This window comes from Erinaceus europaeus, chromosome 17 (genome assembly GCF_950295315.1).
Source record: "Erinaceus europaeus chromosome 17, mEriEur2.1, whole genome shotgun sequence".
Taxonomy (NCBI): domain Eukaryota; kingdom Metazoa; phylum Chordata; class Mammalia; order Eulipotyphla; family Erinaceidae; genus Erinaceus; species Erinaceus europaeus.
This window is the reverse complement of record NC_080178.1, coordinates 29,879,614-30,023,792: the sequence shown is the minus strand read 5'-3', so window position 1 is coordinate 30,023,792 and position 144,179 is coordinate 29,879,614. Positions and strand designations below refer to the sequence as shown.

General features: G+C 41.9%; 1 protein-coding gene and 1 long non-coding RNA gene across 2 annotated transcripts; one reads left to right on the top strand and one right to left on the bottom strand.

Moving 5' to 3' along the window:
- Positions 1 to 61,294: 61,294 nt before the first annotated feature.
- On the bottom strand, positions 61,295 to 124,139 carry LOC132533869 (uncharacterized). Its single transcript, XR_009545617.1, has 3 exons — positions 124,033 to 124,139; positions 100,458 to 100,597; positions 61,295 to 61,613 (listed from the first exon to the last, which is right to left on the bottom strand). It is a non-coding gene; the product is annotated as an uncharacterized LOC132533869 (long non-coding RNA).
- Positions 124,140 to 125,734: 1,595 nt separating this feature from the next.
- On the top strand, positions 125,735 to 142,047 carry RCN1 (reticulocalbin 1). The gene is made up of 6 exons (XM_007530098.3): positions 125,735 to 126,299; positions 132,247 to 132,440; positions 133,609 to 133,787; positions 135,688 to 135,748; positions 140,283 to 140,482; positions 140,943 to 142,047. The coding sequence occupies exons 1-6, from the start codon at positions 126,055 to 126,057 to the stop codon at positions 141,048 to 141,050; spliced, it is 987 nt and encodes a 328-aa protein (XP_007530160.1). The 5' UTR covers positions 125,735 to 126,054; the 3' UTR covers positions 141,051 to 142,047.
- Positions 142,048 to 144,179: the final 2,132 nt, after the last annotated feature.

Genomic DNA, 144,179 nt, shown 5'->3' with positions numbered 1-144,179 from the left:
TGGAGGAGTTATTTATTTGTTGCTGAGCTGGGACTTCATAAATTGTGTGCATAATTTTACCACTCCAGGACAGTTTTTTTTTTTTTTTACATTCAGAGAGAGTGACAAAAAAAGAGGGAGAGACACCACAGCCCTGGAGCTTCCTCAGTGTCATAGTTATGTGGTGCCAGGGCTCAAACCAGGGCCTTCCATGTGACTGTGCACCTGTCCTACCTGGTGAGTTATTTCTCTGGCCCTGGAGGAGGTCATTTTTCCAGTCAAGGAGATAATACGAAAACAGGTAAATTAACAACCCAAAAGCTAAACGATAAACACATTTAAGAGAATTTTAGAAAATCACTTAAAAAGTCACATTTGAGGGCTAGCAAAATAGTTCACCTGGGTAGTGCATTTGGTGTGCCATGAGCAAGACCTAGGTTCCCACCCAGCCCCCACAACACAGGAGGAAGCTATCTCTATCTCTCTATCTCTATCTCTCTGTCTGTCTGTCTGCCTGAAAAAGTCAGCCTGCAGTGATGAAGTTCTGGGAGTGGGGGATCACACTTTGATTTTTCAAAATGTAATGAAACTTTTTTTTTTGCCTCTAGGGCTATCACTGGGGCTCGGTGCCTGCACTATAAGAATCCACTGCTCCTGTGGCCATTTTTTTTTTTTTTTTTGATAGGACAGAGAAAAATTGAGAAGGGAGGGAAAATAGAGAGAGGGGGACAGAAAGATAGACACCTGCAGATCTGTTTCATCTCTTGTGAAGCGACTCCCACCCCCACAGGTGGGGAGCCAGGGCTCGAACTTGGATCCTTGTGTGGGTCCTTGTGTTTTGTTCTATGTGTGCTTAACCCCGTGTGCCACAGCCCAGCCCCCATGAAACTTGTTTTTGGATAAAATTCTGGCAGAGTGATCTTGGATAGGTTAACTAACCCTGTGAGCCTCTGCTTCCTTTTCTGAAGAATAGAGATAATGTATCTCAGTTCCCAGAGTTTGGGGGATATTTAAGCAAGACCCTATATGTTCCAGGCATCCTCTGAGCTGTTTGTCAAAAAGCCCTTTGGCACCTAGTAGGCATCAGTAAATATTTGTCACATCTGAATTCTTTCCATCTGGGAAGCTTTCCAACATCCTGGAATCCCTGGTTCCCCCACTAAGCATGCCAGAAAAGCAACTTAAAGGATTAGTTTTAGTGTCCATTTTTCTCCCAGACCCCCAGACCTTCGTTTCAAACACGTAAAAAGTTGCCAACTTTCTTTTTTGCCTTTCTTGCCTGATAGTAACTCATTCATTCATGAGCCTAACGAAGACTCCATTCTGTCTACTAGGAGGGCGGGGGGGGGGGGGGGGGAAGGGGGCAGAGTACAACAGTTAAAAGACACTTTAGCTGCATTAGAGAGGGTCCAGTATTTCCAAATGAAAGGCTGCTTCATTCCTGGATGACAGGCCTTTCACCACCAGCAACTGTCCTGTCCTTCCATGATGATGCAGGTGGCAGTCCATGTAATCTGTTGTCTATTTATTTATTTATTTATTTATTTATTACCAGACCACTGCTCGGCTCTGGTTTATGATGGTGCGGGAGATTGAACCTCGGACTTTGGAGCCTCAGGCATGAGAGTCTCTTTGCATAACCATTATGCTATCTACCCCGGCCCATTCATTTATCTATCACTGAGCAGCCGTGCTCAGTCATTCATAACCCTCGGGGACACACCGATTCGATTCCCACGGAGAGTAAGTACACAGGAAGAATCCATCAACTGAGCTTCTCTGTTCTGGTTCCATCTCTCATCAGTTCCTTTCTGGACCTCGGTTTTCCAGCTATCAAATGAGACAGACTCTTTATTAGGCTACTGGGTGTTGGTAGGAAATTGCCGTCCAAATAGACTGAACAAATGCAGCCCATTTCCCACAGATGCGGGTCAGAGTGGGGGACTGGGAGCCACGATTTAAGCAACTGACTATCGCGGCCGCCTCGAGGTCGCCCCCTCCACCCGCCAGCCAGTAACATATGCGTGGAGGAAAGTGCTAGGAACGCCAAAAGGCCGCCACCCCCCACCCCCCACCCCCGCCAGCTCCATCTGCTCCGCAGCACCAGCCCGGGCTGGGCCAAACCGCAGCAGCTGCGCGCGCTCCCCTCCCCGGCCCCGCTTGGTCGCGATCCGCGCTTCCCAGCCGCGCCCTGGACCCTGGCTGCCTTGCAACAGCGCCATCCCACGGCTGGCGGGGCGGGGCACAGGAAGGTGCTTGGAAGAGCAATTTGCAGAAAAACCCTCCAGCCATCCTGAGGCTATTACTGGTCATTCTGCTTGGGCTCCAGATCTAATTCTAGCCTGGCTGAGCTGGTTTGCACCCGCCTTGCACTGGTATCCCAGCGAAGCCTGAACTGGACTGGGAGGTATATGTACCTGAGTTCTAAGAATGTCTTCCTAATTTACTGTGTGCTGTTGGCCAAGTCATTTAACCAACCTCTTAAAGCCCCTGCTTCGTTTTCTGAAAAATGAATATAAGACCTCTGTCCTGGTCTTGACAAGAGGATTAGATAGAAATTTCTGTAAACAGTGTATATTTATATACACTGTTTATATTTATATGTTGTATATTTATATACAAAGGTATGTATATTTTAAAGGGATCATAGCATGCTGTGCTGTAATAATATTCCATGATAAATTTAACAGTATTGCTAATAAACATATTTCTGCAACATCATTTAAAATAATTCCGTAACATTCCATTGTACCCATCTATCATAATTTAATCAACCCATCTTCTTTGATTAGCACTTATATGGGCAAGTATCCGTTTTAACAATTCACAAAGAACCTCTAAATATTTATTCACGTCATTAATTAATTCCACATTCACAGGACAATCGTCATCTTTCTGAGAATTCTTTCAGGCAACAAAGAAGCAGGGAAATAAGACGGTATTTCTGATGTGATGGGGTATCACTCTTTGAAATCAATTCCCTGTGAAATAGGTAGCCCAATGCCTTAAATTTGGAGATGAATATGGGACGATCTCATTCACAGCCAGAAGTTGAAAAACAAGATCAGAAGAGAAAACACTAAACAGAACCTAGACTGGAATTGGTGTATTGCACCAAATGAAAAGTCTCTATGGTAGGTGTAGGGGTGGGGAGAGTACAGGTCCTGGAAAAGGATGACAGAGGACCTAGTGGGGGTTGTATTGCTATGTGGAAACTGAGAAATGTTATGCATACACAAACTATTGTATTTACTGGCAATTGTAAAACATTAATCCCCCCAATAAAGGAAAAAATGTAAAAAAAAAAAAAAAAAGACACAGTAGTCCCTAAAAAAAAAAAAAAGAAGAAGAAAGAAACAAAAAGAAAATTTGGAGACTGCTTCAACATCCAGCATCTGGATCATTTTTCACAAGGAAAGGTCAACTTCTTCAGGTCAAGTAACTCGTTATCTTTTAAAATTACTTACATGATAGGGAGTCCGGCGGTAGCACAGCGGGTTAAGCTCAGGTGGCGCAAACACAATGACTGGCATAAAGATCCCCATTTGAGCCCCCGGCTCCCCACCTAGAGGAGTCACTTCACAGGCGGTGAAGCAGGTCTGCAGGTCTCTATCTTTCTCTCCCCGCTCTGTCTTCCCCTCCTCTCTGTTCCTCTCTCTACCCTATCCAGCAACAATGACATCAACAACAACAATAATAACTACAATAATAAAACAACAAGGGCAACAAAAAGGAATAAATAAATATTTAAAAAGAATTATAAAAAATTACTTACATGACATAATTTAAAAGACCTTCTACCACTTATAGTTTATAAGGCCTAGAGCAATTACCCAAGGTTTCTGTAATTTCATGAACTGGGGATGATGAAAATTCCTTCCATAAAGGGATATAGCAAGAGGAAATGAGGTAATGTCCTGCTTTATTTACAATAGCTGATGCAGAACCTTTGCTAGGCAGTTGGCACATTTAATCAAGAGAGTTCACTGGAGGGTAATTATTATCCCCATTTTATAGACTTAGAAACCAAGACTAGAGGAAACTAATAATTTGTACAAGAAATAAAACATTTTTTTAACTCTCAGTTCTATCTGAACTCAAATCCCATGCCTTAAAAACAATACCTCAGTCATATGAGACTTTAAATTTGACCCCTCAAACTTCCTCAAACCAACATCCTCTCCCACCTCCGTCCTGCCTCCCTAGCTACATGTAATTTAAGTTACCACTGCAACTCAGATGTTCCAGTAGCATCTCAGTGCCCCAAATCCCACAACTCCAAATCTCCACTGATTCCTATTGGCAGTCCAGGCCCCTTGAAGATTTTCACTCTCATGATGTTTCTGGGACTCTCCAAAAAGACTGGGATACATATTACCAGCTTGTTGTGTCTAGAGAAGCTGGTCCTCTTGACCTCTGCCTACACTGAGCCCACTTTGAACTGGAATGTCCTACCACTAACCCTGGTCAGAGATCCCCAGCAATGTCTTGTTGTCAAAGAGTAGGGCTCTTGCTATTGCCTTTCTGTTGGTATTCTTCATAGTGGTTTGGTCCTCTTCTCCATCTCTAGTCGATTGTGGTTTAGTCCTGCTAGTTTGGCAGGCTGCTTGTCCCCGCCCCAGGAAGGAAACCCCAACAGACTTCCAGAGTGATAGAGTTCGAGAGTTCTTGGCGCCGCCGCAGGAGAAGGAGGCAGGAGAGTTCTGTTTGGTGATTAGTTTGGGTTAGTTTATGAATCGTTGTTCCTGAATAAAGAAATACAGCTTCTCTGCCTAGTCGTGTATCTCTGGTCGTCTCTGTTACCCACCTGTGAAGCTAGCCCGGCCAGCTGGAGCCTCCGAAAATAAACAACACCTTTCTACACGGTATATATTGTTCTGAAGTGTCCTTACTTGCAAAATGAGAAAATTGGCCTATGTTTGGGTTATGTTCAGTTGGGAAAGGTGGAAAAACCACAGTAGGATGAGCCCCAAATATTCTACAGTTCAGTATCAGAGCTCTTTACTTTACCTCTCCTCTATTCTATTCTATTCTATTCTATTCTATTCTATTCTATTCTATTCTATTCTATTCTATTCTATTCTACAGAGAGAATTGAGAGGGGAGGGAAGGAGAGAGAGAGAGAGAGAGAGAGAGACCTGTAGCTCTGTATCATTGCTCATGAAGCTTGCCACTGTATGCATCACCACCCAGCCCCAGCAGAACTCTTTTTTATTCCATCTCTATTTGCCTTTCCAGCTGTACCCTTAGCAGCCTGCATTCTTGCTTCTACCACCAACTGGTAGTTGCTAATATAACTGAGTTTCCAGAGCAGGTTGCCCTGGCTGGTGATGCTTTTAAGAGGTGAGCTTTAAATAATAATAATAATAATAATAATAATAATAATAATAACAACAGTGTGACTGAGTTAAATGGGAAGCCCAACATTAAAAGACCACAAGCATCTCTAAACTCTCCAAGTCCACAAAGTTGAGGACATGGCATGCTTTTTTTGACTCCTTCTCACAAGGGATGGATATTCTGCCTTGATGGCTAAGTCAGGATGAGGTCCGATGTCAGCAGGAACACTGCAAATATCAGTACCTCTGATTTCAAAGGCATTTACTGAGTATGACCTTCTCATGTTAGCTTTAGTTAGGTAACAGCTACTTATTGAATACCTACAATGTATGAAGGATCTTCCCTCATGACCCCAGTGTCTTTTCTGACAACTTGGTTTCTGTCAGAACCTCAGATACATTTGTGCATGTCATAATCCCAACAGCTTCTTTCCCTCAAAAGTAACTAGGCTCCAACTTGATTTGATTTGATGTCATGGACTCCAAAGTCATTCTGCCTGGAGTATTTCACCCCCAACAACCCCCCCCCACCACCACCACCAATACCAAAGGATGCTATCAAGTCCTGACGGTGCTCCTATTAGTTACTTACCTTGAGCAAGCTACTTAACCTTTTATGTCTTGTTACTTCGTTTGCAAGTAATGGAGTAGTAATATACTAGTCAACCATGCCAAGTGCTTGCTATATGCCAGGCACTGTTCCAAATGCTTTAGATATTTAAACTCAAGTTCCTCACAATAATTCTGTAGATGGGTACATTTTTTTCTTTGTAGCTGAGTCATCACCATTCTGAGTCAAATTTTTAAAATGTATTTATTGCACAGAGACAGAGTTAAATCCAGAGGGGGAGGGGAGGGAGAGTTAGAGACAGGGAGAAAAAGAGAGGCAGACACCTGTTTTACTGTTTCACCACTTGTGGAGCTTTCTCCCAGCAGGTGGGGACTGGGAACTTGAATCCAGGTCATTGTGGATTGTACCATGTGCACCATAACAGATTTGCCACTGCCCAGCCCAGAGTTAAACCACTTTCAGACAAAAAGTGAAACAGAGACCAAGGCTGAGAGAAAGACACAATAACATTGATGTTTCATCCAGTCTTGTGGAGCTCAGGGACTCAAACGCAAGTCCTGTAGACAGCAAAGTAGGCACCTTCCCAGGTGATCTATCAGGTTCACTTGAGCAGGTACTAAGAACACCCCTTTCTGAAATTAAACCACAGAGATGACAGGTAATTGGCAACTGCAGAACTATGAAGTTGTGCTAAGGGTTTATCTATTTATTTTTGTTGTTGTTCTAAGGATTTAAGTGAGAACATGAGATATAGTCAAGGAATTGTTGTTACCATTATTAAAATTATAATTGTAACTGGAAAGAGTAGGCAGATGCCAACTATGAGGAAAGCACATAGAACAATCTAGAAGGAACTATATGAAAATGCCAATAGGTTAACAGAGGTTGCTTTAGGGCAGTGAAATGAATATAGAGAATATTTTCACACTCAGACTTCTATGAAAACTTTCCAAATATTTTATGATGCAAATATGTCTTTAATACTCAGGAAAATAATGCAGACAACCTAGGTGAAAATAAATTGGGAAACTTCTCTAGAGAAGGATTTTCACATTTCTTGTTGGCCCTAGTGATAGAGACTTCACATTCTCTTTCTTGAGGGTGCAACTTTACAGAGGATCTCAGGACCATCTGAGTTGGTGACCCCCCCAGGGGGGCATCAAGGGGGCAGCAGGCAACATTCTCTTCCCCCAGTGAATCACAGTTCCTGTTACTCACTTAGCTTCGTTATATCTTTAATTATGACCTTTTAGTCTGAGTGAAAAAGAAGTATAATTTTACTTTAAGAGATATGCCAGGGCTACGCTCCCAACATATCCAGGTTTCATGGAAATTGCAGGGATCATACAAATTTAACCTGATAATTACTTCAATATCTCAAGGCACACATTTTTACTCCCTTAGAATAATTATGGGTTTTTTTTTCCTCCCAAATTCTTTTATTCCACTGTTATTACAGGTTATGCTCATTTCTGTTGTGGATGCTCATAGGCATAGAAGGCACCCTTGTATACTCCTGCCAACCGCACCCTATGATTAGATCACTTTCCCCTTTTCTTAGCATTATTTCTCTTGGACTATAAGTTCTATGTGGACAAGGAGATCATGGTTCTGATTCACTTTACCCCCAAAGCCTCAGACAAACAGCAAATATTTGTTGAATGAGTACTGAAACAAATTTTGAATCGGCTTTCCTAGTTGCAGCCATAAATAACGGGGTGATCTTTTGTCATCAAAGGCACAGTGAATGCCTGCACTGGGAAGGCATCATAGATTCATAACACTATAGGAAACCCTGGGAGTCAGTGGTGTTCACAATTCAGAATCTCCAAACTTGATAATAGATATCTTGTTCTCCGCCATGACTAAGTCAGCAATGCACAAACAGGCAAATGGATGTGTTTTGCTATGAAGTATATGCCCATACACATTAAGCAGAATTTACAGATCACCTCAAATCAGTTTAGTTAAGATTTTGCCCCTAAGTAGCTTAGATTAGAGTCAGTGCTGCTGTCAAATGAGGTCACTGAACTTTGGGGTTTTAGGAATTTGTCAGAGCAGGTAATGAACTGGAAATCTATACAATTCAGTGCTTTAAAGTGTGGATTTTGGGGTTGGAAAGCTCACCTAGAACAGTGCCTGCTTTGCCACACATGTGACCCAGGTTCGAGTCCACAGACCCCACAGTGATAGAGGAAGCTTTAGCGATGTGGTATCTCTCTCTATGTGTCTTCCCATCTCTCTCTGTCCTTATCTATCTGGGGGAAAAATGATGAAACCCCATCAATGACTTAAAATAAAGAAAGAAAAAGTATGGACTTCTACATTGCCAGGTTTGCCACTTTGCAGCTATGCTATTGAGCCAATTATTCAGTCTCTTTTTCAGTTCTTTCACCTGTGAGCATACAGGGCTTTTATGTGTGTTCAAAGGAGTTAATTCATAAAAATCCGACATGTAGGAGCTGAGTGGTACCACACCCAGTCAAGCCCCTAGCCCCCACTTGCGGGGGTGAGGGAGGGGACCGACTATGGCAGAAGCTTCACCAGCTGTGAAGCGGTGTTGCAGGTGTCTTTCTTTCTCTCTTCTTCTCTATTTCCCTCTCCCCTCTTGATTTCTCTCTGTCCCATCAAAATAAAAGAAAAGAGAAAGGGGCAAAAATGGTTTCTGGGAGCAATGGTGGCAAAAATAAATAAGCTTTAAAAATCTGATTATAATAACAAATATTATCTGTTGGCATTTTGCTTCATTTTTATGATGCAAACACTATTTGGGTCATTTTACGGAGGAGGAAACAGAAAGTTGTACAGGGACAGAACGTGACCCAAAGTTACATGAGGGGACAATGAAGCAGAAGATTGGAAACTCTAGTGCCAATTACACCAGCTCACTTAAATTTTTGTATGCAAGGTTCCTTTTCTTAGCTATGTTATGTCTCTCCAGTATAGATTTTTTTGAGAAAAAAAAAAATCAGAAGTCTAAGAAAAACAAAGTATTTAGATGTACATTTTACTAAAAGGTTTGCTGTCTTTTCTCTCTTTACATCTTTTTTTTTTTTCTTTTGAAATGCAAGAGGCAAAAGAACTTGGCACGATTTCCATCATGTTGATTCTTCTGGGCTTCTCAAATGTTGTGATCCCTGGAAAGCTGGGATTCATGCTTACCTCCACTCTTCATTAAGGCGGCCATGGCCGGGAGATGGGGAAGGCAGGCTGCTGGTGCAGTGGGTGGGCGTGCTGAATAACACCCGAACCACAGCTGGGGCTGCCCTTGTCAGAGTGCCAGCCTGCCTTACCCAGTCTGTTCTCGCCTGCTACCTGGCCCTCACCCATCTGCTGCAGAATTCATAAAGTGCTGAAGATCACAAACATCTGAACCTATTATAGGTAACATACTTCAATTACATTCTGATTGTGAGCTTGGCTTCCCCCAAGCTTGGTGTATAATGGTGCAAAGATTAAATTCTCTCCACAAAGGAGACACTAATCTCCAGGTTGTTCTGTCTTGGAAGGTGTCCTTAAGAAGTTATTCCCCTGTATGTTACTTGTTTTGTGTCATTCAGTCACCTGACAAGGGTATGCACAAATGTTAAGGAATAATGTGCTGGAGAAGGAACCGATTTTCAGCTCTCTCATAAAAACTTACCGCTCGCATGTGTGTGTATGTGTGTGTGTGCGTGTGCGTGTGCGTGTGTAGTGGGTTAAGTGGAGGGGAGATGTTCTTTGCTTTCTCTATTGTGGGATAAATGGCTTGTTCATTGGAATCACCTTCATTCTCCTGGGGGGTCTATCTGTCCTGAGTATTGGCTTACATTATTCAAACTGCAAACTACTCTTCCAAGGACATCAGGGAATGCCCTTAGTCTACTGTACCCACATGTCCCTCCCGTGATGCTCTGGACAGCACTTCTGGGAGACTATTTCTGAGCCCAGGTAATGCACAGGCTAGTCCAGTTAGAATCCAGGCATGGAGGGCATCTCAGTCCACTTAAAGCTACTTCCATTTCTGCTTTCTGTTGAACTTGAGAATAAACAGAAGATACATTGATAATGTTCAGCTGAGCCATATTTGAGCCTCAAGTAAAAATCAGTCATAGCACTGTCATAGCACTATTTAAGATGCTGGTATTTTGGGACACCTTAGAATTTTGCATATATCTTATGAGGAATGAAATTTTAAATTTTATAAAATAGTACATCAAAGTTAAGTTTATCTTGACTGCTGGATTGATATTAGTGGTGCCCATCCCCCTCAGCCCTTGGTTCCCCTTTAAATTTGGCATCCAGCCCAATCCCAGATACACTCACAGAGGAATGAGGAAGCTGGGGTATTTATACACCTACCTCAAGGTTCCAGGCTGCTTAGGTGACATTAGAAGTACATGGCACTTCCATCCTGTCCCTACTGCACTTTAGGCTGACTCTGTGACTAGCCAGAGGAGCCATCTATATATGATTGGCAGTTTTCTCTGGGTGCTGTGATTTTAAAATGGCATATCCCAAAATTGCATTCTAAGTGGTCTTGTGATTCAAATACTCTACATAGTCCTATCTTGGATGGCGTGAGCTATGAATTTTTCTCTTCTCTCCTCTCCTCTCCTCTCCTCTCCTCTCCTCTCCTCTCCTCTCCTCTCCTCTCCTCTCCTCTCCTCTCCTCTCCTCTTCTCTTCTCTTCTCTTCTCTTCTCTTTTCCCATAAGAGAGTTTAGTTTGTCTTGTGACCTGAAATCAAAGAATCCTAACTCTTGCTGACAAAATGGTGGGGACTCTATGACTTTTGCTGCTTGTTAGGATGGGGCAACATAGTAGTGGGAGTATACTTAGTATATTATAGTATAGTATAGTAGTGGGAGTATACTTAGTATATTATAGTATAGTATAGTATACTTAGTATAGTAGTGGAGTATACTTAGTATATTATAGTATAGTATCGTATACTTAGTATAGTAGAGGAGTATACTTAGTATATTATAGTATAGTATACTTAGTATAGTAGTGGAGTATACTTAGTATAGTATAGTATAGTATACTTAGTATAGTAGTGGGAGTATACTTAGTATAGTATAGTATAGTATACTTAGTATAGTAGTGGAGTATACTTAGTATATTATAGTATAGTATAGTATACTTAGTATAGTAGTGGGAGTATACTTAGTATATTATAGTATAGTATAGTATACTTAGTATAGTAGTGGTGTATACTTAGTATTTCAATTCAAGAGGGCACAGTAGGGAAAATTAGGAAGCATGAAGTTCTCTCACACTGGCCAGGATTAAATATAACAATAAACAGATTGGCATGGCATTTAATAATTCCAAATTACGTTCATGCACCTACTCTTTGTGTTTTTGTTTTGTTTTTATAAAAAGGAAACATTAACAAAAACCATAGGATAAGAGGGGTACAACTCCACACAATTCCCACCACCAGCACTCTGTATCCTCTTCCCTCCCCTGATAGCTTTCCTATTCTTTATCCCTCTGGGAGTATGGACCCAAGGTCATTATGGGGTGCAGAAGGTGGAAGTTCTGGCTTCTGGAATTGCTTCTCTGCTGAACATGGGCATTGACAGGTCAATCCATACTCCCAGCCTGTCTCTCTCATTCCCTAGTGGGGTGGGGTTCTGGGAGAGTGGGGCTCCTGTACACATTGGTGGGGTCGTCTGCCTGGGGAAGTCCGGTTGGCATCATGTTAGCATCTGGAAACTGGTGGCTGAAAGAAGAGTTAATATATAAAGCCAAACAAATTGTTGACTAATCATAAACCTAATGGCTGGAGTAGTTGGGGGGGTCTCCATTTTGTAGATAGCTAGTAGGAATAGTTTAGTCACATTCCAAAGGGCCCATGACTATACTAGTTTTTTTTTTTTTTTCTGAACCTGACATCTGATATGAAGGTGGACCCAAGTTATTGTCTGAGGAGATGATGTCATGGCTGCATAAAGGACCAGAAAGCTGGATCATGGAAGAGAGTAGCTCCCAAATATGCGAAAGGTGTATAAATATTGTCAACTGTAAACCACATCGATTTGATGTGACCTGAGGCCTATATTCAGCTTAGGAGCCTATATGACCTCTGCATCCCTGTAGATGTGAGCTCCATTCTATATTCATCAGTTCCAAGCTGCCCTAATTTCAGGACCCATCTTGCTCAGGTGTAGTATAGAGTATGTTGTCCAGCCTCCCTTTGGAGTATGGAACATTCTCTACCGCTGTTGATCCTAGTCTTTGTTTTTTAATTAAGGGAATAAATGCTTTACAGTGCAATATGCACCTACTCTTTTTTTCTCACAAAAGCAGGGAGGTGCAGGCAAGCCAAGCTGTAGAATTCCTACTTCACAAATGAATAAACCGAGGCTCCGAGAGACCATCTGTAGCTAAGTGGGAGTAGAAACTTGTCTTTTCCTTCACCAGACTCACACCAATAGAGATCTAGAACTGGACCTGTCTTAAAGCAGAATATTTTTCTTTTGCTGATATAGACTTCATTCACTGGCTTTGGCCTCTGAGCTCTGCAAAGTGTTTTCAACAACTGATTGTGGGTTATTTTGGTTTTTTTTAAATATTTATTTATTTTCCCTTCTGTTGCCCTTGTTTTTTATTGTTGTAGTTATTATTATTATTGTTATTGATGTTGTCATTATTAGGACAGAGAGAAATGGAGAGAGGAGGGGAAGACAGAGGGGGGAGAGAAAGACAGACACCTGCAGACCTACTTCACAGCCTGTGAAGCAACTCCCCTGCAGGTGGGGATCTGGGGGCTCGAACCAGGATTCTTATGCTGGTCCTTGCGCTTTGCGCCACCTGCGCTTAACCCACTGCTCTACCGCCTGACTCCCAACAACTGATTGTTAACGCTTCTTGGGAACAGACAACACTTGTCTTTGCCACCCCAAACCTGCAGCTCTGGCATGATTCCTAGCAGGAATATGTGCTTAGATCTTGTTTGCTGAGTTGGACAACAATGAGGAAGGTATCACACAGAAAATGTCTGGCACTAGAAGACACTGGAACATGCAGAGGCAAGGCTATAATGTTGAAGGAGAGATGTAGCTCAGCAGTAGAAAACACATGAGACCCTGAGATCAATTTCTGGCACCAAAGAAATTATGCCTTCACTTAAAAATATTTATTTGTTTGTTTATGAAAAGGAAAAAGGCAGAGAGAGAGAAAGAGAAGGAGAGAGAGAGAGAGAGAGAGAGAGAGAGAGAATCAGAATATTACTCTGACATATGTAGTGCCAGGGCTAGAACTCAGACCTCACACTTAAACTTCAGCTCTCTATTCATTGCACCACTTCCTGAGAAATTGGCATCAGAAAACAAAACGGGGACAGGCGGTAGTACAAGTTAAGCACACATAGCACAAAGCTCAAGGACCAGCATAAGGATCCCAATTCAAGACCCTGGCTCTCCACCTGCAAGGGGGTCCCTTCACAAGAGGTGAAGCATATCTGCAGGTGTCTATCTTTCTCTCCCCCTCTCTGTCTTCCCCTCCTCTCTCGATTTCTCTCTGTCCTATCCAACAACAATGACAGCAATAACAACAACAATAATAACAACAACAATGGTAAACAACAAGGGCAACAAAAGGAAAAAAATAGCCTCCAGGAGCAGTGGGTTCATAGTGCAAGCATTGAGCCCCAGCAATAACCCTGGAGGAAAAAAAAAAACTCCCCAATTACTAAGGTTTGCTATCCATGTTCTTTTTTTTTTAATATTTATTTTTATTTATTTATTCCCTTTTGTTGCCCTTGTTGTTTTATTGTTGTAGTTATTATTGTTGTCATTGTTGTTGGATAGGACAGAGAGAAATGGAGAGGGGAGGGGGAAGACAGAGAGAGGGAGAGAGAGATAGACACCTGCAGACCTGCTTCATCGCTTGTGAAGTGACACCCCTGCAGGTGGGGAGCCGGGGCTTGAAGCAGGATCCTTATGCGGGTCCTTGTGCTTAGCGCCACCTGCGCTTAACCCGCTGCGCTACAGCCCGACTCCCTGCTATCCATGTTCTATGTTCAGTGCTTGATGCTTGATGAGCTAAATACCCTGTTGGCCAGGGTTGGGTGGAGACCAAGTCTGCCTGATTCCCAAACCCATGTCCCTAAACCAAACAAGGTAAGTCAATGCAACTCAATGTAGCATTGTTGACAGAATGGTCTAGTATTACTTAAGGAAATTCTTTATTTCTCCTGTCCTTCAGGAGAATGCCGGAGAAATAATTTTTGTATGCAAAATCTAGAGACAAAGTACCAGAGATTCTAAAGTTGGGGAAGCTTGGAGGTATTTGACAAAAGCTTGGAAAGGGTTGTCTATGAGAATATAGTGTGTGAAGTGATTAGGAGAAAGAAAATGGGTAAAAGAATGTCAGTAGGGGCAATGGGTTAGATCATTAAATCAAAAAACACAAACCATTGTTTTCATTCCTTTAAAAGATTCATCTTTAAATACCAAACCGTTCAGTACTTCAGCACATCAACATCACATGGAGTTAGCATAGAAAAAGATTATACTGTAAACCATTACTCCCCCCATAACATTTTTAAAAAATAAGTAAATGAAAAAAGAAAGAAAGAAAAGAAGGAAGGAAGGAAGGAAGGAAGGAAGGAAAAAAGAAAGAAAGAAAGAAAGAAAGAAAGAAAGAAAGAAAGAAAGAAAGAAAGAAAGAAAAGTGAGCTGATCTGATCTGTAACTGTCCAGGCAGAACTGAACAGCTCCTCCATGGGGTTCCTAGCACTGGTTACAAGAGTGTTGGGCCACCAGCCCTTTCAGATTTTGTGTATCTGTGTTTCCCACCCTGGCCCAGCTCAGAGGCAGCCATCTTGCTTATCTCTGCTCTGAGCTCTTAGCCTCTTGCCTTATCAAACAAAAATCAGTCCCCACCTCCCACCTCATTTAACTATTGGCAATGATCCGTGATAGACATACAAACAACTCTGCAGCTTGAAATTCCCCATCAAACAAATATGAAATTATTCACATTTTCCTTTCCGATTTTCCATGAAGCAAGTCAATGATGAAATGACTCTCAAGTGTCTTTCCTCGATTTCTACTGGGGGTTGAGCCCTCCCCATTTAATGTGTGTATCTTCATGCCTCAGCGGCACAGAGCAGCTTCCTTTCCTGTTTATGTTTATTTTGGAAGCAAAGTGTGTTTACAAAATCAGTTAAAAAGTGTTAATGATCACTTTCCAGAATACTAACGCAAATTCAAATTACTTTCACATGAATCAAGACAAATTTAAAAATTCCATTTGATCATAAACTGTTTTAAATGTATGCCATAAGTAGTGAAACAAATCTCAATGTGCACATCTTTCTCTAAAGAGCAGTTGAAAAATAACTATTATTATTTCTTACTGGATAGAGACAGAGAGAAACCGAGATAGGAGGAAGATATAGGGAGAGAAAAAGAGACATGTATTTCAGGGCTCATGAAGTCGTCCCCCCACCTTAGGTGGGGACTAGCTTGAACCCAGATACTTTAGCGTGGCAACGTGCACTCAACCAGGTATAACACTGCCCAATCCTGAAAATAGCCATTCTGACCACATAAAGTAGCTCAGATAAGAAGTTTCCTTCTTCAACGCAATGAGTACCACGTCGGTTTGCTTCACTTCAGACTGTGTCCAGAGACATCAGGTGTAGAATGTCAACCCTTCAGCCTCATTACTCTGGTGAGACCTTTCCTTTCATAGGATTCTTTAATTCCATTCTAGGCAGTTCACTTCCTAACAAAGTCCCAAAACCTAGATATAGACCAGGTCCCATGAGATAGAGCATATGTCCACATGTGTCCATAAATTAGGGCAAAATATATACCTGAAAGAAAAAGTACACAAAGTCTGCAGTGAGTCAGTATGAAGTTCATAATGAAATAGTGTCTACTTAGACTTAGATACCCTCCTCACCTATTTCCTATTATACTTCCCTCACTCACTCCCAAGCTATGTTTATCAAAGCAAGGACTGCAAAAGCTGAATAAGGGCAAGAGGCTGGCATACTTTAAGGATGACCCTTTAGTCACTATCAGGCCACCTCATAGCTGGGGCCCTATTCGGGGAGTCCTGAGATTTCCAAACAGATATGATGGGCCTATACATCGAATAAATCCCTCTCTCTGTTTTGTTACAGGTCATCTCTATCAGGAACAACAAAACAGACCCTTTTGTGGCCCCCCATAGGACCTTGCCCTCAACTTGGATCAACAACAGTAGAGAATGTTCCATCCTCTGAAGGGAGGCTGTACAACATACTCTGCTACACCTGAGGAAGATGGGTCCTGAAATTGGGGCAGCTTGGAACATTCCTACTCATGACCACAGAACGTGAGCTCAGATCTACAGGGACGCAGAGGTCACATAGGCTCCTAAGCTGAATATGGGCCCCAGATCACATCAAATCAATGAGGTTTACAATCAACAACATTTATACACCTTTCCCATATTAGGGAGCTACTCTCTTCCCCTCTTATCCTATGGTTTTGTAGGTGTTTCCTTTTTATTAATAAATTAAAAATTAAAAAAAAGAATTAAAAAAAAAGAAGTTTCCTTGAAGGGGGGGGCAGGGCAGGTTAAGCACACATGGCACAAAACGCATTGACCAGCTTAAGGATCCCAGTTCATGCTCCCTGGCTCCCCACCTGTAGGGGGTCGCTTTACAGGCAGTGAAGCAGGTCTGCAGGTGTCTATCTTTTTCTCCCCCTCTCTGTCTTCCCCTCCTCTCTCCATTTCTCTCTGTTTTATCCAACAGCAACAACAGCAATAACAGCAATGATAACAACAAGAGCAACAAAAATAGCAGGAAAACTGCCTCCAGGAGCAGTGGATTTGTAGTGCAAGCACCAAGTCCCAGTGATAACCCTGGAGGCAAAACAAAATAAAATAAACAAATAAAAAAGTTTCCTTCTAGGAGAGAATAACTCAAATTTTCAGCCATTCGTGTGGGAGCAGATTCTAGGAGGTAAATAAAACAGGTTCCCCAGAGGAAAAGTATGGCTTGTTGTCATCAAAAAACAGTACTGAACCATATAACTGACAAAGTTTTCATCCATCTTGTTCATTACTGTCTCTGTTTGGCATGTTATAGGCACTAAGCCCTATTTATAGAATGAATAAAATCAGTTGCATAAAAATATGTAATTATATAATATTGGAACATTTAATCTGAAGTTTTATTTTTTCAGAGTCAATGTATAAAATATTAAGTTCATGGAAAGACAGAATACAAAAAAATCAAGTGTTAAGCCTTATAGGAATTTTTGATTCCATATCCAAGCAATATGCTCACTTCTAGAGGCCCTGCTCCATCCCAGTGAAATTGCCACAGGCATTGGGGGAGTCTTATAATTTGAGACATAAGGACCATGTTGGCTTTAGTTTGGCCTTCACAACCTCACAACAGCTGTCTGCCTGAATTGACCCAAATGCACATTTTCAGTGCTTCCTCAATACGGCAGAAATGACTATCTGTGTGGTGACCCTGTGCCATATCTGTTGTATTAGGAGACATCTTCTCTTAGCTCAGATCATTGAAGACAGTGATTTTCTAGGGTTTCCTCAGGGCCTAGGGAGAGAAAACTGGGCTGGACAGAAGGAGAAAACAGGCCAGAATCATCTAGTGTATACATCTACCTCCTGTTTCTGTTTCCCTACAAGGATCCAAGGTAAGCTTTGTTTAATTAAGTTTTAGGTGTCAAAAAAAAAAAAAAGAGGAGGTCAGGCAGTGACGCACCAGGTTAAGTGCACATAGTAGGAAGCTCAAGGACTCAATCTAGAGCTCAGTTTGAGCCCCAGGCAGCTCCCTACTTGTATGGGTGTCACTTTATAAGCAGTGATACAGGTCTGCAGGTGTCTATCTTTCTCGCTCCTTCTCTATCTCCCTCCCCACTCTCAATTTCTCTGTCTTTATCCAATAAAGTTCCAGATGCCATCAGGATGCCGGCCAGGCTTCCCTGGACTGAAGACCCCACCAATGTGTCCTGGAGCTCTGCTTCCCCAGAGACCCACCCTACTAGGGAAAGAGAGAGGCAGACTGGGAGTATGGACCCACCAGTCAACGTCCATGTTCAGCGGGGAAGCAATTACAGAAGCCAGACCTTCTACCCTCTGCAACCCACAACGACCCTGGGTCCATGCTCCCAGAGAGATAGAGAATGGGAAAGCTATCAGGAGAGGGGATGGAATATGGAGATTGGGTGGTGGGAATTGTGTGGAGTTGTACCCCTCCTATCCTATGGTTTTGTTAATTTATCCTCTCTTAAATAAAAAATAAATTAAAAAAGAAAAACACAGGAAAAAAGTGGCCACAGGAGCAGTGGATTTGTAGTGTTAGCATTGAGCCCCAGCGATAAAACTGGAGGCCAAAAAAAGAAGAAGAAAAGAAAAGAAAAGAGTTTAAAACATTCATTTATAGGAGTCGGGTGTTAGTGCAGAGGGTTAAGCACACATGGCGCAAAGCGCAAGGACTGGTATAAGGACCCCAGTTTGAGCCTTGGGCTCCCCACCTGCAGGGGAGTCGCTTCACAGGCAGTGAAGCAGGTCTTCTAGTGTCTATTTTTCTCTCCTCCTCTCTGTCTTCCCTTCCTCTCTCCATTCCTCACTGTCCTATCCAACGACATCAACAACAATAATGATAACTACAACAACAAAACAAAGGCAACAAAAATAAATAAATAAATATAAAAAAATTTTTAAAAACATTCATTTGCATTTAACTTCAAAGATAAAGTTGGCAAACAATAAGGCCCAGGATCTGGCCTCATCAGCCTTCAAGAGGAACAGCCTGCTCCTGAGTTAATGTATCCAGGGATACAAAGTAGAGCCTTTATTAGAAATGACATAGTTCTAGAGACCAAGTGGTGGTACACCTGGTAGAGTACACCTGCTATCATGGGTAGGAATATGGGTTCAAGCTTCTACTCCTTACCTGTAAAGGAGAGAAGCTTCACTAGTGGTAGAACAGTACTGCAGGTATCTCTCTTTCTCTCTACCTCTTCCTATCTCTGTCTTCCACCCTCTATCAAGAAGAATAAAAAAAGGAGGGGGAGGCCACCAAGAATGATGGAGTCATTGATGCAGGTACTGAGCCCTAGAGATAATTCTAGTGGAAAAAAGAGAAGGAAAAGGAGAAGAAAGAGGAGGAGGAGGGCTAGGGAGATAGCATAATGGTTATGCAAAATAACTCTCATTTCTGAAGTTCAATCCCTAGCACTACCTGAGCCAGATCTGAGCAGTGCTCTGGTCTCTCTCACTCACTCTCTCCCTCCCTCTATGTATCTCTCATTAAAATAAAATAAGGAAGAAAGGGTTGGGCATTCTAGATTCTCCAGGTCAAACTGCAAATCCATTCCCACCAGTGTCTGCTTTTTGGCATATCTATATCATGGGCATGGCTCCAGTTCATAGATACATGGGTGAAAGTGTGGGTTTCCATGTTGCCTGGGATTCTGAATGGCCCCCTCCCTCCAGCAATCATGGGCTCTTTGGCTTCTGATACACAGAGCAGATTCCATTAATTCAATTCATAAGCAACATTAATATCTATTGATACTTTAGGTTTGCCTTAGAAATTTGAGCAGTAATTTCAGAGAACGAAGGAAGCAAAGAAGTGTGTCTTTGAGACAAAATAGCAACAGAGAAGCTAGGAGTTTGGAGAGTTCTTCCTGGAAAGCTTGGGAGCCAGCACCTGTTGCTCCATTTCTACCTATTACCTTGACACCAGGTAGATCAAACCTAGCTGGAGGTCAGTGAGACTCAATTCTCCTTCCTCAAGCTATGAAAGCCAGCCAGCACAATATGGTGAGGAATAAGCTTTGAACTCAGGCTGGCTTGCATCAAATCCCTTCTCTGTGTGGGCAGTGTGGTCTGGAGGGGCTATGGATATCCTTCTGAGATTTGGTTTCCTTCACCTGGGAAAAAAAAGATGCTTATCTCCCATACACCTAAAGTAGAGATCCTACCTTTTTCCAAAATGGAGACCCCAATGTCTTCTGCTTTATTCTTATCTTTAAGTTCCTGATTATTAAACAATTTGTTCTGCTTTATATCTTAATGCTTTTCAGCCACCAAGTTTCAGACGCTACCATGATGCCAACCTGACTTCCCTGGGCAGACAACCTCACCAATGTATCCTGGAACCCTACCTCTGCAGAGCCCTGCCCCACTAGGGTAAGATACAAACAGGCTGGGAGTATGGATCAACTTGTCAATGTCCATGTTCAGCAGAGAAGCAATTACAGAAGCCAGACCTTCCACCTTCTGCACCCCATAATGATCCTGGGTTCATACTCCCAAAGGGATAAAGAATAGGAAAGCTTCCAGTGGAGGGGATGGGATATGGAATTCCAGTGGTGGGAATTGTGTGGAATTGTAACCATCTTATCCTATAGTATTGTCAATCATTATTAAATCAATTTTTAAAAATGCTTATCTCCCAATAGCTTATTCCAATGTCAGTACTCAGTAAATCATAGCTGAATTCATTATATTCTGTTGTTTCTATATGCTTTTGGAAGGGTTTCTAGTGGAGATGGCTTTTAATAGGAATAAATTTGTCTAAATCTAAATGTCATGTGTGCAATAAAGAAAAATAAAACAGGAAAAAGGGATTGTATTTCCTGGAGTAACTAGAGGGGAAGACTCATTTGGGGACATAAGAATAAGAATTTCTGCCCAGGATGACCCCACCAATATATCCTAGAGCCCTGCTTCCCCAGAGCTCTGCCACACTAGGGAAAGAGAGAGACAGGCTGGGAGTATGAATCAAACTGTCAATGCCCATGTTCAGCAAAGAAGCAATTCCAGAAGCCAGACCTTCCACCTCCTGTATCCCATAATGACCCTGGATCCATACTCCCAGAGGGTTAAAGAACAGGAAAGCTTGGGAGTCGGCCAATATCACAGAGGATTAAGCGCAAGTGGCACAAAGCACAAGGATACCGGTTCGAGCCCCCGGCTCCCCACCTACAGAGGAGCCACTTCACAAGCAATGAAGCAGGTCTGCAGGTGTCTATCTTTCTCTCCCCCTCTCTGTCTTCCCCTCCTCTCTCCATTTCTCTCTTTCCTATCCAAAACGATGGCATCAAGAACAACAACAATAATAACAACAATAAAACAAGGGCAACAAAAGAAAATAAAGCTATCAGGGGAAGGGATGGCATATGGAGTTCTGGTGGTAGGAATTGTGTGGAACTGTACCCCCTTATACTATGGTCTAGTCAGTGTTTCCATTTTATAAATAATTTTTTTTTAAAAAAGACACCATAAAATGATACTTATATACCTTTTCCATATTTGGGAGCTACTCTCTATCCTGATCCAGTTTTCTAGTCCTATTTCCAATTCTGACACCATCTCCCCAGACAATACCTTTGGCCCACCTACAAGTTGGCTATCAGGCTCAGGCAAAAATTAGTAAAGTTATGGACTCTTTCGAATATACCTAAAATAGACCTACTAGCTTTTCCCAAAATTCATGTGCTATATTCCTGCCTTTACTTCTCTATTAGACAATTTGTTCTTCTTTATATCTTAATGCTTTTTCTTACACCAAGTTACAGATGCCGTCATGATGCCAACCTGACTTCTCTAGACAGAGGACCTCACTAATGTACTCTGGAACCCCACCTCGCCAGAGTCCTGTCCTACTAGGGAAAGATAGAAATGGGCTGGGAATATGGATCAAACTGCCAATGCCGATGTTCAGCAGAGAAGCAATTTCAGAAGCCAGACCTTCCACCTTCTACACCCCATAATTATCCTGAGTCCAAGCTTCCAGAAGGATAGAGAATATGAAAGTTTTCAAGGAACGGGGTGGGATATGGAGCTCTGGTAGCTGGAACTGTGTGGAACTATACCCCTCTTATCCTATGGTCTTGTCAATATTTTTTATTTTACAAATAAATAAGAAAAATATTTCTAAAAAGAATTTCTGCCCAGGTGGAAGCACAGTTAACAAAACCTCGAACTTTCAAACAGGAAGTTCCAAGTGTAATCCTCAATATAATATGTGCCTGAGTGATGTTCTGTTTCTATCTCTTAATCAGCAAAGAAAAGAATAAAAATTTCTTCCTCAAACTCCTCCCTAAATCACTGAGAATTTACTTTCAAATAAATATAAATAAGAAAGAGTAAATGCTGTCTTGAGGTCAGAAAGATGACTCAGCAGAAGAGCACATTCCTTGCCTGCAAGAAATCTACAGATGGTTGAGTGTTGTTCTGGTCTCTCTCTGATAAAAAAGCTTAATTAAGAAGAAAAAAAATCGACTTCTGGAGGTGGGGCAACAGAGCAGCAGCAGGTGTGTTTCTCTCCTCTCCCAGGTCAACTAGGAGTACCAAAGGAGACCACTTGGGACCATAACAGGACAGGACAAGAATGACTTCAGGAATGTACCAAAACACCGGTGAATGCAAACACATGTGGCTCGTGGACAGAGAGGAGTCTAGGAAAAGATTAAGTGGCTGGTAACAGTCCGGCAGTTTACCAGTAGAGACACCACCTCCAGTCTGATTCACCAACGAAAAGAAGGCTGAAGGGAGGAGAGGACACCCTAAGACTCACCGAATGCAACTGTGAGTCTCTACTGCCCTCAGAATCTGGAGCAGCGGGGGGAGGGAAGGGGGAGGCCCTGTGCTGTCACCAGGGGACAGAGAACTAACGAGGAAACTCAGGAGAAGATCCATACCTAAGTGGCCTAGCAGTGGGGCTATGAAAGTCTACTTGCATAAGCACTGGATTATCTCTGCTCCACCGTGCTTTATCTCTTGGTCAGGAGTCAGTGATTAAGCTAAGAAGCCTACTTATAGTTTAAAATCCCATAGAATCCCATAGCCTACAGGGAAGAAAAAGAATGAAAGAGGCTTTTAAGCCACAGTGCTCCAACACAGGGGTTAAAATATTATTGAAATAACTGTCCATTTCCACAACTGTGAACCCTTTAATTACTTCACTGAGACAAAGGTCAATCCAGAAAAGAGTGATCATTAATTTGAAAAGTACTGAGAGATGGACATTATAACATACTATATAAAATGGTTAAGCCAACAAGATTATTAGAGAAATGAACCAGGACAAGAGAAGCTAACCCCCCCCCCCCCACAAAGGTTGAAGCACAAAATAATGAGGTCAACATCCAAACACTAGTTAAGGAAATAATCAGAGGAGTGAGTAAAGAGTTTGAAAGAATTGTCATCAGAAATGCAGAAACAACAAATGAGACTCTGGAAGAAAAGACTAACTATCTCAAGGTTATTAGAGAGCTGAAAGCTAAAATAGCTGAGTTAAGAACACAACTAGCTGAGCAAGCTAAACAGTATCAAAGCAGGGTAACAAAATAGATGAACTCCAGAAAACAGTAGAGGGGAGACAGAATAGAATCAATGAGGCTGAAGACAGAATTAGCAAGATTGGGGACAAACTAGAGACAACTCAGAAGGAAGTAAGAGATCTCAAAAAGAGATCAAGAGATACTAAAAAGAACAACAGACACCTATGGGATGACTTCAAAAAGATAATACAAGCATTATTGGCTTACCAGAGGAAGAAAGAGAGGGAGGGGAAGAAAGCATTCTTCAGGCTATAATTGCTGAGAACTTCTCTAGTCTAGACAACATAAAAGGCATAAAGGTTCAAGAAGCCCAGAGGGTCCCAAACAGAATTAACCGAGACTTAAAGACACCAAGACACATCATATTTAGAATGGAAAGGAATAAGGATAAAAAAAGGATCCTGAAGGCTACAAGAGAAAAACAAAGAGTCACCTACAGAGGAAAACCCATAAGATTAGCAGCAGATTTCTCCACACAAACACTACAGGCCAGAGAGAATGGCAAAATATTTACCAAGTGCTCAATGAGAAAGGCTTTCAACCAAGACTACTGTATCCTGCTAGGCTGTCATTCAGACTAGATGGAGGCATAAAAACCTTCTCAGACAAGCAACAGTTGAAAGAATCAACTATCAGCAAGCCTGCCCTGAAAGAAGTTCTGAAAGGTCTCCTATAAACAGACCACCACAAATAGGCCATATATCAGAACACTCTAAAACTCTACAAGAATTGTTTTAAAATATCTTCAATCTATGATATCAGTAAATGTCAATGGCCATAATCCACCTACTAAAAGGCACAGAGTAGGAAGATGGATCAGAAAACACAACCCAACAATATGCTATCTATAGGAAACCCACCTAACTCAACAAGACAAACACAGACTCAGAGTGAAAGGATGGAAATCTATCATACAAGCCCATTAAAAAGGGCAGGAACAGCTATTCTCATATGTGACACGATAAACTTTAAAATCAATAAAATTTAAAAAGATAGGGATGGACACTACTTAATGCTCAGAGGATCAGTCTATCAAAAGGACTTAACAATTATTAACATCTATGCACCCAATGAGAAGCTATCTAAATTCACCAAACATCTACTGAAAGAGCAACAGCAATATATTAACAGCAACACAGTTATAATAGGGGACTTCAACACCCTACTCTCTCAACTTGACAGATCATCCACAGAAAATCAATAAGGACATGAGGGAGCTAAATAAGAAAATAGATAAACTGGAACTATTGGATATTTTCAGTCATTCATCCAAAGAAACTGGAATATACACTTTACTCAAGTCCACATTGGTCATTCTCAAGGATAGACCATATGTTAGACCACAAAGACAGCATCAGCAAATTCAAGAGCATTGATACCAACCCCAGCATCTTCTCAGACCACAGTGGAATTAAACTAATACTTAACAATCAACAAAAGATTAGTAATAATCCCAAACTATCGAAGCTCAACAGTACACTCCTTAACAACTACTGGGTCAAAGAGGAAATAACGGAAGAAATAAAAATGTTTCAAGAGTTCGGTGAAAATGAAGACACAAGCTATCAAAATATTTGGCACACAGCTAAGGCAGTACTGAGAAGGAAGGTCAAAGCCATACAAGCACACATTAGGAAACAAGAAAAAGCACAAATAAATAACATGATTGTACATCTTAACGACCTAGAAGAAGAAGAACAAAGGAACCCTAAAACAAGCAGAAGGACAGAAATCACTAAAGTTAGGACAAAAATAAATAACATTGAGAATAAGAAAACCATGCAAAAGATCAACGAAAGTAAATATTGGTTCTTTGAAAGAGTGAACATCGACAAACCTTTAGCCAGACTCACAAAACAAAAAAGGGAGAAGGCCCAAATAAATCAGATCATAAATGAAAGAGGAAATATCACAAAAGACACCACAGAAATTCAGCATATCATGCAAGACTTCTATGAACAACTATATGCCACCAAGCTAGAGAACCTGGAAGAAATGGATGATTTCCTAGATACCTGTAAACTTCGAAAATTAAGTAAAGAGGAACTAGATAACATGAACAGGACCATCACAGCTAGTGAAATTGAAACAGTTATCAAAAATCTCCCCAAAAATAAAAGTCCTGGACCAGATAGTTTTACAAATGAATTCTACAAAACCTTCAAAGAAGAACTAATACCTCTACTTTTAAAAATCTTCCAGAAGACTGAAGACACAGAAATAATCCCTCCAGCTTCTATGAAGCCAACATCACTCTCATACCAAAAGCAGACAGGGACACAACCAAAAAAGAAAACTACAGACCAATATCTCTGATGAACACAGATGCGAAAAAATTGAACAAAATTCTAGCCAACTAGATACAGCAGTACATTAAAAAGATTGTTCATCATGACCAAGTGGGGCTTATCCCAGGGATGCAAGGTTGGTTTAATATATGTAAATCAATCAACGTGATCCACCACAACAACAAAAGCAAGACCAAAAACCACATGGTCATACCAATAGATGCAGAGAAAGCCTTGACAAAATCCAACATCCCTTCATGATCAAATCACTACAAAAAATGGGAATAGATGGAAAATTCCTGAAGACAGTGGAGTCTATATATAGCAAACTAACACCAGCATCATACTCAATGGGGAAAAACTGGAAGCATTTCCCCTCAGATCAGGTACTAGACAGGGCAGCCCATTATCACCATTATTATTCAACATAGTGTTGGAAGTTCTTGCCATAGCTATTGCTTATTGGCAGAAGCAAGGAATTAAAGGCATACGGATTGGAAGAAAAGAAGTCAGACTCTCCCTATTTGCAGATGACATAATAGTAAACATAGAAAAACCTAAGGAATCCAGCAAGAAGCCTTTGGAAATCATCAGGCAATACGTAAGGTGTCAGCCTACAAAATTAACATTCAGAAGTCAGTGGTATTCCTCTATGCAAACACTAAGTTAGAAGAAATTGAAATCCAAAAATCAATTCCTTTTACTATAGCAACAGAAATACTAAAATATCTAGGAATAAACCTAACCAAAGTGAAAGGCTTGTATACTGAAACTTATGAGTCACTACTCAAGGAAATTGAAAAAGACACAAAGAAGTGGAAAGATATTCCATGTTCAAGAGTTGGAAGAATTAACATCATCAAAAGGAATATACTACCCAGAGCCATATACAAATTTAATGCATCAAGATCCCAAACACATCTTTAGAGGAATAGAACAAATGCTACAAATGTTTATCTGGAACCAGAAAAGACCTAGAATTGCCAAAACAATATTGGGAAGAAAGAACAGAACTGGAAGCATCACACTCCCAGATCTCAAATTGTATTATAAGGCCATTGTCATTAAAACAGCTTGATACTGGAACATGAATTGACACATTGACCAGTGGAATAGAATTGAGAGCCCAGAAGTAAGCCCCCACACCTATGGACATCTAATCTTTGACAAAGGTGCCCAGACTATTAAATAGGGAAAGCAGACTCTCTTCAACAAATGGTGTTGGAAAAAATGTGTTGAAACATGCAGAAGAATGAAAGTGAACCACTATATTTCACCAAATACAAAAGTGCATTCCAAGTGGATCAAGGACTTGCATGTTAGACCAGAAACTATCAGATACTTAGAGGAAAATATTGGCAGAACTCTTTTCCACATAAAGTTTAGGACATCTTCAATAAAACTAATCCAATTATAAAGAAGACTAAGGCAAGCATAAACCTATGGGACTACATCAAATTATAAAGCTTCTGCACAGCAAAACAAACCACTACCCAAACCAAGAGACCCCTCACAGAATGTGAGAAGATCCTTACATGCCATAAATCAGACAAGAGTTTAATAACCAAAATATATAAACAGCTTGCCAAACTCAACAACAAGAAAACAAATAACCCCATGCAAAAATGGGGAGAGGACTTGGACAGAATATTCACCACAGAAGAGATAGAAAAGGCCTATAAATACATGAAGAAATGCTTCAAGTCTCTGATTGTCAGAGAAATGCAAATAAAGACAACAATGAAATACCACTTCACTCCTGTGAGAATGTCACACATCAGAAAAGGTAACAGCAACAAATGCTGGAGAAGTTGTGGGGTCAAAGGAACCCTCCTGCATTGCTGGTGGGAATGTAAATTGGTCCAACCTCTGTGGAGAACAGTCTGGAGAACTCTCAGAAGGACCTACCCTATGATCCTGCAATTCCTATCCTGGGGATATATCCTAAGGAACCCAACACACCCATCCAAAAAGATCTGTGGACTCATATGTTCTTAGCAGCACAATTTGTAATAGCCAAAACCTGGAAGCAACCCAGGTGTCCAACAACAGATGAGTGGCTGAGCAAGTTGTGGTATATATACACAATGGAATACTACTCAGCTGTAAAAAATGGTGACTTCACCATTTTTAGCCGATCTATGATGGACCTTGAAAAATTCATGTTAAGTGAAATAAGTCAGAAACAGAAGGATGAATATCGAATGATCTCACTCTCAGGCTGAAGTTGAAAAACAAGATCAGAAAAGAAAACACAAGTAGAACCTGAACTGGAATTGGTGTATTGCACCAAAGTAAAAGACTCTGGAATGGGGGTGGGGGTGCGTAGAATACAGGTCCATAAAGGATGAAAAAGGACCTAGTGGGGGTTGTATTGTTATATGGAAAACTAGGAAATGTTATGCATGTACAAACTATTGTATTTACTGTTGAATGTAAAATATTAATTCCCCAATAAGAAATTTTTTAAAAAGAAAAAAAAAAAAACACTGTCATATAGAAAAAGATAAGCCTAGTTTGTCATTTGCAAAGAGAAACGTCAGGTCACCTGCAATCACTTTTACTTTACTTCCTTAACTATACATTGGAAGTAGTATGCTCTTCTTTGGGTGTGAGAAGGACAGGCTTTCTGTCTGCTAGGATTGTTACATTAGCAAGCAAGAGTCAGGTGTGGTTAGTGAAAAATTGCTAGCTCACCTGGTCCTACCTGTCTCATCATAAATAAGACCCTAGGTTCAAGCACAGGCACCACTAGGGGAACTTCATTGATGGTAGAACAGTACTGTGGTATCAGTTTTCTCAACTCTGCCTATCTGCTTCACTCTAAAATAAAGAATGAAAGATTGGCAGGGGCCAGGTGGTGGCACACCAGGTTAAGCGCACATCATACGAAGTACAAGGACCCACGCAAGGAGCCCAATTCAAGCCTTCAGCTCCCAACCTGCAGAGGGGTCATCTCACAAGTGGTGAAGCAGGTCTGCAGATTTCTCTCTCTCTCTCTCTCTCTTTCACTGTCTTCCCCTCCTCTCAACTTCTCTCTGTCCTATCAAAAAAAACTTAGCCAGGAAAGTCTGACCAATATTACTATCACACATGTGAGCTCATCTCCCAGTGCCTCCAATAATAATTATTATAATTATTGTTATTATTATCATTTTATTTTAAAAGCTACTATCTCAGACTGGCAAAGTAGGTTGTGTAGATGCTTTGCCCTACATGTAGGAAGCTCTGGTCCTGTGGTGTCTTTTTTTTGCTCTTGTGTCTGTCTTTCTATGTGAAAAAGTTGACCCAGATAATAAATTCCTGTGATAACAACAACCAAGACCTGTTCTACTATCTCAGGAAGCAAGTCTTCTGCCTCCTCCTTCTTATCCTCCCTCTTTCCCTTTTTAATTAGTGATTTGATATTGATTTACAAAATTACAAGATAACGGGGGTACAACTCCACACTGTTCCTAATCACAAGAGTTCTGGATCCTCAATCCCTCCATTGTAAGCTATAGCAGTTCTCTCAAGGTTGCAGATATTGGTTAACTATTATTTTTACAACCATCTGTCTATATTTGTATATATTTGGCTTTTTCTTTGGGGGAGGGTCCCATCTCCTTTTCCTTTTCAAGTCACATATACACCTATTATTACATCCAAATGTTCCTCCCTTTTTACTCCTCATTCTCTGGTTCCTGATGGAGTTGGAATTCAGAGCCCTCTGATCAACTTCCCGTATCATTTCTTCTCCACTGGAAGTATGGATAAAAATTGTTTTGGGGGTTCAGGAAGTGGGATTTCTGGCTTCTGTAAGTGCTTCTCTGCTGGACAGGGGCATTAGCAGGTCGATCCATACCCCAAGCCTGTTTCTGTCTTTTCCTTAGTAGGGCAGGGCTCTGAAGCAGTGAAGTTCCAAGATACATTGGTAAGGTTGTCTGCCCAGAGAAGTCAGGATAGAATCATGATAATGCCTGCAACTTGGTGGCTGAAAGGCAGCAAGATACAAAGCAGAACAAAATGATTAATGAATAGGAAATAAAAAGTAGAAGCAGGGCAGATGAGTCATTCCCTCTCTCTCTCTCTCTCTCACACACACACACACACACACACACACACACACACACACACACACACACACACACGTGGTCAGGGGACTGTAGGTACAGTTGTTGGAAATCAGAATCATCCCAAGTCAAAAAGAACTACTTGCACTGAGAGGGCCCAGTAGGAGAATGCTATCCCCAATTACTGATTTATCATGCCACCTGGTGCTGCTGCCTTGACTTGTGGGTTTCAGCATGGTCCAGAATTTCAGAGACCAAGGACTGCTTGCAAGTTGCTGACAATACTTGATCCTAAGCTGTATGTACTTACTGCACCATATAAATAATAAACACTAATAACTCACTATTTCCCCACCCATTTTCTGGCCATTTCAGAGCTTTCATCATAAAGCAGATTGTGTCACTGACTTTTATTGCCTACTGTCCATGCAGAGTAAGAACTCACTGCTGCTTCATAAATAGCTAGCATCTCTCTCTCTCTCTCATCAAAAAATTGTTCTAACTCAACTTAAATTTCCAGCAACAAGGAAGTGCTTAAATAAATTATCCTCTATCCATTTGATGGAATTACACCACCATTAGGATTCATGATTTGAAAGCTATTCAACAGTACAGAGGGAGAAGTGCACATCATAATGTTGGGTGAAAAAAAGGCAATGCAGAAAGCCCTACATCCAGTGTGATCTATTCTGTCCTTGCATTTCTATGTAGATTAACATGTGATCATTAAGAAGATTGCAGCATTATTTCTCAGGGTGAGGGTTGTCACTGACTTTCATCTTATGCACTTTTCAATTTTTCCACAGCATAATTTTAGAACACTCCCCCTACAAGCTTATTTTTAAATTTATTTTTAAATGTTATGTCTTTGTTTAAAACATCTCAAACTGTTTAAATGCATCCAACAATAAAAAATATATATATCACTTGCTGTCTGCCTGACAGTTGCCAAATGCAATGAGATCAGAGAAAGAAATGAATGCATTTGCACACATCCATGAAATCAACTCCACAAGGTTCACTCCTGTTTGAAGGGTCCTGTTCAAGCTCTTTATTTTATTTTCCTTCATTTAAATATGAATAATCATACCCACACATACACTGCCCTACATGTTTATGTGTATGGTATATTTTCTGTTCTCAGATTTACATCCACCTAAGAAATTACCCTATGAGAGCCCATTTCTCATAGAAACTGTTTCTGGGGGTGGGGAAGGGGTCCATTTTATTTAGTTAATTTTTTTTAAAACAAATCTCAAATATTACACACATCTGAAGCATAGGGGAGGAATAATCAAGTCAAGCCCCATTGACTAGGAAAATAGTGAACTGTGTAAAATGACTTCTCAGCACTGCACAGGGCTACCACTCCATTTAAATAACATGCTCATTATTCAGATGCTCAGCCTTCTTACAAGGTTGTTGGCCTAGCCTGCAGTAGTCTCAGTGTCTGGGGACTCGGTAATTTCCTTGGCCAGCTTCTCACTTGCCCATCATAGCAAGTGTAGCCCCACACCACCACAGTGAATCTCTGTGGCACCCTGAAGAGGGACATGAGCAGAGAAGAATTGTTTTGTATTGCTTTCATTTCACAGATGGGGAAACTGAGGTTCTGATGCATGACTTGACTTGTCAGGGCCATAAAGCCAAACAAAGATGGCTGTACTCAAGTGTTCTACTCCAAGGTCACTGCCACATCTAATGTCTCAAAACATTTCATAAACTAAATCTTCCCTCTTCTGGTCCAGCATTGAGAGATAGGATTCTAATCAGTCAGCTTATGCTACAAAGGATGTTTACAAACCAGCAAAAGAAAAAAAATATTAACAAGAGACTTTGAAATGGAGATTGAAATGGGAAGAAAAGAAAGATGAAATTTCCAAACAGGCCTTAAATGCTGAATGTGAGGTAACTGACCAGGAAGTGACACCCGACTTCTTGTATTATCAATATTGGACAAATTCCAATGACAGAATAAGCAATGAACAAAATGAGCTCCCTCTCTCTTCCTTTCTCTCTCTTTACTTTAACACCTACTGTGTGCTAAGCACTGTTCTGAGCACTTAGCTCATTTCATCCTTGTTATAATATTTTTTCTTTTTCTTTTATTATTTATAAAAAGGAAACATTAACAAAACTATAGGATAAGAGAGGTACTACTCCACACAATTCCCACCACCAGAACTCCATATCCCATCCCCTCTCCCTATTCTTTAACCCTCTGGGCTTATGGACCCAAGGTCATTGTAGGGTGCAGAAGGTGGAAGGTCTGGCTTCTGTAATTGCTTTCCCGCTGAACATGGGCATTGACAGGTCCATCCATACTCCCAGCCTGTCTCTCTCTTTCCCTAGTAGGGTGGGGCTCTGGGGAAGCAGAGCTCCAGGACACATTGGTAGGGTTGTCTGTCCAGGGAAGTCTGGTCGGCATCATGCTAGCATCTGGAACCTTGTGGCTGAAGAGTTAACATACAAAGCCAAACAAATTGTTGGAACAATCATGAACCTAAAGGCTGGAATAGTGCAGATGAAGAGTTGGGTGTACTCCATTTTGTATATAGCTAGTAGGCATATTTTAGTTATATTCCAAAGGGCCTGTGGCTATACTAGTTTTTTGGTTTGTTTTTTTTTTCCTGAGCCTGAAGTCTGATATGCAGGTAGATCCAAGTTATTGTCTGGGGAGATGATGTCATGGCTAGAAAAGGAACAGAAAGCTGGATGAGGGAAAAGAGTAGCTCCCTAATATGGGAAAGGGGTATAAATAATGTTGACTGTAAACCCCATCAATTTGATGTGATCTGGGGCCCATATTCAGTTTAGGAGCCTATGTGACCTCTGTCTCCCTCTAGATCTCAGCTCACAATCTGTGGTCATAAGTAGGAACATTCCAAGCTGCCCCAATATCAATCCCTCTTTCTCAGGTGTAGCAAAGAGTATGTTGTCCAGCCTCCCTTCAGAGGATGGAATGAACATTCTCTACCATTGTTGATCCAAGTTGAGGGCAAGGTCCTATGGGGGGGACACAAAGGGGTCTATTTTGTTGTTCCTGATAGAGATGACCTGTAACAATGGAGAGAGGAATTTGTTTGAGGTCTAGGCCTATCATGTCTGTTTGGGTATCTATGTTTCTCTTCTCCTCTTTATCTCCCCCTCCTCTCTCCATTTCTCTCTGTCCTACCCAACAACAATGACAGCAACAACAACAACAACAAAGATAAACAAAAGGGCAACAGAAGGGGGTGGAATTACATAATAAATATAACAATTTTTTTAAAGTTTGAGATATATAATCATTTTTTCGCTCTCCTATTAATTAAATAGTGATTTATATGACTACAAATTAGTAGCAGTGTACATAAACACCATTCCCATCACTAAAAGACTATGTCCATCCCATCCCATCCCATCCCCCCCGAACATCCACCCTCACCCCAGGGTTTTTACTTTGGTGCCCTACTCCTTGTCATAATCTTATGAAATAGGTGCGCTTATTACCCTCACTTTACAGGTAAGGAACATGAATAACCAGGTCACATAACTAGTCCTAAGCAGCTACATAAGTAGGTACATAAGCAGTTTTGAGCTGTCCAAATGTGAAGCAGGCATAGAAAGGGGCAGATGCTTTGGAATTTAAATGACAGTTCAGCCACTTCCTAGCTGTGCAATCTTTGCAGAACATAGTCTCTCTGAGCTACAACTCTCTTTTTTCTTACACAGGACTGATAAACTCTGACTTTATCACTTGCTACAAGGGTCAACAAGAATGCAGGTAAAAACTAACATCACACCCTACACATAGCAGAGTGTTCAATATAGCTGTGTTTAGTCTCCTACCTCTCCCTCTTCATCTTTTCTTTTCTTTGTTGATTTTTTTCCCAGCGTTTCTGAAAAGAGAGGTGAGCACTTTTGCTTCTTCAGCAAATAACTCAGTGCCAAACCTGAACAGAATGAACACAAGATGGACAGGGGACTTCCTAGAGACTTGTAGCCTCCACAGCAATTGTCAGTGGGGGACCACAGAGGGTGACTCATTTGTATGGGATGTTCCCATCTGACTCTTCTATTTAACTCTGCACCTTCTAGCATTTGAGTGTGCAGTCACTTTGTAAGGTGGCATCAACTAAGAGTCTCCAAGAAGTCTGTGAATTGAGAGGTTAATCCTGCTTGGGTTTAAATTATGGATGAGCTCTAGAGGCAAAGTTCAAAACTCAAGTTTTTGTTCATTCTGTGTTGAGGATGTCAAGGAAAGTCTTGTACTAAAATAGTCCCAAGACTGTCCTGAAAGACTGAGAAGTAAAATGACTGTAAGGGACTACTCCATTAATTCATTTGTAAGTTGCCCACCCAAAATTTACCTAACTGTAGTAGATTCTAGACACATGCAGGATACTGAAGATGTATATTGATGAATAAAACTTTGCTCCTGGCCTCAAGGAGTTCACAGCTGAGCAGAGATGCAATTGAGTAATCACTCCAACGGAGTGTGAAGCCTGGGAGTCTGAGTGCAGATAGGAATTACAGCACATGAGGCTGAAGATACAGACAAGGCTCAGAGCACACACGATCCTATTCACCTTTCTAAAAAGCAGATTTCTCCCAATTCAAAGGAGCATCACTGAAGGGTTTCAGTAAGAAGTGGTAACTACAAATCTGCCCTCTTTCTATAGATGAAAAATTATTCTTCAAAAGTACTGTAAAAAGACTTAGAATCCTCCCAGTTTGAGGTTTGCAAAGGGATTCTTCTTATGAGTCAACTTTGATTACAAGGTAGAAACTGTCTGTTGTGAGAAGGATTCTGAGGCTAAATCTAGACTCAGTAAAGTCGCAATTGACTTCATCTTTCACAGGCAAAGTGGTGACTTCTTTTAGTTGCTTTTTGAATAGTTCAACTATCATCTTCATCAAATGAGGAAACTTGCACATGGTCACAGAACCAGTGGGACCAAAGCTAGGCATAGATTCCTGATAACAATCATTGTCCCTAAATACTACCTTGAACTCCTCCTTCATGCTTGAAGCACGGAAGTTCTGGTTCCCATGACAACTAGACTCCTTGCTTCATATCAACCACAAGAAATACTAAGGCAATAGGTGAGAACTTTTGTTATCTAATGCTATGTAACAAATCACTCTCAGACTCAATGGCTTAAAATAGTTGTTTATCACTCATGAGTCTGTGAGCTGGCTAGACTCAGCTGGGTGGTTTTTCTGATGCTAGTCTAGTTTTTGTCATCAGATGGCATGTAGGACTGGGCTGAAGTATGAAGATAGTTTCTTCATGCCCGGGACCCTGATGCTCACTGCTGTGGTTTCTCTCTCTCTGTGAGGAGTCATCCTTCAAGGCATCTCTAGGTGGATTATCTCCAGTAGAGTAACTGAATTTCTTCCATGGTGGGTGGCTTCCCAGAACACACAAGTAGAAGCTATGAGGCCTTCTTGAGGCCTGAAACTGATACAGTGACATTTCTTCCACATCCTAAGGCTAAAGTCACAGATAAAACCAAGATATCTGAGAGGGTCTTCACAGGGGAAATAAACACCTGACCGGCCATAGGGGCCAGTTGGGGACACAAGCTACCAGTAAAATGAATGCAGTTAAAACTCAGCTTAGGTCACAGTTGCTCTACTGAGATGCTTTATTATGCTATTTCCAGACAATAATCTGGAGGGACCACAGCTCAAGTCCTATCAGAGACTGTTGTCTCCTATACTTCTTTGGACAGTTCTTCCTCAACCCTTTCTTTCTGGTGGTGGAATTTGAAGGATGGAAATTCTAATCAACAACCAGACAATGATTGGCATTGGACCCAACTCTTCATTATGCTGTAAAAATCACTGTGCTAATCTCAGGGAAACTATGTGGAATTATTTGTAATTTATGACATATTCTTTTTGTCCAGCATGGCAAGTCTTTCCATCAACACAACTAGGTGTGCTTGTTCTTAGCCCTTCTTCTAAGCTCTGAAACTCATCAGGCCTCTAGCCTTTTCCCTCAAGATAAGAAATATTCAAACCTGGTTGAGGGCACACATTACAGTACACAAGAACCCAGCTTCAAGCTCCTGGTCCAAACATTTCATAAGTAGTGAAGCAGCACTGTTAAGACTCTCTCTCTCTCTCTCTCTATTTTTTTTCTCTCTCTCTGCTTCTTTCTTTCTCTACCTCCCTCCTTCTCTACCTCCCTCCCTCCCTTTCTATCTCCTTCTTCACTTTTGATTTCTCTCTGTCACTATCCAAAACAAATAAAATAAATTAAAATATGTAAAAAAAACTTAAAAAAAGAAATATTCAAACTGACCACAGAAAAACTTTGATAATGAACAGTGTTGGGAAGAGATTAGACTATTTGTAATTACAGATTCTTCAAAACCAACTTTTCTAAACTTCTAGGACATTGATACTTTATAAAAAGCACAAGTAAATCTAACAAACCAATCAGTAAAGGGAAGAAGTTTAGGACACTTAGGAAACTATCTTAGTCTGTTCATAAGTTTTGAATCTATGTCCAGTTTAAGAAATATTTAAATTTCCCATGTCCATCCTATTTTGGTGGCACACACTGGTGTGATGTGCTATAAGTGATGTTACTAAAGAGAAAGGGGCTTGGGTTCTGAGATTCTGAGAATCCACTGCCTATTATCATTATTTTTTTATTTATTTAATAATGATCAACAAGACTGTAAGACAAGAAGGGAACAATTCCACACAATTCCCACCACCGGAGTTCCATATCCCACCACCGGAGTTCCACATCCCTTCCCCTCCACTGGAAGCTTTCCTATTCTTTATCCCTCTGGGAGCATGAATGCAGCCTAGAATGTTCCTAGCTATGACTGTGGAATATGAGCTCAGACTTACAGGGATGCAGAGGTTACACAGGCTCCTATGCTGACTGTGGGTCCCAGATCAAATTGATGGGATTTACAGTTAACATTATTTATATACTTTTCCCATATTTAGGAGCTACTCTCTGCCCAGATCTAGTCCTATTTCCAACTCTGAAACCATCTCCCCAGACAATACATTTAGCCCACCTGCATGTTAGCTGTAGGGTTTTTTTAATTTTTTAAAAAATTTATTTAAAGAAGGAGACATTAACAAAACCATAGGATAAGAGGGGTACAACTCCACACAGTTCCCACCACCAGATCTCCGTATCCCATCCCATCCCCTGTTAGCTTTCCTATTCTTTATCCCTCTGGGAGTATGGACCCAAGGTCATTGTGGGGTGCAGAAGGTGGAAGGTCTAGCTTCAGTAATTGCTTCCCCGCTGAACATGGGCGTTGACTGGCTGATCCATACTCCCAGCCTGCCTCTCTCTTTCCCTAGTAGAGTGGGGCTCTGGGGAAGCAGAGCTCCAGGACACATTGGTAGGGTCAAGGGTCTCAATTCATACCAAAGAATCCAGTGTTTTCAACCGTTTTAAAACCTGAACAAGACAATAAGAGAAATGCACTGCCCTCTGTTGGAGAAAGTTAGGAAAATCAACCAAAAGCTAGAGGCTTCTGTCCAGAGAAGACCCCTCCTGGGGTTTCTTATAGATAAAGTATTACACAGATCTCCCCTTAAAGTCTGATCCAAGAGCAATAAATGTTAAAAAAATTTTTTTTAATGGAAAGTATCCAAAATATTAAAAGACAAGCTGTGTGTGTGTGTGTGTGTGTGTGTGTGTGTGTGTGTGTGTGTGTGTTTTCAAACTGTGAAAGTGGCACTAGAGTTATTTTATTCCTAAAGCTAGCCTACTTAGAAATGACTCATTCTACCTCACTAAGATGCTGTATCCTGTGATAATGTTATATTGCAGGCTCTTAGGTAAATAACACAATTTGCAAAACAGAAGTATTGTCTGCTTTACATTTTCTTAAATAGAATTTTACTGTTACTATAGTTTATTGCTTAAAACGAAGCAAATGAGACTAAACACCAAAGCAATAACTGTTGAAATCCCTGAAGTTTTTAGCTATGAAAGGTTGCTAATTCTTCAATCCAACTGATCCATATTATTGGTGGCATTTTTACCATTAGCACATATTTAGTTTCAGTTAAAATATACTCTAGCAGGCTGGGGTGATGATACTCTTTTTTTTGTTGTTGTTGTTGTTTATGTTGTTGCCTCCAGGGTTATCTCTGAGGCTCAGTGCCTGCACCACAAATCCACTGCTCCTGGAGGGCATTTTCCCCATTTTTTGTTGCCCTTCTTGTTACAGCTCTTGTTGTTGTCATCATTGTTATCGTTGCCATTGATGTTGTTGGATAGGACAGAGAGAAATGGAGAGAGGATGGGAAGACAGAGAGAGGGAGAGAAAGACAGACACCTGCAGACCTTAACCGCTTGTGAAGCGACCCCCCTGCAAGTGGGGAGCCGGGGGCTTGAACTGGGATCCTAGTTCCTTTGCACCATGTATGCTTAACCTGCTGCACTACCACCTGACCCCCTGGGGTGACACTCTTGATTGAGTGCACGTGCTACCATGGACAAGGACCCAGGTTTGAGCCCTCGCTTCCCATCTGCAAGGAGGAAGCTTCATGAGAAGTGAAGCAAGTCTGCAGGTGTCTATTTTTCTCTTTCTTTCCGTCTCCCCTATCCGCTCTCAATTTCTCTGTGTCCTATCTAATAAAAAATGAAAAAGAAAAATAGATACCAGAAGCAGTAGATATGTAGTTCAGTCACTGAGCTACAGCAGTACCCTTGGTGACAAAAATTTTAAAAATAAAATAAAAATATAGCCGCACTTTTATAAACTGGATAGGTGTAGTTTTTTCTTTTGGCAGATGTACTGACAGAAGATCCTCACATATGAGCAAGAACTCATTATTAGCATTCTGATGACGGAATTAAATTACTCAAGAAAATCACAAAAATAAAATCCAGATAAAACACTTAGCTAACTGAATGGCAGTGAAATAAATTGTTATTAATGAAATAAATAAGTGCATGGATACAGGACTGTTTTCTATGGTACCTGGTTTATTTCCCCCCCCCCCCCCCCTTTCTCTTTCTCCCTCTCTCTTTTAAACTTATTTGTAAGCAAATTTGTTCCTTTTGAGTACTATCTCTAATAGATTTCTCTGGTTAGAGAATTCATTTTTTTCTCTCATACACCACCAGTTACTAAAATGCTGAAATGTTTTGGGGGGGGTAGGTGAGGGCAATAAAAATAAGGTTTTAACTTGAGGGAAAAGGGATTTTCACAAACCACCAAAGTGCTACTTCTCTTGGAAGAAGTGCATGCTGGGTGTTTTCCAGCTGAATTCTACAACAAAACCCAAGGAAAATGAACATTAATCTTTTATGAACTAAGCCCCCAAACGAACAGGCTTTGAGCTCACTCCTAATTAGGTTGCATCTCAATACAGAGAATCCTTAACAAATAAGGACACCTAACAACACGGGCAAGCTCTCTGCTGGGACAGACTCAAAATGAAGGGCTGCTGGGGCCACACTCAACTGTTCTTGTGCATTAGGGGCGCTTGGCTTTAGCTGGAAAATGCACAGTCATCTTGGATGGAAAGCAAGTGGAGTTTTCTCTAACTGAAATTCTTGGCCTCTTGGCTACCTCTATGGCCATATGGGAATCTGTGAAATAATGAAAAGAGAAAGGCCAAGAAGCAGCCTCTTAGAACAATTTCAGCAAATCATGGAAGCATCTTTGTACCCAGTAGAGCTGCCAGATACTGGCTGTGCTCAGAGCAAATAAACCATAGTTGCATTTTATGCTCGGTATAGAGATAGGGTAGTGTTGTGGGAGTCTGGGAGTCCTGGGTTCAAATCCTAGCTATAGAGAGTGGCCCAAGGCAAGCCACCTTGTCTGTGAGCTGTCATTTTCTCATCTATAAGATGGGGATAGAATCACATTGCAGCTGAACAGATGAATAACATCAATTATCATTCAGATTATTAATTGATCAGATAGAAATAATTTTTCCAACCACAGCTTCCACCATCCCTATACTATTACAACACTTCCACAATCTCTCATTCACTACTAACAGCAACCCTCTAAATTTTAATAATTCTCATTTTGAAAGTTCTGAATTATGAAGTTATTTGCCCAAAGTAAGGGAACAGCAAGGTTAATTACTTCAAGTCCATCTAACCCAAAACATGTGCTAACCTCAGGAGTGTGGGTCAATTGAACTGATGCAAAGACAGAATGAACTTCTTACTGGTCTTTGACATTATATTCAGAGGTCTATGCATGTTTCAAGGATGCCAGATAGGGGCCTGGAATGAGCTCTATCTAGGTTTGGTGAAGGAGATAGGGGACTCCTTCTCCAAGGCCTCTGGGATACTGCATTCCAGTGAGAGGAAAAGGTCCTGTGTTGACCATCTGGTGTTGACACATCTTGAAGACTGCTCCAGGGCCTGTGGGTAACCTGCTAAAACAAAACCACATCACCTCCATCTTGACTATTGTTTCTGTCTGTCTTCACCATAGTGAATTCTCTGCTCCATGCTTTCACATTGGAATCGTCACTGAACCTCATGAAATAATTGTTCCAATACCCTCCCCAGTCTTCTTGGTGAGCTTAGCTTTTGTAGGATTATAATGTACCTTGTGCCCCAACCCCTGCTGCCCCACATGTACCCAGAATCTTCCTGCTGCCCACAAATGCCTTATTCTATTAGTAGCACCATGCTAGAAACTAGTACCATGCTAGAAAGCTGAGCCAGAATCAGAACTCTTGGGTAAAGAAGATTTTCCAAGGGTTACAACGCATGAGAATTGGAGTGGATAGAACTTGGCACTTGACACCTTTTCTTTCCATATAGAACTTGGTTCTAGAAGCTCATTAACTCTGAGCAATATGGTTGTATTTCCAGGGGAAACGGGGTGGGTTTTTCAACCCTTTTATTGTCGCCTCAGAATATGTCCTTCTTTGCTTGATGCTGATAAAATATGTTGCATCATATAAGACTATGACTGTTTATTGTCATGTACTGTCATTATATTTATGTTAGTCAACTAGGACCCAACCCATGGTAAGTATTTTATACATAAAAGCTAATCTAATCTCAATATAATTCTCAAACAACTCTGAAGGGGCTTCGCGGTTATTTCTATCTTTTGAAATGTAAGTTCAGAGAATTAAATAAACATTCTGGTTGTCCCTTATCTGCATTAACATTTGAGAACCTTTGGTCTAAGCATTAGGATAATTAATCAAGAATGGGGAAACATGCCACCTAGTGAGAAGAATCATTGGAGGGTAGTGGAAAGACTCTGGCCTATACTCTCTTGATTCTTCACAGACTAGACAGATAATCAAACAAGTTTGTGGCAGGATGACAAATGGAAAAAAGTAAGAAGAAAATGTATTAAGAACATGTATTCCTCTTGAAGATGGGAGAGACCCACAACTTTTTAGTAACTCTCAACATGGCCCCAGATATGGTCTTAAATAGCTTCACTATGCAGAGGACTTTGGGAAGAAGAAAAGAAGTGTCAGTTATGGGGGTTCCTAAAAAAAAAGAGCCATGTGTGAAAGCCAGGCATGTAGACTTAAGTTCTGTTCTCTCATCCCTCAGAGAAGTCTTTATCTAAAGATAGCCATTCCACCTCCAACCTTTCCTTTAAATTAGCCTTTGTCAAAGACCTGCTTTGACCATTGTTCCCCTACAACAATGAGGTAAGAAGAGAACTGGTGGAGGGGACTGGAGATGACAAAGGAGAAAAGGTTTCTAGGCAGAAGGCACAGGATGAGAAGTGGCTCAGAGTCAGAAAAGTATACAGGACAGCAACTACCATGATTACTGAAATGTACATTGAGTTGAATTTTGTTGAATTGCTTATTTGGCCACCTCAACTAGGTCTCATCTAACAATAAGCAAACCAGAAGCAGAAACAGTGACACAGAAAGAAAAGGAGGGTGCCAGCCACTCATAATTTCCTGAGTTATCCAGTGAAGTAATTTCTCCATTTTACAGATAAGAAAACAGAGGCCCAGGAGTCAGACAGTAGCAGAGCGGTTTAAGCACATGTGGCGCAAAGCTCAAGGACCAGCGGAAGGATCCCAGTTTGAGCCCCCCAATCCCCATCTGCAAGGGAGTCGCTTCACAAGCGGTGAAGTAGGTCTGCAGGTATCTATCTTTCTCTTCCCCTCTCTGTCTTCCCCTCCTTTCTCCATTTCTCTCTGTCCTATCCAACAATGACGACATCAATAACAACAATAATAACTACAAGGGCACCAAAAGGGAATAAATAAATAAATATATATTAAAGAAAAAAAAATCAGAGGCTCAGAGAGGTGAGTTGCCCAACAAAACTCAAAAGGCTGGAAAGTGGTAGAGACAATATTCAGACCTCCCCCAAACACATTGCCCTCCCCTACCATCCTCCGCACCACACCACACCAAGGAAGGAGGGTCTGCCTTCCCAGAGTTTTGCTTGCACTTGACTAGTTACATTCATCTCCTTTAAGAAGAAACTATTTTTCACCTTTGGGGCATTTTTTACATGAGAATCAGCACAACTAAGTTTTCGGGTGCCCCTCATCACAAGGGAGAAGGTTACAGGATCCTTTGGGGCAGGCAAGAAAGTACCCAGGTTTGGGGAGCAGCTGAAATCAGCAGGGAAGGCTGTGTTGCTCCCAGCAAAGCCCCAGATGGGGCCTTCAATGAGATCATCCCCCCCCCCTTGCCCCCTGGCTGCTGACTCAACATCTGCTCTAAACATATCCGCCTGCAAATATTTCAGGTCCATCCCCCCAATCCAGATGTGTTTTTGCCATGAACTCTATATATTATGCTAGAAATTACTGAGGTCTGAAAAAAGGAAATTAAGCACTCACTCAGGCACACACAGACCAGTGACCTGAAATATTCTATGCATGTCCAAGATTTGGGTGCTCAGAGCTGGGGAATCCAAATGCCATCTTCTGGCCCACCCTATCCTATTCAGAGGTTGTATGCAAGGGGAATGGTGATTACTTTCAATTTAGTGCCTGTGAAAGGTTTGTGAACGTCGAAATCATGGTTTGCACAATGCCCAGATGCTTCTTTGTTTTCAGGCATTAGCAGATGGGTTGGAACTTCAGTTCAATTTCAAGCACTTCAGGCCAGTTTCAAGCATTTCCAGTAATAGACCAATGGCCAAGTCAACCAACGAGTCCTGCTTTTCAACCCTGGCTAGACCCATGTGTCAGCTGGAAAATTAGTCCCAGAGAGAAGAGAGGAACTAGACAAGAGGGTCCCAGTACTGGTATATTATTATTGTTGTTGTTATCATTGTGATTTTATGTAAAGATGTGGAGGTAGTTGGAAAAGATCACAGGATCAAAGCTTCTTTCATTGTAGTAGAGATCAGGATGAAGCCTAGGTTGCATACATGGCAAAGCAGTACGCCATTCAAGTGAGCTATTTCACTCACCCCCCCCCCCCCCCCGTACTGACATTTTGTTCTAAGTTCCTCCAATTGGTTCTAACTTACTTACTGTGTGAGATGAGAACCTCCACTATAGAATATACTTTCTGGAATTATTACAAAAGCCATCACAACACAAATGGAAAGGTGGGGAAGGGGGAGGAATTAAAAGTTGTTTTTGTTTTGTTCTGTTCATTTGGTTTTTTGTTTGTTTTACATCAAACAGTTGAGACAAACTCTCAATTCTTTGATCTGAAAAAGTCTTCCATATTTATAAGCCAGCTTCCTCATGTGGCATGGGGACAATGATACTTGATTGGACAGGAAGAGTGCTTAAATAAGAAAATGTTGACAATGCTTTGCATGGTGCCTAGCAAACTGTAGGCATTCTGCTAATGGTACTCATTATGGGTGGGTTATGAAAGAAGAGACTAAAATAGCATAGATCAAATTTTTACCCTGGTGGGTCAGTGAAATAGCTCACTTGGATATTGTGCTAGTTTGCCATGTATGCAACCCAGGTTCAAGCTGGAACGCCACCACATTAAAGCCATATCTCTTTCCTCTTTTCTCTCTCTCTCTCTCTCTCTCTCTCTCTCTCCTCTCTCTGCCTTCTATGTCTCTATTTAAAAAAAAGTCTCCACCGGTGAAGAGGAATTCAGATAAATTTTCTTTTTAAAAAATATTTTTATTTATTTATTTACTGTTGGCTAGAGACAGAAATTGAGATGGGAAGGGGAGATAGAGAGAGGGAGAGAGACCTGTAACCCTGCTTCATCACTTGTGAAGCTTTCCTCCTGCAGATGGAGACCAGGGGCTTGAACCTAGGTCCTTGTGACTGTACTATGTGTGCTTATCCAGGTGCACCACCTCCTAGCCCCCAGATGAATTTCCTCCTCCCCCTTTTCCTTCTTTTTCACTTTCTATTTGCAGGATAATGATTTTTTTCATAAAAAGTAATGCAAATCTATGATGATGATGATGATGATGTTAAAACATGATGAAAATCTTACTTTATGGAAAGTGGGGCAAAAGTCAGGGTAATAGTGTTTGCAATATAAGCTTAACTTTTTTAACATTCCAAATCTGAAGGAAATCTACTACATTGTTAAAAGCAGAGTCCCCAGGTAGCCCTTCTGATGCCTCTTTTTTTTTTTTTTTTACCTTTTTGCATTCTTCTATTCACTTTATAATGAGAACATAATTATTTTGTAATGTTCTCTTTTAAAAAGGTATTATAGGGGGTCGGGCGGTGGCGCAGTGGGTTAAGCGCATGTGGCGCAAAGCGCAGGGACCCGCGTAAGGATCCCGGTTCGAGCCCCCGGCTCCCCACCTGCAGGGGAGTCGCTTCACAGGCGGTGAAGCAGGTCTGCAGGTGTCTATCTTTCTCTCCCCTTCTCTGTCTTCCCCTCCTCTCTCCATTTCTCTCTGTCCTATCCAACAACGAATTGTGTCAACAAGGGCAATAATAATAACCACAACGAAGCTACAACAAGGGCAACAAAAGGGGGGAAAAATGGCCTCCAGGAGGGGTGGATTCATGGTGCAGGCACTGAGCCCAGCAATAACCCTGGAGGAGAAAAAAAAAAAAAGTATTATATAGCCTGGGGAGGTGGCACAGTGGGTAAAGCACTGAACTCTCAGTCACTAGGTTTTGAGTTCAATCCCTGGCATTGAATGTGCCAGATGATACTTGGTTTCTCTCTCCTCTTTCCAATATAAATAAATAAGTAAATAAATATATTTAAGTATATCTTGCTATGCTATTTTCCATCTGGTGATCTGAAGGTATAGCACTATAATTGTTTTTCTGAAACTCTGGAAAACAGTTCCACAGGGAGGTCTTCCTTAGGAGGGAGGCAGTATTACTGGAGACTCAAGCAGTAAATTTAGAGGAAGAGTAGTGAGGATCTCAAAACTATTACAAAAAATTATCTTATAAAGAAGAAGAAAGCTTCCAATGGAGGGGGGGTATGTTACTCTGGTAGTGGGAATTATATGAATTGTACCCCTCTTATCCCACAATCTTGTCAATCATTACTAAATCACTACTACTAATAACAATAACAATAATTAGTTATTCAACAATAATATAATAATAACAATAATTAGTTATTAGTTATTGTTGTTATTCAACAATTAGTTGAAAAATAAGAAATAAAAAGCAGAACTTGGACTGGGTTTGGTGTTGCATCAAAGTAAAAGGCTCTGGGGTAGAGGGGAGGATTCAAATCCTGGAACATGATGGCAGAGGAGGACCTAAAGGGGGTAGAATTGTTATGTGGAAAACTGAGAAATGTTACACATGTACAAACTACCGTATTGTACTGTTGACTGTAAACTATTAATCCTCCAATAAAGAAAAAAATCATCCTAAACTTCCTATGCATTCATCAATGTCTCAGGTGTTAACTCATAAAAGCCACTAATGGAAGAAATGGTCTCTGGCTTTTGTTGTAAAAGGAGAGATGCTGAAATCCCATGAGCTCTTGCCAACAGTCACTCCTGGCACTACTCGCCACTCCCTAATTGACTGTGCTAAATATTATTCCTGATACCCCCAAAGTGAGCTTTTATCTTATCACTACTTAGTAAATATTATGATAACTTGTGTGGGGGGGTTATTACCACAGAAGTATAAATGCAACTTTTTCATTTGTGGGAGAGATGGCCAGAAAATCTCAGTGGTGAGAGCTTGAAAGCAATTACATCCTTATTATTTGGAGGTTTGGCCAGATGTCAAGGGATTTTATAGCCAAACCACTACTTTGGTGATGTTTTGTCCCCAAAAGTAATCCAAAAATTAATGTACCAGAAGGAAATAATATGTTTGTATAGTACATTGTGAGGACTGAGACTTTGCTTTTAAAGGGAAGACCACAGAAATTCCTTTATCAATAAGGACAAACAACACATCTGGAAGTATTCTTAACTTAGGTTACTGTGTTTCTCTTTAGTAAGTGGTATTTCTGAAATGGTAGAAAACTTAGAAAATTTGGGATAGTAAAGTTGGGGAAATACTATATGTCTGCATGTATATTTTTGCTGGTAAAGATAGATGATACATGCCCATACCAAAAATTAATTAACCTGATAATACCAAAAAGGTATAAATGTCTAAATTCTTTCCTATGTGTGTTTTCTACTATGTGGTTGCATTCTTCTAGAGATAAAAGAAAGTTTTGAAGCAGCTGGTTTGACCCAGTGGGAGAGAATTTACGGACTAGTTCTGTAAATGACCCAGGTGACAGTCAATGTTGGGAATATATAGGAATCTGTGGGAACACTGGAATGTTGGACAGAATTTCTCTAGCATCAGAGATGGCTTCTTGAACAACAAGGCTAGAGAGTGGTAATAATTCAGTTGTGCTCTAGTAAGCCCTTTTTTCATATAGGATTTGGTAACTTGTCCGTAATCTATCAAATTCACTTATTATTTTGGACACAGATTCCTATTCTGCATGTTTAAAAGCTTTACATAGTACTTATAAATGAGGACAGCAAATATTAGTAACTACAAAAGTTGTATGCACAAGATATTCATTTCTTTGTTTTTTAATAATGAAAGGTTCGAAACAAAACCTAAGAGGCTGACTGAATATTCTACTGTTGTTAATTAAAAAAAAAAATAAGGAGGCCAGGCAGTGGTGCATCCAGTAAAACACACACATTAATATGCAAAAGGACCTGGGTTCAAGCCCCGGGTCCTTACCTATAGTGTGGCAGCTTCATCAATAGTAAAACCCATTGTAGGCATCTTTTTTGCTTTGATATATATATATCATCTCCTTTTCTCTCAATTTAACTGTCTCTATTAAAATAAAAAATTAATATAAAAATAGGTCTTTATGCATTGACATGAAAGATCCAAGTAGAATAGATATACTTCCCATAAAATGATCTTTCTCTGCCTCTCTCTGTATCTCAGCTCTATTTTCCTTTCCTCGTGTAATATAAAGACTATTTTCCTGCTTATATTAACCTATCTATAGTTTTATTATGTTCTCTTATGTCTAAAAGTTCTAAAAAGTGACACACTCTAATTTTGATTATAGAAGGACTGGCACTCTCTTTATTTTGCTTGAATTGTTTATGAGGTATTATGCATTTTCCAAAATGTTGAAAATACTTGAAAAAGATTTAAAGAACATGAAAAAGAATTTCCCATGTGTTGTTTTTTTATTCTGTAAACTGAGAAACAAAAAAACAAAATAAAATTATATCAGAACAGAGATTTTTTTGTTTGACCTTTCCTTCTCATTCTCCAACAAATCTGATCTCTTTTTTCAATGTGAAAATTCAGCCATCTCACAAACCTATATGAGAGAACCTATATGATCAATATGGAAGGCAGCAGGAAGAGTTTCTGTCTTGGAGTCTACCAAGAATTAAATTACCCAAACAATCCCATGTTCATCAGAAAGCTCACTTCCTAGAGCATCAAGTAATCTGTGAGTGCCTTGGGCATTCTAATAACAGCTGCTATTTTTTAAATCTTCATTTATAGATAGAGACAGCCAGAAATGGAGAGGTAAGTGGGTGACAGAGGGAGAGAGAGACAGAGATACACCTGCAGCCCTGCTTCACCACGTGTGAAGCTTTCCCCCTGCAGGTGGGGACCGGTGACTCGAACCTAGGTCCTTGTGCACTGTAGTATGTGTGCTCAACCAGGTGTGCCGCCACCTGGCCCCACAGCTGCCTATTTTTCAAAATTCTGAATGTGTCTCAAATACTACTCTAAGCTATGTGCATCATTTTTTTCTTCACAAAACCTCCAGAGGTAGATTTGCTTTTCCATTTTAAGGAGGAGAAAAGTGAAGCCCACAGTCATTAAGAAACTTGCCTAAAGTCACAGACTAGCAAATGACAAAGCTGTACCTTCACCTCTGCTTACCTGCCTAATTTGCAGACTATTTGACCCAAGATGTAAAGCCCTCTCTACTTAATGACTATGGAAAAGAGATTTCCCTCTGAAATTCTTCAGTGTGCCCAGAAGCTAACTCATTCACCTGCAGTATCTGGGCCATCAGTAATTTTTCCCCTTGGTTTGTACAGATTTCTATAGAAATCAAGATGCATGCATCCCACTGTTCTCTGACATTTAGATATTATAGTGTTTAACCAAGGCAGCAAAACCTTTCATAAAGGAATTAGTTCATCTTGGCTATAGGTGGAGGATGTCTATTGGCAAGAAACAATCGTAAGTTGTCAAAAAGATGCATATTATTTTGTGCTAAGCTCATGTTCTCCATTGCGAAACAACTGTTAGTCATAAAGACTTTGGTTAGCATTCATTTTGATACTTCCTTAGAATTATCATTATGCTATAACATCTTCTTAGTGATAAGGAGTAATTTACAGATCCTAGTGAGGTTTTTTTTTTTTTGGTTTGGTTTGGTTGTCATTTTTGATAGAAACAGAGAAATTAAAAAGAAGCTGGATATAGAAAAGGAGAGAGAAAGGGAGACATCTGCAGCACTGCTTCATCACATGTGTAGCTTCCTCCATGCAGGTGTGAGTTGGGGACTTAAACCCAGGACCTTTCACATCAGTAACACGTGTGCTCTACCAGTTCGCTTCTAATCCAGTCAGAACATGGCATTTCCCTGACTACAGGGATTGGTTCAGAAGTAAACATATACTTCTGCTTGGTACAGTCACTTACTTAGGTAGGAAAACTGGTTTGGGTTCTAGAAGAAGTATCCTTGTTCAAGAGAGATCCACAGGGAAGTCAGTCTCTCTAGATATTACCCTGCCTGGGATGCAAGGTCTATCATGACTACAGCCACTTGTCTTTCATGCCGAGGATGGCACAGGTGTACAGAAAATGATCAAACAACAGAATATCCAGAAAGAGGAGCTGGAACCATTAAGCTAAGTCAGTTCCCAGAGCCTGCTTCACTGTTGTCTGTCCGTGAGCCAACATACTTTCTCATTACAGAAGCCACTCTGAATTTCTGTCACTGTAGCTAAAGACTCCCACATTAGTCATCTCAGATCACTCTAACAAAATACCACAAACTGGGTGGGTGCCTCACACAATAGAAATTTGTTATTTACAGTTCTGGAGTCTAAGAAGTCCAAGCTCAAGGTGTTTGTTAATTCAACTCCTGATGAGGACTCTCTTCCTGGCCCACTGAACTGAAGGAAATTTCAGTGATGTGATATTCTCTATCTATATATCCATATAACTATCTATCTATCTATCTTTCTATCTATCTATCATTTATCTATCTATCATCTATCTATCTATCTATCTATCTATCTATCTTCTCTGTCTTTCTACCTGAAAAAAAAATCAGCATGGAGCAGTGAAGCCCAGTGATAGGGGAAAAAAAAAATAAAGGCATAGAATCCCTACATGAAATTCAGGTCTATCTCAGATTCCACAAGTCACAGAGAAGAAAGAAAGCTCTCATATATATATTATTTTTTATTTTCCCTTTTGTTGCCTTTTGTTGTTTTTCATTGTTGTTGTAGTTATTATTGTTGTTGATGTCATTGATAGATAGGACAGAGAGAATTGGAGAGAGGAGGGAAAGACAGAGAGGGGAGAGAAAGACAGACACCTGCAGACCTGCTTCACCGCCTTTGAAGGTGGGGAGCCAGGGGCTTGAACCGGGATCCTTACACTGGTCCTTGCGCTTTGTGCCACATGCGCTTAACCTGCTGTGCTACTGCCCAATTCCCAGAAAGCTCTCTTATTCCATCAGAAAGACCCCACAATTATGACCTTCACCTAATCCTAATTATGCTATCTCCAACTACCATCATATTGGGGGCCAGGTCTTCAACATTGTAGGGGCACAAATGCTCATCTACAATATGCTAAACAATATAATCACAACCTTGCCATAATCCCCACTTTATTATATTGTTTCAAAAGGCTTTAATAGGAACCTGCTATTCAGACAAGAGCACCATCAACTGTTTTACTCTATGACCTACAAATACCAAGACCCAAGTCATAAAGAACAGATGAGTTCACCAGAAACACTACTGGGGCTTCAGCTTCCTTCCCTCCCTCCCTTCCTTCCTTCCTTCCTTCCTTCCTTCCTTCCTTCCTTTCTTCCTTTCTTCCTTTCTTTTTTTTTTCTTTCTTTCTTTCTTTCTCTCAAAATCACCAAATATGCCCAAACAGCATTTCTAAAGTATTGGCAACCTACTTAAAAGAATATATGTATTCTTTGGTCATTGTACAGCTCAATCTAAATTGAGGAGAAAAGTTGTGTAACCTTCTAACCTGATCCTATTGATGGGAAATAATTCTAATTCTGAATTTTTGTTTCAGAAAACAAACATAGATTATTTTAATTTTAAAAATCTGTGAGAGTAATCGGTGTTAAAGATATACCTCCCTTCTTTTATTTGGTAATATACATGTGCTGAGGTAGAATCTATGGTGTCAGGTTTTCTGCAATGGAACATACCCAGGTGGTCAACTTCTTACCAGTGGGATATAAGGAGAAGCAATATGTACAAGTTTCAGGTTACTTCCTTTAAAAGGAAGCTGTTCAAATCTTAGTTATTGTTTTGTTTGGGTCATAAAGGCTGACTTTTTTCTATTTCTTGTGTGTTTGAAAATTTTCAAAATTAAGATATATATTTTTTCTTTTTTACCACCAGGGTTATCACTGGGACTGAGTCTAAACAACTCTATCATTTCCAGTGGTCAATTTTTTTCTTTCTTTTTGACAGAGGGAGAGAGGGAGACATAGACAACTGTGGAGACACTGTAGCACTGGTACACCATTCATGAAGTTTCCTTCCCTGTTGGTGGGGACCAGACATTCAACCAGGTGGCACATGAGAGCATGTGAACCACCACCTGGGCCTTCAAAATTAATCTTTAATGGAAACACTATTTTCTTCCCTTCTCTTCCAGCTAGAACGAAGCTGTAGTCCAAGCTAGTTTTGATGATATGATCAGTGGGGGTGGGGGGGCAAGGGAAGAGTAGGTGATGGTGTAGCCACTAAAATGAATGGATCTCACCTCCCTTGATCATTAATTGGTTTAAAATTCATCAGGAGATAAAACATATATATATATAGTTTCTATGAGTTGAGGGTCTCGTGCATATGGTATTTCACTGCTACAGGTTCAATTATTTTCACTATTAAAGAGAAAGGGAGAGAGACATCACATGCCAAAACTTCTCCCACTACTGTAGCACTCCCATGTGGTACTGAAGCTTGCACCTGAGCAAGGCAGGACCCGTACCAGGTGAGTTATCTCTTGGGCACACCATCTTCTATTTTTTAAAGACATGATTACTCACATTTCTTTTAAAGCAAAAAGATGAATCTCCTCATTAATCTTCAAATTCCTTCCAGTTTAACCAGCCTAGCACAAATCAAAATTCATGGTGAATACCCAAGTGGGAGGCTGGGTGGTGGCACACCAGGTTAAGCACACATAGTACAAAGTGTAATGACCCGCACAAGGCACCCACCTGAAGGAGGTTAGCTTCACAAGTGGTGAAACAGGCCTGCAGGTGTCTTCCTCCCTCTCTGTCTTTCCCTCCCCTCTCAATTTCTTTCTGTCCTATTCAAAAAAATCGAAAATTGGCCATGGGAGCAGTGGATTTGTAGTGCAGGTACTGGGCTCCAGTGATAACTCTAGAGGCAAAAAAGGAAGGAAGGAAGGAAGGAAGGAAGGAAGGAAGGAAGGAAGGAAGGAAGGAAGGAAGGAAGACCCAAGTGGCTCTTGTTCCACTTGCTACCACTGGACTATACTTAACAATTATATTCCCCAGATTTTCCAGAAGCATCAGACATGCAGTCAAATAAATAAAGTCAGCTCTCCTGTCAGTGATCACATAGTATCTACTACTTTCTCCTGGCCCCTCTGCTTCAGGCTCCTTACACTGTGTACTGGTTCCTTCAGTGCAGCAGAGGCATAGGCCCGAGTTGTATGGGATTTTGTTGTAAAAATAGTACAAATAGTTCTCGTTAGTTAAATTCTACTAGGTGTCCCCATAACACTGCTACATAGGCCCCAAAGTCTACCAGAGTACTGATTTCTAACCTCGCTGTTCTTAATATGCACTCAACAGGGCACAGAGGTCAAAGGCAAGCACATGATATCTCCTTTATGTTTTCCTTCTGATGATTTGCTTCTGATTCTGAAGCCACTGACTCTAGCTTGTCTGTTTCATTCCTTCTTCCTTGGGAGACATCCTCTTCCAGGAAATCACTCTTTCTTTTGCAAACTGCTCAGCCCACCTGTTCCCTAAGCACAGCCAAAACCTACAAAAGTAATAGAGAAACTGAAAATGAGTGTTCATTGTAGAAGGAAAAGTGAGCAGGAGCCAAGGAGTGTTTGATAACTAAAAAGGGTGTTGCCCATCCATCCAAAAAGATCTGTGTACACATATGTTCTTGGCAGCACAATTTGTAATAGCCAAAACCTGGAAGCAACCCAGGTATCCAACAACAGATGAGTGGCTGAGCAAGTTGTGGTCTATATACACAATGGAATACTACTCAGCTGTAAAAAATGGTGACTTCACCGTTTTCAGCCAATCTTGGATGGACCTTGAAAAATTAATGTTATGTGAAATAAGTCAGAAACAGAAGGATGAATATGGGATGATCTCACTCTCAGGCAGAAGTTGAAAAACAAGATCAGAAATGAAAACACAAGTAGAACCTGAAATGTAATTGGCATATCTCAGCAAAGTAAAAGACTCTGGGGTGGGTGGGCAGGGAGAATACAGGTCCATGAAGGATGATAAATGACATAGTGGGGGTTGTATTGTTAAATGGGAAACTGTGGAATGTTATGCATGTACAAACTATTGTATTTACTGTTGAACGTAAAACATTAATTCCCCATTCCCCAATAAAGAAATAAATTTTTTAAAAAAAGGTGTTGCCTTCAATGCCAGTCCCAGGTGATGTTCCATGAAAAATAGTTCTGTATTTTTTTAAATTTTCATGTTATTTATTTATTTTGGATAAAAGACAGAGAGAACTTGAGAGGGAAGGGGGAGCTAGAGAGGGGGAGACACCTGCAGCACTACTTCACTGATCCTGAACCTTTATCCCTGAAGGTGGGGACTGGGGATTTGAACCTAGGTCCCTGTGCATGAGAACATGTGAGTTCTACTGGCCACCTCTGAGATACCTATATAATTCTGGCAAGCACCCTTAGAGAAATTACAATTGCAAGCCAGACTACCTATCCCCTTCAACTTTCTGCACTGTGATTCAGGGGATGAAAAAGGATTGTGTATGTGCATGGGTGTGGAACATAGCTACTTGGGGTGTTAATAGCCCTATATGGTGTATTCCTCCAAGTAGAGGCATGTGAGCAGACCTCAAGGCTGGAGAACGCTGGAATATTTCCTCTGCAGCAGGCCAGGGTTCTGCTACCACAGAGTTGCCTGGAGAAGATCTGGCATCAGACAGAACTTTTTCTGTAAGGAATTTACACTTCACTCTCTCTGAGGCTGGCTTAGTCACATGCCTTGGCCCTGTTGATCCCTAGGAAGGAGTCATATCGTTCAGTGTGTCTGAGCTGCCTGAGAGATACAAGAGTTTCAGAGGCCCAGAAACACTGTCCTTGAAACAATTCAAATCTCTATTTAAGACGCTCCATCCTAAGAGAAAAAAACATAGCTCCTGGCCCCAAAGTTCTCATTAAAGAGGCTGCCAAAGCCAGGAAGTGTGAGAGCTTTGGAAGGAGAAATTTCCACAATTCTCATGCCTGCATTTGGCCACTAAATATAAAAACACACTGTGAACAATGGAGGCACAGAGGTTTTCTGACCAGAAAGAATAATGCGAAGAGCAAGGCAAAGGCTGGCAGAAGCAAGAGCATTATCCAGGGTGTAATAGATCTCCTGAGACATGTGATTCTAAAGAAAGCTTAATTAAATTTAATGGACAAACCTCTTGGTGCTAGAAGACATTTCAATGTCATATTTCAGTTCTGGGTGGACAAATATCAGTCTTCCTTGCCTCACTGCTCTCTTCCTCCTTTAAATGAAGCCAACTTCCTGATTGGCCCCATAACTCTCAGATCACTGTGTCCCTCCATCTGCTGATCACCTCTCCCCCTACAGACACCTGAGGGGGGCCTTGCCCTGAATATGTAGGACACTGGCCTTATACCTCAGAAGGGAGCTGCCCACATGAAGGACAGAGGTATCTTGCCCATACAGGTATTCTCAGTGTCTACCAAAGGCATTGGTGCAAAAGCTATTAAATGGGAGAATGAAAAGAAGGAAGGAAGGAAAAGAAAGAAAGGGAGTAGGAAAGACAGATGGAGAGCAAGGTGGATAGAAAGATAAATGGATTAAGAAGGGTGTGTCATTTAGAAGAGAGCACAAATAGAACCTCAATTCCAATCAGATAAGACTTCCTCCCACCATCCATCTCCCGTGATACCTCTGTGGCACATTAGAAACTGAACTCTCTCCCAGGTGGGCATGCTTATTGGCTGAAGTTCATCTCATCCTCTTGAAAGTGATCAGTTCAGAAATGATTCTACAATCTAATTTGAGGTAATTCAGTGCAAGGAAGCTTTGTGAGGGTGTTCTGGGAATTTATGTTCTGAGAGAGTACTCTCAGAAGCCCAAATGAATCCTGCACTTGTAGTCATGGGACTCAGTCAACAACCTGATCTTATGTCTATTGTTATTAGTGATTTATCAGTGGTTTACAAAATGGTAAGATCTCAGAAGCATAGCTTCACACCCATGGATGGTGTGTATAAGTCACACGCCCTCCAGTAAGTCTTAAGTCCACCCCACTCCCGGTAACCATCATGGATCTCACAATGTCTAAGAGACTGTTGGGTTACCTTTTCTTTTTTTTTTCTTTTTTCTTTCTTTGCAAGTTAATTTGTTATCTAAAGCAATCCAAAGTGGAACACATATGAGCAAAATTATCCTGTAGTTGTCTTTCACCTCTTTACTTATTTCACTTAGCGTAAACACCTCTGGCTCTATCCATCTTGTCCTGAAGGATACAATATTATCTTTTTTCTTAATTGCAGAGCAGTGTTCCACTGAGTATACTTATCCCATGACTTCTTTATCCAGTCATCTATTGTTGGGCATTTAGGTTGCTTCATATTTTGACTATTGTGAATAGGGCAGCTCGAAACATAGGAGTGTATCTATTATTTCAAATTAGTGTTTTCATGTCTTTTGCATACATCCCTACATGTGGCACTGCTGGGTCATGAGGTATTTTTATTTAACATTTTTATTTTTAATATTTATTTATTTGGATAGTGAGAGAGAAATCACAAGAGAAGAGGGATATAGGGAGAGAGAAAGAGAGACAACTGCAGCACTGCTTCACCACTTGTAAAGCTTTCCCCCTGTAGGTGGGTATGAGGGGCTTGATCTCAGGTCCTTGCACGATGTAACAAATGTGCTCTACCAGATGGGCCATGGCTCAGCCCCTATTTTCTGTAATTAATGTCAGTTGGATTTTCTTTTATCTATAGCTAAATGTATCTTAACTGAGTGCTTTCAATGATCACTGCTCTTTAAGCCACAACCAAAGAATGATCTATTATCCAGTACAGACTGGAAATGTCAACAATGGGAGGAAATGGAGGAAGCCAGGGATTGCAATGATATCAGCAGTAAACACCCTCTGTCTCTTACACACACACACACACACCCCACCCCATAGAGACCACCAACCCAAGCTCACTAGAATGGGCTAGTTCCTTCTGACAGATTTGCACTAGTGAGAACTTACTTTTTGTAGATTAGTGTTCATAGTAAGACACTTGGAAAAAGGTCTTTCAGCACCATACCTTGTGCCTTTTCTAACTAGGTGACCTTGAGCAAAACACTTAACCTGTCTGAGCCTCAACCTGTTTTAATCCAATAAATGAAAAAATAAAGGTTAATCACGGTTCCTGCTTCAAATATTTCTCACTGAATTTCTGGGAAGATCAAACGTAAAATAATTCTGAAAATCTGCAAATCTCAGTGGAAAAGTAATTAACTTTATCTGATCTCTTCATTTTAATCTTTCTAGTGTCCAGTTCCACCCCCTAGGCCTCCCTCAATGTTCAGTATCTGAAAAAACTTAAGTCTAATTTTAACAAAAATCATACAATAGTTATTTCAGCTATTACTTCTGCCTACATCCAAAGTGGATTTAGAGTAGCACATAATAAAAGGTCCAACATAATAAAATAATAAGGACGATGAGGAATCATTGTACTGGAAAACAAAGAGCTACTCTAACTGAGCCAAAAACTTAACTCTGATCTTTCTATCAGCCAAAGTGAAAATAGGAACTATTTATTTATTTATTCATTCATTCATTAGTTTAAAACCAATACTAGGCTGGTGAAATATCTCACTTGGATAGTGTGTTGCATTGACATGTGTGCAACCTAGGTTCAAGCCTGACCACAACAACACTAAAGGAAGTTTTAATGCTATAGTCTCTCTCTCTCTCTCTCTCTCTTTCTCTCTCTCTGCCTCTCTATCTTATCTGTCTCTAAAATAAATTTAAAAATAAGTAAAACCAATATCATGCAGTAGATTATATAGACAATATGAAAGTTGCAAAAATGAATAATATAGGCCAGCAAAATAGCTCACTTGGATAGTGCACCAGTTTTGCTATGTATACAATCCCCATGTGAGCTCAGCTCCCACTAAACTGAAGGAAGCTTTAGTGCTGTGGTGTCTTTCTCTATATCTCTGTCTCTATCTCTCTCTATCTGAAAAAGTCAATACAGAACAGTGAAACTATATTCCAAAGGGCCTGTGACTATACCAGTTTTTTTTCCCCTGAGCCTGAAATCTGAAATGCAGGTGGATCCAAGTTACTGTCTGGGAAGATGATGTCATGGCTGCATAAGAGACCAGAAAGTTGGATCAGGGAAGAGAGTAGCTCCCAAATATGGGAAATATTTGTATAGATGTTGTTAAATGTAAACCCCATCAATTTGATGTGATCTGGAGCCCATATTCAGCTTAGGAGCCTATGTGACCTCTGCATACCTGTAGATCTGAGCTCACATTCTGTGGTCATGAGTAGGAACATTGCAAGCTGCCCCAATATTGACCCATCTTCCTCAGTTGTAGATTATGTTGTCCAGTAAAATATGCCTACTAGCTATCTACAAAACGGAGACACCCCCCCCCCAACTCTTCACCTGCACTACTCCAGCCTTTAGGTTCATGATTAGTCAACAACTTTTTTGGCTTTATATGTTAACTCTGTTAACTCTCTTTTCAGCCAGATGCTAGCATGATACTAGCCAACCAGAGTCCCCTGGACAGACAACCCCACCAATGTGCCTAGAGCTCTGCTTCCCCAGAGCCCTGCCCCAACTAGGGAAAGAGAAAGGCAGGCTGGGAGTATGGATCGACCTGTCAATGCCCATGTTCAGCAGGGAAGCAATTACAGAAGCCAGACCTTCCACCTTCTGCATCCCACAATGGGTCCATACTCCCAGAGGGATAAAGAATAGGAAGGCTGTCAGGGGAGGGGATGTGATATGGAGCTCTGGTGGTGGGAATTGTGTGGAGTTGTGCCCCTCTTATCCTAGGTTTTATCAATGTTTCCTTTTTATAAATAAAATAAAAGATAAATAATAAAAAAATAACAGTGAAACTCCAGTGATGGTAAAATAATAGTAATAAGAAGAAGACATAATTCTTGCCTTTAGAGATTTTTTACAAAATTACAAGAAAAAAATTGATCAGTAATAATTATCATTATTAGGAAATTTAAGTTCTACTAGTTACTATCTAAAGCAAACTCATGGGAGCAATGAGAGAAGAGACATTAATTCTAGCTTGGGAAAAATCTGATGGAAGAAAGGATATTTAAATGGAACCTTCAGTAGAATTGGAATCTGATCATTGGAGATTGGTGGAATGCACAAGATAGCTGCATGAAGCATGTTCAAGAAAGCATGAGTTATATGCTTGGTCTGGAGTATATAAGTGTGTGGATGTGGGGATGTGTGCGCACGAACAGAATAGAGCTGACTAGGGGATAAGCTACTGAGAGACAGTGGAGACAGTTATAACAGTCCTTGGATGCCATGCTCAGGACGATGAACTTATTTGTGTGTGGGGGGGGGAGGCATAGAAAATGAGGAAAAGTCACCAAAAAAATATTTTTTGTAGGATAGTGACATGATCACAGTTGTTCTCCAAGTAACAGATTTTGGGTGGTACCCTACCCCTCAGATCAAAATCAGAAGTGAAGTCCTGCTGTGAGTTAATCTATTTCCGTCAGAAATGTATCCTTTCCCGTGCCATTCTGTGTTCACTTGACAATTTTTCATTACATTGATTCTAAGTCAGTTATTCCCAGAGAAAAGGCAGAAATTCATCATCGTTCCCTTTATGATTTTCTCCTCTGTCATCAAACACATCAGCAGGCATGAGTTTTATCATAATTCAATTCCCGCCTTCCGCCCACCTTAATTACATGCATTTCCACTTGATAATAATCCACTGGTTTATTCAAGGAGATCTGGGAGTTAAACTTCTGTTTGCTTTGGCAACTCTTTGGGGAGAGTTATTCACACGAATGCACAGAACAGGAAGTTGTGTTACATTACCTTTCCATGAATAAGAGTGATACTTTTTGGCTTTGAAGGCTCAAAATATGTTTAACTTATGGAACCATGGAATTTAGCAGTAGAGAAAGGAGTAGGGATCATGTGTTGGGTATAGTGAAGGGCAAAAGCCCTGATAAATGCTTCTTTATAACAACTAGCACCAAGGACTTTCCCTTCCTCAAACATAAGCTTTGATCTCAATCATCACCAGTAAGTTAAAATATGTTGATTGATCACTTCCATTTCTCCCCACAAGTACTTAGTCCATTCCTCTTGAACTGAATGAACTACTTGAACAGGTATCTGATTTAAAATTAAGTAAGAGTCTCTGAAAAGCCCTGATTCCTCTAGGTTGACTTAAATGACAGCTCAAGCCCTGTTCTTTAAAATAATGTCTTGTGTACCTCCCTACGGTCATATGAATCCCTTGCTGTTTTAATATCAAATATTTGAGTACTTAATGTGTGTCATGAATTATATATTGTATATGAGTAGAAAATTTTATTCAGGGAGCCGGATGATGGTGCACCCAGTAGAGTACACACACTATCATGAGCAAGGACCTGGTTTCCAGCCTCCCCATCCCCACCTGAAAAGGAAGGGAAGCTTCATGAACTGTGAAGCAGGTGTTTCTCTTTCTTTTCCTCCCCATCTCACTATCTCTCTCTACACTAGAAAAATTTTAAAAATTCAGTCTTCCTCATGACCCTAAAAATAGGTATCATTATCCCCATTTTAATGATGAGGATGATAATGAAAAACATGATTTAGTGATTTACTCAAGGTTACACAGCCAATAAGTACCATCCATAGAGTTAGATCTCAGATGGTCTGGCTCTAAGTCCTGCTTTGGAGATTTTTTAATTTAATTGTGTTTTTTTTTTAATTTTTGGTTTATTTCTTTTTACAGTAGAAAAAAGAGTATCCCTCAGCTCTGGAACATGGTGGTACTGGGATGGTGGTACTGGGGATTTAGTGTAGGGCACTATATCTTACATATGCAAGTCCTGTGCTCTAACTTTGAGCTAAATTTCTGACTCTGTTTTTTTTTTTTTGTATTAGATAGATCAGAGCATCACTCCACCATATGCAGTGTTTGAAATTGAATCTAGGGTTTAATGCAAGCAAGGCATGTGCTCTATCTTTCTACCACCTCCCTGACTCCACTCTTTCAAAATATAATTCTGTCATGATTTGCTTTTGTCTCTGTTAATATTTTATTTTCTCCCTGATCCCATCTCTGACTTGCGGGAAGGGGGGAACCCCTGATGTGAGTTTGTTTCATTTATTCTTATAATCCTATTATCTATCCATCACATTATGTAGAAAGGGACAAGTGTTCAACCAGTGGAAGACAGCAGCAAGGGTGACTGTGTGAAAAAGCCAGATGGCAACCCCTCTTTCTAGACTCATTCATGTGTATGAAATCTATGCTTTAGTTTCCAGAGGCGGGGCTATGGAGCAGCAACAGCTGTGTTCCTCTCCTCTCCTCTCCTGGGTCAACTAGGAATACCAAAGGAGACCTCCTGAGACCGCAATAAGACAGGACTAGAACGACTTCAGGAACCCACCAAATCACCAGTGAGTGCAAACATGTTTGGCTCTTGGACAGAGAGATTAAGTGGCTCGTAACAGTCCAGCAGTTTGCCAGTTGAGAGACCACCTCCAGTCTGTCTCACCAACAAAAAGACGGTGGAAGGGAGGAGAGGACATCCTAAGACTCACCAAATGCAACTGTGAGTCTCCATTCCAACTGCCCTCAGAATCTGGAGCAGCAGCAGGGAGGTCCTGTGCTGACACCAAGGGACAGAGAACTAACAAGGAAACTCAGGAGAAGATCTATACTTAGGTGGCCTAGCAGTGGGGCTATGAGAGTCTACTTGCATAACCACTGGATTATCTCTGCCCCACCCTGCTTTATCTCTTGGTCAGGAGTCAGTGATTAAGCTAAGAAGCCTACTTAGACTCTCATAGCCTACAAGGAAGAAAAAGAACAAAAGAGGCTTTTAAGCCACTGAGCTCCAACTCAGGGATTAAAACAACTGTCAATTTCCACAACTGTGAACCCTTTAATTACTTCACTTAGACACAAGTCAATCCAGGCAAGAGTGATCAGTAATTTGAAAAGTACTGAGAGAGGGACCTCATAACATACTATATAAAATGGTTAAACCAACAAGAAGAACTATTGGAGAAATGAACCAGGACAAGAGTCTAGCTAAAAGCCCCCCAAAGGTTAAAGCACAAAATAATGAGGTCAACATCCAAACACTAGTTAAGGAAATCTGTTTTAATTCTGACTGAAGACATATAACATCTTCCAGGAAGGAGAAGAGGAGACCCTAGTAAGTATTTCTATTAACTTGAAAAACTCAGTCACAGACATATGTTAAGTGACTCAACTAGTGGGGGGGAATTTGCAAGAAAAGATTAGAAACAAGGGGGAGGGGGACTGGGTAGTGGCGCACTGGGTTAAGCACACATAGTACCAAGCACAAGGACTCATGCAAGGATCCCAGTTCCAGACCCCAGATGCCCATCTGCAGGGGGGTCACCTTAAAAGTGGTGAAGCAGGTCTGCAGGTGTCTATCTCTCTGTCTCTCTATCTCTCCCTCCTCTCTCTCAATTTCTCTCTGCCCTATCCAATGGGGGGTGCAGGGGAAGGCAACCAGGAGCAGTAGATTCCTAGTACAGGAACCAAGCCCCAGCAATTATCCTGGAAGCAAAAAAATTACAAAGAGAAATTGAAAAAGAAACATTCCTCTAGCATTGCCCAACCTTCCTCCCCACCCTCCCCACCCCACCCCCAAAAAACACCCTTTCCTGCCAGACTGAACTACTTTGTTTTATAAATAAAGAGGATCCATTTCTGACACTGTATGTCCTAATATGTACACAAACAAGGATGAAACCTCTTCTCTTCCTCCATTGTCCTGCTTTGCTGCTCTCTATCCAACCCAACAAATGCATAGGTTTTGGGATTCAACCTGTGGTGGGTCACTGTTCACATGGAAAATCCTGGCTAACATTTTCTTGCTATTTTAGCCGTACCTTAAGATGTTTCCAGGAAGCAGATATGACACAGACATCAGACTGAAACTTTAAGGGGTCTGAACTCATAGAGCAGTTGACTTCTTGGATCTGAAACAGAAAATACAACAAGTAAATGTGAATTGGTTTTGTTTTGTTTTGTTTTGTTTTTACCAGAGCCCTGCTCAGCTCTGGGTTACAGTGGTACTAGGAATTGAACCCAGGACTTCAGAGCCTCAGGCACAAAAGTCTTCTGCATAATCATTGTGGTATCTCCCCAGCCCAGTGATTTGTGTTTTAAAGAAGACCATGACCGATGAAACGGAGTCTCAGACACATAATCAAACCCTGTGAGACTGGGTAGCATCCAAGCTCCCATTGCCTTTCCCCAAAATACCCAGGCAATTTCCCTGCAGCAGCTCTGATCCTTTGCACAAGCACATCTCCCATTTTAAGTTATTTGATGAGCTGTGCAGTCATTCATTTCATAGCCTCAAACCTTCAGGAGGTACTTACTACCTTCCAGGCTTGGGTCAGGAACACCTTGGGAAAGAAAGAAATACAGGTAGAGCTAGTGAGATAGTGTAATGATTATGTAATAAGACTTGCATGCTAAGTTGTGATATATATACAAAATGGAATACTACTCAGCTATTAAAAATGGTGATTTCAGGGTGGGGTGGTAGCACGCAGTGCAAGGACTGGTGTAAGAATACCAACTTGAGCCCCCAGATCTCTACCTTCTGGGGGCAGGGGTTGCTTCACAGGTGGTGGAGCAGGTCTGCAGGTATCTATCTTTCTCTTTCTCTATCTTTTTCTCCTCTCAATTTCTCTGTCCTATCCAACAACAGCAGTAACAACAATGATAAACAACAAGGACAGCAAAAAAGAAAAAATGGCCTCCAGGAAGCCCGAGTTCAGATTCAGATGGTGAGAAGCAACTAAGAAACTTGAAATGAAAAAAAAAAAAAAAAAACCTCCAGGAGCAGTGGATTCATAGTGCAGGCACCAAGCCCCAGCTCCCCCTGGAGGCAGCAAAAAAAGAAAAAGGTGTTTTCACCATTTTCAGCCCATCTTGGATGGAACTTGGAGGAATCATGTTAAGTGAGATAAGTCAGAAATAGAAGGATGAATATAGGATGATCTCACTCATAGGCAGAAGTCAAAAAACAAGATCAAAAGAGAAAACACTAAGCAGAACCTGGACTGGAGTTGGTATATTGCACCAAAGTAAAAGACTCTGGGGTGGGTGGGGGGAACAGGATGGCAGAGGACCTATTGGGGGTTGTATTGTTATGTGGAAAACTGGGAAATGTTATATGCATGTACAAACTATTGTATTTACTGTTGACTGTACATTAATCCCCCAATAAAGAATTTTTTTTTTTTAAAAAAGAGAACTTGTATGTCTGAGGCAGGAGAGGTCCCAAGTTCAGTGCCCAGCACCACTATAAGCCAGAGATGAACAGCGCTCTGATAGAAAGAAAGATTGGTTGAGACAATGCCCAGTGGGGTGACTCATAGAGAAAATGGAAGCAGAGAATATACCATTGAGGATCATGGAATGGAAGGCAAAAAAAAAAAAAAAAGAAGAAGAAGAAGAAGAGGGATCTGTACAATTCAGCAGAGGAATTTAGATCGACGGCTACTATGAAAAATCAGTCACTGCAAGAATCATACTGAAATATTGAAAAGAATGCTCTTTTTCTCCATGTGTTGAATGAAAATTGGAAACAAACACAATTAGTAGCATGTCTCCAGTATTGGGACTCTCCAAGTATGATATAATTGCTAGGATGACAGTTTTTCTTTTTAATATAATTAAGATTGGTTTTTCTGGGAATATAATAATTTGACCCTCCCCCTTTTCAAGCATAATAAAAAAATTCAAGGAAAGGTTTTGAATTTTTTCTCTCTTAAAAGACAAGTTGAGGCCAGGGGGTGGCGCACCTTTTTGAGTGCACATAATACAGTGTACAAGGACCCAGGTTCAAGTCCCTGGTCCCTACCTGCAGGGGGAAAGCTTCAGGAGTGGTGAAGCAGTGCTGCAGGTCTCTCTCTCCCTCTCTAATTCCTCCTTTCCTCTCGATTTCTGGCTGTCTCTATCAAATAAATAATAAAAAAGACAAATCAATATTTTAATTAGTGACTTAATAATGATTAACAAGATTGTAAGATAACAGGGATACAAGTCCTACCACCAAAGTTCGTATCACACCCCCTCCATTGAAAGCTTCCCTATTCTTTATCCCTCTGCGAGTATGGACCAAAATTCTGTATAAGGTGCAGAAGGTGGAGGGTCTGGCTTCTGTAATTGCTTCTCCACTGAATAGGAACATTGACAGGTCAATCCATACCCCCAGCCTGTTTCTATCTTTCCTTAGTGGGGTAGGGTTCTGGAGAGGTGAGGTTACAGGATACATTGGTGAGGTCATCTGCCCAGGAAAGTCAGGATGGCGTCATGGTAGCATCTGCAACTTGGTGGCTGAAATGTGGTAAGATAGAAAGCAGGACAGATAGTTTAATAAACAGGAACCTTCACTATTTTAAGATAGGAAATCCTTAACTTGTTCACTTATGATTCTTTGGGAATCAATATTAGTTGACACATTCCACAATTTGCTGATTATTTAGAACAGATCAACAAATCAAATCTGATTCATTTAATGTGTGTGTGTGTGTGTGTGTATAGAATGGAAGGTGTAAAACCTGACTTGATAAACAGAAGCCAATAGTATTCCTATTCTGGAAAAATACTGTCATCTTTCTGTTCTCACTGGCTCTAACACGGGAAGTATTTTTTTCTTTTTAACTATTTTCTTTCTGATACTGTTCACATACTTAAATGTCTTTGTCTGTAGTTTCTCTTCTCCATGTGTTTAGATCAAGATATATGTTTATAAAAAGAGGTAAGGAGATAAGCAGTTTGAAAAAGAAATCAAACACCTAGAAAATCATTTCTTAGAGTTCAGATGTTTATGAAACTTTAAGAGAAGTAGAAAAACAAAAGATTTTCAAGTCTGGACTAGCTTTTGCCTCCAAAGCTCCTTGGGTACAGGCATGTAAATGCATACACACAAACACACATCCCAAACTGAGTCTCACGGCTATTTGAAGCTATTCGGTGATGAGCTGACTCTGGGGCAGATAAGAGACAGGAAACAAGACACAATAAGCATTTCAGCATCTCACAGTGTGATCATTAATGTGTAATATGAGCTGGGGGTTAGTTAAATAACATGTGAAAGCCATATTAATGACCCTTTGGGCTGTCCAACACAGCATTTCATTTTCCTCTCCAAGGAGGCAGAGAGTAGGGCCAGCAAATAAATTATAGATGAAAACCCCCATCATATGTTTATAAATACACTAACATTAGCATTTTACTTCCTCATAAATCTGCAGCTAACACTCAGGCACAAGATAGAAAGCCCTGTAAAACAATGATATATTCTCTGCCTGAGGGCATTGATGAGTGGTCCATTCACGCACGGTGCTGTTCTTCAAACACGCTCCCTCCGCTCATGCCCCCTCATTTAAAATCCATTTTAATTTAAAGATGCACTAGGCAGTGCTCGTGGTACATTTACTCATCCTAGTTATACATCATGGAGCAAGGAAAAGAAAATTGTTTCATCTAGAGATACGGTTCAATGTGGTCACCACTGAACAGTGGAGTAATTACCATATCAGGCCCACTCAAAATGCACTCAGGGTGTTCTGTGACCTATCATTTGCTAATCTGCATAGTGAAGTATAGCTTCATAACTATAAATTGCTGACTTAATTAAAACCAGGACCTTTCTGTCATTTAATTACAGGGAGAAAGGTTATTGCTTAAATGCAATTTTCCAAATGTGATTTCTTAACAGTTATTAACTGCTTCACCATCATTTATTGTTTCAGATTTTTCAATTTGAAAATACTCCCCGTGACAGAAGTAATGACTTCATGAAAAACTCAATCTAGAAGGAAGCCAGCCAGCCCATTTGTTACTCATAAGTGTTGCCGACAGGAAACTGGAAAATGTCACCGGAGGATCCTGAGATGACTCTCACTTTAAGGGTGGGTGGGTAATTAAAACCCAGAGGGTTGTATCAGAAATCAGAAGCGTGTGTTTGCAGAATTTTTAAGGGGCTCCCTTCCTTTCACCTTATCTGACACATCTGTTTACACATAAAATATGGTGGAGGCAGAGAGATGGGGCAGGGCTATGCCAAGGCCAGCACAGAGCAGACTGGGCTTTATGGGGACCTAGTCAACATTAAGCCATCAGGCATTGATTTGAGTTTATCCATGCTCTTTGTAATACCCTTCCTTCTGGAATTTCCTCTCCCATGCAAACTGCAGAATTACCATGAGTTCTGATAAGTTTGAATGGTAGGTAGGCACAGAGCAAAGAGAAGAGTCCATATTTTCATTTTATGTTCTTCATTTGTCTTAGAATCAATATGTCTTCTTTATCTTCCCATTGTAAGATGCCTCTTGGAGCATACACAGGTAGAGTGAAGTGACCAGGTGAATGAATGTGTATAACTGGACAGCTGAGCATCTCCCTAGGCATTTATTCTTATTATTTTTCAATTTTATTTATTTTTATTTTACTGGATAGAGACAAAGAGGAATTGAGAGAGAATGGAGAGATAGGAAGAGGAACTGAGAGAGAATGGAGAGATAGGGAGAGAGAGACACACACACACCTGCAGCACTACTTCACTGCTTGTGAAGCTTCTTCCCTACAGGAACCCCGGATCCTTGTGTGTGCTTGACCAGGTGTAACACCATTTGCTCCACCCCCACCCCCACCCCCGCCCCGAAGCACTTCTTCAAAAACAGGAAATTAAGTTGTCTTAATGCCCATGTTCCTGCTAAAGCTCATTCTAGCAAAGGAGCCAGGAATTTAGCTGAGATGGTAGAGCTGTTTTTTTTCCTAGATAATGACACAGCCTGCTTGTTACAAAGTTAATAGTATACATCTGGCCCTCCAGAGCTGAATGTCAAATCAGCTACAAACTGGAAATGCTTTGATTATTGACTAAAGAGAACTGCCTTAAATGTTCACTTACAGATCAGCTCTCCTGCTCTGCAGGACCCCCCTCGGCCAGTGTCTGCATCTGAGCAGTCTCCTCCTCCATCCACATGGTGAAAGGCTTGTGGGTGTTAGGAACCCTCCTGATGAACATGCCTGTGGTGTCAGAAGGGTCAGGGGTCACCTGCCTGCCTATCAGCCTCAGGAACCACCTCAGCTGTTCTCTCTGGGGACCTGTCGGAAGACACTACAACTGACTTTGATTCATCTGGAAATCATGATTTTGATGTTTTTTGCCTTCAAATAAAAGGTGTAATTTTGACCACAGGAAAAAAAAAGTATCCACTCACTTTGGAAATGGGTTTGTGTTAAAAATGTTCAGATGAAGAAGAGAAAGCTCACCCAATTTCTATGTGGGTTAACCATTTCTTTTGGCTTTTATTCACTGTGGCAGGTAGACAAAAATGATGAATGGGGGTTTCATAAAATCTTAGTCAGATTATTAATAATCCCTTACTCTCTCCATCAGCTTTTGCTTTGCTGTTTTCAAAGTATGGCCATACACTTTACCAATTTCAGTTCAATTAGGCAAATATTTTAGTAACAGACATTAAAGCAGCATGATGTCCACCCACATTCAATCAAGGAAAATCATTTGATCCATAACATATTTTTTAATACAGAGCTAGGCTCCAGCCAATGTGATTTTAACTCTCCCAAACTGGCTTTTACAGAGAGAGAAAGGAGAGAGAGAGAGAGGGTAGTTCCAGAGCTTTCCCAAGTTCTGTGGCAGCCCCATGTATTGCTGGAGCTCTATTCTGAGCAGTGGCAAGGTACACACTCTAACCAGAGAGCTTTCAACCTCTTTCTTAACCATACATATATATATATATATATAAGTGATTTAACGTTCTGCAAGATTATCAGGTTTTAGGAATATTGTCATACCCATACATGGAAATTTTTTTAATTGTACCAAAATATTAAGATTTAATTCTCCTTCGGTGGTAGGCATGTAGGTGATTTCTCCCCTACTTTCCAGTATTTTCAGTTTTTCAACAACATATTTTTACCGTTTTTGTTCACTGTTTATTTTTGTGGCAGTAGGAATTGGATAAAGAGCCTCATACATGAGAACCATACAAACTACCTTTGATTTACATCCTCAATCTTTGGTTATTTTTTTATTTCTTTATTGAGGTATTAATGCTTTGCATTTGACAGTAAATACAATAGTTTGCACATGCATACCATTTCTCAGTTTTCCACATAACAATACAAACCCCACTATGTCCTCTGTCACCCTTTTTGGACCTGTACTCTTCCCCCCCCACCCCCACCCCATAGTCTTTAACTTTGGTGCAATACACCAAGGAAATGTTTTAAATAAAGCCACATGGTATATATCACATCCTCCCAGTCTTTTTTTTTTTTTTGCAAAAAAATTAAACACGCAAGCTTGATCAAAGTAAACAAAAATGAAGCTCAAAACAGATCAGGAAAACAAGGATAAAAAAAAAAAGCATACTTCAAATAAATAGAGTGAGAAAGCTGAGATGCAAGACTGCTTTGCCTCAAGAGGCTATGTGACCAGGTCCCCCTTCTTCCTCATTTTATACATGGCCCAAAATGGCAACTAACATAACTTCTCAGCTCCACTACATGCCAGCAGCTGCCAACATCTGTGTCTCAGTTCACATTTCTGGAAGAGACAGTCTGGTTCTCTGAATTCTTCCCTATTTAAAAAAGCAGAAAGTCAGACATGAATCATCAGGTTGCTAGGCCTTTGGGAAGGGCAAGTACTAATAGGCATGTCTAGGACAGCAGATCAAGAACTATGATGACTAAAAACTAAAGGAGACTAAACCTCAAGAAGTTAAACAACTTGCAGAACATTAATGTAGCCAAGTCACTTCTATTAGGTGATCAGAAAAGTCACGTTGTATTTTTCCCCTTTTTCAAAGCAAAAATATGTCATGACTTTCCCAGCAACCCAATATATTCTCTCATGGTCAGTGCCTCTCTCAAGGACTAGAAATAGCAACTGGAGAGATTACTATAATACATATACACACAACTATACTTGCATATTTGTACTATGCAGTGATACTTCTTAAGTAATATTTCATTTTAGCGGCTGACTTTAGTACATCTTCATTCCCTTAACAAGAGGACAAATCTAATTGGGGGGGGGGGGGTGGGAGGCTCTGCTGTTTCAAATAGAGAAAACAAATAATTTCTTTTTGTTAGTTAATACAACTAAAACTCTCATCTGTACTATATTAGCCAACACATTGAGCATATTCCCTTAGTCCAGGAAGATGGCAGAGGAGAAGAACAGTGACTAATAGATATTCAAGATTTTAATTTGGAAGTTGAACGCTTACATTTAAAAAAAAAAATACCAATAACACAGTGACAGAGTTAATTCTATCTTTGTCATGATTACTTTATGTGGCAGCCTCACAGATCGGTTTATGTATCTGACTCAACCAAGGATGGGATCCCAAAGTATCTCAGATGACTCACTTTGAACCTGGGCAAGCAAATGATTTGAATCCCTTCCTCACCATCACCAGCAAACTAGAAATGATTATTACTTTGGAGAACAATTGCCATACACTTTATTAAATAACTGGTAATTATGGTTCAGGCCTGGGAACATGATGGCAGAGGAGGGGGTTGAACTGTTATGTGGAAAGCTGAGAAGTATTATGCATGTACAAACTATTGTATTTTACTGTAAACTGGAAACAATTAATCCCCCAATATTTTTTTAATTAAGAGTATAATAAAATTTTTTAAAATCCTGGTGATAATAAAAAAAATCATTCAGAATAAAATTTATGTGCAGCACTCACAGAGGCAGAAAGAAGGCAATTCTTGGGTGTATGGTGTGTGTTGCCAGCTTTTTCAAAGTAGATGCCCATATTTGGTGAACCACATTCATGACTGGATAGCAACAACCATAGCAAACCAGCAAGCCACAAACTAAGTCGCAGATACACATGTTACTCCTGCATCCTTTATATCCTTTATATCTCTGGATTACATTTAGGCATGCGAGACCATGGCATAAACCTTTGTGCTATCTCCCTGCATGGCCCTTCAATTTAAAGAAACTGCACACTCAAACTTGCTACAGGAAGTCTGATATATACATATTTTTCCTTGGTATAAAAATTTAAATTTATGGGAGTCAGGCGGTAGCGCAGTGGCTTAAGTGCAGGTGGCACAAAGCACAAGGACCGGTGTAAGGATCCCAGTTCGATCCCCCAGCTCCCCACCTGCAGGAGAGTCGCTTCACAAGAGGTGAAGCAGTTCTTCAGGTGTCTATCTTTCTCTCCCCCTGTCTGACTTCCCCTCCTCTCTCCATTTCTCTCTGTCCTATCCAACGATGACGACGACAGCAATAACAACAACAATAATAATTACAACAATAAAAGAAACAACAAGGGCAACAAAAAAGGGGAGTAAATAAATATATTTTTAAAAATCTTAGAAATTTAAATTTATTTAAGATAAGTCATTTATCTAATATACTAAATTATAGCAATAAAATGGCTAACTCTATGAGTGTTTTAAACATTTTAAGTTAGTTCATAATACAATTGCCAAGTATTGTATCTAACTGGTGTTATCATCATCTCATAATGAGAGAAATTTGCTGCAGGCAAAGGAGAAAAGTTTAGAATGTTAGGCTTTGCTTTCTTCGTTCCCTTAAATCCTGGTCACTTAACACTGACTTTTTTTTTTTTTCTTTGTTGGGGGAATTAATGGTTTACAGTTGACAGTAAAATATAGTAGTTTATACATGTGTAAGGTTTCTCCACATAACACTCTAATACCCCATCTAGGTCCTCCTCTGCCATCACATTCCAGGATGTGAACCCTCGAGGCCTGCCCCCCCCTCCCCAGAGTTCTCTACTTTGGTGCAATACACCAACTCCAATCCATGTTCTGCTTTGCGTTTTCCCTTCTGTCTATTTTTTAATTATAGTGCTGCTCAGATGTGGCTTATAGTGGTGCTGAAGACTGAACCTTTAAGGAACATCACTTCCTCTGCATTGTATTCTTCCTTCCAGAAAGTCACAAAAACCACTCATGCAAGGTGAAAGGACCAGCACTGTCTTAATGACACCAGTGTTCAAGAGAAAGCTGGTTTAAAACTGCCACACACTATTTATGAAATAGGTTCCCAAGCATTTTATCACCTCACTTTAAAAACTCTTTACATGTGGTGGCTGGGCAGTAGTGCACTGGGTTAAGTGCACATAGTGCAAAGTACAATGACCCACACAAGGATTCTGGTTCAAACCCCTGGCAGGTAAGTCCCAGCAATAGCCCTGATATGTTTTCTTGTTGGCTTATTATCTCTCTAATCCCCCGCCCCAAGAATGCAAATTGTGAGAACAGTTCTTAAATTTGTGATCTGACACTGTATTTCCTATGTTTAATAGGGCAGTGCCTAGGACTTCACGTGAAATAAATACGTACAAAGAGAATTAATGGGAGATAATTGATAAGGTTTGTTCTGAAGTGGCCTTCTCCTTAAGATGGATATCTGTGGACTCCATTTTGAATAAAGATGGCGTCCCTTTTTTTCACCTCCCTTTCCACTTCTCCATCAGACTGTATCTCAAATCCTGAATCCTTAACAGATTCACTATCTATTGAAGCCAGATTTCCTTACCATATTTTTCATGAACACAAACACACACAAGTATGCTAGCTTCATCTTCCTGCTATGAAACAACCCTGCACCTTGCTTGTTTCACCAATCAGACATTGGTTTGGGTCTTTTGTGTTTGTTTGTTTGTTTGTTTGTTTGCATTATTTATTTACTTAATTTCTTTCCAGCCTGATAAACTAATACCTGGTCTATTTCCATTTAGAAGCCTACCCTTCTCAACATTTCTGTCCATGAATTCAGCTAGAAACTTCACAGGCTTTAGCATTCTAACTACATGTCATTGTCACCATTGTCTCTTGTCACAATCCTAATTCTATGTTCCGATAATAAAACTTCATTAGTGTCTGCACCTCCTTTCCTGCACCTTTGAAATACTGTCTTCTGCTGAAACGATTAGCAGTACTCTGCGTCGTATCATTTGGCTGTCTGACAACCATTGTGAGTGAGCTAAACTGTGAGGAAATGAACATTTCTGACAATTTCCATTATCGTCAAATGGAGATGTTTACTTGTACAAATATTAAAGGTTATTTAAAGATGTAAACTGACTTCATTTCATTAGAGGTTTGCATAAGGTAATAATTTAAAACAACTACCCGGCCTCATTTGAATAAATTACCAATTCATTTTCTGAAAGAAAAATGCCACTTCTCCAGACTCTGTTTTTAACTGCTTGCAATAGTAGAAGATGAAAACAAAAACCTATGAATATTTCAAAGCGAGAAGTGTTCAAATTCACTTATTGTTTATAAATCAAACAATAGGGTTTTGTTCTGGAAACCTGATTGAGAGTTGCCCGGCCAGATGAGATGGTGAAATGTCACTGACATCCAAATGAGGCTGAAAAAGGAATGTAGCAACTGTGAAGAAATCCTCCTAAATTCCAGGTCTAAGAATTTACCCTAATACTAGGAGTATGCAAAAAAACTTATCTATAGAAATGCTAATCCCAGTCCTATTTATAATGGCTAAGAAAGTAAGGCAGAAAAATTATATCCAAGACTAGGGAAATGACTGCACAATCCATTAAAGCCATATGAGAGTCTGGAGTAAAGATTATTGAAAATTCTATAGTAGAATTCATAATGGCATATGAAAGTGTTCACTGCTTAAGAAGGTGCAAGGGCAAATTATAAAGGATGCATTTTCTACGGTACCATTTATGAGAAGAGAGGCATCTATATTTGCATTGGCAAAATGAAAAAGGAGCTAGATCAATAGGATAAATTGGTACTGGGATAATTATCTTCATTTTTTAAAAACAATTTGTAGGTGATGATTAATTTAAAAAGGATAAACAAAAGTAACAAGACAGCAAGCACCAGTGCCCTTCATTAAAGTCCTTCCACCCTTTCTCCTACCCCACCTCTAGTAATAGTAGTATTTATTTTGTTTCGCCTGTTCCATAATTGTATTTATTTATATTGCACATATAGGTGATACTATCCAATGTTTGTTTTTCTTTTTGATTTATTTAACTTCATTTAATTCCTCACACATTCCTTCCATCTTGCTGCAAGTGACAATGTTTCATCTTTTTTTTTTTATATAGTGGAGGTGTGTGTGTGTGTGTGTGTGTGTGTGTGTGTGTGTGTGTGTGTGTGTGTGATGTTTCTTCTCTAGCCAATGATTTGTCGATGGCACCTTGGTTCATTCTTTTACTTTTTTTTCTTTTATTATTCATTTATTCCTTTTTTCTGCCCTTGTTGTTTTATTGTTGTAGTCGTTGTTGGATAGGACAGAGAGAAATGAAGAGAGGAGGGGAAGACAGAGAGGGGGAAGAGAAAGACACCTGCAGACCTGCTTCACTGCTTGTGAAGTGGCTTCCCTGCAGGTGGGGAGCCGAGGGCTCGAACCGGGACCCTTACTCTGGTCCTTGCACTTTGCGCCACCTGCGCTTAACCCGCTGTGCTATCACCTGACTCCCTATTCTTATTCTTTTATAATGAGAAAAATACCAGTAGTCCAAGATTATTCTGCCATTTGCAGCACAGTGATGTTAGAGTCGCCTTTATCATCACATAGCAAAGTCATTTCCTCTTCTGGTACAGCAGGAAACATCCCCAGATGATTTGATGCATTAATGCTACTAGTGTTTTGGGTATGGCAGAAAGAGACATGCAGAGAGTCAGTTTATAAGCAATCATCCAGGTAGCTCTTTATGCTTCCAAATCTTGCCATCTTGAGTTTAGTCCTTCTCACAGCCTTCAATAATAAACCAGCAAAAATCTCTCTGTTAGGTATTTCTTACAAACTTTCAGAAGATATTCTTTTTTACAGAGTGGATTGGTAAGGATTAGCTCTGCTTGTGTATCCCAACCATCCCCTACCTCCCAGTCTGTACCAGTCCCTAGAAAACATGGTGGCGGTTTTCGCACTTGTGGGGGTGGGGGATGGGAGGGTGTGGTGGTGTCCAGAGCAGGGTTAGGGATTTCAGCAACTTCTATTTGTTGTTTTACTATCCTCCTCACACACTGATTTCTTATAGTTAAAGCATCAGTCATGATAGGCCATGTCCTCTGACAGGAAGAAGAGGAAGTGGGAGGGCGAAATGTTCTGAAATGACAGGTGGGACTCCTGTTATATTCCATTGGTCAGATCTTGATCACATGGCTACCATAAAGGAGAATTATAAGAGCCTGGGAAATGTAGTCTTCACTCTACCTGGCTCAGCAAAACACTGGAGTTCAGCAGCATTTTAGGTACTGTCTGCCACAAATACCATATACACAGGCATCACAGGATGTCACTAGGCAGAAAAGTCAAACCAAATGCAACCATTTCAGCATTTTTTCACATCCACTCAACCCAACAAGCCATTTTCTGGTGCTCACATTTATTTGAAAACAGTTTACATACTACAGAATTCTGAGCTATGGTCTCTGGTGAAGAAATAAAACAGCTGCAGCAAATAAAGCAGATGGGAATTAAGAATGCTGGAGAACCTCCAAAATACGGTCCCATTGTCCACTTGGTGCCAACTCTACAAAGAACGTGTGCTCCAAAATAGAAACTTTATGAAACTTCGAGGCATTTGATTAATGTAAACCTTCATGAATAATGCAAGGCTGTGCTAGGGGGCTTGATATGAAGCAGAGAGAGGAGAAAGATTAGCATGTTCATCTTGGCTTAAAAAAAAATAAGACAAAAAAATCACAAAGGGAACATGGGCATTTGAGGGTGAGAGACTATTAAAATGACTACTGCTAATATGCCTGGGGGTGGGGCTCAGAATGAATAACAGCCAGTGTGCCAGGAGATTTCCTTCCACAAGGTCAGCTCACTCTGCTCTCCAGAAGCCCTTACTGTGGAGTCAGCCATTTGGTAGGACTCTCAGGGCCAGTAATGTATATGTGGTTGCAGTTTGTAGTTAGCAAAAGATGGCAGGTTGATACCTGCCATGTGAAAGCAATAGACGTTTCCATAAAGGCATTAAGATGCTTTTCAAGAATCCCATTGTCTCCTTGTGTCCTACAGCATTATCAGTGATGACTGAGAGTGATCCCCAAATGGAGAAGCTAGCACCTAAGACATGGCATCTACATACCAGGCCCAGCATCAGGAACTTACCAGAGTGAAACTTATGAATCTTACCCCTTTTTTTAGTCTCCACCTTCCTTTAGGACACTTTTTAATAAATAAAATCCCAGTAACTTCAGAAAGGGAGGCCGGGATACCTAGAGGTCTTTGATGTTTGGATCCACAATCTGTAGACCATATCTGTACGTTAAAACTTTCTACAGTTGTGGGTCTGGGCAGTAGCACTGCAGGTTAAGCGCACATGGCACGAAGCAGCAAGGACCAGTGTAAGGATCCCTGTTGGAGCTCCTTCCCCAAGCGGTGAAGCAGGTCTGCAGGTGTCTTTCTCTCCTCCCTCTCTGTCTTCCTCTCCTCTCTTGGTTTCTCTCTCTGTCCTGTCCAACAACAATGACAGCAATGACAACAACAATAATAACAACAACGATAAACAACAACGACAACAAAAGGGGAAAAATGGCCTCCAGGAGCAGTGGATTGGTGGTGTAGGCACTGAGCCCCAGCAATACCCTGAAGGAAACAAAAAACTTTCCACAGTGACAGATATGTTAATTATCTGTGCTGTCTTATGTGGTCATCATCAAACATATATATATGACTATTGAACACTTAAAATGTGGCTGGTGTGACTGAGGAACTAAATGTTTCATTGTGATGTTGCAATTTATAAGAAACACATGTTGGGCCAGTCATTCAGATTGACCAACATACATTATTCTTCCACAGTTCCTTACATCTGCCAAAACCTTTGTAATTTTCCAAGTGCTGAGAGGGATAGGGATGTCTTTTGTTATGTAAATGAAGCGACAAGGAAGAATTTAAGAATGAGAACTGGTTACTAGGAGAACTGAGCATGTGATTAGAGTTGAGACTTCTTTTTTGTGTGTGTGAATATTTCTTTTTTTTATTTTTTATTTATAAAAAGGAAACATTGCGGTGGTAGCGCAGCGGGTTAAGCGCAGGTGGCACAAAGCAGAAGGACCCGCATAAGAATCTGGGTTCCAGCCCCCGGCTCCCCATCTGCAGGGGAGTCATTTCACAAGCTGTGAAGCAGGTCTTCAGGTGCCTATCTTTCTCTCCCCCTCTCTGTCTTCCCCTTCTCTCTCCATTTCTCTCTGTCCTATCCAACAATGACAACATCAACAACAACATTAATAACTACAACAATAAAACAAGGGCAACAAAAGGGAATAAATAAATAATTTTTTTTTAAAAAAAGAAACTGACTAAACAATAGTATAAGAAGGGTACAACTCCACACAATTCCCACAACCAGAACTCTGTATCCCAGCCCCTCCCCTGATAGCTTTCCTATTCTTTAACCCTCTGGGAATATGGACCCAAGGTCATTGTGGGATGCAGAAGGTGGAAGGTCTGGCTTCTGTAATTGCTTCCCTGCTGAATATGGGCATTGACAGGTCAATCCATACTCCCAGCCTGTCTTTGTCTTTCCCTACTGGGGAAGGGCTCTGGGGAAGCAGAGCTCCAGGACACATTGATGGGGTTGTCTGTCCAGGGAAGGCTGGTAGGCATCTTGGTAGCATCTGGAACCTGGAGGTTGAAAAGAGAGTTAACATACAAAGCCAAACAAATTGTTGACCAATCATGGACATAAAGGCTGGAATAGTGCAGATGAAGAGTTATATTTCAAAGGATCTGTGGCTATACTAGTGTTTGTTTTTTGTTGTTTTGTTTTGTTTTGTTTTGCCTGAGCCTGAAAACTGATATGCAGGTGGATCCTAATTATTGTTTAGGGAGATGATGTCATGGCTGGCAGAAGGACCAGAAAGCTGGATCAGGGAAGAGAGTAGCTCCCAAATATGGGAAAGGTGTATAAATATTGTTGATTGTAAACCCCATCCATTTGATGTGATCTGGGGCTCATATTCAGCTTAGGAGCCTATGTAATCTCTGCATCCCTGTAGATCTGAGCTCACAGTCTATAAGTAGGAACTTTCCAAGCTGCCCCAATATCAGGATCCTTCTTCCTCAGGTATAGCATAGAGTATATTGTCCAGCCCCCCTTCGGAGGATGAAACATTCTCTACCATTGTTGATCCAAGTTGAGGGCAAGGTCCTATGCAGGCCCTAGAGTTGAGACTTCTAAGTCCTGTGCTCCGACCTCTGGGAAGAGAAGGTCCAGGGGATGAATCAATCATCAGTGATCAATGAGTTAACTATCCCTGCCTAGTAATGAGGTCTCCATTAATAACCCCACCAAAGGAGGGGGTTTTTTTTGGGGGGGTTGGGTGAAAATGTAGAGAATTGGGGTGAGATAAGGCAGAATGTGTTGAAGCTCCACTCGTATTCCCCATACCTTCCCCTGGACCCCTCCTCTTCCCACTAGCTGTTCTTGAATAATATTTTTGTAATCAACTGGTGAGCTGTTGAGGAAATGGGTTTCTTAAGACAATAGAGAAAGTAACGACTTAAAGGAAGGGCGATGAGAACCTCTGATTTATAGCTAGTGAGTCAAAAGCTAGGGTCAATTAACATCTGAAGTATAATAGGGGGCTGAGGGGATCTCAGATCTGTAACTGGATAGCCAGAAGTATAGGGAACAACTTGGACTTGGAACTGGCCTCTGAAGTGGGAGACCGACCCCTTTCCTGTGGAATCCAGTGTTCTCTCTAATAGTGTCAGAACTGAGCTGTGTTGTGTCAAATTCTCACATTTTGAAGCGCCTGAGAGCTGCCTGTTAGTGCCAGGACACCTCCACACACTCATGCTACAACTGAAAGCCCTAGTTGTTCATTTTACTTTAATAGTCGTTAATTTTAACAACTGAGGTGGCCAGTGTCTGCCTATATTGGACACTGAAGTCCTAGATTGTAGGAACGAGAGCCAAATAAATGTTCTGCTATCCTGACTTCTACAAAATGCAACAGAAATGCTATTTTATTTGGGACTGTTCACTACTTGTTCTATTTTTCTCCTTGGTAATAGACTGAGTTTTAGCCAAACCCATAACCTCTTAATAAAAAAAAAAGCTCTGTTTCTCAATTTGCCTTGCAGTTATACGGGAAGGGGTAGAGGTAGCAGGGAGTTGTGTGTTAATATCAGGCTAATGGAATATGAGAAGTGTTGTGTGCAAATTTTAACTCACCACCTTACAAAACAAAGCCACTTACCCTGGGTGGTTTCTTCCTAGATTCAGAGTAGATGTGGCATTGAATCAACCTCAGTCCTTCTTAGACAATATCCCAGGAGATAGTAGAGCAAGACAATGGAAAGATTCTGACTCCCTGAATTATCTGATGAGCAGAGATAGCCCAATAGTTTTGAACAGCTCACCTTAGGACTATCTGATGGGGCGCGGGGGCGGGGGGGGGGGGGAAAGACAAACAACAGTGTCTATTCTAGTTAAGCCATTGTGCCTAGGCTTCTCTGTTACAGTATGCTAACATACTGAGCACCCACCAGGAGGGAATCTGGCCAATAGACTGGCTATATAAAGATCATACTCCTTCTCCAACTTGCTGTGATGTGTAAAATAAGGCATGTGAACAGAATCTGGGATGGTAGAGAAATGGAATTCCTCTTGAGAAATACATGAAAAATAATAGTAATTCTGTGGAGTTGTGAGGTCAAAAGGAAATAATGTGTACACATCTTCTGGTGACTCTGGCAAGACACTCAGAACAACTATTTCAGTCTGAAGTGATTTCCTCCTTTCCTGGTCTTACAGACTCAGAATCCATCCCCATATCCAGGGAAAGGAGCCATACGCCATTATATTAGTAGAGCCATAGATACGCCCTGGTTCTTAAACAGAGTTGGTAATATAAAGCCCTGGGCCTGTCATCTTTCTGTAAACTCCTGTTCTGCTCCATGAAACCCCCACCTCACACTCCACCTACAACCCACTGTGTTTGGTAGAAGATATTTACCCTCTACTGTAGGCAAATATATGAAATATGAAGATGTTAAAAATATATTTGGTTGGGAGTTGGGTGGTAGTGCAGCGGGATAAGCGCAGGTGGCGCAAAGAGCAAGCACTGGCTTAAGGATCCCAGCAGGGGGAGTTGCTTCACAAGTGGTGAAGCAAGTCTGCAGGTGTCTCTCTTTCTCTCCCCCTCTGTCTTCCCCTCCCCTCTCCATTTCCCTCTGTCCTATCCAACAACAATGACATCAATTACAACAATAAAACAACAAAGGCAACAAGAGGGAATAAATAAATATTTTTAAAAGATATATATATATATATATATATATATATATCCTGTTTTAGTCACTGCACTCTGAGGTGTGAGACTAGTATCTGGTGATATGAGCCACACACAATTTACTTTCTCCAGTTTGGTTTCCTAGCTGTTCAAGGAATAGCAAGAGGAAGGAAGCATTCTATGTCTTGTAAGGCTTTTGTGATACTTAACCTGAGTTAATTTGTGTAGGTTTCACAGAGCAGAGCAGAGCAAAGCAGAGCAAAGCAGGCAGACACAGAGTAAGGGATCAGTAATTGTTAACTTTCTGTTCTTTACCGGACACCACAGGTAGCACAGGTCTGGGTGTGTGTGTGTGTGTGTGTGTGTGTGTGTGTGTGTGTGTGTTTCCACTTCCATTCATAATATAGACTGTCCTGTCTTTCAAGGTTGGGGGTGAGATGGGGTTCAGGGAGTAAATCCCAACTAGAAGAAAGATCCATGGCTCAGTAAGAAATCTCTGGAACATCTTCTCTGAAAGAGTGAGGAAAGCACAAAATACTGCAAGAACTACCAAAAAAAAAATCAGCTATAGCCCTTTTCTGTTGAAGAGAAAAATAAAGATGAAAGGAGTAAAGGAGAGAGAATAAACTAAGAGAATAAAAAAATGAGGGAAAATTAGAGTAAATACTCAAAGCATTTACAAAACTGTACTTAATAGTACTAGGAACAGGCCCTAGAATTATGGAATATGGATAAAAAATGACTGAGCAAAAGTCATATCACAGATATATATAGAGAGATAGGTATCTTAGCTATTAAAGCTAGTGATACGTAAAGATACTTAAGATATATTGTTAAATTTTAGAAATTAGGTGATAATGCATATGTATGGGATAAGACTATTAGTGCATGTGCATTTATTTACATTTTTCCTACAAGAAAAAAGACTGGAAGGAAAACAACAGAATAAGCAAAATATAAACAATGATAATCTCCAAGGGAAAAGATTGTGAGTAATTTTTATGTTTGACTTTACTATATGAACTTCCTAAACAATCTTCAATAAACCTGTGAGACTTATGTAGTAAGACAGAGTTGCATAAAAACTGACAGATCAGTCTTAAGGATTGTGGGGCTAGTGGCAACAGCCAAACGAGTTTCAGATTTTTTTCTAAATCTCCAGCAGGTGGCGCAATGGCTATGGCCGCCTCTGGCTGGAGTTTTGGTTCGAAATGAGGGAATGTTCTCAAAGGAGCCTCTGTCTGCAAGGCCAGAGCTAGGTCCTGCCAGGCTGTCCACCAAGAAGAGGGCTTGTTCCCTGATAGGGAGGAAGCACTTGGGAGGAAGTAGACGAAGGAGGCTCCACACTCTGATCACTGGTTCTTGGGTTCTGCTCCTGCAGCAAGGAGCAGTGACTGAGATTCTGTTCTGGGTCTCCCACTTGCCTCCACCTCATAATTTAGCCCAGCACATAATTCAGATTTGTCTTTTTGGTGGGCACCTTTCTGGATAGAATTTTTTTAATTGTCTAATCATAGTCATAAGTGAGATTTTTTTTTAGTCTGAAAGTGAAAAATATATATCAGAAAGGTGTTTCTCCCTGCTCATAATGTTCTCTGGTGAGGAGAATTTTAATGAGCAACAAACCATTGCATAAAGATGGCACACATTTTAGCCTATCAGCTGTGGGGGGTGGAAGGATAGTCAGTTCTGAAGACTTCTGAGAGTGACTAGCCTCCTGGGAATGAGTAGGGTGGTGTCTTTCCAGACCTGGCCATCCCCTGGTGAATGAACAGTCATAGCAGGGAATGGGGATCAGATTCCAGAGAAATAAGGTCCACTTCACCTTTGTTTTTGTGTTTGTGCTTTTGTTTTTTTCAAAGCCTTTGTTTCACTGCTCCAGGCCTACTTTTTCAGATAAGATAAATAGACAAATAGATACCATGACCCCAGAGCAACGTAGTGTTCCCTAGAATAACAAGGGTTCAGACCTTTGTTGAGGGGACAGCATCCTCCTAGGTGAGATATCTTGCAGACCTGGTTTTAGATTCTTAATTGTCTGCCTCCAAGCAAATCATCCTGAAGGGAATTCGGGATAGGAAAAACAAAATAAAACAACAGAATCCAACAAAATGGCATCCATCTCACACAGACCCTATGTAGAGTCTGGAAATATGAGATATTTTAGACCCTCGCTACTATTTCTCTCAGTTCTTTAATAACTTCCAATGCTATTTTCCTTTTTAAAAAGAGATGTCTCTCAATTATTTCATGAGAGGGAGAGACAGAAACAGAAAGACCAGAACATCACTCTGACATCTGTGGTACCAGGGATCAAACTCACGCTTTTGTGTTAAGTACTCTACCCACTGCACAGCCTCCCAGACTACCAATGCTCTTTTTCATATCAAATTGAAGAAAAGAAAAAACAGGGAGGAAAAGAAGAAACGAAAGGAGAAAAGAAAGGAGGAAAAAAGAAGGGAAGAAAGAGGGAAGAAGGGAGGGAGGAAAATTACATTGCAGTTCTTCCTGCGGGCTGCTTCTGCCTTACCCAGAAGTTTCTACTTACTGATTCTTTTTATTATTTTTTATTTTCCCCTTTGTTGCCCTTGTTTTTTTATTATTCTTGTTATTATTGATATCATCGTTGTTAAATAGGACAGAGAGAAATGGAGAGAGAAGGGGAAGACAGAGAGGGGAGAGAAAGATAGACACCTGCAGACCTGCTTCACCGTCTATGAAGTGACGCCCCTGCAGGTGGGGAGGCGGGGGCTCGAACAGGGATCCTTATGCCGGTCCTTGCGCTTCACACTACTTACTGATTCTTAGTCTTCTCCACCCCAATATAATCCAGATACCTAAAATAGGACACACACACACACACACACACACACACACACACACACACTGTTTACCTGGCTTCTAAATAAATGAATTAAAACCTTTCACTTACAGTAGCTTTCAGTCTCAGACAATGCAGTCCATCAGCGAAGGAGGTCGACCTGGTGAAGTACATCTGACTTGAGGGAATTTCCCATTGGTTGTAAGTTATTAGGGTAAGGAGCTTGACAGCCTCTGTATACTCCCCTCCCCCCCCCAAAAAAAAACCAAAAACAGAGAGTGCCAATCAGTAGTTAGTGTGGCCAAGTATTGGTGCAGAACTTGTGTTTTGATGAAAGGAGTTATTATATATCTGGAGAAGAAGGCTCACAGAGGTGAGAAATATGAAAGGAAAGTACGAGAGTGTGGAGAGAGGAAACTCTAAAGTTGACCTCTATGGTCTTATGTATGAGCCAAGTATAGGCCACAATGAAACTGAAAGGATGGTTTGCTCATAGATTCCTTGAAAGACATTAGGAGTGTAATGCACTTTGGAACTAACAAAAATGAGAGGTTAATAGATAATATCACTGTCTACTGCTGAGTAGCTAGGGTATAGAATGGAAGTTTGACTTTAAAGACAACAGAAGAACAGAGTCCCAATCTGGGAGGAGGAGTAACAGCAAGGGGCCTTTCCTGGCCTCTGGTAGCTAGATGAATCAACAGCATTGGATACTGAGTCAATAGCATTGCTAAGACATGCTTCAAGGAGTTACCCCAGAAAGGCTGCAGGGGCTTTGTGAAGAGGACCAGAAAATCAATTTAGAGGTTAGGCAACTAAAAAGAAGCACACATCACTCAAATGCTAAAGGGCCCCATACATCTAGAGAGCATCTTGTAATTCACAAAGCACTGAGTCTACCCTGTATCTTCCCAGCAGAGATTATCATTGCTGCTCTGGAGATAGGCAAGCAAAGACCCAGTGAAATTAAGAGACTTAACCAAGATGGTATCAGGACACATTGGCGTCACCATTCTCGATTTTGTGCCAATGTAGTGTTCTTGACCAGAGTAGGATGCAAGTGAGTTACTAGGGACACAGCATTTAGGGGTTTGAAGGAGTTCCCAGGACTTGCAAGTGAACCACCAGCTTCCTTAAACTTGGCCCTAGATGCCCTAGGCCCACATGTAGTCCCTTCTGGGGGCTGAGGACTCTGCCAGAGAGGCACACCGCTGGGGTCCCCACTACAGATCCCAGCCTCCTACTTGTTAGTTGATAAGCCTTGGAGGCATCACCACAGGCTACATCTTCACTGAGAAGTTGTCCAGAATCTCGATATGTTCTTGTGGTGGTGAGAAGAGGGGGAGAGAGTGTTGCCACCAGCTATGCTGGGCACCACAAACAAACAACGAAAAAGATTCATGTGTTCAGTGGAGCTGAATTTTAATTGATACTTTCTCAAACAGCAGTTCTGAACCAAAATCCTTCAGCTTCCAGAGATGATGAGGGGGGTGCGGTTTAATGCCACAATTAGCAGACAACTCCACAACAAATATAGTAAACATTAATCATATTAAATATTGAACACAGAGTTTGGTATGCTTGAAGAGCAATGGGTTTTCAAAAAAAATTTTTTTTTTCTATTTTACACAAGACAAAGCAATGATTGTGGAGGAATTATTCTGATGTCAGTGCAGAAGGGAAATAATGTAACATTCTGGAATTTATATAAAAATTACAGCTTTGTTGTGTTTCACACTATATATAGTAATTTAATCATTTGCAGCTGATTAATTTCAGTGAAGGAAAATGTAGCATTATGCATCATTAATGGAGTACCAAGGTTTGAATTCTAATCGTGAGTTGGGCACAATTTAAAACTAAATTAGCAATTAGCTCGGGCAAGGGACATTTAAGTTGAAATGGAGTCATCTGTTGACATGCACTGAGTCAACAAGAGAGCAGCAGTGAGGAGGATCAGAAAACGCTTGCCACCAAGCTCCCTTTGCTGGGTCAATCATTATAATTCCTCGCATTAGCAGAGAGCTGCTGTGCTGCAGAAAACTTTCTCCTGTGCATTGATCTCATTTGCCATGGTCTTCATCTCAGTCTGTATAGTGGATATTTGTGCTCCATTTTACTGGAAACTGAGACTCAGAGAAACTGAGGTCATGATGAAGAAGAATATCTTATGGACAGACTAGAGCTCAAGTGTTCTTGCTTCAAATCCAGTACTCTCTCCCTCAAGATAGGTCATGGGAAATTTTGCTCCATCTTGAGATCCTCTAGAGTGAAGTGCAAAGGCAATGAGTGAAACCCTGTGTGCATACCACCCACTGTGGCTAAGCGCCTTACAGATGTTAGCTCAGTTAATCCTCAAAGGTGATTTCCCCTTACACTGATGGGCTCAACTGTATTGTTACTTGTCTAGGAATGCAGTTGGGATTGAAAACCTTGTTCTCTACCGTAATGCTTAGCTCTTCTCAAAGATCATTCTTAAATGCCAAAGTAAGGCTTCTTACTCTTGGACTAGATCTGGGACTTGGTGTGTTTGGTTGTTACAGCATAGGGCTAGGAGGTAAGTAGAGTCTTTGCACTGAAGATCCTCAAATGCTCTTCCCCTCCTGCATTCTGCTCTGTCAGGAAGGATAAAGTGGATGGATCTAGGGTAGGGGGAACATGGCAGGCAGGAGAGAGTCATGTGAGGCCAACTGAGATGTTTCTTCTTCTGGTAGCCTCCCTACAGACTGCCATGAGTGAACTGTGTCCCTGAAGGTCATGGCTCATGCCAAATGACTACATTGGCTAGTTTGTCTCCAGGTTTAATAACTCTACCCTCTCACTGTCACCTTAGGCCCATGGGTGGTCATCACTGTCACCAGTACTGGGCACTGCTCTCTCCCATTCATGTCATATTGCTGATAGTCTTGCCCCCTCCTTGATCAATGAATGACACATAAAGCTTCTCCTAATACAGCACAGAAGAGAGTGAGTTGAAGGAACTTGAAAGAGAAGATAAAGAAGACAGCAAACTATTGAAGTACCCAGGGAAAGCTGAGACAGGAATGAAGACTTAGGGCTATATTCCGAGCAAGTAGAAGCATACATGGTATCTCTCTAGCCCTCCAACCTCTCTGCTGACTCCTCAGACCACTCTGCCTATCAGGGTTCTTTGCATGTAAGTCACACATGACCAATATGGCTTAAGCAAAAGAAGGAGGAGGAGGAGGAGGAGGAGGAGGAGGAGGATAAAGAGAAGGAGGAGAAGAGAGGAGAATAGGAAGGAGAAGGAGAAGAAGAGAGGAGGAGGAGGAAGAGAAGGGGGAGAAGAAGAAGATGATGATGATGAAGATGAAAAAGAAGAAGAAGGAGGAGGAGGAGGAGGAAACAGGGCTTAATTTTTCCCCCATGAACTCAAACTATGAAAAAAATATAGGATAGGCTTAGCCAGAGAAGCCAAAATCTAGGACCCGAGTCCTCCACTTTGTGGAGGGTGCTTTCTCTCTTTGGCGTCCATGTCCAAATATTCCTCTCTAACAGATACAGCCTTCTCAGTAATACTGATGAACAGAAGTAAAACTAAAACCCTGCCAGTGTAATCAGAAACATTGATGGGGTAAGGGCAGAAGTACTGACTCAGGCTCCCGACATGAAGCAGAATTTCTCAGATGGTTTTAAGCAGAGAGAGTTTAATAAAAGGGCTATTCCTAGAGGTCTGGACAAGGTTAAGAAACAACTCCCCACCTACAGGGGAGTCGCTTCACAGGCCGTGAAGCAGGTCTGCAGGTGTCTTATCTTTCTCTCCCCCTGTCTGTCTTCCCCTCCTCTCTCCATTTCTCTCTGTCCTATCCAACAACAACCACAGCAATGACAACAACAACAATAATAACAACAACGATAAACAACAAGGGCAACAAAAAGGGGGGTAGGGAATAGCCTCCAGAAGCAGTGGATTTGTGGTGCAGGCACTGAAGCCGAGCAATAACCCTGGAGGCAAAAATAAATAAATAAATAAATAAAATACAAAAATAAAAATAAATAAATATTGCACCAAAGTAAAAGACACTGGGGTGAGTGGGTGGAGTTCAGGTCCTGGAACAGGATGGCAGAGGACCTAGTGGGGGTTGTATTGTTGTGTGGAAAACTGAGAAATGTTATGCATGTACGAACTATTGTATTTACTGTTGACTGTAAAACATTAATCCCCCAATAACAAAAGAACAATAAATAAATAAATAAGATCTTTAAAAATATTAATTGATTAAAACACTTCAGTCATGCTCACAAGCACGGTACTGAGCAAAAAGAACCAAATACAAGAGGGAGAACACACTGTACGTTTATTGTGTTTTTTTTGTTTTTTGCCTCCAGGGTTATTGCTGGGGCTTGGTGCCTGAACCACGAATCCACTGCTCCTGGAAGCTATTTTGTTCCCCTTGTTGTTTTATCGTTGTTGTTCTTCTTATTGTTGTTGTTGTTATTGATGTTGTCGTCATTGTTGCTTAGGACAGGGAGAAATTGAGAGAGGAGGGGAAGACAGAGAGGGGGAAAGAAAGACACATGCAGACCTGCTTCATTACCTGTGAAGCGACTCGCCTGCAGGTGGGAAGCCGGGGGCTCTAACCCGGGTCCTTACGCTGATCTTTGCGCTTCACACCATGTGTGCTTAACCTGCTAAGCTACCCCCGGCCCCCGTTATTTGTTTTTTATTGGAGTATTTAAGGGTTTCTATGTATAATATGTCATTTGAAAATAGTAAAGATTCCAGATGTTCCATTTCTTGATCTCAGTGTTCTTTACAAGGTTATAGTCACTTACTAAAAACTGATTATAGCTAGTTCAGTGTGTGTGCGTGTGTGTGTGTGTGTGTGTGTAGACAGAGAGAGAGAGAAATAACATTAACATAGGAAGATACTGCCTATCAATGAATCAAAGTGAAAAATATAACTATTAATTACTGATTATACTGTTATTCACACTCTTTTGTAGAATTCAAATGTTCCAATCTGCAAAATCAGGGGAAAATAGAATTGGCTTAAAATTACTTTTAAATGTTCCATAACACACAAATGACTGGCATATTATCAATCAGCACTGGTCTCTGTAGCAAGTTTACAGTCATACACACTCATGCATACACATTTAAATATTTGCATACTGTTCACACTCAGCTAATATAAAACAGAAACCACAACTGTTTTTGCATTCATGATTATCTCTAAACACAAGCTGACTACCTCATCTGGTGCTCAGACACAGAAACAACAAGCTGTTCCTGTACTGCAAGGAAAGCTGCTGTATGGCTAAGCCATAGATTAGCATTCAGAAGCCCACACTTATGGGACTTGGAATTATCAAGGGTGATGGTAATGATAGGTGATCTTTTCTATGCTCATTGAATTTAAAGTCCAACCCAATTAAGTGATAACATTACTGACAATAGTGATTACTATTAAAACCTTGTTTTCCCTTGAAAATAAATGCTCTTTTTTAAATTTAAATATTTTTATTTATTAATTTTGGAGAGAAATTGAGTGGGAAGGGGGAGATACAGAGGGAAAGAAAGAGAAGCCCACAACACTGCTTCACCACTCAGAAGACCTTCCCTCTGCAATTGGAGGCTTGGGGGCTTGGAGCTGGGTCCTTGTAAACTGTAGTATATTTACTCTACCAGGCAGGCCACCACTGGACTCCCAAATAGACACTGTTGTTAGGGCTCAAAAGAAGAAGAAAATTCAGCTCTGTATCCTCTGGTGTTTTTAGGCCCAGGCATGGAAAGAAATTTACAGAAGACGACAGACAAAAGAAGGAGGAGAGAGAAGCCCTATTTGTTTTTGTCTACCTCTGTTCGAAAATGGCACTGCCTAGGCCCACCATGAATGAAGACTCCACTGTAGAGAACAAGCACACTAAGTAGCAGTGAATCCTACAGCCAGAGGACATTACAGCAAAATCCCCACACATCCTTCTTGCTCTCATCCCTTTAGCTTCCAAGGTTTTAAGAGGACACAAGAATCAATTCTATACATCTATTCATCTTACTTACTTACCTACCCATCTACTCATCTGAATATTTTTGTCCAAAAAAAAAAAAAAAAAGCTTGGGAAGTTGTGATTGCTATAAACTGTAACTTCTGCTGAGAAATCATAGTGACCATCAACATTGGAGCCTCTGAGAAGTTCTATGGTGAAATGAACTTCATTCACTTTATATTTCTTAAGTTGCTTGCTTTTACTTGCATAGGACCTTTATTTGACATATATTTTAAGTAATAGTCCAGGAAATGTGTGCATGACTGGATCTTCTCCCTTCTTCTCTCTCTCTCTCTCTCTCTCTCTCTCTCTCGTCTCTTTCTCCCTCCCTTTCCCTCTCCCTCTCCCTCTCCCTCCCTCTCCATCCTAAAAGCCTACACACAGTTTTAAAGAGAGCAATTGTTCCCTCTGAAGGGAGTGCTTGTTATTCTGAAGCACTGAAGCACAACCTCTAGCACAGAGAGACCAGATGGAATTTGCTTACAGATATTTGTAGATAACTTGATGCTAATACCTGTTTTTTTAAAAAAAATGCTTCTGACTTTGGCTCACTGTTTATGATTCAGAACTAAATTCTAGGAACCTCGAGTCTGGCCCATCATCCTGCTTGAGCTAACTATATTTGACACAAACAGTTTCCATTGATAATGGCTCCATCCTGTTTACCCCATCCATAGCCAAAGAGGCAATCACTTGCCTGTGTTTTAACATAAACTTCAAATCACATGCATACTAACACTACTTCATGAGCAAGAAATTACCACATTTGGTTCATTGACATTTACTTCTGGGAACCATTTCAATCAGATTAATCCGTTTATCTAAATAAACTTCTATTCGCTTCACAACATCAAAACTCACCAATGCATTTTCTATTGATGCTTTCAACCTTCTTTTTAGTGGAATGAGATGCACAATTAATAATTACCTGGAGTTCTGCAGACAGAGCCCTTATTGGGGTGTAAGTGAATCCAAATGACAGCCAATGTAATCCTATTAAAGCTTAAGGAAAGGGAAAAAGGGGGGAAGGGTGGTGGCTCACCTGATAGAGCATACAGCTGATATGTGAAAGGACCTGGGTTCAAGTCCCTGGTCCTTATCTGCAGGAGGGAAGCTTCACAAATGGTGGAGAAGCGTTCCTTCTCTCTGTATCTCACCTTTTATCAAAAAGAAGGAAAAGGAGCAGAAGATGGCTTAGGGGATGGTGAAATCATGCAGGCACCAAGCCTCAGCAATAACCCCTGGTAACATGATGGTGGGGGGAGGGAGGGAAGAAAAGGCAGATGGAGAGATTCATGTCATACTGGCAGGTATGTTTGAGACAGTGGCTCATGCATTCAGGAACCACAGAACTTGAATTAGTTAAATCAGGTAGTTTGTGCTAGAGTGCGCATGGCTAAAGAAAGCTACCACCAGAACTCTGTATCCCATCCCCTCCCCTGATAGCTTCCCTATTCTTTATCCCTCTGGGAGTATGGACCTAAGGTCATTGTGGGGTGCAGAAGGTGGAAAGTCTGGCTCCAGAGGGTTAAAGAATAGGAAAGCTATCAAGGTAGGGAATGGGATACAGAGTTCTGGTAGTGGGAATTGTGTGGGGTTGTACCCCTCTTATCCTATGGTTTTATCAGTGTTTCCTTTTTATGAATAAATGAATGAATAAAATAAAATTCATTACAGAACTGAAAAAAAAAAAGAAAGCCCCGGTTTAGTTCTCATTCACATTACAGACTGGCTCTGATTCTGAAACTCTGATCCATGACTGCACAAAAAATTACGACAAACATGGAGTGAAAACATTGTCCATTGCCATGGCAGTGAGGAAAATGTGAGGAAAGTGAGCTCCACATTACTACCCAGGACTCCTACCCAGAAGTGATCATATCGCTTCTGCTGACCTTTCACTTAGCACGTGAACTCAATACCACAAGTCCCCTAATTCTGATCCCCAGAGCTAGACAGCTCCCTTAGAACTGGCATCATAGCATATGTCACAGGCTCCATCTCATGTGGACAATGTTTTCCCTGGCATGTTTAACCTCTAACAAACTTCAGTTAGGAGTAAAAATATTGCTGAGATGAAAACATAGTCCTTTGTGTATTTCCTCCTTAAGTGTTTCATTGCTATTCCCCTCTCTAGTCTTTAATCAAATAGTCTTTTCTTTTCTCTTCTTCCTTTTCTTTTCTCTTCTTTTCTCTCTTAGATAGAAATAGAGAGGGAGAGAAGTAGGGAGGAAGAAGGACAGAGAGAGAGAAAGAGAGAGAGAGAGAGAGAGAGAGGCCCTACAGTGCTGACAAGGCCAAGTCCACGCCCAAACCTGAGTGGTGCATATATCAAAACAGTACACTAACCAGTTGAGCTATTTCACCACCCCCTTCATCAGATATCCCAAATGTATTCACATATTCCAGGTTCAATGGCAGCTACAAATGGCAAAACAAGCCAATCTCATTTGTCCTCCGTAGTAGGTTAAAGATAAACACTCGGGCAGGGGTAGATAGCATAATGGTTATGCAAAGAGACTCTCATGCCTGAGGCTTCAAAGTCTCAGGTTCAATCCCCCACACCACCATAAGCCAGAGCTGAGCATTGCTCTGGTTAAATAAATAAATAAATGAAGATGGCCACTCAAAGGTACCGGATCCAAACCGCTATAAAATTGTGAATGCTCCTTATATGATAAAAAGTTGTGTGGGTGTGATTAAGGATCTGGAGATGAATTTTTCTTGGATTAATTGGGTAGGTCTTCAATCTTATTACAGGTGTTCTTACCAGAGAGAGATTATACCCACATACACAGGGTATGTGGTGATGGAAGCAGAGAGATTTAAAGATGGGAAAAGAGTGGTGAGTCAAAAGTTGAAAGAAAGGAGAGATTTTCCCTTGGAGCCTCTAGAGGGAGCTGAGCTCTGCCCATAGACTGACTTAAAGGCTGTGGACCATATACTGAACTTCCGGTCTCCAGGACTGTGAGAGAATACTCTTCTGTTGCTTTAAGTCATCCAGTGCATTGGCAGTTTGTTACAGCACCCTAAGAATTTCACACATCCTCACGGAGTTATGGAATCCACTTCTTCTTCTAGCGTTTGCCTTTCTTCCGTAGCCAGTCAACAGCGTCAGGTTGAGCCTGATGTAAAGTTTCGAGACCTCCTTTGAATCTGGAGAGGTGGCAGTCGTTGACTAGGTGGGTCATAGTCTGTCTGGAGCCGCAGGGGCAGTTCGGGTCGTCTCTGGCTCCCCAGCGATGGAACATAGCGGCGCACCGGCCATGGCCTGTTCGATAGCGATTGAGGAGGGCCCAATCGTAACGTGCTAGGTCAAAGCTGGGTGGACGCTTGCAGGGGTCTGTGATGAGGTGTTTGTTCTTTACCTCAGCTGACTGCCAGCTCTGTTTCCAAGAGTCTGGAACAGAGAAGTTCAGTGTAGGCGTAGGGGACCAGATTGGGTGATGAGACGTCAAGCGTTGGACAGGGTGGGTGAAGGTATATTGGCAGGTCCGGTCGAGCGTAGACGTGGGAAATGAACTTAGATGATGCCGCATCCCGACGAATATCTGGCGGGGCGATGTTGCTAAGAACTGGCAGCCATGGAACCGGGGTGGAACGGATGGTTCCAGAAATTATCCTCATGGAGGAATATAATTTGGAATCGACCAAGTGGACATGGGGGCTACGGAACCATCCTGGGGCACAGTATTCTGCAGTGGAATAGCATAATGCCAGAGAGGATGATCGTAGTGTGGAAGCACTCGCACCCCATGAGGAGCTGGCCAGACTTGCGATGATGTGATTCCTCGAACCCACCTTTGCTGCAGTTTTTATGAGATGTTTGTGAAATGACAGAGTGCGATCCAGTGTAACGCCAAGATAGACTGGCTGGGCTTCATGCCGGATTCTCGTACCGCCAAGCTGCACATTAAGCTCACGTGAGGCCGAGGCATGGTGTAGATGGAAAACAGATGATACCGTTTTTGCAGTGCTAGGGATTAGTCGCCATTTTTTACAGTAATCAGATATCAGAGACATGTCTTTCGTGAGTGTTTCCTTGAGGATGTCGAACTTGGATGCCTGAGTTGCACAGCAGATGTCATCGGCGTAGATGCACTTCCTTGAAGAAGTTTCTGGGAGGTCATTGATGTAAATATTAAATAGCGTAGGAGCCAGAACAGAGCCCTGGGGGAGGCCACTTGAGACAAGTCTCCATCTGCTAGACTTGTCACCCAGATGCACCCGGAATCTTCTGTTTTGGAGAAGAAACGATATAGTGTTGGCCACCCATGGAGGCAGGCATCTTGAGATCTTGACTAGGAGACCACGGTGCCAGACCGTGTCATAGGCTGCTGTGAGATCAACAAAGACAGCACCCGTCTTTAAATTCTTCTGGAATCCATTTTCAATGTAAGTTGAGAGGGCCAGGGCTTGTTCGTAGGTAGATCTTCCTGGGTGGAAACCAGCTTGGGCGGGTGATAGGAATTTCTCTGTAAGGTGAGAAATACGTGACAGAAGCAGTCTCTCAAAGAGTTTGTAACACACGGAGAGGAGAGAAATTGGTCTATAGCTGGCGGCCAGTGTTGGGTCTTTCTTTGGTTTCAAAACCGCTATTACCTTCGCACGACGCCAAACTTTGGGCATAGACTCAGATTCCAAGATGTGGGACAGGAATGAAGCGAGCCACTTCTTTGCCACGGGGCCCAGGTTAAGAATGAGTTCTGGGGTGATGTTATCACAGCCAGCAGCTGTTCCCAGTTTAATCCTCTTCAAAGCGTCTTCCAGTTCAGACAGTGTAAAGGGAGAGAGTTTTGGAGATGGACAAGATAACCGGAAGTGGGATGACCACTCATGGGAAATTTCTCTTTTCCAGACTGGGTCGATCTTAGCATATCCAACTTGAGTTAGGTGACTGGCCACTGAGTTTGGAGATACGGGAGGATGGGAGATGGGAGGGGGTTGGCTACCGGCACCCAGACTGTGAAGAAGCTTCCAGGCCTTCCTACTTGAGTGGGTGAAGTTCAGACTTTCCGTGAGTTGGAATCCACTACCACCAGACATTGGATGACAGAGACACCTATGTGGGGGAAGGGCAGTGCAGAAAAGTCAAATGGGGGAGCTGACTGTGAAAAACATGCCTAACAGGGCAAAGTTCTGAGGATCCAGGGCAGACGGCCACAGGTACACTTAGTGTTTTTCCATTCAAGATTCTGGTGTAATTCTCCACACAAACCCTAGTGATCAGGGTTCTGAAATTAAAAGCTCACTTTGCCACTGGGAAAACCTGAGCAAATCATTTAGCCCTTCAAAGACTGTTTGTTACCTGAGCTGTAGAGTTCACTAAATGAGGCAATGGTACAAAGGGATTATTAGCGCCTTACCTGGCACAGAGCAGGCACTTAAACACAGCCAGTTTCTTTATGGCACTTTCAAAGAACAGAGATAGACAGTAAGAGCTTCGACAAAACCCTTCCTCTGCATGTCCTTCCACCTCAGACACCAATGTGAGGAGAAAACGACATGAAATGTAAGTCTCCTCCCTGAGCTGCAGAGTACTTCCTGCTCCCCAAATGTCAGCCTGCAGATGGAGTTCCCATCAGCCTTTTTTTTAATTTGATTTTTCCTCCTTTTGCTGCCCTTGCTGTTTTATTGTTGTTGTAGTTATTATTGTTGTTGTTATTGATGTCATTGGTGTTGGATAGGACAGAGAGAAATAAAGAGAGGAGAGGAATACAGAGAGAGGGGGAGAGAAAGACAGACACCTGCAGACCTGCTTCATAGCCTGTGAAACGACTCCCCTGCAGGTGGGGAGCCAGGATCTCTATCCGGGATCCTTATACTGGTCCTTGGCTTCATGCCACGTACTTTTCTTTCTTTCTTTCTTTCTTTCTTTCTTTCTTTCTTTCTTTCTTTCTTTCTTTCTTTCAAAGGGAGACATTAACAAAACCGTAGGATAAGAGGGGTACAGCTCCACATAATTCCCACCAGATCTCTATATCCCATCTTCTCCCCTGATAGCTTCCCCATTCTTTATCCCTCCGGGAGTATGGACCCAAGGTCATTGTGGGTTGCAGAAGGTGGAAGGTCTGACTTCTGTAATTGCTTCCTCAATGAACATGGGCGTTGACTGGTCGATCCATACTCCCAGCCTGCCTCTCTCTTTCCCTAGTAGGGTGGGACTCTGGGAAAGCAGAGCCTCAGGACACATTGGTGAGGTCATCTGTCCAGAGAAGTCTGGTCGGCATCGTGTTAGCATCTGGAACCTGGTGCACCACACGTGCTCTCAACCTGCTGCGCTACCACCCGACCCCCTCCCATCAGCCTTTTAGCACCCATTAAATACATATTTATTGAGCATCTATGATATTCCAGGCAAACTATGGCCTCCTGCAAAATGTTTTAACAAGTAGAACAGGGCTGCTGCAGCTCCAAAACTGCTTTGTGCAGATTAGAAAAATTGTCTTTCTAGGAAGACCCAGCTCAGTTGGCATACAGTCTAGCAAAGAGGAAGGCCATTTAAGCAAAGACAAAAGTGCTTCTTCAATCAAACAGACAGAACTCAGGCCAGGCACAAGACTTAGCAAGTAAAAGAAGGACTGGATTGAGACCCTGTGTGTCCCAACCATCCAGTAGTTCTCTTTCGTCTCTTTTCCTATTTCATTTAACATAATAACCTTCAGTGTCCATCCACTGTTGTTCTGAATGGTAAAATATCACCATTCCTTTTGAAATTGTGGTGTAGTATCCCATAGCAAAATAGAGGCCAAACTGTCTCTTGGTCTTGGTGAGAACTATGGGGGTTATCAAAGGGAAGGGAGAGGGGGAACAGGATTTTGGTAGTGTGAGGTAAGTTACTTACACACACACACACACACACACACACACACACACACACACACACACATTTGTGGATGTGATGAAATGTCCCTGAAATATTGTAACTATGTGAAATACAGATAAAATAATCAAAATATTCTTTTTGCCTCCAGGGTTATTGCTGGGGCTCAGTGCCTGCACCATGAATCCACTGCTCCTGGAGGCCATTTTCCCCCTTTTGTTGCCCTTGTTGTTGTAGCCTAGTTATGGTTATTATTGTTGTTGTTGATGTCATTCGTTGTTGGATAGGACAGAGAGACATGGAGAGAGGAGGGGAAGACAGAGAGGAAGAAAGAAAGACAGACACCTGCAGACCTTGGGGGTAGTGTGCGGGTTAAGCACAGGTGGCGCAAATCGCAGGGACCGGTGTAAGGATCCTGGTTCAAGCCCCCCGCTCCCCACCTGCAGGGGAGTTGCTTTACAGGCGGTGAAGCAGGTCTGCAGGTGTCTATCTTTTGCTCCCCCCTCTGTCTTCCCCTCCTCTCTCCATTTCTCTCTGTCCTATCCAACAACAACAACAATAATAATAGCTACAACAATAAAACAACAAGGGCAACAAAAGGGAATAAATAAATGAATATAACATTTTTTTTAAAAAAATAATATCATTTTTAAGTCAGTCTCCAAATAGACATCCCCTCTCCAAGCTGCAGTGTTTTCCCTTAACCTGCCTGCTCTCAGGTCTTTTCTCCACCCCTGAGACTCAGCCCCCTGCATCTTCATCACCAGGCTTCTTGCAGGCTGGTCTCCAGACTGAATCAGACTGTGAGAGCAAACACAGAAGACAGAGAGAGTCAGGAGAGAATGGTGAGGGGATCCTTCTCTGCCCCCTTCTTTCTCTGGTGCCTCCAACTAGGCACTGGGCACAGCATTTCTCAGTATCTTCACCCTTTGAGGAAATAACCGCTTCCTGATGCTTCAGTTTCTGGGTACCTCAGTGCCCCACCTCTGGTTTTTTTGACTCTGTATACTAATGTCTTTTCTCCTTTTTAAATTTTTTCATTTTATCTATTTCATTTTGGGGGTAGAGACATACAGAAACTGAGAGGGAGGGAAACAAAGAGAGACATCTGTAGCATGGCTTCACCTCTTGTGAGGTTTCTCCCCTGCAGGTAAGGACCAGGGGCTTGAATCCTTGCACATGGCAACATGTGCGCTCAACCAAGTGTGCCACTATTTGGCCGCCTTTATTTCTTTTTTAAAATACATATATTTAAAGTTATTATCTTTATTGGATAGAGACAACCAGAAATTGAAAGAAGAGGGAGAGAGAGATGGAAAAAAACAGAGAGACTCCTGCAGCCCTGCTTTACCACTCACAAAGCTTTCCCCCTACTGGTGGGGACTGGTGGGTCCTTGAGAATTGTAACATGTATACTCAACCAGGTGCACCTCCACCTGCCCCCCCCCATAATGTTTTTTCACTGAAACAAACTTCAGCAAACTTTGTCCTGCAAGTCACACCCCGCCCTCCCATCTCTGTACTGAGAGTTTTGCTAGAGAACAGCATACCCACTGTCCCTGATCTAGGTGTTGTCTACAGCTACTGGGGACAGTCCAAGCCAAAAAAAAAAAAATGTAGTATCTGGCCCTTCCCAGGGGGGAAAGTTGTGCTGACCACAGGGTCAACTATCTGGAATGGATCTCGTTTCTTGCTGGAAACCTACGGTTGCTCCTTCTGAGAGCTAAGTTTTAGGATTTGAATGTAAATGTTGGCAAGAAACTTAGCTGATCCTTAAGACAGAACTACAGCGAGGAAAGACATGTGCATTGATCTCTTTATCGAGGGCCTGCTCCTGGCTAGACCTGGAGTTGGCAGGGGGCTCGGGGTAGGGAGCACCCCTGTGCTGGCACCCCTAGCCAGTGCTCATCTAGACAGCACACCTGAGTACATTCACTTCATTGGGACTCGCCAGTGAGCAGGAAAATCAATATGTAAAGAAGCAAACCGAAATGCCAGATGGAAAAGATGAACGCTGCTAGGTTTGGAAGATAAAAAATATTCTAAACAGATAAATAGTAAGCAAAGCACTTTGATTTGTACTGTTTTCCACTCCATAAAACCCTAATCTCCCCACCAGCATTTCATTAAGAGCTTCCACACCACTCGGCGTGCCTGCTGTGCCTGGAACAGATTGCGGCAGAAATGCTAGCAGAGCCGCAGACCCAATCTTTTGCAGTGTTTCACGTAGATGCTAAATGGGGGAGAAGTCTGATCAATCATGAGCAGCGCACTAGTTGAGGGGAAAAGTAAATGCTGGTGTTAAATGAACAATATCTATCATTTTGCAATGTGATTCTTCCAGTCAATGAGAGAGAAAGAGAGGAGAAGGAGAGGGGAAGAGGGAGAGAAAAGGAGACAGGAGAAAAGGGGGAGAAAGTAGAAGAGAGGGAGAGAGAGAGGAGGGGAGAAGGAGAGAGACAGAATACTTTAGAATGGAGGAAAAAGAACTCAGCAAGAAATAATGCAACCAGATCCCTCCGCTTTTAGAAACAGAGAGGATTTGTGTTTTGAATAATAATTTCAATGAAATGAATGCTCAAATTATGTCCAAAAGTAGACCATTTATTTGAATTCTTAGCATTTTTGCAGACTCCAAACCAAATGATACTCCCGCTTACGAAACCCCTTGTTCATGCAGCCAAGCCCCTTTATCTGTTGTGCTCATTCCTACAGTGGCCCCACTGGGAGCTCTCCAAGTGGTCACAGAGGAAGTCACTAAGCAGGACTCTGTTATATGTGATATCTATTCTGTGATATAAGAAAGAGAGACATCTGTAGCATGGCTTCACCTCTTGTGAGGTTTCTCCCCTGCAGGTAAGGACCAGGGGCTTGAATCCTTGCACTCTTCTGAGGGCCCTGTGAGGTTATCCAAGCTGAAGACCCAATCTTTTGCAATGTTTTTACATGGGTGTTAAATGGAGAAGAGAAGTTTGATCAGTCATGAATAGCATCCCAGGATAAACTCTGGAGCAGTCAGAGAGAGCTCTTTGCAAGAACCAGGAGATGCTAATGGTCCAGAAAGAGTATCTGAAGAACAAATCAGCAGGGAGGGATAGAATGCAGGCCATAGTCACCACAAGGAAGAAGAAAGTGTGCTCCCCTCCTTCCTTTAAGGGTATTAAAAGCATTGTTTCAGGGGTCCGGGTGGTAGCACAGCAGGTTAAGCACACATGGCATAAAGCGCAAGGTAAGGACTGGAGTAAAGATCCCAGTTCCCCACCTGCAGGGGGAGGGGGTCGCTTCACAAGTAGTGAAGCAGGTCTGCAGGTGTCTACCTTTCTCTCCCTCTCCCTGTCTTCCCGTCCTCTCTCGAGTTCTCACTGTCCTATCCAACAGCAATAACAACAACCAGGGCAACAAAAGCGGGGGAAAATAGCCTCCAGGAGCAGTGGTTTCGTAGTGCAGGCACCGAGCCCCAGCAATAACCCTGGAGGCAAAAAAAAAAAGTTTAAAAATAAAAATTTTTTTAAAAAGCATTGTTTCATTTGAAGGAACAGTGCATTATAACATAGAAGTTTCAGATGTGCATCACTGAGAGCAAACCCACATACTAGAGGAAGTCCAGCACTACAGTTCAGTTCAGTCCTTCACTATAAATTGTCCTCTTTAGGGAGCTGGGTAGCGGTACACTCACTGAGCACATATATCACCATGCACAAGGACCCAGGTTCGAGCCCTGACTCCACCTGCAGGGGGAAGCTTCATAAGAGGTGAAGCAGGTCTTCAAGTGTCTTTCTCTCTCCCTCTCTATCTCCACTTCCCCTCTCAGTTGCTCTCTGCCCTATTAAGAATATATAAGTATATATATATATATATATATATATATATATATATACACATATATATATATGTAATAAAAGGGGTACAAGTAGTGTATTTCTCTGGACCATGCTCATTATTTTTTATCATACACACATACACACACGCACACACACACCATAGAATCAGAACATCTCCTGATTCCATAGCATTCCCATGTGGTGTTTTAGAAGCTAAGTTATACCCCATTGCAGGTGTGTAATGTGTAATGTGTTAATTGTGTATAGCTTACGTAACATCTTTTGCTTGACCACATCCTAAGATTCTAGGAAAGAGAGGCAGGAGTCCTAGAAAAGCCACAAGGGCCTCAGGTATCAAGAGTTCCTGGTTCTGCTGGGGAGTTTGAATTTTCCACTGAAGGCATTGGGCAGCCTACTGAAGGGTTTCTACTAGGGAAGTTTGTCTGATTTAATGTGTTTTGGAAGGCCATCCCCACCCTATCGCAGCTACCAGTTGGAAAGGGAGTTAGAGAAGAGACTTGAGTCAAAGAGACCTTAATCTGGAGAGAGAATGCAGTCGCTAGGAAAGCATGAAGGAAGTGGGGAGGAGAAAAACAGCACAGAATTTACAGGAAGAGTGATAGCTGAGGGGTGGAGAGGAAGACATCAAGAAAGGCACTCGAGGGGGTAGGTGGTGGCAACCATGGTAGAGTGCACATCACCATGCACAAAGACCCAGGTTCAAGCCCCTGGTCCTCATCTGTAAGGAGGGATGCTTCATGAGTGGCATAGAAGGTCTCTATGTCTATCTATCTATCATGTGTTCTATCTATCTATCATATCTATCTATCATGGGATGCATTGGATCGACCTTCCCGTGGTGCATCCCGTGAGTACCCATTCATTGGGGAAACTGACGATCCTTCCTAGCCGACTGAATCCACATGGATCCCAGTCACTTTCAAAGCCAGCAACAAGCTCCTGACAGCTTTCAAGCTGTTGGTCCTGCTCTTTGAGTCCACCCTGTCCAACATTTGACGTCTTGTCATCCAATCTGGTCTCCTACGCCTACACTGAACTTCTCTGTTCCAGACTCTTGGAAACAGAGTTGGCAGTCAGCTGAGGTAAAGAACAAACACCTCATCACAGACCCCTGCAAGCGTCAACCCGGCTTTGACCTAGCACGTTATGATTGGGCCCTCCTCCATCGCTATCGAACAGGCCATGGCCGGTGCGCCGCTATGTTCCATTGCTGGGGAGCCAGAGACGACCCGAACTGCCCCTGCAGCTACAGACAGACTATGTCCCACATAGTCAACGACTGCCACCTCTCCAGATTCAAAGGAGGTCTCGAAACTTTACATCAGGTTCAACCTGACGCTGTTGACTGGCTACGGAAGAAGAATCATGTCTACCTACCTATCTATCTATCTCTATTTCCCCCCTCCCTCTCAATTTCTCTCTGTTTCAAAAAATAAAATATTTTTAAGGAAGGAAGGAAAGAAGGAGTTCACTAGAACTTTCACTTAGAAAAGAAGATACTGGTCCCATTTACTGGGTGGTTAGGACTCGGAATGGGGTATCACCCAATGCAAGGGACACAGCAGGTCCCTGAGTTTGTGGACACAAAGCCAAATCTTCATTCTCCTTGTTTTCTTCCTCCACTTCTGTTACCGTCCCCCCATCCCCAACACACACACTGTCCCCCCACCCACTCTACCTCATCTTGCACATCACTGCCTGGCAAATCATCTTAAAACATCAATTTGTCTGTCAGCTTGAAATGGCTCATTTCAGTGGCTCAGGATTTCCCCGGGCACCACTCAAGCTGCAATGCTCAGCCTCCCCTCCCTGCTCCCCTTGCCTCAGGCCTACACTGTTGTACTTATGCTCTGCTTCCATCAGTCTGGCCCTCCTGGCCTTTGTTCAAGCTTTGTTCTCTGCCAGCTTACTTGCCTCCTCTTCATGCCACCACTACAAATTCAAGTCAGAACACTGTAGCTGAGAAGAGGGGATAATGAAATAAATTCCTAGGGGCTGAACAGTGGCACACCAGGCTAAGTACATATCTTACCATGTGCAGTGACACAAGTTCAAGCCTCCAGTCCTCATCTGCAGGGGGGAAGCTTCACAAGTGGTGGAGTGGTGCTGCAAGTGTCTCTCCTCCTTCCTCCCTCTCTGTCTCCCTTTCCTCCCTCTCAATTTCTCTCTGTCCTATAAAAGAAAACATAGATAAATTTAAAATAAAGAATTACTGAATTAAAAATAACACAATTCTCTCTGCATTCCTATTCCTACTATTGACTCAAAGCAAGCTGAATGCCTGATCATTCAGGAAACTCAGAGTCTGTGGTTGAGAAAGTTGCTTGAGAGGAGAACCAAGAGATAAATTTATCTAGATTGTAGATACGTTGACTAATAAGATGCTATCTTAATACAACTTTCTAGCATAGTGCAGATGCTCAGAATCCTTCTGATTTTGAAACACATTTTGAAAGCAGGAGTGGATTATGATTGCCAGGGGGTAGGGGGAGGCAGTTTTCTTTCAGGGCTTAAGCTATAAAAACTGCTATTTCCATTCTTGCTATAAATGAGCCCACTTTAGCATGTCCCACTGGGCAATGAAGGAAATTGCTTTATGCCTGGGAATTACCAAAGATTTGCTTGAAAGTGCTACCTCACACTCAGTGGGAAATAAGTCTAAATGAAAAAGAAAACAATTAGCCCCAATGTGCCAACCTCAACTGTGCCAATTGGTTGCTTGGTTGATTTTTTAAAGCTCATTTTTTCTTTCTAGACTCAAAGGTTGCACAAACAAACAACAAAACCCCCAGTTGCCCTGGTCCAAAGATGAGAAATTCCCAGGGTAAGTACAGATAGGATTTCTGGAAAGACCAACCATCTTTGTGTTTGAACCCCTCCCAGGACCCTGGAAAGGGAACCACCTAGACAGATTAAAGCCTCAAGTTACATACGTTTCCTCAGGCCAGAAAGCTGCAGTGCCACCTGAAACAAGCTACAGACCCAGGGTCCACTGTCTGTCCACCATGACCCCACCAGTGGAACATAGTAGGCCTCCTGCCCTAAAGTAGCATCACTCCATTTCCCGCCACTGAGGCAGGGTGCTCTAATAACCACCCTCAAATGCTTCAGAATCACATACAGAGGCTGCAGCTGGAGGAAGTTGCTCAGTGGTAGAGCACAGAACTTGCATGTGTATGGTTCTGTATTTGAGGGGAAAGGGCTCCTGTTTCCCCAGCATTTAAGATTTTTGTCATGCATTTATCTCAACAAAGAATTGAGGAAAGAGCATGATTTTCAGGAATTTTAAATTTATCCAGGAAAATTGAGAACATTTACATGGCAGGCAAGAGAGAGAGGAATAGAGTAGAGCTTATACTCACATGATGACCTGGACAGAGAGAGCAAGAGAAGCCCACACATCTAGCTTTAACACCCAAGCCCCGCCCCACCTCCACCTTTCTAAGTCACACCTGTCACTGTTGAGGGACAAGGTACGACCCAGAGAATAAAAGTGGCTACAAGTGTGGCTTGGAAAGGTGGAGGCAGGGCTTGGGTAGGCACGCTCTCTCTCTCTGCCTAGACCAAGTGGTAACTTGGCTCCTCTTTCTCTCTCTCTCTCTCTCTCTCTCTCTCTCTCTCTCTCTCTCTCTCTCTCTCATTCTAACATGTGAATGTTCTCAATTTTCCTGAATAACATTTCAGGTACCTGAAAAAAATCATGATCTCTCCTCAATTCTTTGTTGAAATAATGTGTGCTGAATTCATTAAAGTGTTCGGGAAACTAACACCAGCCTCCCCTTTCCCCCATAACATCACCACTCCCATTTTCTGGGCAGTACCTTATTAAATAAATTAAATTAAAAAAAATAATGCAGGGACCTGAAAAGAGCTCACCTTGTGGGAGTCAGGCGGTAGCGCAGCGGGTTAAGTGCAGGTGGCACAAAGTGCAGGACCAGCATAAGGATCCGGTTTGAGCCTCAGGCTCCCCACCTGCAGGGGAGTCGCTTCACAGGCTGTGAAGCAGGCCTGCAGGTGTCTGTCTTTCTCTCCCTGTCTTCCCCTTCTCTTTCCATTTCTCTCTGTCCTACCCAACAACGATGACATCAAGAACAACAACAATAAAAAATAAACAAGGACAACAAAAGGGAATAAATAAATAAATAAATAAATAAATAAATGAGTTCACCTCATATAGTGGCCCTTACCATATAGGAGCCTGGCCCCAGACCCTACTCCTATTCAAACCCCACCAACTTATAGGATCACTAGGGGCCAGGGAAAGCTCCACATATTGTGGAACAGTATTTCAAAACCTCTTTCTTTGGTATAAAATGAATTTTTTTTAATTTCCTTATTGGGGAATTAATGTTTTACATTCAACAGTAAATACAATACATGTATAACATTCCCCAGTTTCCCATATAATAATACAACTCCTACTAGGTCCTCTGTCATCCTTCTTGGACTTGTATTCTCCCCACCCACCCACCCCAGAGTCTTTTACTTTGGTGTGATACGCCAATTCCATTTCAGGTTGGGAGTATTGATTGACCAGTCAATGCCCATGTTCAGCAGGGAAGCAATTACAGAAGCCAGACCTTCCACCTTCTGCAACCCACAATGACCCTGGGTCCATACTCCCAGAGGGATAAAGAATGGGAAAGCTATCAGGGGAGGGGATGGGATACAAAGTTCTGGTGGTGGGAACAATGTGGAGTTGCACCCCTATATTCCTATGGTTTTGTCAAGTGTTTCCTTTTTATTAATAATTTTTTAATTAAAAATAAAAATAAATAAAAAGGTTGGTCCACAGGCAGTGGAATTATACATGAATGACAACCTATGCTGGATAAATATAAAGTAAATCTATAAAGTATGCAGATGCCTGATCACCCAGAGTTCATTCTTCAGCACCATCAGTGCAGTCAAACTAGCAAAGCTTCTCTTTTTTTTTTCACCCCCAGGCCACTAGCGTTTTCCTTCCATGTTTTCTTTATTCATTGCTTTGCAATTCTACTAATGGCTTGTAATTCTACTGCTTCTCCCTGTAAGTTCACACTCTCCACCCTCCTCAAGATTTTGTCAACAGTGCCTCTGCTTTTTTTAAAAAAATACGATATCCTTATGGATCAACCTGTCAACACCCATGTTCAGCAGGGAAGCAATTACAGAAGCCAGGCCTTCAACCTTCAGCATCCCACAACGATCTTGGGTCCATACTCCCAGAGGGGTAAAGAATAGGAAAGTTATCAGGGGAGGGGATGGGATACAGAGGTCTGGTGGTAGGAATTGTACGAAGCTGTACCACTCTTATCCTATGGTTTTGTCAATGTTTCCTTTTAATTTTTTAAAAAATACAATCTCCTAATTACCAATACCATGACCTTGTAGTATTTGCCTTCTTTGCCCCTCAGTGTTGTTCTAATGTCTTTCCGGTGCTACAAAAGGGCATATGTTCCCAAAAGACAACACTAGCACATCTTTCATGAGACTTCCAAAATAATCTTAATTTTAAAAAAGTATTAGTGATTTAATAATGATCAACAAGATGGCAAGTTAACAGGGATTCAATTCCATACAGTTTCCAGCATGAGAGTTCTGTGTCCCATCATCTCCATTGGAAGCTTCCCTATTTTTTATCCCTCTCTGGAAGTATGGACCAAAAATTCTTTATGGGGTACTGAAGGTGGAAGGTCTGTCTTCTGTAATTGCATCTCCACTGAGCATGGACGTTGGCAGGTGGATCCATATGCCCAGCCTGTTTCTATCTTTCATTGGTGGGGTAGAACTCTGGAGAGGTGAGGTTCTAGGACACATTAGTAAGGTCATCTATCCAGGGAGGTCAGAATGTTATCATAGTAGCATCTGCAACTTGGTGGCTGACATAAAGCAAATTCTTCAATAAACATGCACCCAAAGGTGGGAACAGGGCAAATGGAACTAGGGGTCTTTGTGTGGAAGGAAGCTGGGAAGGATTTTTTAGGTATGCTCCATGGGACCCTTGACTGTAGTAATTTTTAGCATGCAGGTGGACTAAAAGTACTGTCTGGGAAGATGATGTTAGAATTGAAAACAGGGCTAGACAGCTGAATTAGGGCAGAGAGTAGCTCCCAAATCTATATATACGGTCTTAACTTATTAAATCTATGTCTATACACATTGGGGCACATTGTACAATCTAAACATCAACCCAGAGCGTCCATAATTTGCATAGCATATAGGTTTTTCTCTATTTCCTGGTCATATAGAAGTTTGCCCTCAATTCCTATTGATGGAAAGATAAATTGATATATTTCCTGAAGAGCAATATGATAGCTTCTCTTTAGAGTCTTTTTATTTTTATTTTTGTATTGCCACTAGTGTTATCACTGGGGCTACAAATCCACACCACTCCTCTTTCCTTCCTTCATTGCTTTCTTTTTCTCTTCCTTCCTTTCTTTTTAATTTTGGTAGAAGAAAGAGAAAGTAAGATGAGTGGGAGAGACAGAGAAATAAAAAGAGAGACATCAGCAGGACTGGTCCACTTGTGATGTCATTCCCCCCTCACCCCCCCACCCCTGCAAGTAGAGACTGAGGTCTTGAATTTGGGTCCTTGTGTGTGGCAACGTGTGTACTCAGTCAGGTGCACCACTGCCATGCCACTAGAATCTCCTTAAGTTGGGGACAAATATAGCCTTGACCTAGGAATATTTTTTCTAAACAGCAGTCAGTTACTACTCAGATATCCTCTCGTTGAAAATGGGATTTCACTAATACAAATTGTGCTGCTAAGAACATAGGTATACACAAATATTTTTGGATGGATGTGTTGGGTTCCTCCGGATAGATCCCTAGCAGAGGAATTGCAGGATCATAGTGTAGGTACATTTCTGGCCTTCTGAGAGTTTTCTAAACTGATCTCCACAGATGTTGAACCAATTTACATTCCCACCAGCAGTGCAGGATGGTTCCTTTGATCCCACAAACTCTCCAGAATTTGCTGCTGCTGCTTTTTCTGATGTATAACATTCTCACAGGAGTGAAATGGCAGCACAATTTGTATTAGCCAAAACCTGGAATCAACCCAGGTGTCCAAAAACAGATGAGTGGCTGAGCAAGCTGTGGTAAATATAAACAATGGAATACTGCTCAGTTATTAAAAATGGTGACTTCACCATTTTCAGCCCATCTTGGATGGAGCTTGAAGAAATCATGTTAAGTGAAATAATTCAGAAACGGAAGGATGAATATGGGATGATCTCTCTCTCAGGCAGAGGTTGAAAACCAAGATCAGAAGAGAAAACACAAATAGAACCTGAACTGGAGTTGGCGTACTGCACCAAAGTAAAAGACTCAGGGGTGTGTTGGGGGGGGAGGATACAGGTCCAAAAAGGATGACAGAGGACCTAGTGGGGGTTGTACTATTATGTGGAAAACTGAGCAATGTTATGCATGTACAAACTATTGTATTTACTGTTTATGTAAAACATTAATCCCCCAATAAAGAAATTAAAAAAAAAAAAGAAAAGAAAATGGGATTTCACAGCTGCAGCCCCCAACCAAACAGTAATTGACAGAGCTTTACTCAACTTTTCTTTTCCTTACCGCTATTGTTTCTTTTTTTTTTTTTTTTAATTTTTTATTTAAGAAAGGATTAGTGAACAAAGGCATAAGGTAGGAGGGGTACAACTCCACACAATTCCCACCACCCAATCCCCATAACCCACCCTCTCCCATGATAGCCTTCCCATTCTAGCCCTCTGGGAGCATGGACCCAGGATCGTTGAGGGTTGCAGAAGGTAGAGGGTCTGGCTTCTGTAATTGCTTCCCCGCTGAACATGGGCGTTGACTGGTCGGTCCATACTCCCAGTCTGCCTCTCTCTTTCCCTAGTAAGGTGTGTCTCTGGGGAATCTGAGCTCCAGGACACATTGGTGGGGTCTTCAATCCAGGGAAGCCTAGCCAGCATCCTGGTGGCATCTTGAACCTGGTGATTGAAAACAGAGTTAACATATGAAGCCAAACAATTTGTTGAGCAATCATGGATCCCAAGCTTGGAATAGTGGAGAGGAAGTGTTAGGGAGGTACTCACTGCAAACTCTAGTGTAATCCTGCTTTCAGGTATATATTTTGCAGTAGTTTATGGATACGTGTGAACATAAGCTCTCTCTCACAGAAACTGTTGTATGTCTAGGTTATGGGACTTTGTTAGAAAGTGAACTACCTGAGATGAAATTAGAGTGTACTATAAAAGGAAAGGTCTCACCCAAGTAATGAAGCTGAAGGGTTGTCATTCCACACGTGAAGTCTCTGGATACATTCTGAGGTGAAGCATGTTGAGATGGCAATCGTTGCTTTGGTTAGGTTGTGATCGGCGGATGCAATATTATTTGGTATGGATTGGGAGATGCATACGGGAAAGTGAGCCCTATCCAAGGGTGCCAGGACTGGGGGAAGTAGGGGCTCTATAGTGAAGATGTGAGGTTCCTGCTGTCTTAGGGTTCAAAAAGACAATCAATAGTTAATATTATCATCACATTATTTGTTAATTGGGTTAACTTTGAAAAGTCCCTTTGTTATGGTTTGCTGTACAGTACCCAGTATCTTGTATATAGCTGTGCTATTGGAAGTTTCTAATCTACTTGGTCTAGGCTTTTGAGAGAGTCCACATATCAAATACGTAGCCTATCTATTAAAAAGATTCAGTTTGTCTTTTGAGAACCTTTGAGACATACAATTGATTTCCCCCTCTCATATTAATTAACTACTGATTTATATGTCTACATTACCGCTATTGTTTCTAAGGTTATTTCACAAATGGCCAGAAAACTCTTGTCATATTTATCCAATGGCTTCATCCTGACATCACCACACAAATGTCCAGATGAAAGATGACTTTAAGACCCTTCAGCTTAACTAGCTGGGTCAAACAAACCACATGATGCCAAGCCCAAACTCCCCCACATTCCTCAATTCTTTTCTTACCCCCTTTCTTTCTGAGAAAATATTCCCCAAAGCAGAGGGATGAGGAGACAGATCTGAAGAAATTTCTTCTGTCTCTTAATCTGTAGGGTATTAAACCAAACCTTCTCTCTCCCCAAGCGCCTATCTCCTTATATTGCCAGCTTCTGTGTGTGCCAGAAGGCTGGGTTTCTTGTCCAGTGAGAATATGTGTGAAAGAACTTATAGTTAAAAAGGAAAAAAAGAAATTCCTTGTGTCTTCACTGTTCCACCCTGTGTCCTCTCATTGTGCTGAGCCATTCCACCCTGAATACTTGGCCATATGCCTTGCTCTGGCCATCATGATGTGAGCAACTATGACACAAGGACACAAGGACCGGTTTGCACATGTCCTTGCACGTTTCTTAACCCTCACTCCTTTGGAGAGTCATGAGACTGAGACTGTGCCAGGCTCAGCCTCCTGGAGGCCAGATCCCCTAGAACAGAGCAGAATTGTCCCTCCTTGTTCCAGTTGTGGCCATCCTGCATCAGCCAGGAACCTGCCAGCCTGGATATAATATGAGGAGGTCAGAATGGGGAGAAAAGTTCAGCCAGCTCACATGGGACTGCAAAGGCAGAAATGAACCCCAGGAGGACAACTAAGATGAGCCCAGATTAGTTGAACCTCTGTAAATTGCCCCAATATTGACTCTTGTATTCCACTGAGATTTTTGTAACTGCTCAGTATCTAACATAATTGAGTTGATGGCTATCTGAAACAGACACAATTACAGTTTAAACATTTAGAAACTGAAGGGTGGTGCAATATCATGTAGCCGTTAAGAATGTACTGGCTAGAGACACTCACAATAGACTGATAAATTGCAAAAGGGAGAGCAGAAGGCAAAGCCAAGTGTACAACAGCATTCTTTCACAGAAAATTATTTATGAATGAGATGTAGGGTTTGGTGTGACTTTCCTTTTTTTTTTTTTAATCTACAGTTTCTAACTGTTTTTTAATATTTATTTATTTTCCCTTTTGTTGCCCTTGGCTTTTATTGTTGTGGTTATTATTGTTGTTGTTATTGATGTCATTGTTGTTAGATAGGACAGAGAGAAATTGAGAGAGATGGGGAAGACAGAGACAGAGAGAGATAGAGAAACACCTGCAGACCTGCTTCACTGCCTGTGAAGTGACGCCTCTGCAGGTGGGGAGCCAGGGCTGGAACCGGGATCCTTACGCCAGTCCCTGAGCTTCGCACCACAAGCGCTTAACCCGCTGCATGACCGCCGGACTCCCTCTAGCTATTTTTATAAGAGCATGTGTGACTTTCAAATATTTCAAAGGGGAAAGAAATCTTTGCCACAAGATTTTGCTTAACTAACCTTTAGTTTTTCAGTAACTATGCTCAAAGATTTCCAAGTACTTTTAAAAAAATATTTATTTATTTATTCCCTTTTGTTGCCCTTGTTGTTTTATTGTTGTAGTTATCATTGTTATTGTTACTGATGTCATTGTTGTTGGATAGGTCAGAGAGAAATGGAGAGAGGAGGGGAAGACAGAGAGGGGGAGAGAAAGACAGACACCTGCAGACCTGCTTCACTGCCTGTAAAGCGACTCCCCTGCAGGTGGGGAGCCAGGGGCTCAAACCGGGATCCTTACACGGTCCTTGTGCCTTGCCGCCACCTGCACTTAACCTGCTGCCCTACCAACCGACTCCCTCCAAGTACTTTTTGTGAATAAGCTCATCAGCATTTATTCCTGCAGTACCTTGCACAAGAAATTTGGAAATATTACTCCTTTGAAGATTCACTAAAGCAGGAGGGCACACCTATCTAATCTCACAGGCAAACCTGACAAGTTCACACCAGCCACCAAGTGTAACCACTTCCTAGCCCACCACTACAAACAAAATCTTCAAGCTCTGCATCTCATCCTCAACCCAACCATGGCAGAGTAGAGCACCCCAGCAATTTCCTGCTTAAGGGGCCAAGTTATTACCCTCTGGACAACAAGAGGTGTTTTTTCTAACTTCACACTCACAAGGTGTCAAATCTCATACATCCTAAATAAAAAAATTCAATACCCCAAGATACCTAATACTAATCCTTCCAAAGCCTCAAAAGACTTTTTCCCCCTTCCTTTTTCTCCCCATTCTCTATATATCTTCTCTCTTTATCTCTCCTTCCTTCCTTTCTTCTTTCACATTTTGAAATTAGGGTTTCATTTAAAATAAATTCTAGATTATAGAAACTCTACCCATTAACCCTCAATGTGCACTAAATCCAGAGTGTATCTTTCTTGTCACCACTGCAGCAGCAGCTGCTGCTGCTGCTGCTGCTGCTGCTAGTGATAGTGCCTGTGTATTTGTGTGTTTAAGACTGATTTATTTATGATAGGAAGAGAACCAGCGCACCACTCTGACACATGAGATACTGGAAATCAAGCTTGGGCCTCATGTATCAACCCAACACTTTATTACTGTACCACCCCCTGGGCTACACTACTGCTGCTGTTGCTAAAACCCTCCTCTTCTGACTGATGCAAATCACCTATCAGATAGATGGATTGATTCTCCAGTAGTCGCGTCTAAGTCTACTCTAGCCGGAGCCCTAGGATTTTCTTTTCTCATAAGATTACTTTCTCCCATTCATACCTGTTCCCTCATTTCCCTTGATTAGATTAAACCTGGCCTAGTTTTAATCTTTTGTATACCTAGCTAATTCTGTTCTTACTCTCCTCCTACCCCACAGAAGCATGACTCCTGACATGCAAGGTTCCACAATGCCATCTCTCCCCACCTGCCCTGTTTCAGTTTATCACCTCCTTGCAAACTCCTAGGTCCAAATCCAAGAACAGAAGGTCTTTTATTAAGCCTGGCTCCAGATATGTAGAATCCATAAGGCATTCCTGGCAGTCCATGAGTCTTAAGAAACTAGTGCAGAATTCTAGTGTTATGTCAATTTTTAAAAAATTTTATTAGTGGTTTAATAATGACTAACAAAAATGTAAGAAAACAGGTACAATTCCATACAATTCTAACCACCAGAGTTCTGTGTCTCATCACCTTCACTGGAAGCTCCCCTATTCTTTTTTTTTTTTGCCTCCAGAGTTATTGTTGGAGCTCAGTGCCTGCACTACAAATCCACTGCTGTTAGAGGCCATTTTTTCCCCATTTTTGTTGCCCTTGTTATTATTGCTGTTTTGGGGTAGGACAGAGAGAAATCAAGAGAGGAAGGGAAGACAGAGAGAGGGGAAAGAGAGTCACCTGCAGATCTGCTTCACCGCTTGTGAAGCGACCCCTCCTGTAGATGGGGGGGGCAGGAGGGGACTCCAACTGGGATCTTTCTGTCATGTGCGCTTAACCCACTGTGCTACTACCCAGCCCCCCAGCTTTCCTATTCTTTATCCCTCCTTGGGAGTATGGACCAAAAATTTTTATAGGGTGCAGAAGGTGAAAGGTCTGGCTTCTATAATTGCTTCTCTACTGAGCATGGACTTTGGCAGGTCAATCCATACCCACAGCCTGTTTCTATCTTTCTCTAGTGGGGTAGGGCTCTAGAGAGGTGATATTCCAGGGCACTTTGGTGGGGTCATTCGTGATGGCGTCATGGTAGTGCCTGAAACTTGGTGGATGAAAGGACTTATGTAAATTTTGAAGTGAGTGTCCCTGGTTCAAAATTGAACTTGCAATCTTTGTTACCTTGGCAATGTTCTCCTACCTTTTCCTATATTCCTCTCTCTGTCTCTCTTTCTTAACTTTAGAGCTTTATTGGGTAATGGTTTACAGAACAGCCTTTTTTTTTTTTAACTCCTGTCACCAATGGTCTGTGTCCCCAATCCCTCCCCATAGATAACCACTATAGTCCTCTCTTAGATACAGGTTGACTTTTTTTTTTTTCACATTCGTATGTTCAATTCTCTGTATTCCACATATGAGTGAAACCATTTTGAAATTTTCCTTCACTCTACTTGCTTCACTAAGCATAATCTTCTCCAATTCCATCCCAAATAACACAATATAATCTTTTTAATTACTGAATAATAACTCCACTGAGTATATATCCTATACCTTTTTTTTAAATCCTCTCATCTGTCAAAGCGCATTTTGGTTGTTTCCAAATTTTGCTATTGTAAGTAAAACCTCTATGAACATGGAGATGCAAATATCCCTTTGAATCAGTGTTATTATATCTGTTGGGTATATGCCTAGGAGTGGAATTACTGAATCAGAAGGTATTTTCATTTGTATTTGTTTAAGGATTATCCATACTGTTCTCTATAATGACTGCACCAATGTGCTTTCCCACCACCAGTGTAGTAGAATTCCTCTCTCTCCACATCCTCTCCAACACTTATCTTCTCTTGTTTTATTGATGGAGCCCATTCTCACAGGTGTGTGGTGGAATCTCAATGTGATTTGCATTTCTCTAATGATGAGTGAACTGAGCATTTCTGCATATGTTTGTGGGCCATGTGTATCTTTTCTTTAGAGAATTATCTATTCCTATTTCTTTACTTTTTTTTTTTTTTTTGACCAGAACACTGCTCAGTTCTGGCTTATGGTGGTGCTGGGGATTGAACCTGGGACCTTAGAGCCTCAGGCTTTAAATGCTTTTTGCATAACCATTATGCTGTCTCCCCAGGCCCTATCTATTCCTAGTTCTGTCCACTTTTTTTTTTTTTTACAAACTATTAGAAAATGCAAGGGTTATACTAATGCTCCTATGTTATTAAATCACAGAGCTGAATGTATGCTGTGACATTTTAGTGTGAATTTTCTAAAATATTTATTTTTCTTTATTTCACATAATACAGTTTCTTGTGAGAGAAAGACAGAGAGAAACCAGAGCACCACTCCAATATACCTCTCAGAGAAAAAACTGAGAGAGAAGTGGGATATAGACAGGGAGAGAGAAAAAGAGAGACATGCAGTACTATCTCATCACTTGTGAAGCTTCCCCCCGAGGTTTTTGTTATTTTTTTATTTCTTTATTGGGGAATTAATGTTTTACATTTGACAGTAAATACAATAGTTTGCACATGCATAACATTTCCCAGTTTCCCATATAACAATACAAACCCCACTAAGTCCTCTGTCATCTTTCTTGAATCTGTATTCTCCCCACCCACCCACCCCAGAGTCTTTTACTTTGGTGCAATACGCCAATTCCAGTTCAGATTCTACTTATGTTTTCTCTTCTGATCTTGATTTTCAACTTCTGCCTGAGAGTGAGATCATCCCATACTCATCCTTCTGTTTCTGACTTATTTCACTCAACATGATTTTTTCAAGGTCTGTCCACTTTTTTTAATTGGGTTGTTACTTTCCTTTTTGTTGAGCTGTATGAGTTCTTTATAGATGTTTGATATCAACTGCTTGTCTGAAGTGTAGTATACAAATATCTTTTTTTCCATTTGCTGGGTTTTCTGTTTATCCTTATGGAATTTTATTTTGATGCATAGCTTTTTAATTTGATATAGTCCCACTTACTCATTTTGGATTTTGTTTCCCTTGCCCACAGGGTGGAGTCTCCAAATACGTCTCTAATGTTAAGGTCCTGAAATGTTTCACCAGTGTATTCTTCTATGCATTTTATAGTTTCAAGTCTAATATCCAGATCTTTGATCCATTTTGAGTTCATTTTGGTTCCTGATGTTAGGTGTTGGTCCAGTTTCATTTTTCTGCATATGGCTGTCAAATTCACCCAACTCCATTTCTTAAAGAGATTTTTTTCCCCCATTGGGCAGTTTGGCCCCTTTATCATATATAATGTGCCTCAACACATGTGGATTTAGTCCTGGGCTCTCTATTCTGTTCCATTGGTCTGTATGTCCATTTTTGTTCCAACACCAAACTGTCTTAACTGCTATTGTTCTGTCATGGAAGCTGAAGTCAAGAATTGTGGTGCCTCCATTTCTCTTCTTTTCTTTAGGAGAGCTTTTGCTACTTGTGGGTTTTTTATGGTTTCACACAAATTTTTGGAGAAGTTGATCAATTTCCTTGAAATATGTCATTGGGATTTTGATAGGGATTGCACTGAATCTATAGATTGCTTTTGGCAGGTCTTCCATTTTAATACTTATTGTTCCAATCCATGAACGGGGAATTATTTTCTTCCATTTCTTTGTGTCATCTTCTATTTCTCTCTTTCTCTCTCTCTTTTTAATGTCATCTCCAGGGGTTTTGCCACTCCTGGTTGACTTCTTGAGACAGAGGGAGGGAGGAAGGGGAGGAAAGAGAGAGAGAGAGAGAGAGAGAGTTTGGCTAGCTTTGCGGGCAGGAGAGAGAGAGACGACCAGGGACTCATGGCTGAGTGATATGCAGTTCAGTCTTTATTCATGTGGAATGCAGCGCAATCTTAGCTATCTCTAATCACAATCTTGTCCTTATATATCCTGAGGCGGAAGAGTCAGGTCCGAAGAGGATGTACGTAGGATAGGGGGTGAGGAGAAGGAAAAAGCATGCAAAACAGTGAGGATTAAACCAATGCCCTGGAGGCAGGGTGGTGCTTAGTTAACAGTGGTTATGTAAATAGAATACAGTGTTAAGCAGGGGGGGATTAAACCAATGAAACAGAAGGGGTCTTAGAAGCAGAATTTAGAAGCATATCAACAAGAGAGAGAGAGATGCAGGGAGAGAGAGCTTCCTTCAATGAAGTGAAGCACCGTCTCAAACCTGGGTTGTGTGTTGTTAAAATTTCGTACGGCTCTTGCCGGGCGGGTTAGCTTCACGGGCGGGTAACAGAGACGCGGAGACAATGGCTGGGCAGGGAAGCTGTATTTCTTTATTCAGGAACAACGATTCATAAACTAAGACAAACTAATCACCAAACAGAACTCGGCTGTCTCTTTGCGGCGGCGCAAGCACTCTCTCTTACTCTCGAACTCAGGAACCGTCTCTTACTCTCGAACTCTGAAACTCTTCCACTGTGTAACTCTCTCTTACTCTGTAACTCTGAAACTCTCGAACTCAGGAACCCTCTGTCGGGGTTCCTTGGGGCGGGGCCAAGCAGGCCGCGAAATTAACTGGACTGATCCAATTCTCTTGGCGGGGGAGGGCTAGAACAAACCAATGTAAAGCATACGACAGTTGTGCATATGGCAAAGCAGCACACTATCCAAGTGTGCTATTTTTGTCTTACTTTTTGATTTATCCTTCATACTATAATCAAAAATGCCTTTCAAGGACCCATGAGGTAGCTCACCAGGTAGGGCACCTGCACAACCATGCATATGACCCAGGTTTGAACCCAGACACCACAGAAGTAGTGCTATAGCAATAGAGGAAGTTTCTGTTCATCCCATGGTGTGGTGCCTCCCCTTTCCTCTGACTTCTAATTCCAAGAATGTCTTTGTTTTTCTCTTCCCTACTGTTTTTGGAGATCCTTATGAACCAGCCTTCTTACACAGAGTCTAAGCCATACTGCTCTGTTAGTCGTAACCCACTGCTATTACATGGAGGAAGTCCTGGTGATATAGCAGCAAAGACTAAGGGAAAGGAATCATTCTATGATATTACAATTAAATGTCAATCTTTTCATTGGCTTGTTTCTCATTCTCTTCCAACTGAGAAAGGCTATAGGGAACTGGAGATAGAAAAATGACTTCCTCTTAAATGAAATTGAGACTCTGCTGAGCTTTTTTCATTGGAGAGAAATTGTGGGGGAAACTTTGAATATATTACTAAAAAAAATGGTTACTCTCCCCCGCCACCTGCAGTGACATAATGCTATTTTGTTATCTCACCATTCAGAACATAATGTGATTCCTGTAGGCAAAAGACACAAAAGTATAGACTCCCTACCTCAAGTCTAAAGTACCCCAAAAGTTCACACTTTCCTTTAGTACGCACACCTTCTTCAGCAGTTTATCAAAATTAACATTTTAATGTTACTAACAGTTTGGAGTTTCAGCAACTTTTGCTCCAGGTGAGCTGTGGTTCTCTGCAGTCACCTGCCTCTCCAAATTTTAGGTAGCACTTTACCCTGAAATGTCAGTGTTCTAGCCTGTGGAATAAAATTTACTGATTTTCAATATGTTCAGTTATTCTTCCTTGAAAGGTCAGGAGTGACAACCTCTAAATTCTTAAAACATACTCTCTCTCTCTCTCTATTAGGTAGAGGTGACCAGAAATCTAGAGGGGAAGGGGAGATAGAAGGGGAGTCAGGGTGGTAGCACACTTGGTTGAGCAAACATGTTACAGTATGCAAGGACGCAGGTTCGAGCCCCTGGTCCCCACCTGCAGGTGGAAAGCTTCAGGAGTGGCAAAGCAGGGCTGCAGTTGTTTCTCTGTCTCTCTCCCTCTCTATCTCCCCCTTCCTTCTCGATTTCTGGCTGTCTCTATCAAATAAATAAAGATAATAAGAAAGGGGGGAAGGCAGAGAGACACCTGCAACATTGCTTTACTATTTGCAAAGCTCCCCCACTACCCGCTGTAGGTGGGAACTGGGGGCTCAAACCCTGGTCCTTGAGCACCATAACACGTATGTTCAACCAGGTGTGCCATCACTTGGCCCATCAAACTCTAAATTCTTTGCTTGCTTGAACTTAGACAGTAAGTTCCAGGACAGGCTAGTTGATTGATTACCTGAGGCAAGTCTTTTGATTGGCTGGTTCAGTTTTGACTATGAAGTTATATATAGCCTCCTCCATCCCAAGAACAAACTTTACATTACATGAACTTTACATTTATGACACAAAAGTTGTCCTTGCTGGGTAAATTTTGTGCACTTGAGAGACATAAGTACTCTGCTGCTGCTGGGTGGGATCTAAAATGACCATCAGGTCAAGGGCTGGCAGTGCCATTCCAGTCTACTGTACCTAGGCTGATTTTCTGTTTATCTATCAGTTATTAAAGCGATGTTTTTTTTTATTCTCTGGCTGTAACTGGGTTTGTCTATTGCTCTTTGCAAGTTTATCATGTTTTACTTCATATATTTTGAAAATCTTCTACTTAGGTACATAAAATGTTAAGATGGTTATGTGTTCTTGATTAACTGACCTCTATGTGGTTATGAAATGTCTTTCTTTATCCTGTCAAGAATCTTTGCTTTGACTATATAAACAAGTATAATCATCCCATCTTTCTTTTGATTAGTGTCAGCATACTTTATTTTCTGTCCTTTTACATCATATATTTGCTTTTCTTAATATTTAAAGAGCATTTTATATAGACAACAAATAAAGCTGAGTTTGCCTTTTTAAATTTAAATTTGACAGTCTCTACCTTTCTTGAACTGACATGTTAGCATTAATTTCCATTAAATATGTAAGCACTGAATGACTATTCTTTTGCTATTTGTTTTTTTATTTTGTCTTTTTGCTGGAAGCTTTTAAATTAATTAAGGAGTTTTTTGTTGTTGTTTGTTTGTTTGTTTTAAGACAGAGGCAGAAAGGGAGAGAGAAAGAGACCACAGCAATAAGCTTCCTTCAATGCAGTGGCAGCTGTGCTCAAACCAAGGTCAAGCACATCACAAAGCAGTATACAATCCAAGTGAGTTACTTTGCCAGTCCTAACTGAGCATTTTTATGATTTTTTATCCTATTGCCTTTGATGAATCACTAGCTAGGCTGGGGATGAAAGTGTTTTGCAGAAAATTGAGAACTTTTACACGTATCAACAACTGTATTTACTATAAACCATAAATCCCCCTCCAAGAAAAATATGAACTATAGTGGTCTGGGAGGGGACACAGTGGCTAAGGCACTGGACTCTCAAGCATGAGGTCCTGAGGTCAATCCCTGGCAGCACATGTACCAGAGTGATGTCTGGTTCTTTCTCTCTCTATCCTCCTATCTTTCTCATTAATAAATAAAATTTTATAAAAAATATGAACTATAATTCTTTCTTTGTGTGAGTTCACTGTATACTGCTTCACAATTACAATGGAAATTAAGTTAAGTCAACAAAGATGACTCACTGATCTTTAATGACAATGGTTACAAAGCTACAGGAGAATGTAATGATATGTAACAGCATTTAAAGACATGCATCTCAACCAAATGCTATGTCATTGGAATGGGTGTAGAGAAATCTTAGAGATTATCTTTTTGTCTCCCCTTTTCTTTAAGGATCATGTTCCAATTCAACCCACTTGGATTAGGAACCACTCTAATGTGTACTAAACACTCAGAGCAAAGAACTCCAACAGCGGCTCTCCTGCAGGTGGGGAGGCGGGGGGGGGGATAATTATTATTATAACCAAGTTAGTTGGAAGCTTGTTTTTCTTCAAAAACCACATGCCTGGGATTTACCATACTATATTTGACCTCACCATGCTTTATATCATTTAATGATATCTACTAATAACAATGCCTTAGATACTTACAGGACAAAATGATCCTAATCCATCTTGTCTACAGTTGTAGGTAAATTAGAATTAAAAAACAAAAGATATAGCTATATGTAATATCATTAAAGGGTATAGAATGTTGATACATAAAATCCTAACAATGGGATTTTTAAAGTTAACCCAATTGCCAAATAATTTGGTTATATCAATAACTACCTGTTGCCTTCTTAAACCCTAAGACAGCATGAACCTCCCTTTTTCTTTATAAAAACCCATATTTCTCCCAGTCCTGGAAGCTCTAGGGTAGGGCTCACTTTCCTGCATGCTTCTCTCAATTCATAACAACTGATACTGCATCTGCTGATCCCAACCTAACTAATGCAACCAGTACCACCTCGGCATGCTTCACTTCAGACTGTGTCCAGAGACATCAGACATGGAATGTCAACCCTTCAACTTCATTACTGTGGTGAGAACTTTCCTACCTCATAAAACTCCTTAATTTCATTTCGGGTGGTTCACTTCCTAACAAAGCCTCAAAACCTAGACATAGACCAGGGCCCATAAGACAGGGCATATGTACACATGTATCCTTAAGTTAGGGGAAAATATATACCTTAAAGCAAAAAGTACACAATAGTTTTCAGTAAGTCAATAAATGCAGCAAATAAGCAGAAAGACCTAAAAAAGACACCATAAAATTCCTAATCAAATAGTTGCTACTTAGACTTAGATACCATCCTCACCTACCTTCTATTGCACATCCCTCAATCACTCCAAAGCTAACCTCGTCAGACAAAGTAAGGACCACAAAAGCTGCATAAGAGGAAGAGACTGGCTAATGATGACTCTTTAGTTACCACCAGGCCATCCCATCACCTGAGGCCTTAGTCAGAGAGTCCTGGGATTCCCACATAGACATGATGGGCCTAGATCTCTAACAGATCCCTCTCTCCACTGCTACTGGTCATCTCCCTCAGTAACAACACATTGGACCCCTTTGTGGGCCCCTATAGGACCTTGCCCTCAATGTGGATCAACAACGGTAGAGAATGTTCCATTCTCTGAAAGGAACTTGGGCAACATACTCTACCACTCAAGAAAAATGGGTCCTGAAATTAGTGCAGTCTTCAGTGTTCCTGGCCATGACACAGAATGTGAACTCAGACCTACTGGGATGCAGAGGTTACATAGGCTCCTATGCTGAATATGGGCCTCAGATCAAATCAATGGGGTTTACAATTAACAATATTTAGATACTTTTTACATATTTGGGAGCTACTCTCTGTCAGGGTTGCGTTGCAGGAGAGAGAAGAAACCAGGAACTCATTGTGGCATGGTAATACAATTCTTTATTGATGCGGGAGTTTCAGAGTTGGGTGCAAGCATAGAGGGTTTAGGCCACATGGAGCTAGTAAAATGGCCACCTCCTGCTATGCATGCCAGCCCTTCCCCAGGTCTTCTCCAGGTCGGGACGCGGAAGAGAAAGAGAGAAAGCGGAAACAGGAGTGACTTTTATAGGAGAATTTTGGAAGTGGCAAGTCAGGACGGAATTGGCTAGGAAAGGGGGTGGAAAGAGGCAAAAGGCATGCTGGGAAGGTGGACGCGTCCTTAGCAACTGTTGCAATGGTTTTAACTGAATTAGCAATACCCTGAGGGGATAACGTGGTGGGGATCTATAAATAATACTTGCATGGAAATATAGTGGTTTGTGGGCCCTGCCAATGTTCAACCATATCTGCACAATTTCCCAACAACTCTCTTCCCTGATCCAGCTTTCTATTCCTTTTTCCAACTATGACACCATCTCCTCAGACAATAACCTGGGAACACCTGCATGTTAGCTGTCAAGCTCAGGCAAAAACTAGTAAAGTCATGGGCCCCTTGAAATATATCTAAGATAGTCCTACTAGCTTTTTCTAAAATGGAGACCCCCAAATATTCATCCACAATATTCTTGCCTTTAGGTTCATGATTAGTCAACATTTTCTCTGCTTTCTATCTTTACTCTTTTTTAGCCACCAGATTCCAGATGCTACCATGATGCCAACCTGACTTTCCTGGGCAGGAGACTCTACCAATGTGTCCTGAAGCCCTGCCTCCCTAGACCATTGCCCCACTAGGGAAAAAGAAACAGGCTGGGAGTATGGAATGACCTTCCAATGCCTATATTCAGCAGTGTAGCAATTACAGTAGTCAGACCTATCACCTTATGGCCACCATAATGATCCTGGGTCCATACTCCCTGAGGGATAAAGAATAGGAAAGCTTTCAAGGGAGGGGATGGGATAGGGAGTTCTGGTGGGAATTACGTGGAATTGTACCCCTTTTACCCTATGGTCTTTTCAATATTTCCACTTTATAAATAAACATTTAAAAAAACAAGAATAACAAATAAATAAACCCTCAAATCTACCGTATGCTTGCCAGCTCAAATATACTATTAATCTCTGATAGCAAATTATTCAGTTATTATAATTAGCTTCCATTGGGTTCTTTTTTTTTCCCCATAATTTCTATCTTTTTACTGTCAACATTCTCTATTTGATGAAAAATACTCATATAATACTTTTTATTTCCTAAGTATGGTTTCCTTTTATTCTTGAAACATATTTAAAATGAAAATGTTGACATTTTGTCTGTTCAGATTCAAAATCTGGTGCATCACATAGGCAGCTTCTGCTGTCTGTCCTTCTCTCACCACAAACCCCTCTGTATGGGTTCTCATATTGTGGCTTATTTTTTAATGGAGATGAGTCAAGAGGGAAGGGAGAGATAGGGTGAAAAAGGCAAGACACCTGCAGATCTGCTTCACTACTCATGAAAGTTCCCCCTGCAGGTGGGGACCAGGGGATTGAACCTGGGTCCTTGTGCATTGTAAAATGTGTACTCAACTTCAGTGTGCAGCTGCCTTTTTTAATGTCTTGTAATTGTTTTTGAAAACTGGACATTTTGCATTGGACATTTAGTATATTATACTATTTCTGGATGCTGGTCTTTCTCCTCTAGGACTCTTCATTGCTTTGTTGCTTGTGACTGGCTCTTCATGGGAAGTCAATTCCTCCATATTGGAAAGCCTCTGGTATTGCTTTTCAGAAGGTACTGCCTTCGTCATGCATGAGATGACAGGGGCTTTAGCGATTTCACTTTGACTAGTGATTTTCAGCAGCACCCACAACTGTTAGGCATTACTACCTGCCAGCTGACTTGTCTATTGCTTTAGAAAGTGTTCTGGGGGCATATGTTGCTCCCCAGTCTGATCCAGTTAGATTTTGAATCCTTTACAGTGGTATATACCTCTGAGATCAGTAGCTGGACATTCTTAAGATAATAAACTAGGGTAATCTTAAGATTCTTCTTGTTTATTTACAACATCCTTCTTCACTCAGCATACAAGGCCTCAAAAACTATTGTTTCAATTTTATTTGTCAGTTGCCTCCTTAGTGCAGTAGGCAGTACGTCAGTCTCACAGTGTTTTGTTTGTTTGTTTATTGTTGTTTCAAATGGAAGGATAAACTCAGTCCCCCTCCTCTACCCTGATGAAAAAAAAAATCAATATTATTATGTTAATTTACTTAATAAAATGTTTGTTGGTCATCTACTATGAACTCAACACTGTTAGGTGCTACATACATAGTGACAGACTAAATATATGTGGTGCCTAGTCTCCTATATGGCAAGGCTGTCCTACAGGGATAAACTTCTGTGAGAAGGCAATGAAAGCACTAATCTCTACATATGTGACTACAGACATGCATCATATATATTTTCCATACTCATGGCATTCAGATTATAAGTTAAGGCAAATGTGTTAATACAAAGACTATGAAAAAAATGCTATGTGTGAGATACAAAGCATCTGGGTACATTCAGGAAGAAATAACAAATTCTGTTTGTGGATATAAGGAAGAGCTTCATAGAGATGGTACATTTGAATTGGGTCTTAAAGAATGTGTGTAAGGACAGGGGAGACAGCATAATGGTTATGCAAAAGACTTTCAGGCCTGAGGCTCCAAGATCCCCGATTCAACACCCTCTACATCCATCACCATAAACCAGTGGTGGTCTGGTGTGTCTGTCTGTCTGTCTGTCTCTCTCTCTGGCTTTCATAAATTAAATAAAATGTCTCTCTCGGGCTTTCATAAATTAAATAAAATGTAAAAACAAGAGTGTGATTTTGAAAGGTGCAGAAGAAGGTAGATGTTCAAAGTGCTTTTATTTATGAAAGCAGTTGATCATGACTTCTCACCCTCTAACTTGTTCATCTTTTTTTTTAATATTTATTTATTCCCTTTTGTTGCCCTTATTGTTTTATTGTTGTAGTTATCATTGTTGTTGTTACTGATGTTGTTGTTGTTGGATAGGACAGAGAGAAATGGAGAGAGGGGAAGACAGAGGAGAGAGAAAAATAGACACCTGCAGACCTGCATCACCATCTGTGAAGCAAATCCCCTGCAGGTGGGGAGCTGGGGGTTGGAACCATGGTCCTTATGCTGGTCCTTTCGTTTTGTGCCACCTGCGCTTAACTTGCTGCGCTACCGCCAACTCCCACTTATTCATCTTTTCAACAGAGGAAACAGGTGCCTCAGAGCAACCTGGGTAACTTTTATCCCAGGAAAATGAATCTAAATCAACCTAAACCAACCCTGGAAATTCTGTTCTGTTACCGGTTATTGGATCGAGCTTAGGCGCATGACATAATTCTGTTCAATGAATTGAGAAGTCTTTGGGAAAGTTTTCCTCTTGACTAATGGAGGAAACAAGTGGTTTTTTGTTTGTTTTTTTTGTTTTGTTTTGTTTTCTGCCTCTGAAAGGAGGGAGAAGAGGCAGGAACAGGAAAAAGACACAAAACCTAGTTCCTTGATGATATCATCAAGGCACTCAAATTAACCAGTCTGAATTTTTTCTTGTTACAAGTCTGTGACCTCTTGTTGGATTTTTATCATGGCTGTTACTTATAGCAATACAAATTGCTGATATCTTGAAACACTGTTGCTTTAAGAATGGAGCTTTTTTTGTAAATTATCATCAGGGTCATTACTGGGGCTCTATGCCTGAACAAGTAAACCACCACTCCCAGCAGACATTTTCTTTCTTTATTTTTTTTCCAGCAGACATTTTCTTTTTCCTTTTTCCTTTTTTTGTCCTTTAATATTTATTTAATAAAACAAAGAGACAGCAAGGGGGAGGGGAAAAGAGACACCTGCAACACTGTTCCAGGAGCCATGAAGCATCCCTCCCTTAGCCCTGACTTAAAGCCAGGTTCTTTCAGAGTGAAGTGTGAGCTCTGCCAGGTATGCTACCACCCCAGCCCCAAGAATGTGTGTGTGTGTGTGTGTGTGTGTGTGTGTGTGTGTGTATTTTTAATTTCTTTATTGGGGGATTAATGGTTTATGGTTGACAGTAAAATACAATAGTTTGTACATGTATAACATTTTTCAGTTTTCTGTATAACTTCAACCCCCACTAGATCCTCCTCTGCCATCCTGTTCCCCACCCCAGAGTCTTTTACTCTGGTGATATATATATATATATATATATATATATATATATATATATATATATATTTTAACCTACAAAGTGGTCATGTAATTAACCATATATTTCCCTGGAGAGATTTAAAAAATTAATGAAATCCATTATATAATGAAATATCTTGTCCATTAAATATTATCACTGTCTCTAATTCTTTGGTTGAACAGATTCACTTAGCTCTCATAGGATGATGGAGGAGTAAAAATATAGAGTCTAAGCCAGTCCAGGGGCAAGGATATAAACTCTTAAGGACTTATGGCAGTGCTGGAATTCTCTGGTAATTCCTTCAGGATCCAAGGCTACATCTGGAACAATCTGTTAGAAACTACTAGAGTTTGGCAAGAAGCCAATGAGGATGTCTTCCTCATTCCTGAGAAACTGGGCAAATCCCAAGGGGGTCCAGGCCTGCCCATGGAAAAGCTGTAAATAAGCCACTGTCTCCAACTTCCACCCACTTTCCCATTGCCTCCTTTTTCTGGCTCTGATTTTTTTCTCTGCACCTCATCCCACTCTTTCTTCCTCCCCCTCATTCAACAATGCACATTCTTCTTGCTTGAGTACAGAAGGGACCCAAGCCACCTACCTCAAAGCCATTTCATGTTAACAGGGAGCATTTACACAGCCAAAGTAATGCTTCTTTATTGCTAGAAATTCAAGTCTCTGGCCTGGTAGTAGCAGCAAGAGTTGGCTCAAGCACAGACCCTTGAAAAGTCAACTCAGATGGGTGAGATCCTGTGTCTTCAGGTCTCACCGCTCATCTGTGGGGGTTTTACAAGTCACAAGGATGTTACCTCAGCCAGCAGATGCTTTCTGCCACCTCCAGGGGAAACTTATCCTCCTCTGATATACCTGTACACACCCTCATGGCTTGACTCACCTTCAGTCTCAATGTAGATCTTATTTAGAGGAGATTTTCAGTTGAGCTCCAAGTCTGGATCCTGAGCCTCTAATCAATGGTTAGATGGATGGATATTCACATACACTACAGCTCTGCAGAAACCAAGATTTCGTTATTTATTCATTTATTTGTTCCATGCCAGGATTTCACATATTATGCTACTTGACTGCTTTCAGGTAGTCCTTTTCATTCTTTTATTTCAGATGGAGAGACACAGAGGAGAGATACCACTGCACGAGAGCATCCGCAGTGTCACGGCAATCCTATGTGGCACTAGGGCTCATATCTGAGCTTCACACAAGGCAAGGAAGGCACCTTACAGTGGATCTATCTCCTTGCCCTGACTACAGTTGTCTTGTTCCCTGTTGTATCTTTAGCACGCAGTTCAGGGCATAGGCCATGCTGGGCAAACAATAATGAATTGAAAGCAGCTTTTGTAATGAAGGTACTTGTATGTATATATAAAGGTACCTATATGACTATTGGTAATGTCCTAACATCCTTAGTGCAAGGGCTAGGAGCACAGCTCAGTGAACTTTCCCTAGCCTTTCAAGAATGGGGGTGGTGAAGTGGGGCAAAAGGAAGGGGGAGCTGCGAAGTTCTGGGAGTACATCTATGCAGGGCTGAAAGGTGGGTTCCCCTTCAATTACAGTGTAAGTTTCCTAGATATTCTTGACCTGAGTCTCACCAGTGGAGCTTCCAAAGATCCATGAATCCTCTGGCATTTTAATCAGACATCCACATAGGTAAATGCATTTTTCTAGGATAGAGGGCCCATGTGTTTCAGTGAGTTTTAAAAGGTTATCATCCCCCCAAAAAAGAACATTGCCCTACCTCACCTGCAAGGTGGAAGCTTCAGGGGCAGTGTTGCAGGTGTCTTTCTCTACCTGTCTCTCTCTTCTCTAACAAGTTTTCTATTAAAAAAAGAAAGAAAGAAAAACTTACGCTAGTCCTGAACCGTCCAATGTAATAATTAGCCACATGTGAATACTTAAGCTTAAATCTAAATGTTTATTCACACTAATTAAATGGCAATTACACCAGTGACATGTCTAGTGTGCTCAGTACGCATTACCTTCTGGACAGTGCAGGCATAGAACATTTCCATTACTGCAAAGTTCTAGAGCTTCTGGCAACAACTACTCTAAATTCAATGTGCAGATAATATCTGAGTTATGTGGTGCTTTTGTATAATGAATTCGTTTCATTTAGAAATGAATACATTACCATCTGAAATCCTGATTTCTTAGGGGAAACGGGGCTTTGAGCTAGAGTGCGGAGGGCTGGGGGGGGGGGGGGACTGTTGGCAGGTCCCTTTAGATGGGTCCCAGGGCACAGAGCAGAGACAGACAACTAAGTTTTTTCTAGGAAACCTCGACCACCTTGGACTCCTTATAGCCTCCAGTGTTTGTAATGCAACTCCAAGTTTGGGTGAGTGGAGTTTGGTTTCGGACTGCATCTTGGGGCGGGGCCTGGGGCTAAGGTTTGGGTTATCAGCAGGACTTCACAGGCAGCGCGCCTCCCTCCTTTCTATTCTTTCGAGCCCCTAAGGAAGGGAATTTTATCCGGAACATCTGTTGCATGACAAAGAACTTCTTCCCGGACTTCCTAGGAGCCCTCCAGTCCCCAAGCGGGTTGGCCAGGGCCCGCCCCCTTGCGACGCGATCGCGGGGAGGGGCCGGGACACAGCTCCAGCCCCGCGCCCACCACCCAGGCCCGCGGGCGACGTGGCTCCGCCAAGCCGGCCCCCCTCCGCCCCCCCCCCTCCGCAGCCCGGCGGCCAATGAGCGCGTGAGCCGGGCAGCCTGAGGCTTCCTAGCGGGCGCCCGGGGCGCGCCCCTCCGCTTGGGCACGGGGCGGGCGCTGGCTGAGGGGCTGGTCCTCCCGTCCCCCGCGCCAGCCCCAGCCCCAGCCCGCCGGCGCTCCGAGCCCCTACTGCCGAGTCGCAGCCGCTCTGCTCTCCGGCTCGGTGTCTCCCGGCGCCTTCCTCTGCTCGCGACCATGACGCGCGGCCGCTGCCCGGGACTCGCCGTGGCGCTGCTGCTGGCGCTGCTGCTGGCGCCGCGGGCGCTGCGGGCCAAGCCCACCGTGCGCAAGGAGCGCGTGGTGCGACCCGACTCCGAGCTGGGCGAGCGGCCGCCCGAGGACAACCAGAGCTTCCAGTACGACCACGAGGCCTTCCTGGGCAAGGAGGACTCCAAGACCTTCGACCAGCTCACCTCGGAGGAGAGCAAGGAGAGGCTGGGGTGAGCCCGCTGCCCGGGCGCGCTGGGGGCGCCGCAGGTGTCCGCGGGGCCACCCGGGCAGGAGCCACGCGGGACTCGAGCCGCAAAAACGAAAGAGAAATCCAGCGCTCCGAGCGAGGGCGGGGGCCGCCGGGTGGGGCGGGCCGGGCGCCGGGACCCCAGGGTGCACTCCGCCACGCCGGGAGGCGAGAACGTGGCAGCAGCCGCGGGAGCCAGGACGGCGAGGGCCCGCCCCGTCCCCTTAGTTGCATCAGAAGGGAGGGGACTGATGTACAAAGTAGAGTTTCTCCACTGTGGCTTCTTAGTAGCAGGAGTTCACTCGCAGCCTCCCAGTTTCTCTCTTCTGCTCAGGAGAGGAGGAGAGTTTGAGACACTGCTAAGGTCTCATGGCTGAACATTAATGGTGAAGGGGACAGAGGAAAGAGAGACTTGACTCTTGGCGGGTTTCTGGGTGGGCCTGCCTTCCAATTGAAGGGATGGGGAATGAAACCTGGTTCCTTAGTTTCTATTACTGGCGGATGCCTGTGGAAGCAGCCAATTCTTTGGCATTGAGGGAAAGGAAAAAAAAAAAATTGAGGGGTATATAGTGGTGTGTTGCGAATTGAATTACACAGGTGATGGTAGGTGAGTCAGTAACCAAACCTGGGAGACAGAAAACTTTGGAACACCATCTCCAGGCCCCCTGCGGAAACACTAAAGTATTGTGCAGAGGTTATCTGGAAATCCTTTCCATATAGGAATCAGCAGCGATCAGGTCCCAGATGGAGACGGCTGGGAGGATCTCAGTAGCCCTGCCTACTGGGCACCAGGCCTGTTGGAACCAGGTTGCTGGACATGGAGGCTCTTGATGTCCTGTTACATCAAAAAGAACCTAGTCATCCTTCTGCTGATAGGAACAACAAAAGGCCAATGTGGTTGCCTAGAAAGAGGCCATATTATACCTATTGTGTAGGTGCACTATGTTCCTACTCTAATAAAAGGGTCTTTGAACTTCGAAGTCACCTTTGAACAGTCACCTTTTATTTAGTGGAGAGAAGCGCTTTCTCTCTTCTGATCTGGGACAGAACAATGGTGGCCATTGATGAAGTCTGTCTCTTGTATTGCTCAGAGGTGCTTGGAGGCTGATTTATTCTGCAGCCCTGGATGGTACTTGCACATTATTGAGGGAAGAGTTTTTGTGATTCAAAGTAGGAGACTGTAGTCCTACAGGTTCCAGTTTAATGCCTTGTTCTAGACCAGTAAACCTGGTGGTGAGAGTAAATACTGATAGAGTTGGTTTGCATTTGTTCACTCATTTATTGATGCCACACATTCGAATGGCCACTGTGACCAGTGAGGGCCTTCACTACCTGACAGGTACAAAGTGCAAACCTCATGTTTAGACCTCAAAAGTACTTAAATGTGGGAGAGGTACAGAAAATACTGCCATAGTTGCTGTGGGAATTCCATGTAAAAACTTCAGTGACCTCATCCAGGTTTTGGAAAGAGGGACCTGGGAGAGGTAGTTAGGATATCACCCCATCAGCATGTGTGGATTGACTCGGGGGTTGCAGGGGAAGCTCTCCCTAAAGAGAACAATCTGCTTTTAAAGTTTCCAAATCCATGGTGGTGGGGGGGAGTGTGGTGAAGGGTACTGTTGGGTCAGCAAACCGATGTTGAGGAGTGGCAGATTGGAGTAGAGGTGAAACTAAGGGCAGAAAAGGAAGGGCCTCCAGTGAGATAGAGATTAGATGTTACATTTTATGTGGTCAAAATGCCCTGGTCCTGAAAACTTGTGAGGCAGATCAGAGTGGCAGAAAAACCAAGAACTGAACTGAGTGCCTGAACTTGGCCCGGCTGATTCCTGATGACCATGGGCTGAACCATGGGCTGAACCCAGACACATGTGGGAGGGGGAACTGGCAGTGGTCATTCCCAGAGTGCAGGAGGAAGAGGGAGGAATCGGAGGTCACAACTAGGTCTCTGGCCTGAGCCACAGGCTAGGTGGTGGGCATACTGCTTGCGAGTAAGAGTAACCTGAGCTGGAGGTTGGAAGGCTTGGACGGCTGGAAGTAATGGATCCAGTTTGGGAGGTAGCTGTGAGGGAAAAGCTTCCTTTCCACTCACAGTGCCTGGTGCAGCAGTCTGGGTGCTGTGGGAGGTGGCTGGGTCCAGACAAGCTCGGTCACTACAGATTCTGAAAACTTGATAGCTTGAAGACCAGACATGGGGACTCAGGCTGATTGCAGTTGCAAAGTCTTAGGAAAAATGTAAATACTTGCCAAGTCTTAAAATCAGAGCCAGTTTACATAGGGACCTCTACTTCAGGCTTCTCTCTCTAGTTTATTTATTTGTTTCTTTGATATTTTAACAATTTGCTAAGAGAGGGGCCAGGCGGTGGCATACCTAGTTAAACGCAAACATTATAGTGCTCAAGGACCCAGGTTTCAAGCCCCCCATCCCCACCTGCAGGGGAAAAGCTTCACAAGTGGTGAAGCATGGCTGCAGGTGTCTCTCTCTCTCTCTGTCTCTTTCCCTCACATTTCCCCATCCCCTCTCAGTTTCTCTCTATATTTTAAATTTTTTAAAAAAATCTTTATTTATTGGATAGAGACAGCCAGGAATTGAAAGAGAGGGAGAGAAACAGAGACACTTGCAGCCTTGTTTCACCACTTGTGGAGCTTTCCCCCTGCAGGTGGGAACCAGGGGCTTGAACCTGGGTCCTTGTGCATTGTAACATGTGCACTCAACCAGGTGTGCCACCACTTGGCCCCCGAATTTCTATCTCTTATCCAACAATAAATATGTAAATAAAAAGATTTTAAAAATAATATTAAATTGCTAAGACAGAAAAATTAAGAGGGAAGGAAGAATAGAGAGAGGGAACAGGACACCTGTAGCACTGCTCCACTGCTTGTACAGCTTCCCTCCTGCAGGTGAGGACCGGGGGGCTTGGACCTGGGACCTTGTGCACAGTAATGTATGCACTCAGCCAGCTGTGCCACCACCCAGCCCCCTGGCTTCTCTTTTGACACCTGTGGGCTGTTGGTCCCTATAGCATTATTGTCTATAGCAGAACTGGGCAGACTTGTTGGCTGCAGACAGATCTCTAGGTTGTATAAGGCTTTGTAGGGAAGCTTTGCTCATTCTAGTACCTATTGGGTGTCTATTGAGTTCTCTATCCACTGTGGCCTAGGCTTCCCTTCTGCTTAGGAAAGGCATACATTCTCTCTTTTATTCCTTATAGCTTCTCTTGTAAAACAGATGTTCCATTTTAGAGCTGGGGGAGTCATTAGCCCCAAAGCAAACAGCACCTGAATGCAGGTTTTCTTTTTCTTTCTTTTTTATATTTATTTATTTTCCCTTTTGTTGCCCTTGTTTTTATTGTTGTTGTTGATGCTGTCATTGTTAGATAGGATAGAGAGAAATGGAGAGATGGGAGGAAGACAGAGAGGGGGAGAGAAAGATAGACACCTGCAGACCTGCTCCACTGCCTGTGAAGCAACCCCCCTGCAAGTGGGGAACTGGGGGCTCAAACCGGGATCCTCATGCCGGTCCTTGCGCTATTGCACCACCTGCGCTTAACCCGCTGCGCTACTGCCTGACTCACTGAATGCAGGTTTTCTGATAGCAGTATGCTTTCCTCAGCATCTCACTCCTGAGGTTTTTGAAGGGCAAGGTTAAGGTTTTATTCATTCTGCCAACAAGCACATACTAAGCTCCTCTTATATGCCAGACTGAGTTCCATCTTGGGTTTTTATTTGGCCTACGTCAGATGCTGGCCTGTCTGTGAAAGGCTGTATACACCTGACACAGGGTCTCTCCTGGCCCGCAGATCTGTTCTTCAGTCAGCTTTGCATAACTGATGGGCATATCTCTGCTGTGTCCCCTGGGTTGGAGCAATGCCTGGCACATAGTAGGGAGGCTGAATACTGCTCTGTGTTGAAAGATTCCTGCTCTGATTTCCCAGAAGGAAGCCTGACAATAAGGGAAGTTTAATCTACTAGTCTTGAAATTTGTCAGAATGGCAACTGGCAAACTTTAAGCTGTTAGAACACTTTCACCTTCCTGAGAAGGAGGCTTTGGGCTGCCCAGGTTCAGGTAGGACATGGAGACTTAAGTACTAGCAGACTCATTTCTTATTTCTTATTGTTTCTTGATTTTTAAAAATATTTTATTTATTTTATTTTTGAGAGAGATGCAGAGAGAGAGAGAGAGAGAGAGAGAGAAACAGCAGAGCATTGCCCAGCTCTGGCTTATTGTGGTACAGGGGATTGAACCTGGGACTTCAGAGCTTCGATCATGAGAGTCTCTTTGCAAAACCATTATGCTGTTTACCCCCGCCCTCATTTCTTACTTCTAATTAATCAAAGACTGACCATCAGATAGAACTTCCATTCAGAAAGTTTTATCATTAAAACTTTAAGTTGATGAAATTCCAGCCCAAAGCAAAGAATCCGATTAGCTTGTAATATATGCATTTAACCAGGTGCATCACCACTGAGCCCCTTCTTTTCTTTTCCTTTTTTTAAAAAAATTTTTTATTATCGTTTCTTTATTGGATAGAGACAGCCAGAAATTGAGAGGAAGGGGGAGATAGAGAGGGAGAGAGACAGAGAGACACCTGCAGCATTGCTTCACCACTTGTGAAACTACCTCTCTGCAGGTGGGGATCCCCCATTAGCTTGTAAGGCCTTATCCAAGGTAAAAAGATTGAGTGAACTTTTCTTTAAACATTTACAGATATCTTGTGGGTGTTTCTGAAGTTCTCTGCAGCGGGTAGTACTTCTAGTTTGGAACCCTCAGGCCTCAAGGTAGACCCTAATGAATGCTTACTTGAAGTTTGCTCTGGAAGAGGGTGTGGGGCTGTTTGATAGAGGCCAGGGAGAAACCACCGGAACCAGGCCAGCTATGGAGAAGGTCACTCCAGTGGTTTTCACCATGAAAATGGAGTCTAGGCCCCTGTGTCTGCTTTCCTGGTCTGTTTTCTTGAATAGATTCTGTGATGCCAAGAGCCATTCATCTCTACTACTTGGTCTAGCAAGAACTAGCTGCCTCCAAATTTTTTTTAAAGATTTATTTATTAATGAGATGTAGAGAGCCTGAACAGAGCATCTCTGGTACATGCAGTGCTTAGAGTCAGATTCAAGATCTCATGCTTCTAAGCTTAACACTACCTACTGTGCCACCTCTCAGGCCCTGAATCATCATCATCAACATCATCATCATGTTATTATGACTATTATTTTATATTCATTAATTTATTTTTAGCAAAGAACTGCTCAGCTCTGGCTTGATGGTGGTGCTGGGTGTTGGACTTGGAACCTGTGAGTCTCAGGCATTAAAATCTTTTTGCATTAAAACCTGCCTCCTGCTTTTATGTTTAAAACCTTTGAGTCCAAATTAGTGTGTTTAAACAAAAACACAGAGAACTCACTTTATTTTTCCTAACAGAAAACGTCCTTGTTTTCATTGGACTTAAAGCCAGAAGACATGGCTTCTCCTCACAGTTGTATTAAATACTAGTGGTGTGCTCTAAGCAAAGTCATCCAATTTTTTTGCACCCTCACTTTCCATTACTTTAAAATGGTGGAGCTGGACTATATCAGGACAGACTGCTAGGTTTCATCTAACAAATCATCTCTCTGATCATTATAGGTTCCATCTATAGAGCACTGTTGAAAAGGATTTTTAGGCCATCTTCAAGTTTACCAGGCCAGAGGCGTATATCTTTCCATAGTGGCTGTCATTACCACTGGATTGAGGGGTGGGGAATATACATATCACACATATATCTCTCATCCATAGATACGATAAACTTTTAAGATCCTGTCCAACACAGTGAGATCATTAAAATTTTGTCTCAGTATTTATGCTTTTTAGAATCTGCAGATGCTTGATCCTTTTCAGTTACTACGCAAATCTTGATAATAGCTTTATGGACTTTTATTTATTCACTTATTTACAGAAAGATTGTTGATCGAATCGACAGTGATGGGGATGGCTTTGTCACCACTGAAGAGCTAAAAACCTGGATCAAAAGGGTGCAGAAGAGATACATCTATGATAATGTTGCTAAAGTCTGGAAGGATTATGATAGGGACAAAGATGATCAGATTTCCTGGGAAGAATACAAACAAGCCACCTATGGTTACTACCTAGGTAAGAGGTGCTACAGAGACTGTCACACAGCTGGTGCCCACATAACAAGAATCGCTTCACTTCATCATAGTCACCCCCTCCTGGGAAATGTCATAACCTTCCTTTTAAGTAGAATCTGCTTGTGTAACATCTCCTTCTGCTTACTAAGACTGTTGGAGTTGCTGCTTCCAAGTGAAGTTGTAGGTGATGAGCAGGGAGAGGGTCAGAGGCCTTAACAAATGAGTTAGGTTACTGTTCTTCCTGAATTTATGAACTCAGTTGCACACACAGAACAAAGCATAGTGTAGACATGTGATACAGTTTCACACCGCTGCCTGGTTTTAAGTAGCAAGAACTGTGTGGGCTGGAGCAATCAGTAAAGACTTCTTGGTGGAGGGTCATGGGGCTGAGCCTTGAAGGATGGGAGGGAGAGAGAGAGAAATGAATAAGAGTAGAAAAGGTGGGGAAGTTGGAGGGGCAGGGGCCGTGCAGCAGTTCATGCTGCTCTGGGTGGAATTTAGACATAAATATGCTTATTTGCAGGAATGATGGAGGGTTATGCAGAACACAAAGTGCCAACCCACTGGGTATGAGTGGCAGAGCTGACTCAGCAAGGAGGCAGGCTTGAAGGAAGCTGAGGATGTACTCAGTGACAGCCACAATAAGGGAGATCTAGAAACAGGCAGAAGCACTTAGGTAAAATGTCCATGGTGGGGCCAGCAAAATAGCTCACGTGGATAGTGTGCTGCTTTGCCATGCATGTGACCCACGTTTAAGCCTCGTCGCCACAGCAGTCAAGGAAGCTTTGGTCTCTTTCCCTCTGTCTCTGTCTCTACCCCACACTTTCTATCTGTAAAAGTCAGCTCAGAGCACTATAACTGCAGTTGCTGGTGTTATTAGGGGTCCTCAGCAGGTTCTAGATAAGTAAGGGTACGAGAAGAGCAGTGTGGTTAAAGCCACTGCCTTTACCCACCTGTCATCATATCACAGAAGTGTCATTGGAGTCTGGATTCTGGGGAAAGTGAAGGGAGAGATGCTAGAAACATTCTGCAGCACAGTGGTACACAGACCACTCTACAGCTGGCCCTTATTGTCCCATGTGTACTGTTTGGGCTTGAAGGACGAATGATCTGAAAGGAGAGGCCTTCCACAGCAGCCTAGCTGACACACTTCTGCACACAACCCATAGGAAATCCTGAAGAGTTTCAAGACACTTCAGATCATCACACCTTTAAAAAGATGCTACCACGTGATGAGAGAAGGTTCCAGGCGGCAGACCTCAATGGGGACCAGACAGCCACCCGGGAGGAGTTCACTGCCTTTCTACACCCTGAGGAGTTTGAGCATATGAAGGAAATTGTGGTTCTGGTAAGCTAAAAAGCTGGGGAGTGGGAAAAGGCCAAAACGAGTGCTGCACTCAGGTCTAGTTGCTTCCAAAGAGAGAATGCTCTTCAGTCTGAGGGGAGTTGGGGGACTGTGAAGTGGAATACATTGGGAATGCCTGCCTGCACAGGAAATTACCAGGGAGGGCTAGCTGCCGTAGCAAATAGCTCTGATCCAAGCCATCGAACAGAACCAAACCTTTCTTGCTTCTAGTGAGTCTAACACAGATGGGCCCAGTCAGGTAAATTTTCTGGGCAGTTCTTCAAGTGCTTTCAGGCACCCAGGCTACATCCATCTTGTGACTTCAGGGTCATTCTGGCAATAACTAGCTAGTAAACAAAGGAAAGAAGGAGTGAGGATAAATCTGCACTGTTCTGGCAAGAAACGGACACATCCCTTCCTTTTACATTCTACCACCTCTTCATAGATATGAGGAGGCAGGAAAATAGAGTTGGGCTGTGTGCCCAGAACAAATGGATGGAGAGAGCAATTCGCTGTCCCATTTCAACCAAAGTGGAATGCATGGGATTGTTAAGTCATATGGAAACTTAAAGCCATGCTTGAAAAGGCTGTTTCCCCTAGAGATGGGTCTTAGGAAGGTGAAAAGATCAGATCCTAGGCTTTGAGGGACAGCATGGTTTATAAGGACATGAGTGGAGTGTAACTACTTGTCACACTGTCTTTTTGGGTCCCAGATATCTTCACTTGCATGGTAATAAAATAGATGTCATTATCTGTTTCTTAGGCAGGTAGCCCATGATCAGTCATTCTGGTTGCTTCAGTCCTGAACAATAAGTGGATGCAGTTTGTTTGTTCGTTTTTATAACCAAGTCAAAACTTTCAGGTTGTCCCATTGGTAGATGGGTCCACTCTTGCCTGTGGCCGCCATGACCCTAAAGACTGGGCACTGGGCCTCAAAATCATTTACTTTTACAACCAGATGGCCATTTTATGGTGGCTTACATGCCAGAAGGTAATGAACATGGGGATTCTCATTATCAGAGGGATCACATGCCTCTGGATTAACTTTATTTCTGGGCCAGCTATTGGCCCTGTCCCCGTCCCTGCCCTGCCACAGGGCTTGGAGTTGCTGTGACAGTGGACAGGACAAGAAGCTCTTTTAATTCCTCACCCTATGAAAAAGCCAGGTTAAGATTTCAAGTTCACTAAATACAGAACTTAAAGCATTCAAAAGATAGATACTTATATTTTTCACTTGTGCTGTTTTCGCATTTTTCTGACACCAGCTGGGGTTCATAGCCCAGGTAGAACTGGAATTTGTCTTTGTGAGCACCTGGCCCAGTAGTTCTCAAACTGGGCCTCTCACCAGGGGATATTTCAGCCAGAGAGATGGTCAGAATGCCAGAGAAAACCAGAGCTCCTCTGTGCTTACAGGCACATTTTCATTTGAAGTAGGTGTAGTAGCACAGTGGGTTAAGTGCGCGTGGCACGAAGGACCAGCTTAAGAATCCCAGTTTAAAGCTCCCAGCTCCCCACTTGCAAGAGTCACTTCACACGTGATGAAGCAGGTCTGCAGGTGTCTGTCTCTCCCCATCTCTGTCTTCCTCTCCTCTCTCTGTTTCTCTCTGTCCTATCCAACAACAGTGACATCAATAGCAACAACAAGGGCAACAAAAGGGAAAATAAATATATATATATTTTTTAATTGTGGGGTAGAGGAGGAGAGACAAACCACTCCATCCTCACCCCACCCCCACCCTTTATTTTCCAGATAAGAAACTAATGCCCAGGGAGGTAAGAGAATAACCCAGAAGTCATCAATCATTCAGTCCTAAGGGCTGGACAAAGAGAATAATAGAGTTCTCAGATTTACCAGGAGCACATAGTCATCTTGCATTATTCTCTTTTCTCTTTTGCTGCCTAGGAGACCCTGGAGGACATTGACAAGAATGGGGATGGGTTTGTGGATCAAGATGAGTATATTGGTGAGTGCTAGCCTAGAGTCTTGTTCAGCTGTTCCAAATAGGCAACATTTTCCCACCCCCATGTCTGGCTGCTGGTCCCAGATGTCTCTTTTAGCAACAGCTGCAAATCTGCCACTGTTGTGACTTTCTGTGGGGAGGGACTTGTCAGGCCAGCCCTGGTGATGTATTGGGCTGTCGGAAAAGTTATGATGCATGTTTGCATAGAAAAATACATCATGGCTTTTCTGACAGCCCACTGATACCAGGTACTGGCCAGTAGGTGATATGTGGCTCTGAGGGGTACCTGCCATTGAAGGGTCCAGTTTTCCCTTTGCAGATGGGATTAGAGATCATATAGATTTACAGTGAGGCTAGAGTGGACAGTCTCAGGGGGGAAAGATTCTCAAATCAAGACTAGGCCATGGGACCAGGTGGTGGTGCATCTGGTTAAGTGCACACATTACAGTGCAAAGGCCCCTGGTCCCCACCTGCAGGAGGAAAGCTTCATGATTGGTGAAGCAGGGCTGCAGGTCTCTCTGCCTCTCTATCTCCCATGCCCTCTCAGTTTCTCTGTGTCTCTAATAACTAAATAAATAGATAAATAAATAAAAATTTAAAAAAAGACTAGGCCATCAGAGCCTGGAAGCTCTCTGTAAGTAGGAACTACTACTTCTTCTTCTTCTAGCGTTTGCCCTTCTTCCGTAGCCAGTCAACAGCGTCAGGTTGAGCTGCTTGTTGCTGGCTTTGAAAGTGACTAGGATCCATGTGGATTCAGTCGGCTAGGAAGGATCGTCAGTTTCCCCAATGAATGGGTACTCACGGGATGCACCACGGGAAGGTCGATCCAACTGCCACGCCTCAGCTCATTATAGAAAGGTGTTGGGGAGTCGGGCGGTAGCACAGCAGGTTAAGCGCAGGTGGCGCAAAGCACAAGGACCAGAGTAAAGATCCAGGTTCAAGGCCCCGGCGCTCCACCTGCAGGGAAGTAGCTTCACAAGCGGTGAAGCAGGTCTGCAGGTGTCTTATCTTTCTCTCCTCCTCTCTGTCTTCCCCTCCTCTCTCCATTTCTCTCTGTCCTATCCAACAACAACATCAGTAACAACAACAATAGTAACTACAACAACAATGAAAAACAACAAGAGCAGCAAAAGGGAAAATAAATAAATATTTAAAAAAATTTTTTTAAAGGCGCTTTCTCTTGGAAAGATGAGTCCTTTGCAGAGTGCACAACTGCCCAATAGCATAACCATTTAGTCTCCCTGTTTTACAATCCTTTCCTCAGGAAAGCAGTATCTGGGCTTTACTTAAGCACCACCACAAAAATGGCCTGATAGCTATCAGGCTGAAGGATTCAAATTAATGCACCTGGGTTAGAATTCATTCACCCTTGCTGGCCAAAACCCTTCCTGGCAGCCTGGTAGCTCCCAAGGATAAAGGAGTAGCACAGGCAACAGGAGCATTTCCATCTGATCATCTCTGGTTGCTACATCAGTGCTTTGGTATGTGGTTCCATCCGTAGGCGGCCTTCTCATGACAGCTTTTCTCTTCCCAGATCTCAATAAAATAAAAACTGGGAGGGTCAGAATGCACATGCTTCTGTACCCATTTAGGTACCCATTTTTGTGAGAGGCATGTAATTAACTTTCACCATAAAAAATAGAGCCCAAGTTATCAGTCCCTGACTTGTGGTTGTATTATTTTGCCATATCAGACACAAGTGCCTTCAGTTATGCAGAGCAAAATTTCTTTTAAATCATTAGAAGTTACATCTCGGGAGCCGGGCAGTGGCACAGCAGGTTAAGTGCAGGTGGCACAAAGCGCAAGGACCAGCGTAAGGATCCCATTTCGAGCCCCCAGCTCCTCATCTGCAGGGGAGTCGCTTCACAGGTGGGAAAGTAGGTCTGCAGGTGTCTATCTTTCTCTCCCCATCTCTGTCTTCCCCTTCTCTCTCCATTTCTCCCTGTCCTATCCAACAATGGCAACATCAATAACAACAATAATAACTACAACAATAAAACGACAAGGGCAACAAAAGGGAATAAATATTTTCTTAAAAATATATATATTTCAAAAGACTTAACTCCCACCAGGGTAATTAAAGTGATCTTGGCAGCACTGCCTTTGTAGAATGACAAATGTTGACAGCCCCCTTGTCAGACCCTGCCTCTTGCCTGATGCACAGACAAGGGAAGAAGGGAAGGCTCCAAGACAAGAGTACCTCACCTTAGCTGCGGTGATGCGATGGGCTTGACAGGAAAGCCTTGCTGGTTAAAGTGATGTCACACTTTTGATTAAGAGAGTGTGTTCTCCCTTGCTCTCCTGAACTCCACACAGAGATGGTGCCAAAGTCAGGGGCAAAATGCTCCGAATGAATGACTCTGCTTAAAAGAAGCCTTCCATTCTTTTCTGTGAGCAGAGAGGAGGTGGGGGCACAGTGTTTGAAAATCGAATTCTGAACAACCTTCAGTCAGAGAAGCCAGTGTATGAACAGGTGGCAGGGACACTTTATCTTCAGGGAGAGATAAAGGGGGAGCTGGTGTGATGACTATGGGAAGAGCAGTGGGATTAAGAGTCCTGATTTCTCTGCTTCCGAACCACGTGACCGTAGGGAAGTCACGTGATCTCTGGCAGCCTGTTCATCACCTTCAGAGATGGAAATAAGCTGCACCAGTGAGCCCTTACTGCAGCAGCCATGACTCAGGAAATAATGGGTGCACATGAGGGCATGGGGCCAGTGTGTTAGCTGAACCCAATGTCTTGTCTTTTTCCTTTACTCATGACCTGCTCTCTACTGCCCCAAAATTTTCACGATGTGCTTCTGTTAAGAACCAACTACCTGTGTGGCGGGTTGAGTGCACGAGGCACAAAGTGCCAGGACCCGCTTAAGGATCACTGTTCAAGCCCCGGCTCCCCACCTGTGGGGGAGGGGGGCTCACAAGCGGTGAAGCAGGTCTGCAGGTGTCTATCTTTCTCTCCCCACCTCTTTCTTCCCCTCCTCTCTTGATTTCTCTATCCTATCCAACAATAACAACAACAATAAACAACAAGTGCAACAAAAGTGGGGGAAAAATGGCCTCCAGGAGCAGTGGAGGCAAAAACAACAACAACAAACAAAAAAAACCAACTACCTGTGGGCCCTCTCCTTTTACAAGAAGATCAAGTAGCCTTTTAAAGTGTTACTGTTAAGGGCCAGGCAGTGGTGCACCTGGTTGAGCGCACATGTTACAACACGCAAGGACCCAGGTTCAAGCCCTCAGTCCCCACCTGCATGGGGGAAACTTCACAAATGGTGAAGCAGCACTGCAGGTGTCTGTCTCTCCCTCTTTCTCCCCCTTCCCTCTCAATTTCTGGCTGTCTTTATCTAATAAATAAAGATAATAATAATAAAAAAGCATTACTGTTGTGTGGTCAGGGCCAACTTTTTCATATAGACAAAGGAGAAGAGAGAGAACAGAGTGCCAAAGCTTCCCCAAGTGCAAGGCATAAACCACGTTCGTGTGCATGGCAAAGCAGATGCCCTCCCAGGTGAGCTGTCTTTGCCAGCCTTCTCCCTGTCATTCTACAAAGTGAAGATAAGAATCTGTTATATAGATCGGTTACAAAAATGAAATAACAGTCCATGTGAAAGCGTTTTGGAAGAACATAAGCAATGCATGTAGTAGCTGGGACCATGACTTGAAAACAGTATATTTAGTTCAAACTAGCTGTGGGTCCTTGGGTGAAGGCTATAACCTCAGTATTTCCACCTGTAAAGTAGAAGTAACCACAGCACGGAAGTGTTGCAATATAGGACTGGTAGGAAAAGCAAATAAAAAAATGTATGTCAAGTATTTTTTATAGTATCTGGACCATAGAAAGTACTATATAGTGCCAGCGTAGGTTGTAGAGGACTTCCTGAGAAAGTGTCCTCTTGGGTCTTCATAATCTTGGGATTTAGAAGGTTTCTAGTTTTTTTTCATATTTATTTATTTTCTCTCTTGTTACCCTTGTTTTTTTATTATTGTTGTAGTTGTTGTTATTGATGTCGTTGTTGTTGAATAGGACAGAAAGAAATGGAGAGAGATGGGGAAGACAGAGAGGGGGAGGGAAAGACAGACACCTGCAGACCTGCTTCACCACCTGTGAAGCGACTCCCCTGCAGGTGAGGAGCTGAGGGCTCGAACCAGGATCCTTCCGTTGGTCCTTATGCTTTGCGCCACATGCGCTTAACCTGCTGCGCTACCGCCCAACTCCCAAGATTTCCAGTTTTACAGATGAGGCAATTTAAGAGTCACTGAACTAGGTAACAATTCGAGTCACTAAAATAATTCAGGAACCGGGAGTCATTTGGCACTTAGCTTGGTTCTTTCTATTACACTAAGCAGCCTTCATAATGGATATACAGTTGTGATGTCCTTATATACAAGACAGTAGTGTAGTTACTATGCCCAGGGAGCTGCCCATCTGTTTGGGTTAGGTCTGTTGATTGGTCGTCACCCCTTGCAGAAACTCAGGCAGTCAGGTTTTCTGTGACTTCCCACTTGTCTTCATCACCAAGAACGACCTTCCCTTCCAGCGGACATGTTTTCCCATGAAGAGAATGGCCCTGAGCCAGATTGGGTTTTGTCAGAACGGGAGCAGTTCAATGAATTCCGGGATCTGAACAAGGATGGGAAGTTGGACAAAGATGAGATTCGCCATTGGATCCTCCCCCAAGACTACGACAATGCGCAAGCCGAAGCCAGGCACCTGGTGTATGAGTCTGACACAAACAAGGTATCTCACATCCTTCTTCACTGGTTCATTGAAGGGAGAGACTGTTTACATAAGATTAGCTTTGTTTGCCTCATTGATGATATAGCATTGACCCATGCAACCATGTCCATATTGACTTTTCTCATTCTTGGCCTACATTAAAAACCTGTCAACTCAAGCCAATACCGTGATAACCCACAGGGTGCTTATTAGGCCTAGACATTACTAGAGAGGCCCCTCCCCACCTTTTGTTTCAGTTAAATTTTTTTTTTTAACTGAAAGACCAGGGCTTGGCTCCCTCACTTAATGAGGCACCAGGTTCAAACCTAAGGCCTAAATGCATATGCAGGCAGCAGAGTCACCTCCCAAGTCCCTGAAATGTTGGATTTCACATGTTGTAAATCAATGGACATAAAATTCATGTTGAACTATTACAGCGTTGTCACAGCTTTTGTAACTGAGCTCTTTCTTTTTCTTACAGGATGAAAAGCTAACTAAAGAGGAAATATTGGAGAACTGGAATATGTTTGTTGGAAGCCAAGCTACCAATTATGGGGAAGATCTGACAAAAAACCATGATGAACTTTGATGTCCATTTACCATAACATGGCAGACTGCCAGAGGCTTCCTTTTTCATCTTAGATGGTTGCTACACTTGTTTCATTTATAGCACCGGTGTCCCCAAAAGTAAGCTTACAGCCTCAGGTTGGGGTTAAAAATGCATATTATTCAGTAATTACTGGGAAATAGTAAATTCAGTAAGAATTTTTCAGAACACTTTAAAGCTTAATAAATCAGGGTGAACCTATGTTGCTTTGGAGGGATTTCTTGCTAAAGATATGACATATTCAGTTAAGTTTAAACTAAACTGGCATAAAATTTGAAAAAAAATTTTTTTTTTAGAAGTTGGTGGGGAATATGTCGAATGTCTATTATGTCTATTATGTATTTTACCTGCAAATATTTTACATTTACCACTGATGACTAGTTAGGGAAAATTCTGATTAAGTCATGGTAGTCTCCTACGTAAGCTTATTTCAGAATAATTCCAACATTTCAGGCTTTTTCTCCTTAATTTTGTATTCTGGGCTGTTACTGTAAAATGGCATCTAAAAACTGCATTTTTCTGTACAGACTTGCTAATGTGCACAGCAAATCCATATGCTTGTTTGGGTTTTTTGTTTTTACATTGAGAAACAATCAAGAAAAATAATGTGAAAGAAAAAAAAAGAAATCTTAGAGATAGAAAAAAGATGTACGTTGGGCATGGAGAACTATTAGAAAATGGTAAACACTTTATAATACTTGAGACTTTTTTTCTTGACATGTCAATGTGATCTGATTTGTGAAAAAGTGAATTAGAATTAAAATTCATTTCTTTATGATCATGGATAGGAATAAGGGACTGCTGGAACCCATCACATCCTGTCCCAAGAAATGCACACCCCTCAGAGGGATCACTTAACCATGGAATTAGGGCAAAGTGATGTTGTAGACATTGGCTAAACTGGTTTAAACAACTTTCACAGACTGAAATTTCAACTTTTAAGCAGAGTGTGAATGCAATAAAGGATCCCTTCTGAGGATTTCCTACTGGGTCTTGTGTTATTTGACTTCATATGTGCTATCATTATGTTATGTCTATTATGTTATTCATAATAGAGTTGAACAATAGGATGTGTTACATGAGTAATATCAAGGTAATAGTTTTCTGAGTTATAAGCTTTCATAGGTAGTCTTGCCCCATCCCCAACCCCACCCCCTTCCTGATGGAAATGGAGTTTAGAACCCTTTGGTCATCTTCCCCTAACATCTACCCCTCTGAGAGTATGGACCCAAATTCTTTATGGGATGCAGAAGGTGGAAGGTCTGGCTTGTGTGATTGCTTCTTTGCTGGACATGGACATTGGCAGATTGGTCCTTACCCCCAGCCTGTTTCTATCTTTCCCTGCTGTTTATGCTGCCTCTTAACAAGACCTTTCCAGATTATACTAGTTCACTTTAAAGTTCCTCTTTCATTTTCATTTCCCTGTTTTATTCTCTCTCTCTCTCTCTCTGTGTGTGTGTGTGTGTGTGTGTGTGTGTGTGTGTGTGTGTGTGTGAGAGAGAGAGAGAGAGAGAGAGGGAGAGAGAGAAATTTCCTAGAACTGCCTTTAAATGATCAAAATAAGTGGCTTATAACTGAAGTGTACATTTTGAGACCAGCCTGAAATCAAGATGTTGGCAGGGTTGGGCTCCCTCTGGAGAAGTTCTAGAAGAAAATTCTTGTTTCTCCCAAGCACTGGTAGATGACATTCCTTAGCTATGGTTGCATCCCTCCAAATTTCTGCCTGCATTTTCCTAGATGTGTTCCTTCTCTTTATTGTCTCTTCTGAGTTTTTTAACAAGGACACTTAAGCATCTGCACCTTGAAATCTTATATTTTTGAACCAATGTTAAGTATTAGTCCAATTTTTTTTTAAATTTTTTATTTAAGAAAGGATTAATGAACAAAAACATAAGGTAGGAGGGGTACAACTCCACACAATTCCCATCACCCAATCTCCATAACCCACCCCCTCCCATGATAGCTTTCCCATTCTCTAGACCTCTGGGAGCATGGACCCAAGGTCATTGAGGGTTGCAGAAGGTAGAAGGTCTGGCTTTTGTAATTGCTTCCCCGCTGAACATGGGCGTTGACTGGTCGGTCCATACTCCCAGTCTGCCTCTCTCTTTCCCTAGTAAGGTGTGTCTCTGGGGAAGCTGAGCTCCAGGACATATTGGTGGGGTCATCAATCCAGGGAAGCCTGGCCAGCATCCTGGTGGCATCTGGAACTGCAAACTCTAGTGTACTTCTGCTTTCAGGTATATATTTTGCAGTAGTTTACGGATACGTGTGAACATATGCTCTCTCTCGCAGAAACTGGTGTATATCTAGGTTATGGAACTTTGTTAGAAAGTGAACCACCTGAGATGAAATTAGAGTGTACTATAAAAGGAAAGGTCTCACCCGAGTAATGAAGCTGAAGGGTTGTCATTCCACACGTGAAGTCTCTGGACACAGTCTGAGGTGAAGCATGTTGAGGTGGCAATCGTTGTGTTGGTTAGGTTGTGATCGGTGGATGCAATATTATTTGGTATGGATTGGGAGACGCATACGGGAAAGTGGGCCCTATCCAAGTGTTCCAGGACTGGGGGAAGTAGGGGCTCTATAGTGGAGATGTGAGGTTCCTGCTGTCTTAGGGTTCAAAAAGACAATCGATAGTTAATGTTATCATCACATTATTTGGTAATTGGGTTAACTTTGAAAAGTCCTTTTGTTATGGTTTGCTGTACAGTATCCGGTATCTTGTATATAGCTGTGCTATTGGATGCTTCTAATCTACTTGGTCTAGGCTTTTGAGAGAGTCCGCATTATGTTAAGTGAACTAAGTCAGAAAGATAAAGATGAGTATGGGATGATCCCACTCATCAACAGAAGTTGAGTAAGAAGATCTGAAAGGGAAACTAAAAGCAGGACCTGATCAAATTGTAAGTAGGGCACCAAAGTAAAAGCCCTGTGGTGAGGGGTAGACATGCAGCTTCCTGGGACAGTGGTGGGTGGGAGTGGGTGGGAGGGATGGGTCACAGTCTTTTGGTGGTGGGAATGGTGTTTATGTACACTCCTAGCAAAATGTAGACATATAAATCAGTAGTTAATTAATATGAGAGGGGGAAAATCAGTTGTATGTCTCAAAGT

Bases quoted from the DNA above. Each gene is read 5' to 3' on its own strand.
- RCN1 (XM_007530098.3), top strand. From the start codon at position 126,055: ATGACGCGCGGCCGCTGCCCGGGACTCGCCGTGGCGCTGCTGCTGGCG. The intron at 135,749-140,282 runs GTGAGTGCTAGC...CTTCCCTTCCAG, and splicing joins GGATCAAGATGAGTATATTG to CGGACATGTTTTCCCATGAA. The intron at 140,483-140,942 runs GTATCTCACATC...TTTTTCTTACAG, and splicing joins ATGAGTCTGACACAAACAAG to GATGAAAAGCTAACTAAAGA.